At 48.4% G+C, this 121,896-nt stretch overlaps 3 protein-coding genes across 11 annotated transcripts; 2 read left to right on the top strand and 1 right to left on the bottom strand.

Moving 5' to 3' along the window:
• Positions 1 to 4,110: 4,110 nt before the first annotated feature.
• RPP25 (ribonuclease P/MRP subunit p25) lies at positions 4,111 to 5,331 on the bottom strand. The gene has a single exon (XM_025985571.2). It carries the CDS (start codon positions 5,168 to 5,170, stop codon positions 4,529 to 4,531), a length of 642 nt encoding a protein of 213 aa, XP_025841356.1. The 5' UTR covers positions 5,171 to 5,331; the 3' UTR covers positions 4,111 to 4,528.
• Positions 5,332 to 23,058: 17,727 nt separating this feature from the next.
• On the top strand, positions 23,059 to 45,152 carry SCAMP5 (secretory carrier membrane protein 5). The gene is made up of 7 exons (XM_025985674.2): positions 23,059 to 23,248; positions 35,740 to 35,803; positions 36,541 to 36,669; positions 40,266 to 40,422; positions 41,573 to 41,674; positions 42,105 to 42,222; positions 42,495 to 45,152. The coding sequence occupies exons 2-7, from the start codon at positions 35,797 to 35,799 to the stop codon at positions 42,687 to 42,689; spliced, it is 708 nt and encodes a 235-aa protein (XP_025841459.2). The 5' UTR covers positions 23,059 to 23,248; positions 35,740 to 35,796; the 3' UTR covers positions 42,690 to 45,152.
• Positions 45,153 to 46,463: 1,311 nt separating this feature from the next.
• Positions 46,464 to 78,172, top strand: PPCDC (phosphopantothenoylcysteine decarboxylase). 9 transcript variants are annotated; one of them, XM_072746032.1, is made up of 8 exons: positions 46,511 to 46,570; positions 50,131 to 50,219; positions 52,516 to 52,660; positions 53,833 to 54,041; positions 67,596 to 67,691; positions 68,559 to 68,687; positions 72,698 to 72,866; positions 77,970 to 78,172. In XM_072746032.1, the coding sequence occupies exons 4-8, from the start codon at positions 53,907 to 53,909 to the stop codon at positions 78,035 to 78,037; spliced, it is 597 nt and encodes a 198-aa protein (XP_072602133.1). In that variant the 5' UTR covers positions 46,511 to 46,570; positions 50,131 to 50,219; positions 52,516 to 52,660; positions 53,833 to 53,906; the 3' UTR covers positions 78,038 to 78,172. The 9 variants fall into 9 exon arrangements, with proteins under 9 accessions (XP_025841576.1, XP_025841728.1, XP_072602133.1 ...); XM_072746029.1 differs by lacking the exon at positions 77,970 to 78,172 and adding an exon at positions 73,249 to 76,495; XM_025985866.2 differs by lacking the exon at positions 77,970 to 78,172 and adding an exon at positions 73,249 to 74,336 and having other exon boundaries at positions 46,553 to 46,662.
• Positions 78,173 to 121,896: the final 43,724 nt, after the last annotated feature.

The following is a 121,896-nucleotide window of genomic DNA, read 5'->3' as shown; positions in this document are numbered from 1 at the left end:
GTGCCAAGATTGGGTAGGGAGCAAGGCAGGTGGGAACCATTCAATCATGGCTTCTGGTTTATTGGGGTGACTGACCACCAGAGGATCACACTAATGAGGGCACAATTACAAACTAAGATCTGTGCTCTAAGAAGAAACCTGGTGTCACCAAGGAGACCTTCCTGTTGCTGTATTTACTCCCTCCCCCCCTTCCTTCCTTTCCCTCCCATTCTTCCTCCTTCCCTCCCTTTTATCAATTAACCTTCTCTTGGGACACCTGAAGGTATTGCAAAATCTCAGTGAAATAGAGGGAATTAGAGCATTCCTAGTAGTGTGGGCGTAGTAACAACCCACACTGCAGGATTGATGGGGTAGAGGCTGGGAGACGGAGGGGTGGGAGGCTTCGTGTTAAAGGGTAAGGGTGGGAGAGTGTCCCACCCGGGTTTTCCCCCTACTGTGCAGTGAACACGCCCTGGGAGATTCATGGCCAGTGGGTAACAGCTCTTAAAGCTTTTACCAATTTGAAGCTGTGGACCTCCTCCCCTCCAAAAATCCCTTTATTGTTTGGCCCTTATATAGCATGTTCCCTAGGATGCCAAGATAGCAGGCCAAGCCCTGGCCAGGGTAGGGTCAATGCCTAGAGAAGCCCCACTCTAACCTGGCTGTAATGGCTGTGAAATCCTGCCTAGCCTGGGGAAGCTCTCAAATCTGGCTCCGTCTCCCTCCCTACTACCATGGTCCCAAGGTCTCACTGATGAAGGATACTTGGAAGGCAGGCAAGTGGGGACACTCTTAAAAGGATCTGACACTACTCTGGAAGGCGTCCTCCACCCTTTCCCAAGAGATAGCTAGGTGACAAAAACCTGATTGGATGATAGGCTCAAGGAGGGTTCATCAGGTGAAAACAGCCCGCCAACAAGCCCTAGACTTAGGAACTCCTGTGGCAACCCTCTCCGGTCCCCTCCCTCTTGGGGAGCTTTGTACTACCACTCAATAAACCCTGCTTGACTGCCCACCACTCTGCCTGGCCACCTCTTCATTCTTTGAAGTGGTGTGACCAAGAAGCAAAGGCACCAAAGTAAAAACGAATCCTGTAGCACCATCTCTTACCTCCCTGTGACCAGGACGGTCAGGCTCCTTCCAATCTACCTCCCACCTACACAGGTGTCAGAGGGATCCTTCTCAAATGCCAATCAGACTGGGCACTCCCTGGCTCCCACTGGCCTCCCATTTCCTTCAGGGTGGCTCTCAGTGACCTGGCTCCCATCTGGTACTCCAGCCCCACTTGCCTCTTCCCAGGTACCCTTCAGCTACTTGTGGCTGCCTCTACACCAGACACAGCATCACTTCTCTGTACTCTGCCTGGAATTGCCTGTCCGGTCCCGTTCTGGTGGCTAACTCCTCCTGATCCTTGGACAACCACTTCCATCAGCTTAAGTGCCCCTTTTCAGAGCTCTCACCTTCTCCCACTATCACATTGTGTTGCAACTTTCTTTCCACTGAGACATCCTTTTTCCTTTTTTTTTTTTTTTTAAGAATTATTTATTTATTCATGAGAGACCCAGAGAGAAAGGCAGAGACACAGGCAGAGGGAGAAGCAGGCTCCTCATGGGAGCCTGATGTGGGACCCAATCCTGGATCCTGGGATCACGACCTGAACCGAAGGCAGCCTCCAACCATTGAGCCATCCAGGTGTCCCCCCCTTTTTTTTTTTTAAAGATTTATTTATTTACTTGAGGTGGGTGGCAAGCACAGAGGGAGAGAAGCAGACTCCCCGCTGAGCACAGAGCCTGATGCGGGAGCTCGATTCCAGGACCCTGGGATCATGACTTGAGCCAAAGGCAGACACTTTGGGCCTGAGCTACCCAGGTGCCCCTAACTGGGACATCCTTGAGGCGGGAACAATGTCGGATTATACTGTGATCTTCCCCCTACACGTCTCCCTGCCCTACCCCCAGCCACACTGTGTGCCTAGGAGCCGGCACCACAACACGACATCCCTTAATGCCCAGCTAGGGCTCCACTGCCCACCTGACCACAAGCTCTGGCCTTGGCTGATAGATTTATGTTCCCAAATAGACTTTGACTGTGACCTGACAGTTTTGTGGATGTGAGCCTTCACTGCCACCCCTAGTCTGCAAGTGCCCCGAGACCCGGCCCAGAGAGCTCCCAGACAGAGGTCACTAGTGGAAAGATGGGGTCTCACAGAGCTGCTTCCGTTCCCTCCACTTCTGCCAGTAGTCAGTGAGCTATCCCTGAGGTGCTCCTGTAGCCACCCCCCTTATCCCAGGACTTCTCAGGTTCCCCCCTCGGTCTTGGGGGTGGGGGAGCAAAGGGGTATCAGTCCCCTTCCTTCGGAGCCTGCTCCTGGGTCGGCAGGGCCAGAGGATGGGTAAGGCAGGAGTAGGATGCTCAGGTGTGCTGGATTCTACGGTCCTTGTGAGTACCAATCAAAAGCCTGGGAACTGAACGTGCGGGGGTGGAGTAGGGGTGCTGAAAAGGGTTTCATAACCTGCTTTCTGGTATGGGTGGCAGAGACTCAGTCAACCATCAGGGCAGGTTAATGCTCTGAAGGTGAGGAAACAATCTCTAGGCAGGAAAGGGACTTAATCTGCTCCCTACCACAAGAAAAGAAAGCCTCTGCTTGCGCGGTCCTGCTGACCTGGCAATCAGGACTTCAGATCTTGGTTTTGGAAAGCTGGCCCTTTTCCAGAACCAAGACCAGTCTTCTTTAAGAGTTCTACCATGCAGGACCTCTTCCAAGTTTCATCATTTACTTTCAATGCACAAGCCCAGGACCAGCCCAGCGCAGCTTAGCTGTCAGGCTAGTGGATTTTTTCCAACCTTCTCGGACCACCCACCCATGAGGGTCAGACAAGCACACATAAACCCCTTGGCCTTTTGCAGGGACTCATCAAGAAATCGGGGAGGGCAGACAGTGCCCGAGTCTGGGGGACGGGGCTCACTGATCCAAAGCTCAAGGGGAGGTAGGGGTGGGGGAGGAACTCCCTAAAGAGCCCCTCCTGTCAGCTGTGGAGACTCACCTCTTGTCACTGGAGTGATTGATTTCAGGGTCTTGCCAGCAACATTCCTCCCCATCTTCTTTCCAGACTTGCTGTTGAGTTGCAAGTGGTAGGGTCTGCTTGAGATCCTGGGGCTACGTGCCCCCCCAGCACCCCCTCCGCCTTCATTGGCCAGAGTCCTTCCGGCACACAGCACTCCTCCCCCCACCCCTAGCCCCAGCTGACTTGAGCTGGACCCAGAGGCTTACGAGGCTGTTATCTCTCAACAGACAGCTGTGCAGGGCTGGAGGCAGCAGCTTATCAGGGAGCCTGCAGTGATTCACAGCCCAAGTTCCAGCTTCTCTGCTGAATAGTAATTTCCAGCAGTGGATTTGTGCTCAGTCTGTCTCCTCCCCCTCTCCCAAGGGTGTGCTGTCCTTTCTGAGAGAGCAGTGAAGGGGAGATCCTACGGATGGCGAGGAGGGGTTTGGTGCCAGCTTTCTGGATATGGCTGTCAATTGGCAGGAGGCGGCAGGTTTAGGGAGCCCCGTGGGGTGTGCCTCCCTTGGCAGTGACCCCCAGGAGAGTTCACTGGGGCCTGCCGGCCTGCCTGCCTTCCCAGGAAAGCAATGAGCTCCTCTCTTTCCCTCAGTGGTGGTGCACGGGGGGGGGGGGGGGGACGACGACAAAGGCCCCCTTCCGGCCACCAGCCCCTGAGCCTAGAGCCAGACAGAAAGCTGGGAGAGGGAGAAGAGGCCAGGGACTGGGCAACGTGCCCCTTGTTCCATCTTGGAACAAGACTCCAGGCTGGAGGGGACGGGGACCCAAGGCCGCAGGCCAAAGCAGTTTCCACATAGGTTAAGCGCTAGGAAAGAAACCTGGGGCCAGAGCCATTTTTGTGTTTGTTTTATTGGAAGCAGGACTCCAGCTCAGGGGGGAAGGCAGAGAGTTCTGTCTGGGGTCTGTCCTTCTGGGCCAGCAGGGGAAGGGGGACTGTTAAGAGAGCTAGAGCCCATGGGGGCGCCTCTGCACCAAGATAGCAGGATGCTCCTTAACAGCAGCAGGGTAAGGAAACTAGAAAGGAAGAGGTCTTCCCGGGTGACATAGACCCCCCCCCCCCACTGTCCTGCCTTCCAGCCGTCTGCTGTCCTTCCTCGCCCCTTGCCTCAGCCGCCAACGGTGGAGAGGGTGCCAAGAGCTCTCCTGGGGCCACACACTGTCCTCGGGAGCACTGGATGCCTCCAATCCTCGGGGGTCCTGGGCAAGGCTCAAGAGTCCCCCTGCCCACCGTCCCCTCCCCGAAGAAGGTCCCAGCATGGCTCGGTGGACTTCTGCGTCTCCAGGCAGCCCAAGTGGCGGAGCAGCCAAGCGCCCACGACGCTTCCCTGGGGTCCCCGCCCCGTGGCCCGGGCCCCGTGCTGACGGTGCGAGGAGCTACGTCCGTCCCGAGCACCTCCCCGGCACCGAGCACCGGGGCATGAAAGGCTGGAGATGCGGCTCAAGGTCGGGCTCCCTGGGGGGGTGGTAGGGGGCGGCCCCGCGAGCTCTCAGGCCGTCGGACGCTCCTCCGCTGCCCCAGGCTCAGGTCGCAGGCGCTTGGCGGAGCCTTCGGCAGCCGCGGCTCCCCCCGGGCTCCGCTTGGACGTCGGCCCGGCGGGCTGCGACGAGGGTCCCGGGTGGGCGTCCGGGGGCTGGTAGCCGGGCTGGCGCGGATCCAGGGCGTCCTTGCAGAGCAGGATGGCGAGGCCGGGCACGTTCTTGAGGACACTGAGGCTGGCGGCCGGCTCGCCAGGCCTGTGCCCCGGCGCGGGCCCCGGCGGGAGGCTTTGCCACACCTCGCGCACGCTCCGGTAGCGCAGCCGCGTGACCTGGTGCAGGCCCGCCAGGCGGCGCTTGAGGATCTCCGCGCACGTGACGGTCTTGGTGGAGGCTCGACCGCAGCCGCTGAAGACGATGGCGCGCGTGGCGGGCTGCGCCATGCTGGCCGTGGCGAAAGCCAGCAGGTTCCGGATCTTGCTGCCCTCCTTGACCCGCATGTGCACAGCGCCCGGCGCCAGGTCGGCGAAGGGCCCGGAGCCCGGGCCGCCCCCCTCGGCCCCCTCGCCCCCCGGCGCCTCCTCCGAGCGCACCTTACGGAAGTTCTCCATGCGCCGTCGTTGCCCGGACCGCGGGGGCGCGGACTTGGCCATGGGGCCGCCTCAGCCCTGGGGCTGCATGGCCGCCGCCGCCCCTGGCCAGGGCCCGCAGGGCTCGGGGTGCGGGAGCACCGCGGACGCCGGCGGGCAGGCTGGGACGGCGCGATCCTCGCCCCCCACCGTCTCCAGCGGGCGCCGCTCTCCGCCGCGCTCTCCGCGCCCAGGGCTCCGCGCCTTCAGCGGCCGCCCCGCCCGGGAGCCCGGAGCCCCGCCCCCGCCAGGCCCCGCCCCCGCCAGGCCCCGCCCCCGCCAGGCCCCGCCCCCGCCAGGCCCCGCCCCCGCCAGGCCCCGCCCCCGCCCGAGCCCGGGCCGCCTCCGGAATCCAGTCCCGAGTCCCGCCACCGGAGCGGTGCGCGGGGAGGTGCGGCGGCGGCGCCGGGGCGGAGCTGCCGGGCGCAGTTCCCCCGGAGTCGCCATCTGCCCTCCCTGAGCCAGCCCTCGTCAACCGGCGACCTGCATGAAAACTGTGTGTGCGACGCCAGAGCCGCCTCGAGCCGGGCGCCCCAGCCCTTGCGCCCCCGGTGCCCTCGCAAGGAGGTTTTGCCCCCCGTCCCCGCCCCCGCGCCCGAGCCGCTCCTCCCGCCTCAAGGACGGCGGGGGCGCGAGCCGCAGAGTGCGGGGGCCCGGCTGCAGCTGCGCCCCGCGCTGCCCTCGGAGCGCCACGTCGCGGCGGCCGGGGACGGGTGGAGCTGGAGCTGGAGCTCGCGGACCCCGGCCGGCCCCGGGCCGGGGGTGAGGCTGTGGGCCAGGCTGCCCCTGCGGCGCGTGGCACGAGCCGGGGAGAGCCCCTCCCAAGGGCGCCGGGCCGCCTCCGCGCGTGGAGCGTCCACTGTTAGGGTAAGCCAGGCGCTGCTCCCTGGTGACGTGGACCCCCCTTCTTCCCAGGAGGAACTCGTTGACGGCCAGCCGCGGCCCCCTGACACCCAGTGGGGTCCATTTCCAACAAGGAGGACCGAGGAAGGCAGGTTTTGAGAGGGAGAAGGGTGACAGGTGGGAAGTGGAGGCCGCGGAGGCGGTGTGGAGCCACCGCGTGCCCCTCTCCGGGAACCCCGCCGGCCGGGAGAGGCGGGACAGAGCGGGGCTGGGGTGGGAGGACAGGATGGGCACGAAGTTCGCAGGCACTGGGCCCCCCGCAGCACTGCCCTGGCCCGCGCGGTCGGGCGGGGGGAGTGGGGCGGCCCCGGCCCGGGTGGGGGCGACCAGCGCGCGGCGAGCCCCGGAGGCGCGGCCGGGAAGCCTGAAAGTGCGAGCGGCCTGGCAGGGCCTGGGGGTGGCGGGGCCCGGCCCTGAGCCCGGGGCTGCCTGCCGGGGTGCCCCTCTCCATTCCCACCGCTCCTGTCGCCTCCTCGGCATCGGGTTTGTCCTGGGTCCCGGCCCCTGCTGTTCAGACCCCGGGCTGACCCCGCTACCGCCCTCGGGGAACGGCTGCAGGGTAGACTCGGCGCGCTGGGCTCGGGGCCCTCGGGGTCGTGCTCCGCTTGGAGTCGCGACTGGGGCTGTGCACCAGCTCCCGCGGGCCCCGCGAGGGGCAGCCACGAAGGCCGAGGCACCCCAGCCTCGAGACAACACGCAGACGGCCTGCAGCGCGTGGCGGGGAGCGGAGAACCTCACATTCCGTTAGCGCGGGGTAGTTGTGGCACTTAGAGGGCAGCTGTTTCGGCTAGGCCTGAGAGCCAGCCCTGGAACGGGGGGAGTCGGGGAGGAGCGAGCTCGCCATCCGCAGGGGCATGCAAGCCTACGCCGGCCCTTCACTAGGAGGGCCTAGGCCAGGGCTGCGGCTGGGCGGGTGGGCCCTCCAAGGCGCGCCCCCCCCCCCCCCCCCCCGCCAGCTGTGGGGCGCTGGATTCACTCCGCTACCCAGGGGAGGGAGAGCGCGGGAAGGGCCCGCGTCCCCCCGCCCTCTTCCCCGCTCCCTCTGCAGCACTTAAAATGTAAATGTACATCGTGATTAGCCGCAGGGTCGCTAATTACCGCCGAAGCCATTCATTACCCTGTCAACGCGCGTGCTAGCCCGCCGGCTGTGCGCTCCCGCTGGGCCGCGGGGGTGCGGGGGGCGGGGCAGGGAGAGGCGAGAAGGTTCGCGCGGGGGCGGGGAGGGGGGAGGCGGGGAGGGCGGTGCAGGAGAGCGGAAGCGGCCCGGGAGCCGCGCGGAGGGAGGATGCGCCCCGCGGAGCGCAGATGCGAGCGGAGCAGAGGGCTCAGCCCCGGGCAGGTGGGCAGAGCACTGCGCCGCGACCCCGCGACGGTGAGAAACGTGGAAAGACGGTCGAGGCTTTCTGTTAAAAGAGCTGGGTGGAAAAAATTAAAATAAAAAAAAAAATAAAAGAGCTGGGTGGGGCCACAAGTATTTTTCTTTTTTTTTTTAAGGCAGACGGGTGGGGAGAAATCTATTTCCATATGTGCGTGTTTGTAGATGTAAATGTATTTTAAAATATCTTTAAGAAAAGAGCATACTGCATCTGTTACCTCTGAGGCAGCATCCAGTTTTTTGAGCCTCTTCAAGAACTACTGAATACAGAATTTAGCGCGGAGACTTGGAACAGCCTGTGTAAAGGAGGCACTGACCGTGCAGAATGAGCTTCTTTGCCTCTCTGTGACCTTGGGCAATTTGCTTAACTCCTGTGCCTTGATTTTCTGAGCTATGAAATGGGGCTAACGTAGGCACCTGTCTCTTAAACTGGCTGTGAGACACATAGCAGTCTTAGGAACTTGGCTGGTAAATTCTCAGGAATGTCAGCTAATATTTTTCATGTATTATCTGAGATTAGAATACATTTTACAAAAATTTTACAAAAATTTTAAAGGGAGATGAGGGAGAACGGAAAATGGGCAAAACCTTGGCAAGAGCAGTTTTCCTATACGCCACTGTTAGTGGCAGCTTATAGTCCTTGCACTCTCAGAGAAGGTGGAGGGGTGGCTAGGCTGGAGCCCAAGCCCAGCCAATGCAGCACCAGTCCCTGCCTTGCAAAAGGACCTTTCCAGCAGTGCACCCTGCCTCAGTGGACAAGTCTCTTCTCACCCCAAGATTGGGAGAACCCTGTCCCTCAGGACAGGTCTCCTCCTCTGTCTCCAGTAGTAGGAAGAATGAGCATGGGGAACTCCTAAACTAAACTTTTGAAGGGGGCCAGAGGGAGCTCAGACTTACCGGGCACCTACCAAGTGCCCAGCATTGGGCCAGATGCTCTCAAAGATCTATTCCCTGATTCAGTTTTCATAATCTCCCTTCTCATCATACGGAAACAGGCACAGAGAGGTTAAGTAACTTGCCCAATCATCACAGCTAAAAAGCAGCAACCACAGGTGTTTGAATACCGGTGCTCTGACTCAGTTTACTACCTCACCTGAGTATAAGAAAGAAGGAAACTCTAATGATTAAGCTGCCCAGTAAAGGTTTGAGTTGATTTTGGGGAGAGTGGGGGTTTCTACAGTGGGGAAGGTACAGTGATTATCTATTGCTGCATAAAAAGTTATCCCCCAAACTCAGCAGGTTGAAACAAATTCACATCTTACACAGTTTCTGAGGGCTACAGACCCAAGAACAGCTTGTAAGGTGGTTCTAGCTCAGGGCCTTTCCTGAGGTCACCGCCAAGATGGCAACTGAGCCTGGGGGAACTGCTCCCCTGCTCACTCACATGTTAGTTAGAGGCCTCAGTTCCTTATCACGTTGGATGTTTCCATAGATGTGCTCATGACATAACAGTGGGTTTCTGCAGAGCAAGTGATGAGAGACAGAGAAAATAGAGAGAGACAGGATGAGAAGGAAGCCACAGTGCACTTTGTAACCCAGCTTCCTCTGAAGAGGAATTAGGTTCTATTTCCTGAGGAAACAGGGTCAAAAATGTGCAGAGATTTTAAAACCACAGCAGAAGGGGAGTATTTGGGAGGCAGATTTAGGAGGAGAGGCAATCAGGAATCAACATATTGAAGTAAATATGTGGAAAGAATCAGGAAAGCTGAATGTATATCCTGGCATACAGAAAGCACTTAATAAATGTTTGCTTGTTTGTTTTTAAAGATTATTTCTTTGAGGGGGGTGGTGATGCCTGGGTGGCTCAGGGTGCCATCCCGGAGTCCCAGGATCGAGTCCCCACGTCAGGCTCTCTGGGTGGAGCCTGCTTCTCCCTCTGCCTGTGTCTCTGCCTCTCTCTCTGTGTGTCTCATGAATAAATAAATAAAATCTTTTTAAAGAGAGAGGGAGACTGCACACAAGTGTGGGGAGGGGCAGAAGAGAAGAGAGGGAGAATCTTTTTTTTTTTTTTAAGATTATATTTATTCATGAGAGAGAGAGAGAGGCAGAGGGAGAAGCAGGCTCCATGCAGGGAGCCCGATGTGAGACTCGATCCCGGGTCTCCAGGATCACCCCCTGAGCTGAAGGCAGAGGCTCAACCACTGAGCCCCCCAGGCATCCAGGAAGAGAGAGAATCTTAAGCGTGCTCCACATTCAGCACATGTCTGATGTGGGGCTCGATATCACAACCCTGAGATGATCTGAGCTGAAATAAAGAGTCTGAAGCTCAACTGACTGAGCCACCCAGGTATCCCCAGAATCTGCTCTTAATCCTGGCACTACACCCCTCCTGGAGGAGGAAGGGGCAGCAGGGCTGAAAGCCATCAACTATCAGCCTCCCTAGTTATCCATAACGGAGGTCCTGGAACTCCAGGGTAGAGTTCTCCTCCACCTGGGATGGAGGGCACCAGGGCTGCTCTTCCTTTTCCAGCTCTGACCTGGGATAGAGCGAGGGTGCTTAGTTTATCCCTTCCTAGAATTAAAACTATCCATCAGGGGTGCACTGAGTTTTCCCACAAGTTATAAAATGCTTGCCCATCCAACACCCAGAAGCAGCTAGTGGGGTGGTTAAGAGTGTGGACTCTGGAGCCCATTGCCTGAGTTTGAATCCTAGCTGTGCCCTTGGTCAAGCTTTGGAACTTCTCTGTGCCTTACTTTCATCTCCTGTTAAATGGAAATGGGGATGTAAGGGGTAATAGTACTTACCTCTTGGAATTGTCTCGGGTTATCCCCCCAGTACTGCTATGGGATCATTACTCTTACTTTTCAGAGACAGGACAAACCCTTTGCACACTCAGCTACTGAGCAGTAAAGCTGGGGGCAGATGGAAGGTGGGGTAAAAACAAAAAAGCAAACAACATAGGCAGAACAGAATGTTCACCTCCATGAGGCAGCCAGAACTGTCGGGCCCCAGCTGTTAGGCAGGAATGCGGGCCCAGTGGCTTTAATTTGCTTGTGTGTGATTTAACACTTTTGGCTTCATTTCAATGGGGAGTGGCTGTCTCAGCTTTTCTCAATATCACATATACAGAACCTTCTCCCATCACGTCCTGTTAGAGTCAGGCTTATGAAAAACTGTATCATTTTGTTGCTGTAGAGGCAGGCAGTGTCTGGAGCCCTGGGAAGATGCCAGGAAACAGTCTTCTCTTCCCTGGATCACCTCTCTTCCAAACAATTGTCCCTTCCCTACCCCTCTGTGGTGGTGAGAATAGAAACGGGTCTTTTTATCTAAGACCCCTGTCACCTCATCCCCCGTCCTACCTACCAGCCCAGAACAGAGCCCCCAAATCAAGGTGGTGAATTGGAGCTCCTTCCAGTTCAGGGAGCTGCTTGGTCAAATCCCCTTTATGGCCATGAGGGTTCCCTGTTACCACCAAGTAATTAATTATGTCTTTCCTTCCTTTGAGCAAAAGATGAAGTTAACCAAGTGTGCCTGCCATCTATTGTTCGAAGTAAGTCACAAGGTGCCCTGTACATACTGTCCGGGACGATAAATTGTATGTAGTTCATCAGGGGAAAGAACATCATTTTGTTTGCAGAGTTTCTGGGAAAATTCCCTCTGCCTAGAAATTATGTATATTTGCTGATTAATGGCCTTCCTGGTGAACCTGCCTCCGAAAAAGTAATAGAGTTGTGAGTGGGTGTCACTAGCCCCCATCATTCCCGCCTCCTCCAGGAGAGGTCATGGGTACAGGCAGATCTCTGAAGTAGTTGTCTTTTCTGCCCACATATTTTCACTGTGGGTTGGGGGTGCACACCCTTCAGATTCTGCCCTGAAGTCCAAGTGTTTTCAAGAAAACAAGCCAAGAAATGTCATGGTTTTATGTGACAGCTTTATGTTTTAAAAATGTTATCAACCTGTTTCAGCCCCCTATTGCTGGGTAACAAATCACTTTACAACATCATTGCTAAAAATAATAATTTATTATTTCTAATGCCTCTGTAGTTCACTAGACTCTGCTGGGAAGTTCTTCTGTACCACAGTGTTGGCTGGGGTCACTCCTTTGCATTCAGCTGGGAGCTCGACTGGGGCTGGAACACCACAGGTGGCTTCACTCACATGTCTGGTGACTGAGCTGGGCTGGTTGGAATGGCTAGGGCTGCTGGCTGTGCTTTTCTCCACATGGTCTCAAGCTTATTTCTTGAGCGGCATGATCCCCAAAAGATGACAGTGGGGGCCGTGATGCCCTGCAAGGCCCAAGCCTTAATGCCACACATTATTACTTCTCTTGCAGTCTGTTGGTCAAACCAAGATAAATATCCAGCCCAGATTCTAGTTGTAGGGAAATTGTACTTCTTAGTGGAAGGCCTGACCTTCATATACAGCCATGGGAGCCTTTGTAGAAATGGTGGCCATTCTGTGGACAGTCTAACACATCAAGTAACTTAGGCTTTTTTTTTTTTTAATTTTTATTTATTTATGATAGTCACAGAGAGAGAGAGAGGCAGAGACACAGGCAGAGGGAGAAGCAGGCTCCATGCACCGGGAGCCCGACGTGGGATTCGATCCCGGGTCTCCAGGATCGCGCCCTGGGCCAAAGGCAGGCACTAAACCGCTGCGCCACCCAGGGATCCCAACTTAGGCTTTAAAACACACTTTACAGTGTGTTTTACAGGTCTGTGTGGCTCACAGTGGCGGTTTCTACTTAAACTTTTAACAAATTCACCTGGAAATCCCTCATGAACCAGGAGTTGTATTTTTTTTATGGTGGGAGGAAGAGGTGGGGAATAGCCAGGAAAGGAGACCCTGGGTTTTCTCGTGGAACTAGGCACTGCCCATGCCAGACTATTATTACTTCCTTCTTATTAATCTGCTTTTGGGACTACCATCCATCAGCCTGAATCTCAAAGCTGCACAGTTATAACCTGGAGGGAAGAAGGCCGAGTGATTGCTGAGATTTTTTTAATGCCTTGGTGGGATCACCACCTTTGACTTTAGCCTACGAAATCATTGCAGGATTTTTTAAAAAGGATTTTTATATATTTATTCACAAAAGACACAGGGGGGGGTGGGGAGAAGCAGGCTTCATGCAGGGAGCCTGATACGGGACTCGATCCCGCGTCTCCATGATCAGGCCCTGTCATTGCAGGATTTTAATCAGGCCTATATTATTAGATTAGTACTTTGGAAAGGTCACATAGAATGGCAAGAGGCCTCTGTTCTAGTTACCAATTGCTGCATAACAAATTATCCAAAACGTCTTTATGTAAAGCAATAGTTTGTTATGCTTCCAGATTCTGTGAGTTAGGAAATCTTTTTTTAAGATTGTATTTATTTATTCATGAGAGACCGAGAAAGAGGCAGAGACATAGGCAGAGGGAGACACTCAACCACTGAACCACCCAGGCATCCCTGTGAGTTAGGAATTTAAGCAGGGCTTAGCAATGAATGGCTTGTCTCTTTTTCCATGATACCTGTGGCTTCAGCTGGAGGACTTGAAGGTTGGGGACTGAAATGATCTGAAATTTTGTTCACCTGCTTGTCTGTTGGTTCTGCTAGCTGTCACCTGAAAGCCTCAGATCCCCGTGTGGGCCTTTCCATGTGGTCTTGTCTGCTTGGATTAGTTTGGGCTTCCTCACAGCATGGTGACTGGATTCCAGGGTGAGCATCTAGTAACAGAGAGAGAAGCAGACATAAACCATGTTGTGCTTTATGACCTAGCCTTGGGTGTCACACAGTGTCATTTCTGCCACATTCTGGTTATCAAGGAAGTCACTGAGCCCTGCCCAAGTTCAAGGAGAAAGGAAGTACGCTTTACTTCTTGATAGGACATGGCAATGTTCTGGAAGAGCATGTGGGGCTAGAAATATTGCTGTGGCCATTTTTGGAGAATATAACCTGCTGCCGCCTCAAAGAAGGGCATGGATTCATGCATGTCATTATCCCTTTAAAGTATGCCCAGAGTCTGAGCACTCCTCCCTCCTCTAACCTCATCTTCCGCTCTCCTCACTCATCCCATTTAAGTCCTACCAGCTTCCTCATTTTTCCTCCAACACTACGAACATACTTGTGCATCAGGGTTGTTGTACTTGTTGCTCCTTCTGCCTGGAGGGTGCATCCCACCAGCTCCCTCAGAGTGGCAGGCTCTGCTCAGATGTCACCTTTTTCAAGAGGCCTCCCTGACCACCCTAAAATAACAATCCTCCTCCTTCAATCTCTCCCATTAGAATGTAGGTTCTGTGAGGGCAGGAACTTTGTTCTGTTCCCAGCTGCATCTCTAGCACCCAAGAACAGTGTCTGATACTCAGTGCACAGTATTTGTTGAATGAACGAGTGATTGGCTTCTTTGAGTGTGAAAAGTCAGCATCCCACTCTAAGACATGGTCTGGAGCAGCGAGTGGTTCTAAAAGTGTGATTCAGGGATCTTTGGAGGTCCTTAAGACCTTTTCTTTGGCCGGAGAGAGGGGAGGGGGAGATTAAAACTTTTGTTTTTTTAGGGGATTCCCGGGTGGCTCAGAGGTTTGGAGCCTGCCTTTGGCCCAGGGTGTGATCCTGGAGTCCCGGGATCGAGTCCCACATCGGGCTCCCTGCATGGAGCCTGCTTCCCCCTCTGCCTGTGTCTCTGCCTCTCTCTCTCTGTGTCTCTCATAAATAAATAAATAAAATCTTAAAAAAAATAAATAAAACTTTTGTTTTTAAAAATATTTTATTTATTTATTCATGAGAGACAGACAGAGAGAGAGAGAGAGAGAGAGGCAGAGACACAGGCAGAGGGAGAAGCAGGCTCCATGCAGGGAGCCCAACTTGGGACTTGATCCCGGGTCTCCAGGATCACGCCCTGGGCCAAAGGCAGGAGCTCAACCGGTGAGCCACCCAGGGATCCCCAGAGGTCAAAACTTTTTATAACAAACTAAGACATTATTTGCCTTTTTCATTCTTATTATTTCACAAAGGTTCAGTGGAATTTTCCAAAGATTGCATGATATGATATTTCAACAGATTAAATGCAGAGGCAGGGGTGATTGGGTGGCTCGGCTGGTTAAGAGTCGACTTTTGATTTCAGCTCAGCTCATGATCTCAGGGTGGTGAGATAGAGCCCCCTGTTGGGCTCTGCACTGGGCATAGAGCCTGCTTAAGATTCTCTCTCTCCCTTTGCCTCTGTCCCCTCCCCCAACTAAAATGATAATTAAACAAAAATGCAGAAGCAGATATGGGACTTCAGTTATCTTCTATGAATCCAGATATTAAAGAGAACTGCAAAATTATAGAACAGTGCTATACTTCTCACTGCTTACTACTTTTATATGTGTGTTTGTTTTAGAAAATATAAATTTTTTAATGTTACCATGTAATGAGATGATGATGATGATGATGATGATGATGATGATGATGATGATGATGATTTAGAGAAAGAGCATACATGAATGAGGTGGGGTTGGGCAGAGGGAGAGAAAGCATCTTAAGCAGGCTTTGTGCCCAGCACAGAGCCTGACATGGGGCTTGATCTTAAGACCCTGAGATCATGATCTAAGCCAAAATCAAGAGTCAGTCACTTAACCAACTGAGCCATCCAGGTGCCCCTATCATTGTTATTTTAAGTGAAATTATGGAGAAAAAAGTTTTAAATTACTGGTTTTAATTCATAATATAGTAAATATTGGTAAATAACTCAAATTTACAAAGTTCTATGGTGTTATAAATAATTATAAAAATGTAAAATGGGGACACCTGGGTGGCTCAGTGGTTGAGTATCTGCCTTTGGCTCAGGTTATGATCCCAGGATCCTGGGATCGAGTCCCACATGGAGCTCCCCACAGGGAGCCTGCTTCTCCCTCTGCCTTTGTCTCTGCCTCTCCGTGTCTCTCATGAATAAATAAAATCTTTAAAAAAATGTAAAATTGTTCTCAAACAAAAATGTTTGAGAGAGAAGGAAGTAGAGGCTAAACGGGATGCTACAGAATTGGGGATTTTGGAGCTGATCAGCAGCAGTTCCAGAGAGAAATGAGGGTTGGGAAGAGGTGAGAGGCCTGAACCCAGGGAACCCTGAGTCAAAGTATGTAAGGGAGCCTAGCATCACAGTGGCCCATTCTGCCTTTGGATGACAAGGCCAGGGCTATCAGTCTCTGAGTTTGGTGATAACCAAAAATATTCTGGGGACTGTCATGTATGATATTAACTGGTTATTATTTTGGTTGGTCCAAAAAGATGATTTTTGGAGGCATATGCATAACCATATTTTTATTTTCATAGTAAGTTGCATATAAAAACAAAAGAATAAAGCAGACAGATCCTTGAAATCAAAAGTGAAAAGCCTAATATGAGTGCTAGAAGCAGCTCATGCTGGCCCATGAGAGCCAATTGTTAAAATTTCAATTTTGTAATCTGCTGTTCAACTACAACCATTATTAAAAATTTAATTATATCAGCTTACAATTAAGCTTGTTGCAGTAAAAGAAAAGTAAAATATTAAAGTCATCATTCAAAACTCATTGCTTTCTAATAACTTTATGACATTTTACTATTCATGCTCTTTTTTAAAAAAGATTTTATTTATTTATTCATGAGAGACACGGAGAGAGAGAGAGAGAGGCAGAGACACAGGCAGAGGGAGAAGCAGGCTCCATGCAGGGAGCCCAACGCGGGACTCGATTCCAGGACTCCAGGATCACGCCCTGGGCTGAAGGTGGCGTTAAACCGCTGAGCCACCTGCGCTGCCCTCATGCTCTTGAATTAAGTTATGCTTCTTGTATTGGTGTGGCAGTAACACTATATAAGAGTATGCTGTGGTGGTGCCTCTTTACCGGACCCAACATTTAGTAACATCATGTTAGTAGCTTGAAATCAGCCATGGGGGATGTACTTACAGCACAGAAATTAGCAAACACTACAAACACAGAGTTTGACGTATTGTTATTTATTTGTTAATTATCACATTCATTCATCAATTGTAACTATAGGTTATGGAGACAAGAGTAAAGGAAAGACCAATGAAAGCATTCTTTGAGGATTGATTGGCTATATGGAATTGATAATAAACTGTATTGTATATTTTATTATGTATAAGTTGTGTGTTACACGTCCTTTATATCAGTAAAGCTTATAATAAATATATCGGTACTTTTTTCCCCTGAAGAGCCAATTGTTAAACATTTACCAAACACACTACTCAACTGAGGTCCACTGTCCCTGAGACTAGCAGTGGGATGAGGGTATGCAACACAGATGACGGCCTGCTCCCTCACCCCTGGCCCTGAACTGTCTGATGGGGCGTCAGATACGAAGGTAATAATACAGCCCTGGGTGATGAGGAAGGAAGGTGCTGAGGTATCTAGTCCAGGGAGGTGTCCAGAGGATCTGAGACTCACATGGGCGCTCAAAGGATGAGTAAGAATCAGCTAGCCAAAGGAACACCATGAGCAATGCTCAGCTGTGGGCAGGAACAATAGCAACAGAGGATGGAAAGTTGAGGACCCCCGGGCGTGCTATGCCTGCAGTTAGTGGGGTCAGGTTTGGATGGGCAATTCTGTGCTAATTCGACAAGTAAACAGTAGGTGTTGCATGTTCAGGGCTTCTGGCTAGACTGTAAAAGGTGGCGGCGATGAAGATGAGCTGCACAGGCCATCCGGCTCCCCGCACCCGCTCTGCTGCCTGCTGAGCCACCAGGCTGGTGGCCAAGCAGCTCTTGCCAGGGTTAGTCACTGCGGGCGTGGCTGCCCCCAAGTGGTCCGTCGGAGGCACTGCTGGGAGCAGGAAGGAAGCACTGAGAAGCCACCGTGGACTAGGGCCTGTGACACCCACAAGAGGTTGGGGATTGGGAATTATACTTGTTTCCTACACTCAAGCTGTTCCAGTGATCCCCATATTTTCAAGCTAACAAAACTGAGTTATAACCTACACACAATAAAGTACACAGATCTTCAGTTTTCAGTTTAATAAGTTTTGATAATTTTATATAACTTGTAACTACCACCCAAAACAAGATCTAGAATATTTCTATCGCCCCAGAAAAAGTTGTTCTCTTTTTAGTCAGTCAACTCGCCCCTCCCACCTACCCCACAATCAGCAGCCCCTAGGTTCATTTGTATCACATTAACTTTCCTGTTGTTAAACTTCATGTAAGTGGAATCATATAGTATAGCTTTGTTTTGGTTGTTTTGGTCTGGCTTATTTTGCCTAATATAACGTATTTTAGATTCATCCATATTGCTGCATGTATCCATTGCTCATTCATTTTTCTCCTTGAGTCATATTATATCGTATGAATATATAATAATTTGTTTATCCATTCTTTTGTTGCTGGCTGTTTCCAGTTTTTAGCTATTATGAATAAAGTTGCAACCAATTTGCAAGTCTTTTGTGAAGTTATGTTTTTATTTCTCTTGGGTTTATACCTTGCAAGGTCAAACAGTAACTCTATGTTTAACTTTTTGAAGAACTGCCAGATTATTTTCTAAAGTGGCTACACTATTTTACAATCCAGAGTATGAGGGTTCCAATTTTTCCACATCCCTGTCAGTGCTTAGTATCTGTCTTTTTGATTATAACTATTCTAGTGGATGCACAATGGTGCTTCATTGTAGTTTTGATTTGCATTTCTCAATTTACTAATGATGATGCGTGTATTTTATTTTTTTTAAGATTTTATTTATTTATTCATGAGAGAGAGAGAGAGAGAGAGAGAGAGAGAGAGAGAGAGAGGCAGAGACACAGGCAGAGGGAAAGCAGGCTCCATGCAGGGAGCCCGACATGGGACTCGATCCCAGGTCTCCAGGATCACACCCTGGGCTAAAGGCAGGTCTAAACCACTGAGCCACCCAGGCTGCCCAATGAGTATGTTTTAATGTGCTTCTATCAGCCATCTGTATATCTTCTTAGGTGAAATTTTCTTCCTTCCTTCCTTCCTTCCTTCCTTCCTTCCTTCCTTCCTTCCTCCCTCCCTCCCTCCCTCCCTTCCTTCCTTCCTTCCTTCCTTTTTTTATTTTTATTTTTTTAAAGATTTTATTTATTTATTCATGATAGACATAGAGAGGGGTGGGGGCAGAGACACAGGCAGAGGGAGAAGCAGGCTCCATGCAGGAAGCCTGATGTGGGACTTGATCCCGGGACTCCAGGATCACGCCCTGGACCAAAGGCAGGCACTAAACCGCTGAGCCACCCAGGGATCCCCTCCTTCCTTTTTTATTTTTTTATTTATTTATTTTTCCCTCCTTCCTTTTTTAAAAAAAGATTTATTTATTTATTCATGAGAGACACAGACTCAGAGAAAGAGGCAGAGACACAGGCAGAGGGAGAAGCAGGCTCCATGCAGAGAGCCCTATGTGGGACTCAATCCTGGGACCCCAGGATCATGCCCTGGGCTGAAGGCAGGCGCCCAACCACTGAGCCACCCAGGCGTCCCTTCCTTCCTTCCTTCCTTCCTTCCTTCCTTCCTTCCTTCCTTCCTTCCTTTCTTTTTTCAAGTAAGCACTATGCCCAATGTGGGGCTTTAACTCACGACCCCAAGGTCAAGAGTTGTATGCTTTACTGACTGAGCCAACCAGGTGCCTCCTCATTGGAGAAATTTCTATTCAGATCCTTTGCCCATTTTAAAGGTCAGTTATTTTTCATTGTATTTTTTTAAAAGGTTTTATTTATATGAGAGAAAGAGAGAGAGTGGGGGGTGGGGAGTGGAGCAGAAGGAGAAGTAGGCTCCTCACTGAGAATGATGCGGGGCTCAATCCCAGGACCCTGGGATCATGACCTGACCTGAAGGCAGATGCTTAATTCTACTGAGCCACCCAGGTGCCCCTCGTTGTTTTATTGAGTTTTGTGAATTCTCCATATACTCTACATGCAAATCTTTTATCAGATATGTGATTTGTCAGCACTCTCTCCCATCCTGTGGGTTGCCTTGGTGGAGTTTCCAGTGTGGTGGGGGAGAGAAGACAAACATAGGGAGCGGGTGGTAGGGAGGAGGTGTGGAGGGGGGAGGCACTGTCCAGGGGGCCTACCTAGGGTAAACTTTCTGAGTTTGAGGGTTCCCCACCTTGGTAGTAAGTGGACTGGATGAACTGCTCTGACAGTGCCATGGTTCTGCAGGCAAGAATGTGTGTCATCGTATACGCAGTGCTGTGTGATCAAGCATATATGCTAGGTGTCAGGGACCTAGTATCTCACGAGACCAGAAGCATGGGGTGGGATGGGGAGCAGGAGCTTCTTTCTTAAGAAAGGAGACTCCATATTGCAAACTTCAAGGACTAACGGGTTACCTTGAAGGCAGCATGATGTGGCTTGAGAGCCAGATAGATTGAGTTAAGATTTCAGTTGTAGTAGATGCTACTACATAGTGCTCTCTCCATACTTCCTTAACAATTTTTGATGATTTCTTACTGCAAGCCCCTGGGATTTGCTGCCTGAGGGATTTCTCTGCTCAGAAGGCACACAGGAAAGTCTGGAAGTGCTAGGAGCAGTTCTAAATCCTTAGTCTCCTCATTTGCTTGGCAGGACAGCTGTGTTGCACTCTGCACTGTGTCTCAGAGGTCCCCAGTAGGATGCCTGCCACCCCTGCCACCATTGCCCACAGTGGTAACCTGCTCATTATTGTACCTTGAATTGGTTTCCATTCATTTCTTTGCTTCTACTAGAACTTCCTGGGATCATCTCTCAAAAAGACCATTTGTACTCACATCCTTATCTCAGTGCCTGCTTCTGAGGAAACCCAACCTAAAAATACTAGTTCTTCCATGTCTTAGATATATCCATTTTATTTCCTTGGGCAGATCACTTTACCTTTTTGAACCTCGCTTTTCTCATGTACAGATTGGGGATAATAGCACAACTTCATGGAATAGTCATGAGGCTTAACATCTTACTCAGATATATTAATGGTTTAGTAAATGCTAGAAAAATCCTCTTTTATTTTCAGTTGTTTACTGGCCTGTAACAGGTGCTATCCCAGAGGTGCTTTGGTGGACCTGCCTCATTCAACCATAGCTGGGCAAGAAAAGCCAAGCAGCCTGGAGCTGGCCCAATGAGTGATTGGATTATTGCTCCCAGTTACTTGCTCCCTCCCTGCAATTAGACGTCCCCACTGTCTGTCATGCCTTGCATCCTCTAGAGAGAGTGTATCTTCTGTCTCTCATGCATTAGCCCTATGACATTCTTTGGTGAGTGGCATGTGACATTTGCCATATGTGATAAGCTTTAAACGTATGATAGCATGGTTTGGCTCAGGCTTTTTCATTCCTGCCCCTAACCATAAGAAAAACATGTTCCCAGTGCTTAGCACATAGTATAAACCAACACTTATTAACAGTGTATTAGGTACTGTCTTTGAGTTCCATGTGTCTACATGTATTAATTCATTTCATTGTCACAGAAAACCTAGATACAGGTTCTGTTATCACCACCTTTATTTTATGTATGTGGAAAACTAATGTTCAGTAAGAATGAGTACTTTGGCCAAACCAACACAGCTGGAGAAAGGCAGGCAGTCTGCTTTGTAGGTCCATATTCTAACCACTGCATCATGCTGTTTCCCATTGTAGGTGATCAGCAAATGCTTATTGAATAAAAGTATGTTTAAATGATTGTTATCATTGACAGCATTGTTCCTTTCCATTTATCCACACTCCAAAGGTATAATCCAGTGGGACAGAGATGGGCTTATGACTTTGGACCTGGATGCTTTTCCTGCCTTAATTGTTGGACAGATAAGAAGCCCTTCTGAATCTCCTGACTGGGGAAGAAAAATCATCTGAGGTCATCAGTTAGGAACCCAAACATTTCTCCCATAGGACCCACAGGAACCACAAGATATCTCCTGTAAATTCTATGTGGAATCCAGACATACACCCTGTAAACTTATTTTTTAAGAATATTTTATTTATTCATGAGAGAAAGAGAGAGGCAGAGACACAAGCAGAGAGAGAAGTGGGCTCCATGCAGGGACCCCGATGTGGGACTTGATCTCGGGTCTCCAGGATCATATCCTGGGTTGAAGGCAGGCGCTAAACCACTGAGCCACCCAGGATTCCCTACCCTGTAAATTTCCATGTGGACCTCAGACCCCTCTCCTAAAGGCTCATGTCAACCCCTATATCTTTCCTGAGGCTCACATGGACTCCCAACATCTCTCCTGTAGGAGCCATGTTTGACAACGTCCTCAGGTTCCCATTCCTCATCTTATTGGGTCCTCCCTAAGGCTCTGTAAATCTGCTAAAGCTTGCATTATAGCAGGGGGAGAGCACTGACCATATGAGTGAACCAGGGACAGGACTAACAGCAGAACCCAGTGTCCTTCCCTTTAGCACATGCTTCTCCACTCCTGATTGGCCTGGTGGCTAGATTATGCATCCTACTCAACTCTCCATAGCCCCTGAGACTCCCTCCCTTCCCTTCCCTCTCCCTGTTTCTTGTCTGCCTTTCTTCACTCCCACCCCCTTTCCATCCCAGCTGTGGGAGTGTGGCCCTACTCGCAGCAGGCTAGAGCCGGACAATAGGCCCTTATTCTGGGCAAAGAATCCCCTCAGTGTCTCCCACCCACTGAGGCCCCCTTCCAGGCCCAGGATGGTGTGAGTGGAGGGCACTGTGGAGGGCAGGAGCCATTGGCTGGCGGGACAGAGGGTGGCCCTGGCTTTAGAGGTCTCCATAGGAGGTTTGCAACATAAACACTGTTCACAATAAAAGCTTGTCTTTCACTCTCAGCCCCATTTCTCCAAGCGGGTCTCTCCACTGTCACTAGTTCTGGGCTTTTAACTATTTACCCTAGTCTCTATTCTCTTTAGGTGTTCATCTCTGCGTATTACAGTCTTTTTCATTCTTTTTTTCTGTGTCTTGCTAAACTTCTGTCTTTCTATTCCTTTGTGTACCTTGCCTGTCCCTATTTCTCATCTCTTTCTCACTTCATCACGTTCTCCCTCTCTCTTCTATCTTTCCATATCTTTTTTCTTTCCAAATCTTGATCTGTTTGCATTTCTCTCTCTCTGTCTCTCCATGTTTCTATGTCTCTATGTTGGTGGCTCTCCTCTTGTCTTCCTATTTTCTATCTTTCCATAGATCTATGTGTCCATTCTCCATATGTCTTGTCTCTGTCTCGTCTATGATTTTTTTTAAATTTTATTTATTTATTCACGATACACACACACACACACACACACACACACACACACACAGAGAGAGAGAGAGAGAGGCAGAGACACAGGCAGAGGGAGAAGCAGGCTCCATGCAGGGAGCCCGACGTGGGACTCGATCTTGGGTCCCCAGGATCACGCCCTGGGCTGGAGGCAGATGCTCAGGCGCTGAGCCACCCAGGCGTCCCTCGTCTATGATTTTTCAGCCTCCATCCTCTCTTTGCCACTTCGGGCCTGTGGACCTCAAGGAGCTTCATCAGGTGTCCTGCTCGCAAAGCTCTTCCTTTCTGATACGTCCCTCAGAGTGGCGTGGAGGTTATTCTCCCCATTTTACAGATTTGGAAGCTGAGGCTCTGGCTACAGGTGCCAGGCTACCAGCTCCGGGCCTTTCTCTCCCCGTCCTAGCTCTCCGTGCACCCTCGCCCTCTCGGGGCCCACTCACTCCCGGATCGGGCGGTGCCTGGAACTTAGCACCTCGGACAGTTCCCGCAAGGTGCGGGGGCGGCCGGGCCTGTCTTCTCGCGAGCGCAGGAGCGGAGGCCCTAGAGGAGGCGAGGGAGTCTCGCGAGAGCGGCGGCTGCTGCGGGCGCGGGCGGCGCGGGCGCGTGAGCATCCTGCCCGGAGCGCGCGCTCCCGGCCCCAGCCCCGGAGCGGCTCCCGGCAGGGCTCCGCGCCGCGTCGCAGGCTGAGCAGGCGCAGCGCCGCGGCCTTTCTGCAGCCGAGCGGCGGCGGCGGTGAGTCCTGGGCCTCCAGGCCGGGGGAAGGGCTTTCCAGGGAGGCTGGGCGCAGGGCGAGGGGCGGTGACCCCCGTCCCGCTGGGTGCCCCCTCCGCGCCACCTTGGCGGGCAGGGCAGGCCGAGCGGCTGGAGAGGTGGGCTCCAGGTGACCTTCCCCGTCGGGGGCGGGAGAAGATCGCTCCAGGTGGCCCCGGGCTTCCCAACCCCCACCACCCCCATTCCCGGCTCCCGCAGCGGGAACCTGGGTCTTGGGTGACGTCAGACCGTGGAGCCTGGGCTCGGGCCCCCTTCCCCCCCAGCCCCACCTGGCGTTCCCTGGAAACCGGCCTCCTCCTCTGGGGGATGGCGCACGCGACTGGCGGCGGGGTGACGGTGGCCTCCTGTGGGTGCTTGCAGGTGGACCCAGCCTGTGCACGCCCCCCCCCCCCCCCCACGGTCTCCTCCCTTGGTTTGCCGACCTTTAGTCGGCGGGGGATGGGTGCACTGGCTGGCCGGAGCCCGGGGTTTTGGAGGGGTGACGCCGAGGTAGCTCGTTCCCGTGTTGGCAGGAGGTGACCATGAGGAGGGGGGTGAGGTGCGTGGGGATGCATCCCGGTCCCTGCCCCGAGGAGCTCCGGGCAGGGGGTTGGGGAAACCGAGGAGGGACTCCTACTGAGAATTCACCATCTCCTAATGCCCCAGCTCCGGGATGGGGAGATCAGTTAGGGCCTGGCCGACTTTCCCAGGGACAGAAGGAGAAAGGGAGGCAAGAGCCAGTGAATAGACTTCCTGGGGGAGGGGAGATTTGGTTGGGGGGAGAGTCCAGAGGGCATTCCCAGGGAGTGGTATGGGCTAAGAGGGGAGGCCCGCCTGTGACCCCAGCTCTGTGCCTGTGCCCATGGAGCAGGGGGACTCTGAAAGGATCCGAGCGTTACCTGCTCTACCTGCACAGGCACAGGGCTCTGAAAGAGGGGGATGGTTCTTGCAGGGGCATGACTGACAAGGGGGATTTTGTGTGGGGCTTCACAAAACTTGCTAGTTTAGATCTGACGGGGGCGTACTCCGGGAGCCTGAAGGCAGAGTCCCTGGAGCTGAGAGAGGATGTCTCTGGCGAATGTCTCTCTTCACAGAAGAAAGGGTCGCGGGTGTAGCAAACCCGGTGGAGAGTCCGCGGGATCGGGGAAGAGAACTCTGGAGAGGGGCCTCGGGCTCTGGGCTCTGCCGCTGTTTCTTTAACTCTTTCCCTGGCTGGCCAGCTACCTCTGAACAAGTTGATTACCCTTTTGGGCGGCTCTTTGCCAGCACCTTTCTCTGGGGAAGAAATAATAGGACTAAATACTGTCCTCCCTTGAGGAAGCTGCTTGATCTAGTTTAGAGCGTCCCTCCCAGTTCTTCATTTTCCTTTCCTCCCTCCTCCCTTCTTCTTCCTCCCCCTCTCTCTGCCCCCTCCCCACAGCATTTCCTCTACAGGCGTGCTTCCTTCCCCACTGATAGCCTGGAATCTTTCAAGGCTTCCTGGAGGAAGCATGGTACAGCAGGGTTGACAGAAGTTTGTGGGCTTAGCCTGATGGGGGAAGGGCAGCAGGTGCTCCACTCCCACCCCTTGGGAGGCTTTTTAAGTCTTTTTTTTTTTTTTTTAATATTTTACTTATTTATTTAACAGAGAGAGTGAGAAGCAAGCACAAGCAGGGGGAGCAGGAAAGGGAGAAGCAGGTTTCCCACTGAGTAGGGAGCCTGATGCAGGGCTTGATCCCAGGACCCTGAGATCACGACCTGAGCCGAAGGCAGATGCCTAAAATGCCAGCCAGGCTCAGGATCAGCAGGGGTACTGAACCGGCTGTCACAGGACAGTGACAGCCACATGCCAGAAGAATGCTGTTTTCTGAGGATGATTCATACTTCTGGGACTTTAGGGCTGGGGATGTGGGCTTGGGGTGTGATAAGCGGACCAGAGGTAGAGCAAGAGTGGGGAACTTCTGTCTTAGCAGCCTTGCTCTGTGCTCTTGCTTCTGCACTGAGTCATCCATACTTTGCTACACTGACTTCTCTGTAACCACGGGCACACCTTTGGGAGAAACCCCGGGAGCAGGATGGGGATCAGGCTGGAGCAGGGTTGGAGTCTCCTCCTTTGACTCTCCCACAACCCAAGTTATTATTTTTTTTTCAAGTTATTTTTTTTTAAGATTTTTATTTATTTATTCATGAGAGACACACAGAGAGAGGCAGAGACACAGGCAGAGGGAGAGGCAGGCTCTCTGCCGGGAGCCCCATATGGGACTCAATCCCAGGAACCCGGGTTCACGCCCTGAGCCAAAGGCAGACACTCAACTGCTGAGCCACCCAGGCATCCCATCCCACAACCCAAGTTATTGTCTGCCTCCCTCCTCCTTGTTTTTATGGAGGATTTTAGTGCTGGGCCACAGTCTTTCACTCCATTGCTTCCTTCTACCATCCTTTCTACCAGCCACATTTGAATCTGGCCATCATTGGCATGTGACTACCTCTAAAATCTTAAACTCCAGTATCCTCTGAGCACCATCAGGTCCAACTTCTATTTTATCTGCTTTGTGATCTCAAGGAGACCTCTAGTTCTCTGGTACCTCCATTTCCTCTGTTCCATGAGCATTATACCTTCCATGTCCTTCCTGGACTCCAGGGTCCAGGATTTTAACCATTCTCTGGTTCATGCCCTCAACAGCCATACCACTTTGTCTCTGTGTCCCACTACAGCAGCAGACCCCCCATTTCTGAATTCTACACTCAGAACACAAAAGTTTCTGGGTGCTATCACATACCAGGGCAATCTGGTTCTATGTTGGTGCATGGTCTCCAGCCTCAGCTGTTCCTCTGTCACTTTAGAAACCCTTCCCCTCTTCCCATCAGCTCCCCATTCCATTTTGTGGAGAAGTATCCCAAACTGGACCACTTTCGCAAAGCCTTTTGCTCCCAAGGAGGAGAGTTGGGTGGGTGTGTGGGAGGTAGGACTGCGCCCACGTTTCTCCATTTCTTGAGTTTGGTTGTTCAATCTCAGTGGAAGGAGGGCTGTCTACTCTGTGCTATGGATGCTGGCCCTTCTGTCTTCTGGGGTCCCAGTGTCCATCAGCTGTTTCCCTCTCTATTGTATGTGCCACTGTTTTCCCTGATGCCTTCCTCCCACTTCCAAATATATATACTCAAGTATCCTATCTGGAAAAACCTTTCTAACCCTATGTCCTCCTCCAGTTGCTGCTGTTTAAAACCTATTGTATCTTACTACAAAAGTGATATGAGGGGACGCCTGGGTGGCCCAGTGGTTGAGCTTCTGCCTTGGGCTCAGGGCGTGATCTCGGGGTCTGGGATCGAGTCCCGCATCGGGCTCCCCGCAGGGAGCCTGCTTCTCCCTCTGCCTGTGTCTCTGCCTCTCTCTCTGTGTGTCTCTCATGAATAAATACATAAAATCTTTTAAAAAAAGTGGCATGAGACCATTGTAGAAATTTTCGAAAGCAAAGATAGAAGGAAAGAAAACAAATAACTTATAATCTTATTATCCAAACATGACTACTATTCATTCTTTGGCACATGGTGTTACAGTGTTGCCACTGATAATCTTTGTGTGTGTGTGTATTAAAATCTCAGCAATTTTTCTGAAAGATGAGTCTGCTAGACTTGTCCCTTCTTCTCTTTCCTGTTTTCATTTCTTGGCAGCTGGCCTTTGCCCCACCACTTCCTGAAGCTGTGACCTCTAAACTGCCAAATAGCCCGTGACACACCTCACGGCTCCATGGCCCATGATATTGTCGATCCAGTTGATCAATCATTAAAAATATTGAGATAACCTGTATCATTAACATGAAAAATTTTTAAGAGATATTGTTGAGTGGAAAAAAACACGTTGTAAAACAGCATGTACAAAATGATCTTGTTTTTGTCATATATGCAAAACAGAAACCTAGAGGTCAATCTTTTAAAGAGATGGCCTTTGAGAAGTAGATTTGGAAGAACTTTTATTTTCAACTTTATACACTTTGTTTTTTTAACTTGCAATTTTTTTTTTTTTAAAGATTTCACCCACTCATTCATGAGAGACACACACATACACAGAGAGAGAGAGAGGCAGAGACACAGGCAGAGGGAAAAGCAGGCTCCATGCAGGCGGCCTGATATGGAACTTGATCCCGGGACTCCAGGATCACGCCCTGAGCCAAAGGCAGGCTCCAAACCGCTGAGCCACCCAGGGATCCCCAAAGCCACCCAGAGATCCCCCAAATATTTTTATACAAGGCTAAAAACATTTTCATTTTACAAAAAAAAAAAACCCTATGAGACTATATATACATATTTTTAGTTTCTATTTAAATTATAGCTAGTTAACACAAGGCGCTCTTTCTTTTTGTTGGTTTTAATTTTGTTTTTATTTTGGGGGGGAGGGGTAGAGGGAGAGAGAGAAAATCTTTTTTTTTTTTTTTAATTAATTTTTATTGGTGTTCAATTTACCAACATACAGAAAAACACCCAGTGCTCATCCCATCAAGTGTCCACCTCAGTGCCCGTCACCCATTCCCCTCCAACACCCGCCCTCCTTCCCTTCCACCACCCCTAGTTCGTTTCCCCGAGTTAGGAGTCTTTATGTTCTGTCTCCCTTCCTGATATTTCCCAACATTTCTTTTCCTTTCCTTTATATTCCCTTTCACTATTATTCATATTCCCCAAATGAATGAGAACATACACTGTTTGTCCTTCTCCGATTGACTTATTTCACTCAGCATAATACCCTCCAGTTCCATCCACGTTGAAGCAAATGGTGGGTATTTGTCGTTTCTAATTGCTGAGTAATATTCCATTGTATACATAAACCACATCTTCTTTATCCATTCATCTTTCAATGGACACCGAGGCTCCTTCCACAGTTTGGCTATTGTGGCCATTGCTGATAGAAACATCGGGGTGCAGGTGTCCCGACGTTTCATTGCATCTGAATCTTTGGGGTAAATCCCCAACAGTGAAATTGCTGGGTCGTAGGGCAGGTCTATTTTTAACTCTTTGAGGAACCTCCACACAGTTTTCCAGAGTGGCTGCACCAGTTCACATTCCCACCAACAGTGTAAGAGGGTTCCCTTTTCTCCGCATCCTCTCCAACATTTGTTGTTTCCTGCCTTGTTAATTTTCCCCATTCAGAGAGAGAAAATCTTAAGCAGGCTCTAGGCCCAGTGTGGAGCCCAGTGCAGGACTCAATCTCACACCCCTGAGGTCATGACCTGAGCCAAAATGAAGAGTTGAATGCTTAACTGACTGAGTCTCCCAGTCACCCCATGAGGCTATTTTTTTTTTTTTTTAAAGAGGAGAGGAATAGAATATTTCAGTGGCTTTCAAGACTCTTGAGGATAAAGCCCAAATTCTGCCCATACCCTTCAAGGCCAGGATGACCCAGCCCTTCTACCTTTCAACATGATTTTTGCCTTTCCTTCCTTTCCTTTGCTTTGAGCTTCATTCAGTCCCTTGAATATGCCATGCTATCGCTGTCCTGACTTTCACACTTGTTTCCCTGTCTTTCCCTGGCCGACTCCTATTCATCCATCAGGATTCAGGTCTTCTCTGAAGCCCTCCATGGCTCCTCCAGGACAGACCAGGGAGGGACTCTTCTATGTTCTCACAGCTTTTTGTACTTGCTCTTCCATGACACTTCTCAGGCTGTGTTATAATTGCCCATTGACAGGATCCCTGGGTGGCGCAGTGGTTTAGCGCCTGCCTTTGGCCCAGGGCACGATCCTGGAGACCCGGGATCGAGTCCCACATCCGGCTCCTGGTGCATGGAGCCTGCTTCTCCCTCTGCCTGTCTCTGCCTCTCTCTCTGTGTAACTACCATAAAAAAAAATAATAATAATAATTGCCCATTGACTTAACTGGGTTCTCCACTCTTCCCTCCTCCCTCTCAACCCCATCCTGTCTCCTCGTTTATAAAGAAAATTGAAGCAGATACACAGGACTCTCACTGTCCTTTCCAAGGCCTCAAACCCGCATCTGTTTGCATCATGTTTTCCTTCCCACTTGCTAGTATTGAGGCTTGTCCCACCTCCCGGCACTGGACCCCATCCTTCTCCCCTTATTAGGGGCTTGCTCTGTGTTAACCTCTGTTTCTATTGTCATTGCAGCTTGCCTGGATCTTTCCCATCTCTAGCTTACTTCCATCTTAAACACCCAGCAGCTGCAGCCCTCCCAGGACCCCATAGCCCACCTACATAGTACCTGTCTCTCTTCTCTTCCTAGACAGGCTTCTTCAAAGAGCTTTCTATGCCTGCTCTCAGCTTGTGTGTTCAACTAGCTCTAATTTGACTTCTACTTCTGCCCACCCTCACCCATCTGTGGCCATCAAAACAATTCTTGCCCGGGGCATAGATGACTAGTTGTTATTGAGTGTTATACACACCAGTCTTTAGCCCTTCTCATGCCAGACTTCTCAGTGGCATCTGTCATATTTGTTCACTGTCTGCTCCTAACTTTGGAGACTCCATGCTCCTGATTTTCCTCCTGCCTCAGTGACTGCTCTCCTCATTCTTTGCCAGCTCATCTTCTTCTGCCTGGTATTCATTCATTCATACATTCATTCATTTTCTGTTTGTATTTTTTTTTTCAAAGATTTTATTTATTTATTCGTGAGACACACAGAGAGGCAGAAACATAGGCAGAGGGAGAAACAGGCTCCTACAGGGAGCCTGATAATGGGATTCAATCCCAGAACCCCAGGATCACACCCTGAGTCAAAGGCAGACACTCAACCACTGAGCCACCCAGGCGTCCCAGATAATGACTTTTAAAAATTGTCATTCCATTTACGTTTATTAGAACATTCTCTTTCCTTCCTTTTCTTTTGGGTATCTCCATGGACTTATGCATTTTTTTCATTCCTTATATTATAATCTATTCCTGACATTATTCATATTCTTCTCCAACTTTGTATTTTGAAAACTTTTACACCAAACTAAAGTAGAAGGGACATTTATATTGCTTTGCCTAGATTCACACCTTGTTAACTTTTGCCACATTTGCTTTGATTCTGTATCTATGTCATTTTTATTTTCTGAACTATTTGAAGTGAGTTTCAGACATATGACACATTACTCCTAAACCCTTGAATACATATTTCCTAAGAATAAGGGCATTCTCCTGTAAAACTTCAATTAAATTATCACACCCAAGAAATGTAAACATCGACACAATAATTATTATTTAGTTTCCTTTTCATCCCAGTGATGACCTTTATAGTGTTTCCCCTTTGAACAAGGATCCAATGGAGGCTTACTTACACGTTGCGTTGGTTCTTGTTGCCATACATCTTTAGTCTCCATTAGTTTAGATCATCCTTTATTTTATTTTTTACTTTAAAAAATCTTTTAGGATGTTGGCATTTTAAAAAAGATTTTATTTGTTGGGACACTGGGTAGCTCAGTGGTTGAGCCTCTGCTTTTGGCTCTGGGTGTGATCCCGGGGTCCTGGGATAGAGTCCCACATTGGGCTCCCTGCATGGAGCCTCCTTCTCCCTCTGCCTGTGTCTCTGCCTCTCTGTGTGTCATAAATAAATAAATAAAATCTTAAATTAAAAAAAATATGTAATGTAAGATTTTAATTTAAATCTTTTATTTAATATTTTATTTATTTAAGATTTTTTAAAAAAAGACTTTATTGGGACGCCTGGGTGGCTCATTGGTTGAGCACCTGCCCCTGGCTCAGGGCGTGGTCTGTGGTCTCAGGATCGAGTCCCACATCGGGCTCCCTCCGTGGAGCCTGCGTCTCCCTCTGCCTGTGTCTCTGCCTTTCTCTCTCTGTGTCTCTCATGAATAAATAAATAAATTCTTTTAAAAAAATAAGAAAGACTTTATTTATTTATTCATGAGAGACACAGAGACAGAGGCAGAGACACAGGCAGAGGGAGAAGCAGTCCCTCCATGGGGGAGCCTGATGTGGAACTTGATCCTAGGACCCCAGGATCACAACCTGAGCCAAAGGCAGATGCTCAACCACTGATCCACCCAGGCACCCAAGATTTATTTTTAAATAACTTCAATATCCAATGGGGGGCTTGAACTCACAACCCTGAGATGAAGAGTTGCTCCACTGGCTAAGCCAGCCAGGTGCCCCTGGATGTTGGCATTTTTTAACAGTCCAGATGTGTTTAGTTTTCACTTATTTTTATGAATTATTATTATTAATTTTTAATAGTCACTCATTTATTTATTCAAAGATTTATTTATTTAAAAGAGCTAGTGTTTGGGGAGGGGGGGCGGAAGGAGATGAGCAAGCCGACTAGCAGTGAGCCGACTTCCTGCTGAGCTTAGTCCCAGGACCTTATCCCATGACCCTGAGATCATGACCTGAGGTGAAAGCAAGAGTCGGATGCTTAACTGACTGAACCACCCAAGCACCTCCAGGCCAGTTTAGTTTTTAGAATGCTCCACAACTTGGATTCGTTTGTTTCTCATGATTGGATTCAAGTTAAACGTTTTGGGGCAGGAATACTAACATAGGTGATGGTGCATCCTTGGTACATCATACTGGGAGGCCATAATGTTCATCTGTCCCATTATTGGTGATGTTAAGTTTGATCACTTAAGGTTGTTTCTGCCAGCTTTTTTTTTACAATAAAAGCACCTGTTCCCTTTTGTAATTAGCAAGTCACCTTTGGGCTGGTACTTTGTGACTGTGACTCTTCCTCCCCATAGTCTCTGGTCCAGTGGTTTTGGAAGCCATTGAGGATCCTTGCCTGAATCAGCGGTTACATTAGTGATGGTGGAGCTGGGTGATTTTCTAATTGTCACTCCTACACTTATGGCTAGCTTTTCTGCAAAGAAGAACTCTTCCCTCTCTTTTTATTATTTTTTTAAAAGACTTTATTTATTCATGAGAGACACACACACACAGAGAGGCAGAGACACAGGCAAAGACACAGGCAGAGGGAGAAGCAGGCTCCATGCAGGGAGCCCGACGTGGGACTCGATCCCGGGACTCCAGGATCAGGCCCTGGGCTGAAGGCAGGCGCTAAACCACTGAGCCACCCGGGCTGCCCATTCCCTCTCTGTTTTAACAGTGAGAACCCACGTCCCAACGATATCCACCCTGTACACTCATGCTCTCTCCTATGATACACATGACAAAGTTTCAGCATCACCGCACTGTAACAGCGGTAACAGTAAACCTGGTTATATTTAAACTTTCGTTTTCTTTTTTTAAAGATTATTTATTTATTTATTCATGAGAGACACAGAGAGAGAGGCAGAGACACAGGCAGAGGGAGAAGCAGGCTCCCTGAGGAGAGCCTGATGTGGGACTCGATCCCGGGACCCTGGTATCATGCCCTGAGCTGAAGGCAAGGTGCTCAACCACTTAGCCACCCAGGTGCCCCACCTTAAGCTTTCTTTCCAGTTATTTTTATCCTTAAGATATATCCTTTTAAGAGAACACAGAGTGCTCTGATCAAGTTATTTGGCCAGTTCTTTTTTCTATGTGGCCGTGTTATCAATTTCCTGTACAGTTAACTTCATTTGCTTTTGTTTACTTCATTTTTAGGGTTTGCTTTTCATTCTTTTTTTTTTTTTTTTTTTTGCTTTTCATTCTGGTGTAAGTTCTTGAGTATTTAGATATTATATGTACATTATATGTATATTATAATGTACAAAAACAAATGTACAAAAATATACATGTATATTATATGTACAAAAGTATGTATAAATCTTTACCCAGGGAAGTCTCATTAGTCATCTGAGCCCTGACATCACGTAGGTGACCATTTTTTTAGTGTCTGGTTTACTTTTCCTGTGTTTCTTTTGCAAAAAAATAAGCAGCTTTCTATGTTCTTATCCTTCCCCTTTTTGCATAAAAGGTAGCATACTATTTATACTTATTTGTACTTTGCTTTTTTTTTCATTTAACCGTTCCACAGCAGTTAATAGAGATCCTCTTCATTCTTTTTTACAGCTACTCCATTGAATGATGCACCACAGTTTATTCAAATGGTTGCATTTAGGTCACTTCCAACAGTTTGCTATTGCAAAATAGAGTCACACTGAATGACATGTATTTATTGTTTCTTATTTGTGGGTAAATAAGCAGAAGTAGGATTGTTGGGTCAAAGGAAAAAATATTTTTATTCTCCTCTCCCCTCGTTTATTTTTTTTACTATAAAAGATAGCATATTGTTTTGACTTTTCTGTCTTTTGTTTGCCTATTGTCTAGACTAGACTGTTTTATATTTATGTCATTTATTCAATGACTAGTAATGGTGGAGATCTTCCCACACCAGTATTTTTTTTTTAATAGCTGCAGAGCATTTTAAAAACTGCGGAACAGTCCACTGTATGATTGTACCCTTTATTTCATCATCCCCTATTGATGTGTAAATTGTTTCCAATCTTTTGGTGTTACAAACAGTGCTGCAATTAATGCAGCTGTGTAAGGGGATAATGTCTTTTCTTTTCTTTTTAAAGATTTTATTTATTTATTCAAGAGAGACACAGAAAGAGAGGCAGAGGTAGAAGCAGGCTCCTCGCAGGGAGCCGGATGCGGGATTAGGACTCTGTGGGATTAGGACTGGATCCTGAACCGGGATCATACCCTGAGCAGAAGGGTGTAGTCTCATGCTTGATGAATTTGCACAAAGTTGACACTGTGTAACCAGCTCCCAGGCCCAGGGACAGACCATTACCAGTAACTCTGTGTATGTTCCCTGTTCCCCCAAGGGCAACACTATCTTGACTTTAATTTTTTTTTTCCTCTCCTGCATCTTGACTTTTAATACCACAGATGCATTTTGCCTGCTTTTAACCTTGATAGAAATTTCTACTGAACTTTTAAGCATTGCATTACCTTAGTACTTAGTCATAGACCGTTGTCTTTATTTTTTTAGATTTTTAAAATTTATTTATTCATGAGAGACACAGAGAAAGGCAGAGAAACAGGCAGAGGGAGAAGCAGGCTCCATGCAGGGAGCCCAGTGTGGGACTTGATCCTGGGTCTCCAGGATCATGCCCTGGGCCAAAGGCAGATGCTCAACCACTGAGCCACCCAGGCACCCACAAAGACCATTTTCTGATTTTGAATATTCACAATGTCTATAAGGCAGCCCTGTCTGGGGTGAGGGGGTTCTCACAGCAACTGGGACTTAGTGTGTCCATAAGGCAGCTTCTTATCTCCCTGGGACACTGTGTCTGTTCTTTTTTTTTTTTTTTAATTTTTATTTATTTATGATAGAGAGAGAGAGAGAGAGAGAGAGAGGCAGAGACACAGGCAGAGGGAGAAGGCAGGCTCCATGCACCGGGAACCTGATGTGGGATTTGATCCGGGGTCTCCAGGATTGCGCCCTGGGCCAAAGGCCGGCGCCAAACCGCTGCGCCACCCAGGGATCCCACACTGTGTCTGTTCTCTTGGTTTCTTCCCACGATGGGACTCTCAGTGAATAGCTCCACCATCATGCACTTACGGTTTTAGCTGGCAGGGAGTCTTCTTGATGGCCTCCCTCCTCCCACTCCCCAAATCCACCTCAGGGTCCCTTCAAACTGGCCTCCTAAGCGCCTCAAGAATCACTCCCCACCTCACCTCTCCAGCTGCTGCTTCCACTTTGTACTCTTTGCTTTGGCTAAGGTAGCTTGCTTTTCCCTTTCTTAAAAGTGTGTGGCGTCTTCCTACATCAGAGTCTGTGCAAGCTTTCTGCTCTGCCCGGAAGGATGCCTTGCCCTAGGCATCTCCTCTGTATTCTTCAGATCTCTTTGCTCACTGCTTATGTCAAATTTCCCTGACTCCCTGACTCCCCTTAACAGGTTAGATCACCTTGCTATCTATCGTGCATATTTTCATGGTAGCCACCTTTCCCTTTTAGAGTACGTACTGCACAGGTTATTGACTGTATCACGCAGAGGGCAGGAGCCCCATCTGTCTTACGCTGCCTCCCGGTGCTTGACACATTACACATCCCCAACAGATGACCGAAGGCAAAGGCAGGAGAGAGGGGAGGCCAGCTGTGAGTGATGCCGGCTTTGTCATGTTCAGGATCAAGGAATAGAATTTTCTCTTTCATGGGCAGTCTGGCTGGCTCAGCAGTTTAGCACCGCCTTCAGCCCAGGGTGTGATCCTGGAGTCCCAGGATCGAGTCCCATGTCAGGCTCCCTGCATGGAGCCTGCTTCTCCCCGTGTGTCTCTGCCTCTTTCTCTCTCTTTCTCTCTCTCTCTCTTTCTCTGTGTCTCTCATGAATAAATAAATAAATAAATAAATAAATAAAAAGAATTTTCTCTTTCAGAGGTCTCTAGTCTCCTCAGGCCTTTTCTGTCACTTGCCTTCTCATGGGGGTCCCTTCCCAGGTTCCTTTCCCCTCCTCAAATAGGATTTTCTGAAGATAGACTCTATGCCTTGAGGCAAAGGACAGGAGTGCCTGGGCTTACCCCCCTGTAGGCGTTAGAGCCAGGTTCTAACCCTGCAAGGGCTGAGAGAGGGACTCGGTTGAGCTGGGCCTGATCCTCATCCTGCTCTGGCTTTTCTTTCCTTCCAGGTCAAGACAAAGAGGCGTGGGCAGGCCGCTGGGCCGGCTGGTGCCATTGGTGCCATCATGGCAGGTAAGGACAGGGTCACGTGGATAGAACATGCAAGTGAGCATAGGATGGGTGGCCCCCTTCCTAGTCTCTTTATCCTCTTTGGTTTTTGGAGGTCGAGTTCTTTCTGTCCTCTTGTCCCCAGGCTTTTCCTGGTCCCCCACTGAGGCCTGTATCTCCAAAACCCTCAGCATGACACTGTCCAGCTCTCTGTCAGGTCTCTGATTGAGCGTCCCAATGCCCTGGTCCTGCTGGCCATCTGACTGATACAGCAGCACAGGTGGCTCACTCCCTGTCCCTCGGTCACCATTGCTCTTTAATACTGTGAGACCCTTTCCTTCTGGCTTCTCAATTGTCTGGCTTTCAAAGGCTCGGGTATAGGATGCCAGAGCTGGAGGGTCGTTGAGAGACTATCTAGCTGATGCCCCACCATACCAGATAAACAGAAAACAGGAGTATTGGTGTGCACATAGAAACCCTCATCTCCAGGCTCGCCCATCCTGCTTCATCTGCCTGGAACTGGACAGCATTTAATTGTTCTTCTGAGAGATGGTAACACTGCCTCGAGGCCTTTGGTTACTTTGGGAACCTAAGAGCAGACTTGAGGAACCAGGGATGGCCAGGTGGGGTTTGCAGTGTAGCCTGTGACCACAGGGGCCGGGGGCAGGGCGGGCAGCTGAAACCAGGGCAAGGAGGATCATACTGGGTCATCAGGGAGGGGAATATTTAAGGTGATGCTGTGCAATATACTTCACCCACAGAGAAAGTGAACAACTTCCCACCGTTGCCCAAATTCATCCCCCTGAAGCCATGTTTCTACCAAGACTTTGAGGCAGACATCCCTCCCCAGCATCTCAGCATGACCAAGCGCCTCTACTACCTCTGGATGTGTAAGTGCTGTGGGATGGGGGTGGGCCATGGCGGGTGGGAGGAGGAGGGAGGAAGGCTGATCGGTGCTGGCCATCAGGATGGGGGCCCGTAGGCCTGGCTGTCCTTCAGCCACACTTGCAGCATCTGCATGGGCCATCTCCCAACAGCCTCCTTTCATGGGCCGACTCCCCATCTGGGCCCTGGTTTCCCTCATCCCCTTGCCCTCCACTTCTCATTCACAGAGCATCTAGATAAGCATTTCTGGCCGCAGTATCATTTCTCTTTTCTTGTGCTCCCTTCCCCTTCCCGCTTGGGTGATTTGCCAGGGAGCCTCCAGTGGCTGCCAGGACCTTGGGATTCTGGATTCAGAGAGAAATCCTAGTCTCAAAGCCACATTTGTCTTTGCTTCCTTTGGAAAACTGTTAGAGAAAATAGCATTAACTGGGAATTGGGAGATATGGGATCAAATTGGGCTGGTTGTCCTTCTTCCTAAGCAACAGTCCCCTCACTTAGAGCAGGAGAGTTTTGAGTCAGTGATCACTATGGTTCCAAGGAGTTCTGTGTTGTTCTCTAAGAATATAGAGGTCTAATGTTCTACAGAGTTTAAAGGCTCTAGTTGCTGATAGTCTGTGTCAGGTCAGTGGGAAAGTATCATTTTAGAGGGATGGGACTTGGCTGTGCCCAGCTAGTACCTTCCAGGCATGTACAAGGAGGGGGAGGGCAGGCTGGCTTTCCTGAGTGGGTACCTGGCCTCACGGAACCTTAGACCTGCAGTGGACCACCGCCAGAGTCTGTCACGTGTGATGTTCCTTGAGTCAGCCCACACTTAGCTGCTGACTTGGGGAGGTGATTGCTCATGCCAGCAAGGTGGTAAAGAACGCTGTCTTTGCAGGTTCTTCATGGGATGGTAGAAGGAGTGTGGGATAGAAAGACTCAGTTTCAAGTCTTGGCTGGCCTTTGGGCAGAGAAGGAGCCTTTCTCCAAGTAACATGAGGAAAGGAAGAGATGGGGCAGGTGTGGCTAGGTCTGTAGATGTGGGGAAGAGGACGAGGAGGTCGCCTCTAATGGCTTCTATTTTTTCCAATCAAATGTGATGTAGAAGCAGGAATGGGAGCTTTGAGGAAAGTGGGATTAGAATGAAAGCACATTTGTGGACAGAGGGTAAGGACACTATCCAAAGACACATGACCCCTAAAATTTCTAGGCCATTCATAGGGTCCGCTTGAGTTTGGCTGATGAATTTATGGTCCTTGCAGGCTTCTCTGTAGGCTTCCTTCTTTCCTAGCAGCACTCAGCTCAGGTACAGATGGGAATTGTGTCCATCCAGGGGGAATGTGACCAGAAAACGAGGTAGGGGAGAGCATTAGAAAACACGTAATGAATTATGGAATCAAATCTGGACAGGGAGAGAAATGGAGGTAGTAAAAAGCTGAGTGGCCATGTTAATGGATCTGTTCCAAAGAAGTAGTAGAATAATCCCAGTAGAGGCACTAGCACCAGTGAGCTAGAGGGAGACAGGACTGGGAGGAGAGGTGTAACCAATATAAAAACAGGTTAATGTCTGTTCTATGTATTGAGCAAGTAAAAGCAGTTCTGGGAGTTCCAGCATTCTCGGAAATTGGGGTGGGGGGGCAATAAACAGAGATGAAGGAAATGCAGCTGAAGTGCAGAGGAAGAAATGCTCACCCTTGTTATGAGGGGCCCCAAGATGGGTGTACCCGCACAGATGACCATGTTGTCCTGCCAGTCTTGGGGAGCACCCCACCTGGCCCCAGGCTCTGAGAACTCTGCCCCTGAGAAGATCTCATCCAGGAGCTGGATTTAAGGGCTATAAATACCTTCCTAAGTCCTCACTAGGCACCTGCCAGATGCTTTGCTCCCAAGGAAATGCCTATGACCCTTGAGATGCTTAAGGGCTCTATTCAGAAGCCAAGAACCAGATCCCTGGTTGTTTGAGGCCAAGATTGAGGCCCCCTGCCTTTGGTTTATTCAGCGGGTCTTTCTGGAGCCTTCAAGGGACTCAATCTAATGTTCGAGGAAGGGAGGAAGGAAGCACCCTGATGTCAGAAGCCCTGAGTGTATGTTAATGCCAGCATGAGTCTTTAAGGTTTCTGCTGGCTGTGATTCAGTGACCCTGTGGTTCTGAGTTCAACTAGAGTAGGTGGGCACAGATGAGTGGGAGCCTGAGTTCTACTCTTTGGGAGCTTCTAGTGTGGTTGATGGGCTGGGGTTTTGTACTTGGGGAACCATGCAGAACAGCCCAAGTCTGCACGAGGTCGGAGGGATGGGACATGAATAATGCTGCAGGAGTGAAGGAAGGCTTCGTGGAGGAAGTGGCATGGTAGTTGTCTCAGAAATGAAGTAGATAAAGACTGAAGGGATCCCTGGGTGGCACAGCGGTTTAGCGCCTGCCTTTGGCCCAGGGCGCGATCCTGGAGACCCGGGATCGAATCCCACATCGGGCTTCCGGTGCATGGTGCCTGCTTCTCCCTCTGCCTGTGTCTCTGCCTCTCTCTCTCTCTCACTGTGACTATCATACATAAATAAATAAAAAATTAAAAAAAAAAAAAGATAAAGACTGAAATCCTGGCCAATGCTGCCTGCCCCATTTAAGAACAGGGCAGATGGCACAATGGCTCGAAGAGATGCTTCTACAAGGCCCTTTACTTTCCACTTTTTGTGCCCCTTGCAAGAGAAGATGTAAGGGTTTCCAATGCTTTGAGCTTGGTGATTGCTGTGAGCCTGGGAGGGCCAAGGGCTGAGGCCATTCTTAAGAAGGAGAAGAGTATTTGTTTTCTTTTTAAAAAATATTTTATTGGGATCCCTGGGTGGCGCAGCGGTTTGGCGCCTGCCTTTGGCCCAGGGCGCGATCCTGGAGACCCGGGATCGAGTCCCACGTCGGGCTCCCGGTGCATGGAGCCTGCTTCTCCCTCTGCCTGTGTCTCTGCCTCTCTCTCTCTCTCTCTCTATCATGAATAAATAAATAAAATCTTTAAAAAATATATATTTTATTTATTTGAGAGAGAGATCACAAGCAGGGAGGAGGGGTAGAGGGAGAAGTAGACTCTCCACTTAGCAGGAAGCCCAATGCAGGACTCGATCTCAGGACCTGAGCTGAAGGCAGATGCTTAACTGCCTGAGCCACCAGGGGCCCAGGAGAAGAGCATTTCCACCACCTGGAGGCTTTGGGGCCCTTCAGTGGGGCTTGTCGGGCTGAGGCTCTGGGTTCCTGGTCTGGAGACTCTTTGTTCTCCAGATTTCTCAGATCTCTAGGAGTGGGTATGGGAGGGGAATTGGTCTAAGCTCCCAGCTTTCTTTCTTACAGTCTCTACTCCTTCTGTGTGTGTATGTATGTGTGTCTCATGTATCTGTGTGTGTGTGTGTATTCACTGATGTGGTTGTGGGCGCGAATCTCTGTAAATGTGGTTCTCATGTATGTTTGTGTGTCTCTACCTCTCTGTACATTGTGCTGCTTCCATTTGTTTGCTTGTGGGTCTGTTGAGTTATGGGTGTGTGTGTCCATGTCTGGTTGCTCACGTGTCTGTGCATGGGCCTGGGTGTCTGTGTGTGCACCTGGTGTTTGTCTCTGTGTGTGCATGTGCTCCTGGGTCTGCAGTGAACAGCGTCACGCTGGCCGTGAACCTGGTGGGCTGTCTCGCGTGGCTGATCGGAGGCGGGGGAGCCACCAACTTTGGCCTCGCCTTTCTCTGGCTCATCCTCTTCACACCCTGCTCCTACGTCTGCTGGTTTCGGCCCATTTACAAGGCCTTCAAGTAAGTGGTTGGTGCCGACCCCAGCTCCTAACCTTGTCTCTTTGCCTACCTCCCCTTTTCTTCTTTACATATTCTCTCCCCTTTTTTTTTTGATTACCCCCTGTTCCAAACTCACTTTCACTTGTTCATCTTCAGCTCAGATGGCCAGATAGGATGTGGGCTTCCTGAGAACGCAGTGCTGGGGTGAGAGAGCTAGGAGGCAGAGCATTGGTTCCTTCTTTCCTCACTCCTCACTTCCTTTTTCACTTCTTTGGGTGGACACAGCATGGAGATTAGGTCTATTTTTGTTTTGCCTTCCCCAGGCAGCTGTATGTCAGATTTGCCAATGGGGCCACCTGTCCCAGTTGGGCTGCCTATTTTTGTACCTGTGGGGCCAGCTGATTTGGTACCAAGTGGACCATCTATTCATGTGCGAATGGAATCAGTCATCCATGTACTACTGACATGGTTTATGTGCTAATGATGTCATCCAACTCTGTGCTAAAGGGACCACCCATCCATGTATGAGTGGGGCTGTCTTGGTGCCGATGGGTGTCTACCTTGTGTAAAATGAATTTTCAATCTTGGTGCTAATGGGACTATTCATCCGTATACCAACAAGGATATCTGTCTTGGTGCCAATGGAGAATCCATCTCAGTGCTAACGGGGCCTCAAATGTCTTTGCCAATCAGATCATCTATCTGTATGCCAGTTAGGCTACAGTTTAGTTCCAGTAGGGTTCCATTCTTATACCAATGGACTTTCTGGCTCTGAGCTTATGGAAATGTCCATCCATGTACCAGCAGAGCTAGATTATCTTGATACCAGTAAGCTTATCCATCCCCTTGACGATGGAGTCATTTATTCCTCCCATAACTGACCCATCTATTTCTATGCCAGTAGGGCCAACCCTCCATGTACTTACTGTACATGTGACTGGTCCATTTGTAGGGAGATCTCTCCCTATGTAATGTTGCACACACAAGACTAACACATAGAAGCTTGCGAAGATCCATGTAAACATGGTCCCATTTTTGCCTCTCCACTAGTCCTGTAAGCGTCTTCTGTCCATTGTATAATCATTTAAACTTGAGAGGCCTGGGGGGTCTTGAAGATAGGGGAAGCCCTGGCCCTCTACCCAGTTAATGAGAATCATCTCCTCTGCTGCAGGACTGACAGCTCCTTCAGCTTCATGGCATTCTTCTTTACCTTCATGGCCCAGCTGGTCATCAGCATCATCCAGGCCGTGGGCATCCCAGGCTGGGGAGTCTGGTAAGAGATTGGGGTGTCTGGGATGGACCCACGCCTGGGCACCCGTGGCACCTTGGGTGTGTCCTTTGTTTACATCTTGGGCTAGCTGCTTGGCCTGCAAGAGGATTCAGGGTAGTGTAGTAGACACAGCCATAGCAGCAGAGGGGAAGGAGAACCTCACAGTGGTTTTTGAGGTTGCCAAGGGGTGAACCCAAGAGCAGGAAGCATCATGGGAGAACCCAAGGGCAGGAAGCTTTAGTCTGAGGAGCTTATCTCCTGAGTCCTGGGAAAGGATTTTTCTGAACCATTGCCACAGGCCCTTTGGATGATCTCTTTGCATCCGATGTTGTGGCCCCTCCCTGTGACAATGAGATGGCTCCTGGCTGTGGTGGGGTGGCTCCCGGTTATCCCTCACCATGCTGGCAGCCCCACAGCTGGCCTCTTCTTGCAGCGGCTGGATCGTCACCATCTCCTTCTTCGGAACAAATGTTGGCTCAGCAGTGGTGATGCTCATTCCCACCATCATGTTCACGGTCGTGGCTGTGTTTTCCTTCATCGCCCTCAGCATGGTATGTGGTCACCTCAAGGTTGAGAGGGCGGCTTTGGGAAGGGGCTACGATCTGTAACAACCCCTCCTCCATGTGACAGGAGGACCCAGAGGTCTTCCAAGGGACTCAGTCTAGAATGGCTTGGTGGACTTTGCTCCTTGCTCCTAGTACACAGGGCAGGTGTGGGAGGGAGGACTGGCTTTTACAGGGACTTATCTCTGGCTTCCAGGTGTTTCCTGGATAGGCTGCCCCTTCCCTTTGATTAATCTTTCCTTGTGCTCCTCCTCCTACAGGTTCATAAATTCTACCGGGGCAGTGGGGGGAGTTTCAGCAAAGCTCAGGAGGAGTGGACCACGGGGGCTTGGAAGAACCCACACGTGCAGCAGGCGGCCCAGAACGCAGCCATGGGGGCGGCCCAGGGGGCCATGAATCAGCCGCAGACTCAGTACTCCGCCACCCCCAACTACACATATTCCAATGAGATGTGAGCCATCCACGCCTACCAGGAGGGCAGGGCTGGGGGTCAGTGGGTCAGGGACTCAAGCCACATTGTCTGTTGTGGTAACCAAGCAGGGTTCCTCCCTCCCTTTTTCTCCTCCCCACCTTTGTACAAAGAATCAGAGTTATATATATATAACTCCCCCTTCCCCCACTCCTTCGGATTCTGCTCTCAGCGCCCGAGAGCTGTGGGCTGCAATGGAGCTGTCCCGTGCGGTGGTAGCTGTGTCCGTGTCCCCTTGTGAAATAGTATGCAGTGGAGGTCTCTGTTGTTGCGGTGCTAGATGTATGTTTAGAACTAAACCAGCCCCACCCTCCACCAGGGTACCCCCTCTGACCTTGGCCCAGGGACCCCTCATGGACCAGGGGGAGGCAGAGCAGAAAGCCTGGCTCCTTCCCCAGGGTTATGAGCTGAAACTGTCTCCACTTTTGATGTCACTGGGAAGCAACAGTATTTAGCACTCATGGGGGCGGGGGGGTGGGTGTCGATAGGTGGAGACAGGCTAGGGATCTTCTTTGCTCTTCCTGATCTGGTCTCCTCTCCCCTTCTCCTCCCTCCTCTCTTCCTGGTGTCAGATTCCCTGTGCTTCTTTTCTTGCCCAGGGTCTCTCTCTTCCCCATGTGGCTTATCTTTGTCTTCCCCAAGGCTGAGTGTCCCAATTGTATCTGCTCCTGAGACTGAGCCCATTCCCAAACCAAGGAAGTAGACAGGAGCTGAGCCTTAGGCGCGATGTAGGAGGGCACACAGCTGGAGATGCACAGCCTACCTGGGTACCCGACTCCCAGAAAGTGGAAATGCAGGGTTATCTCAGAGCATGGCCTGCAGGAGTAGGCTCCTCTCTTCTCTGCCCTGCTTCCCCTCCTTCTCTTCCCAGAGCCCCCTTGAACTTCTCTGCCTGTGTCCCTCCCCATACCCTCAGCTGCTAGCCTAGCCCCATCCTGTGCTAAGTGGCATCTGCCATCCATGAGGGCAGATTCCACTGCCTTCTCTGAAGAGCTGGGTGGTGTCCAGGTAATGTTCAGGTGTAAAGGTGCAGCTGGAGCCAAGGATATGTAAATAATTATTGGTCTCTGTGTGAGACCTGGCTGGCCCAAGCCCACTGGGCAGGTACCAGCTATCTCTGAATGACCATTGGATTCCTAGGAGCAAATAGCTGTTCTGCTTGGGTCTGGTAGAGTGGCAGGCTCAGAGGCTGGGAAGATTGAAGGAAAAGGCAGGCGGGGCCCAGTGAAAGGAGAGCATGCCTTCTCCCACCCCAGCTTGCTTTTGGTCATGGAGCAGTTCTGGGCACTTGAACTCAGGCCCCGGAAGAAGCACATGTCCAGTCCTGTCCACAAGCACAATGGCTGGAATGGGATTTCAGGTTGGATGGGGTGGGAGTGGAAGCCCTCTGGTTTGATTTTTTGTTTTCAAATCAAGATTGCTTTTTCCCTTCTGCCTATTAGACTTGTTTTTTGGCCCTTCCTCACCCTGTCAGGACCCCCTTTCCCTTGCAGGATAGTGATTTAAGGCCCGTGGGGATGTTCTGTTCCAACCATTGTGAAAATGTCACTGGCTCTTTCTGAGTCCTGGAGGGAGTGGATTCTCACCCAAGGAGCAGCTGCCTATTTTCCATCCTCCTTTCTCCTGCCTGGGCTATTTGGCCTGAAAAATGTAGCCAACCCAGCTTGGTCACTCTGGGCTGGCTCCAGCTTGGAACCCAACATCTGGGCTTCCAGGTGCCATCCTGAGCTTAGAGCTCCAGGCACTTCATTTTCCTGTAAGGGGAGCCAAGACCTCTGAAAAGTTATCTTCCTAATGGTCCCTTAGGCTTGGGCCAGAATATGATTGGCTCTCTGCTCTACCATTTTCTCTCCAGAAAGCAGGTGTCACAGCCTCTAGTACCTAAGAAGAGACCCAAGGTCTAGGTTTTCTTCGCCTTTCCTCTCCCCTGCCCTAGACCTCTGGCTCCCTTTCTCTTAGTCTCTCTGGTAGCCCCAGGAGGCCTGTGGTAGATCTCATCCCTGTTGGATGCCACCTGCAGTCAATTTCCTGTCCCACCTGCCTCTCTTCTTCCCTGGCCCAGACCTATATGGCCATGCCTTGGCTCTGCTCTTGGGAAGGCCTGCTACCTGTATGTGGCCTAGCTGGTCCAGGCCCTGGGATGCTGCATCTCCAGGCAACTATGCACTTTCCTAGGGAGGGAACTAGTATGAGATATGGGGGCTGGGCATGAATTCATCTCTGCTGGATGGTCTGGGTTGGGGGTGTGGTGGAGGAAGGCCCAGGTCAGTTCTGGGAATCCTCAGGTCTGGCCAGCCAGTGATCTGCTTTGCATTTTACTGGTGACTACTGCTCCTCCTTGTTTCTGGGAGACACGGACCATTGTCCAACTGGCAGTTGACCTGCCTGAGCTAATGTCTGTCTGTGGTAACTAAGTGAACCATAATAAAGGGGAACATTTGGCCCTGTGCGTCCTGCTGCATCTTGTGTCTTCATGTGGGCCTGTGTGGAGCTTCACTGTGGGCTATGGGACATGGCGGTAGGGTGGGTCAAGTGGGTTTGTGGCCTGTCATTCCCAGAGGCCAGAAGTCACACACCTCTGTGTGATTCTCCGAGGCAACCTTGGGTAGGCCTTGAAAAGGCCACACAGGCCACCTTGCCTGTCCTATTAGGAGGAGGAGTTCAGAGTTGCCTGAGGAGAGGAGGAAGTGGAAGGCTGGATTAATGGGTGGGGGGTGGTTTGGTCCAGACAGTCACTGCAGGCAAGGGCAAGGGTAGCAAGGGTAGAACACAGAGGGCCCCCACCTCAGCTCTAGCTGATGGAGACTGGCAGCTGACTGAGCAACCTCAACAAACACAGGGCTTGGAGGAGGGGGGGAGGGTTGTCTCTGGATGGTGAAGAATGAAGACGGCAGAGAGACAGCAGCGAAGGGTACCCCGTATGCTCTCTCTGCTCTGGAGGAGTGTGTGCCCTCCATTTAGATCGCTGTGCTGGCACTTTTTTTTTTTTTTTAAGACTTTATTTATTTATTCATGAGACACACAGGCACACACAGAGATAGGCAGAAGGAGAAGCAGGCTCCATGCAGGGAGCCCAACGTGGGACCCCATCTCGGGTCTCCAGGGTCACGCCCTGGGCCAAACGGCAGGCACTACACCGCTAAGCCCCCCAGGCTGCCCGAAAGTGCTGTGCTGGAACTTTAAGTTTCTGGTCATGCTTCAGGATTCACCTTGAGTGACTCCTCTGAGGGCTTCCCTGCCTCTAGTTGTTTGGTCCCTCTGCTTCATGGAGGATCTTTTTTTTTTTTTTTTTTTCCATGGAGGATCTTAATCTAATTTCCTGTCTACCTGCTTGTCTCAAGAGCAGGGACAGGTCTGATTTAGCTTTTTTTTATTTTTATTTTTAAGATTTTATTTATTTATTATTAATGAGAAAGAGAGAGAGAGAGGCAGGCTCCATGCAGGGAGCCTGATGCGGGACTTCATTCCAGGTCTCGAGGATCAGGCCCTGGGCTGAAGGCGGCGCTAAACCGCTGAGCGCCCCCAGGCTTCCCTCTGATTTAGCTCTGTCACCTGTGCATTTAAAACACAGGAAAGCTCGGCAAAGCTCAGTATTAAGTGCCCAGTGATGAGCAGTGCGTACGTGTGCGGTGAGGAGGGCAGATAGGCCAGCCCCACGAAGAGCAGCTCCGACCTGACGTTCGCGGCAGGACTCCCAGGTGGACTACAACTACCAGGAAGCAGAGAGGTAGACTACAACTCCCAGAAGGCTGCGCCTCACGTGGGTAGCAGGCCGCCCTCGCGCGGCTACGCGCTAGAGCGGAAAACAGCGGCGGGGCGGCTGAGATATCGCGGTATTTGGGGCTGTCCGAGCCGCCCCAGGCGCCGGTGAGGACCTTGGGGGTTTAGGGGGCTGTGTCCTCTCGGCCCCGCGGTGGGAGCCCTGGGAGCCTCGCTTCGCTGTCGGTCCGCGACTGAGTGTGCGTGACCTCACTTTCCGCCCGCGCACGTGTGTGTGTGTGTGTGTGTGTGTGAAGGCCGTGGGCCCGCGGGGGCGTGTGCTCGCGTGTGTGACCTCAGTCTCCTGTCTGTGCCCGTGAAGCTCGGGTCGCCCGTGTGGGTGGACGGCTGTGAGGGGCTGCGGACGCCTGGGCGCTGCGCTTCCGGTCGGCCGGCGCCGTAGGGACCTCCGGCCCGCGTCCCGGTGGGTGTGTGTCTGCCCGAGTGGGGGTGTATGTGCCCGAGTCCGGGTGGGTGTGTATGTGCCCGAGTCCGGGTGGGCGTGTATCTGCCCGAGTCCGGGTGGGTGTGTGTCTGCCCGAGTGGGTGTGTATGTGCCCGAGTGGGTGTGTATCTGCCCGAGTCCGGGTGGGTGTGTATGTGCCCGAGTGGGTGTGTATGTGCCCGAGTGGGTGTGTATCTGCCCGAGTGGGTGTGTATCTGCCCGAGTCCGGGTGGGTGTGTATGTGCCCGAGTGGGTGTGTATGTGCCCGAGTGGGTGTGTATCTGCCCGAGTCCGGGTGGGTGTGTATCTGCCCGAGTGGGTGTGTATGTGCCCGAGTCCGGGTGGGTGTGTATGTGCCCGAGTCCGGGTGGGTGTGTATCTGCCCGAGTCCGGGTGGGTGTGTATGTGCCCGAGTCCGGGTGGGTGTGTATGTGCCCGAGTCCGGCTGGGTGTGTATCTGCCCGAGTGGGTGTGTATGTGCCCAAGTCCGGGTGGGCGTGTATCTGCCCGAGTCCGGGTGGGTGTGTATGTGCCCGAGTCCGGGTGGGTGTGTATCTGCTCGAGTGGGTGTGTATGTGCCCGAGTCCGGGTGGGTGTGTATCTGCCCGAGTCCGGGTGGGTGTGTGTCTGCCCAAGTCCGGGTGTGTATCTGCCCGAGTGGGTGTGTATGTGCCCGAGTGGGTGTGTATGTGCCCGAGTGGGTGTGTATCTGCCCGAGTCCGGGTGGGTGTGTATGTGCCCGAGTGGGTGTGTATGTGCCCGAGTGGGTGTGTATCTGCCCGAGTGGGTGTGTATCTGCCCGAGTCCGGGTGGGTGTGTATGTGCCCGAGTGGGTGTGTATGTGCCCGAGTGGGTGTGTATCTGCCCGAGTCCGGGTGGGTGTGTATCTGCCCGAGTGGGTGTGTATGTGCCCGAGTCCGGGTGGGTGTGTATGTGCCCGAGTCCGGGTGGGTGTGTATCTGCCCGAGTCCGGGTGGGTGTGTATGTGCCCGAGTCCGGGTGGGTGTGTATGTGCCCGAGTCCGGCTGGGTGTGTATCTGCCCGAGTGGGTGTGTATGTGCCCAAGTCCGGGTGGGCGTGTATCTGCCCGAGTCCGGGTGGGTGTGTATGTGCCCGAGTCCGGGTGGGTGTGTATCTGCTCGAGTGGGTGTGTATGTGCCCGAGTCCGGGTGGGTGTGTATCTGCCCGAGTCCGGGTGGGTGTGTGTCTGCCCAAGTCCGGGTGTGTATCTGCCCGAGTGGGTGTGTATGTGCCCGAGTGGGTGTGTATGTGCCCGAGTGGGTGTGTATCTGCCCGAGTCCGGGTGGGTGTGTATGTGCCCGAGTGGGTGTGTATCTGCCCGAGTGGGTGTGTATCTGCCCGAGTCCGGGTGGGTGTGTATGTGCCCGAGTGGGTGTGTATGTGCCCGAGTGGGTGTGTATCTGCCCGAGTCCGGGTGGGTGTGTATCTGCCCGAGTGGGTGTGTATGTGCCCGAGTCCGGGTGGGTGTGTATGTGCCCGAGTCCGGGTGGGTGTGTATCTGCCCGAGTCCGGGTGGGTGTGTATGTGCCCGAGTCCGGGTGGGCGTGTATCTGCCCGAGTGGGTGTGTATGTGCCCGAGTCCGGGTGGGTGTGTATCTGCCCGAGTCCGGGTGGGTGTGTGTCTGCCCAAGTCCGGGTGGGTGTGTATCTGCCTGAGTCCGGGTGGGTGTGTATCTGCCCGAGTGGGTGTGTATCTGCCCGAGTCCGGGTGGGTGTGTATCTGCCCGAGTGGGTGTGTATGTGCCCGAGTCCGGGTGGGTGTGTATGTGCCCGAGTGAGTGTGTATCTGCCCGAGTCCGGGTGGGTGTGTATGTGCCCGAGTGGGTGTGTATCTGCCCGAGTCCAGGTGGGTGTGTATGTGCCCGAGTGGGTGTGTATCTGCTGGAGTCCAGGTGGGTGTGTGTCTGCGGGAGTCTGGAGTGTGGGTGGTGTGTATCCGAGCGTCCCACTGCTGCTTTGTGCTGCACTGTGACTGCTCAGTGCTGTTCAAACTAGGTTTAAGGATGGCCTTATACCTCCCCTTAATTGAAAAATTGGTAAAATAGAAAAAGCCTTTGTGTGTTGGAGTTTTATCCCCTCGATCTGCGTAAAAGTGCTGAATGGTGTTTCAAAATTAGAATGTGGCTAAATTTTGCCAGAGAAAAACTTCCTAGTGTCCTGAGATGTATTTAGAGGCCTGTACCAGCTGATAAGCAGGAGAGATTCCTATAGTTGGGGAAGTAGTGAAGGTCTTGGGAACAGGGTTTTTCCTCACCTCTCTTGCCAGTGTGTGGCTCATAGCCAGTGTGTGTATGTGTGTGTGTGTGAATTTGATATTTAATTAATATACTGTATACATATATATTAACATACAAGGCATAGAATACAAATGTATAATATATATAATATAGTGTATAATATATGTATATATCCCCAACATGTGGGCTTGAGGAGGAGTGCCTGAATGGGATTTCAGAAGCTGCAGAGTCCAGCTTGCCTGCCTCTAGTGAGAGAGAAGAGCAGTTTTATTTTTTATTTTTTTTAAAGATTTTATTTATCTATTCATGAGACACACGGAGAGAGAGGCAGAGACACAGGCAGAGGAAGAAGCAGGCTCTGTGCAGGGAGCCCGACACGGGACTCAATCCTGAGTCTCCAGGATCAGGCCCTGGGCTGAAGACGGTGCTAAACCACTGAGCCACCCGGGCTGCCCGAGAAGAGCAGTTTTAGCAGAATGCCGAGACCTTGAGCTCTCTCGTGAGTTCCTTGTCTTACCTCGGGGACAGGAATTTAAAGTGCCCTATGGCCTTTAAAAATTTTTTTTAAAAAAGATTTTATTTATTTACTCACAAGAGACACAGAGAGAGGCAGAGACACAGACAGAGGGAGAAGCGGGGCTCCCTGCAGGAGAACCTGATGCAGGACTCAATCCCAGGTCTCCGGGATCACGACCTGAGCGGAAGGCAGACACTCAACCACTGAGCCACCCAGGTGCCCCAGCCCTGTGGCCTTTTAATGTCTTTGGGTTTGGGGCAAGGGTGACATTTTGGGGAGCTAGAAGCTGTTCATTAATAGTGGGGCAGAGTATAGTGTGTTGACTGGTTGGAGATGGGGTCAGAGCAAAAGCCTAGAGCCAGGAGTGAAGGGCTTTGACCTCAGACTAGAGATGACAAGCACCTAATGGATCCCCCAGCCCCTCATGTTTGGTTCTGCTTTGTCGTAGGTCCCAGCCCCTCACTGTTGCTGTGTTGGGCAGTGCTTTTACCACCTGGTTCTCTGTAGCTCCACACGTGCCCGTATTGTGACTGGCAGGTATTCCTGAAACCTTTACTTAACTCTGCCTTCATTATGCTCATCAGAGGAGGCTTACAAAGCACAAGCTTGCCACAAGCAAGCTCTGGATCTGCCTCTTTTTTTTTTTTTTTTGAGAGAGAGAGAGAATGTGTGCATGCTCAAGCAGGGGAGGGACATAGAGGGAAAATCTTTTTTTTTTTTAAGATTTTATTTATTCATTCATTCATGAGAGACGCAGAGAGAGAGAGAGAGAGAGAGGGAGAGAGAGAGGCAGAGACACAGGCAGAGGGAGAAGCAGGCTCCATGCAGGGAGCCCGATGCAGGACTCGATCCCAGGACTCCAGGATCACGCCCTGGGCTGAAGGCAGGTGCCAAACCACTGAGCTGCTGAGCCACCTGGGGATCCCAAGAGAGGGAAAATCTTAAGCAGACTTCACAGCACGGAGCCTGGCATGATTCTGGACATAGGTTCTATCTCACAACCCTGAGATCGTGACCTGGGCCGAAACCGAAGAGTCGGATGCTTAACCTACTGAGCCACCCAGGTGCCATTGTCTGGTTCTGTCTTTCTAACAGAACCTGCCATTTTTCTGGCTGTGGCTTACCTGCATGAGGGGTGCTGGGAGCTGGAGGCTTAGTAATCATAGCCTTCAGCTCTTACAACTTCTCTGCCTGCCAACTCTTTCTGCTGCTCAGGAGTTCCTAAGTCCAGCAAAGCCCAGAAAAATCAGGCACTATCTATAGTTACCTTGGCTGTGCAAGTAGGTGGTTCTACCAGGACCTGGCTAGAGTAACAGACTTAGTGGTTTGGGATTTGATCTTTTTTGAGAGTAAACAAAGAGCTGTCAGCTATCACACTTCACAAGACTCTTAGGTTGAACCAGTTTGATTTTGCTTTCAAATATTGGTTGAATTATCCACTTTCTGTTACTCAAATACATCTGTCCCTCACCCCTGACACCCAGCCCACACTCACTTTTCTCTAAAGGTAAGTAGGCTTCGGTCCTTTTAAACCTTGCTCAAGTAGTAAATATCGGGCTATACCACCTACTGTGGGGAAGCAATTGAAATCCCTAACATGGCTACATGGCTTCATGCCCTAAGTTTTGTCTTTGTTTTTAAGATTTACTTATTTTAGACAGCAAGTGTGAGCAAGAGGAAGAGAGAGAATCCTCAAGGAGACTCCCTTCTGAGCATGGAGCCTGACTTGGGGCTTGATCCCAGGACTCTGAGATCATGATCTGATTTGAAATCAAGAGTTGGCTGCTTAGGGATTCCTGGGTGGCTCAGTGGTTGAGCGTCTGCCTTCAGCTCAGAGTGTGATCCCTCGAGGTCTGGGGATCCAGTCCCACGTCGGGCTCCCTACAAGGAGTCTGCTTCTCCCTCTGCCTATGTTTTGCCTCTCTCTCTGTCTCTCATGAATCAATAAATAAAATCTTAAAAAAAAAAAACAAAAGAGTTGGCTGCTTAACCCAACTGAGCCACCCAGGTGCCCCGTGCCCTGATTTTAAGTGATTACTTTCAGTAGCCTCTTCCTTAGAAGTGTTATCAGCTTGATGTAGAGGCGGTTCGGGGACTGCAGAGATGAAGTTCAACCTCTGGTGTGGCAGGAATCTCCCTGATCTGGCACCAGTTGGCTGGGGTGGGACAGGGTCAGGGTTTGAGATCTGGCAGGTAGGTGTCCCTGGAGAGTCAAGAATGCCTCCATCACCTGAGGGTGCTAATCAGCGTGCTGATTAGTCCTGGGAAGGAGCTGGCTGATAGGCCCTCTAGACCTTGCCAGTTGCTAACAGGGCTCCCCGAGGCCTGGAGTAGACTCATTTCTGTTCTGGGCAAGCCTGGCCCTGGCTGAGGCCCTGATTTAGAGCAGAGACTGAAACAGAGCTGGCAAATGGGGGAGTCTTGCTACCGGGAGCTGGCTTGTGCTTAGCTCTTGCTGATTAATCTCTGGGTCTGGGCTTCTGGGAGATCTTTCCAGGTAGGAGTAGGATAATAGATCCAAATATGATCCTTAGCTCATGTGGGTGTGTGCCTGAATCCTGAAGGCAAATACCGGACAAAGCGGTCCTCGGGAACCTAGGGGCCTGTGGAGAGAAGAGGAAGCCCTTATGGGTGTGCAGCCACGGAGGTAGTGATTCACAGATACTTCTGCCTTGGAGTTTGCCTTGGTTTCCCCTCCTGCTGCTGCCTGTTTTGAGTGCATCTTCCAGGACCCTTGTACAGAGAGCGCCCACAGCTGTCTTTCACACATTGACTCAAGTTTCTACTGGAAGGAGCGTCAGAGATCACCTGGCCCTACCTCTATATTTTTCAGATGAAGAGACAGGTCCAGGGAGGGAAGTACCTGGGGCCAAGGTCACACACCAGCTGAGGAGCACGACAGGGGACAGGGCCCAGGGTTCCTGATGCACCAGCCAGGCTTCTGTGTCAGTGTCCTGTGCCCCACCCTGCTTTAGAAGGTACAGTTGATTATTCCTCCAGCAGTTCAGGACCCACCAGGTGCCTGGCTGTTGGCAGTTAGACCTGGTCACACATTCAGGGAACTTGCTGGTGACGGTGGTGGTGGTGGGGAGTGGAGAGGGAGAGGCAAGGAAACAGGAACAAATTGAATCACTAATCACCAGAAAGGTGCATCTCAGAGAAGGGCCCATCTCAAATGATTTCACTTGTGACTTCTGTCTTCTCGACTCATCTACAGATTCCCTGAAGGCCGTGGCATGTCTTCCACAATTCCTTTGCCCAGTGCTAGACGTCATTGGCCCTCAGATAGTTGCTGATGGAGTGGGTGCATTTTGCTGACCCAGCTTGCGGAGTGCGGGTTTGGGTGTGTCCATCAGCAGTATTATCTTAGACACTCCCTTCTAGCAACATCTGCAGGCCAGAGGAAGAGACCAAGCCCTGGTCCCATGGGGATGGCCAACATCTCCTTTATGCTTGTTTCTTCCTGGGCTTAGATTTGTAGAGTGGTGTCCAGTTTGATCCACAGGGACAGTGACAGAGGCAAATCTCTCCACTCCCTGGATCACCGAAGTCCTGTTGCCTAGGGTTCACCCCCTCTCTGGTGTCCCTGAACCTGTCCCATCCTGCTACTCTCTTCAGTCAACCCAGCCTCCTCCCATCTTCATCTCCAGGGCCCCCTCCACACTCGGCACCAGCACTATCTTTCTAAAATGAAAACCCGCCCTGGCCCTCACTGCCCTTGACATTGCCCTTGACCTACTGCAGCTTTACCTCCTGCCACCCCCTACCTCCCATCACTACTTCACTACTAAGCTGCTCCTTATTCCCCAAACCCACAACCCTCCTTAGGCCTCCTCACCTTTGTGAGATTATTCCTTCCTGCATAGTTATTTCTTTCTTGCTCTGGGAAACACACTCATCCTTCAGAACTCAACCTGATGATTTTTGGGGGTCTCTGAATTCCTCAGTTACTCCTGGGCAGCCACGGCCCCTGGTACCAACCCTCCTGGCACTCCTGGGCCGTATTACATGGTACCTGACCTCATCAAATTGTGTGCCCCCAGTGGCGGGGACTGCTATTCCCTCAGCAACCCCAGTGTCGGGCCCAGGGTACTCAATACATTGTGGTGGAACGTATGAGTGAAGTGGGTGCCCCTTGTTCTGCTTTTAGATTTGAAGTCCTGATAGAGCCTCGTGGAGGCCAGTCCTGGCAGGCGCCGAGGATTTGAAGCTCTTAGAGCTCACATGGAGCCCAGCACATCATGTCCGGCCGCCACCCCCTTGGTGAAGAGACCGTTCCATGTTCTCGTGGGCGTCACTGGGAGTGTTGCAGCCCTGAAGTTGCCTCTTCTAGTGTCTCAGCTTTTGGACATTCCTGGCGTGAGTATGCTGATTAGACAGCGTGGTGGTCTCTGATCCTGGAGAGCTGCCCCTCCAGGGGCCAGCCCATTTTTATGCGCTGCACGGGGGTTTTTTGTTAATGTTGGTGCGTGTGGAGGCCCTCTGTGTGCCTGGTGTGCAGGCGATGCAGGAGGCAGTTCAGTATGACTGGGAGCTAGGTGAGAGGGTGTGGATAGAGAATGAGGGGAGACTGGGAAAGAAACACCGCTGAAGGGAGGGTTTGGGTTCCCATGTGCTGACCCTGGTTCCCTGGGGTGCTGGTGTGGGAGGAGGAGCGTCCCCTTGCTGCCCCACCCCCATTTCACCTTGAACACTGTGGCTCTAGTCTCCCTCCTTTTTAGACACCTTGGCTGTCCTGTCCGTCCAGATGCGCTGCAACCTCGGGTACCCCGTTGCCTGTGGCTCTGGTTTCAAACTGTTCCTTCAGGTGTTCAGAGATGCCTGTGGGGCACCTCCATTTTGATCAGTTTTATATAGTTATATATGTTTTTATATATTGGGGTTCTGGGACAGATTCTTCTTCTGGAAAAGTTCAAGGCCTTAAACAGTGTGAAAGCCAGGAGGCACTGACCTCATTTCCTTGTCTGGTCTCTAAGGTCTGTTGAACTCCCAGTGCCTGCATTCCACCTTATAATGGCCTTTGCTTTGGCCTGTTCCCTGCCAGGCTGTCACTGCCCTCCTGTTCCTCTGCTTCTCTAAGTTCTGCACAAAGACTTTATAGGAAAGCTTTCCTTGCCTGCCTCGGCCCATGTGGCTTTGCTCCCTTCATTATAAAAACTCAAGTGATGAAGGGCACCTGGCTGGCACAGTGGGTAGAGCATGCAATTCTTGATCTCCGGGTTGTGACTTTGAGCCCCACACTGGACATAGAATTACTTTAAAATATATAAATAAAATACCCCAAAACAAAAACAAAAACAAACCCAAAACCCTCATTTGGTGTCTTAAAAACCAGAGACGGGCAGTAAAGTGGTAAAAACATATTTTGTTCAGAAAAACTATCACAATAAGGGAAAAGAGACCTCGATGGAGAACTGGGGTGATTCCAAATACAACAGGGAAGAGTAGGGGTTTCTAGTCAAGGAGCAGGTGAAGGGCAGTGGATGGAAAATTTCTAAGAGGAAATACCACGAGTCAGGAAGGTTCTGGCTCAACTGTCCTTCCAGGATTCTTGGTGCGGACAGGCCAAGGTGATCAGTCACCACCTGGGGGTTGTTGAGGGATGAGGAGCCTGATGTGATGTCAAGGCTGAACGGATAGCGAGGGTAGGGGGCTACACCCACTGAACAGGAATCTTGCTCTTAAGGACCAGGCCCGAGGATGGGCCTAGTTAAAAAAGTGGCGTAGAGGAGCCTGACTAGAGTTTGGTCTGGGAGAGAATCTGGACCGAGATATGAGGGACCACAGGTCACATTTGACTTTGCCCATGTTGCTGCACAACTTGTGGAGTGCACTGCACCTTCTGCGGTGGCACGCGTGCATGTTGCCAGGGCATCCAGCAGGGGGCAGTGCTCGCTTGCAGGTGACCGTGTCGGGACTCCAGGCAGGGGTGAGAACTCTTTTTTTTTTTTTTCTTTATAACCCTTACTTTCAGCAAACTTCCCCCCAGGGAAGTCACCCCCTCACTGTCCCCCACATGCTGGGCAAGCAGTGAAGCAGGCAGCCAGGGATGGCAGCGAGTCCAGATGGGGGAAAGGAGGTGAGTCTTGTGGCTGCTGGGCACTGGAGCTGGTGGGCAGTAGCACCTGTGGCCTGTCCCCTCTCCCCGAAAGGCCCAGCACTGTCGGTAGGAGTTGGTTAACTGGCCCTGGGAGCTGCAAGGAATTGTTGCAGCCGTGACAGCCTGTGCCCCTCTGGTGGGAGCCAGCCAGGCAGTTCCCTTTTCCCACAGCCCCGGAGCAAGTGAGTTTCCGGCCTGAGGGCGCACGGGGGCGCCTGGGGGCAGGGCATCCTATCCCAGGAAACAGATGGGCAGCCTTAGAGCTGGGGGAAATGGCAACTCCACCCCCCCCCCCCACCCCCCCACCCCCGCCCGCCCAGTCCTGCTGCCCTGCAGCCCGCCTTACAGCGCTGAGGGAAGGGTTGCCTGAAGCGGGGAGGCTCTCCAGCCCACCGCAGTCCCTGGCCCTCTGAGGGGGACAGGCCTCACCTGGAACTCCCTCCCTGGCCGGCGTCAAGCTGAAAGGCTGGCAGCCAGAAGGTCACTGGCTTTGGAGGGCGGACTCCCTGACTTAGCCTCCTGGAGCACAGCTCCTGGCACACAGACGTGCCTAGTGGTGTTTGTTTCCTGTCCTTCACCCATCCTGCTGTGTCCTTTGGGCCAGCCACATGGCGGGGTTGCTGGGGTTGGTGAGACAGCCCATGGGGGAAGAGCTGTAGGAGCCAGAGCCCATCTGCTCATGTGGAGGGGCCCGCCACCCACACCACACCTACCAGCTCATCTTACAGGTACAACAGCTCTCCAAGAAGCCTGGATTTGCTTGGTGGGGGCCTTGTGAGGTGTTGGCAACCAAAGGGGGGTCCTTGCTTGGCCCACTGCTGTGGCCTCCCCACGTTCCCTGATTGTATTGATCCCCCCCATTGCCCTCTTTCTGGGTCACCTCAGGAGCGGTCTTTGTCCTATGGAAGGACCTTCTCAGCTCTTTGCCTACATCATGAATTTACATGCTCAGGGCTTTCCTGAACTCCCTAGGCAGCTCTAAATTTTGGCCAGCAAACAAGTAGCTGAAGTGCGGGCTGCAGGGAGCTGGGTGATTCTGCAGATCTGGCTCATAACTGCAGGTGTGCCTCATTTTATTGTGCTTTGCAGATACTGAGTTTTCTTACAAACTGAAGATTTGTACCAACCCTGCATTGAGCAGGTCTGTTGCTGCCATTTTTCCAACAGCATTTGCTCACTTTTTGTTACCTTTTGGTAATTCTCATAATATTTCAGACTTTTTGATTATCATATCTGTTTTGGTAACCTGTGGTCAATGATTACAGCTTGCTGAAGGTTCAGCAATAAACTATTTTTATTTATTTATTTTATTTCTTTTTTTGGGGGGGCAGGGGCTGAGGGAGAGTGAGTCTCACGACCCTGAAATCATGACCCTGAGATCACAACCAAGAGTTGGATGTTCAACTGACTGCACCACCCAGGCACCTTGCCATAAACTACTTTTAATTAAGGTGTTGTTAGAAGTGGAGGAGGGAGAGTCAAGTGTCCTCCAGACGGAGAAGGCACTTTGAAACTGAAAACTGAGCCACTCCATAGCTTTACAGAGATTTATTCAGGGTAACTGATGAGTGGGAGGGCAGGCAGGTTGGGTGGATGACGATCTGGGCACTACACAGCTGTTCTCTGCCAAGTCCAGACCTTCACCTATAGTTTTTATAGAGTGAGGGGCATGGTGGGGTCAAAGAGTAGTTTTCTAATGTGGTGCCATCTGTGCAGCAGAGGATCTCTACTGGTTATCTAAAGTGATGCCCTCTGGGCACCAGTTTAGGGAAGATCAGAGCAAAGCTTCCTGCATTCTGGCCAGGGCATACATTAACCACCTCACTCCTGGAGGGAGGTCATTGCACAGGCATGAACAAGATGGAGAGTCCAATATGGAGTCACTGTTGTCTGCACTCCTACAGGTATGTATGTTGCTTTTCTAGACATAATGCTATTGCACATGTATGAGATCACAGTATGATGTAAACATGACTTTTATGTGTACTGAGAAACAAAAAAAATTTTATTTGACTGGTTTTATTGTGATATTTGCTTTGTTGCAGTGGTCTGGAACCAAACTTGTAATATCCCAAGCTATACCTATATTCCTGACTCACCAGTGTGTCCACGTATCCCAGGAGAGCCACTGGCTAGATCCAGACCAGGGAGATGGTGGAGGGGTGCTGGAGAGGAGCTGGGTTTGGCCTCATGACTCACACACCAGCAGTCGAGGAGAGTGGTCACTGTAAAGAGTCCTGGGAGACTCTTTGTGGTGGGGGGAATTGGATAGTGGGGGCCAGCTGTACCTCAAGAGAGGCAGCCGAGCATAGAGGACTTCTCATGCTGGGACTCTGGGCAGCTCAGGTCTCCTTTGTGGCCTCAGTTTTCTTAGCCCTGTAATGGAGTGTGGGGGTGGGCACGTACTAAGCGATCCGTCTCCAAAGCCTCTTCTGGCACTAGCACTTGAAGAGTCTAGATGTGAGGGCAGAAAGGAATAGGACCCGAAGGAGCCTGGGAGAAGGTCCTGGGATGCAGGAGCTTCGGGGTGTCTCCCTGCTCCACAATTGTCATGTGATCGGGCGGTAGTTCTGCCTCAGCACCCTGTCTCTTGGAGGAGAAGATGACACCTCTAGCTTTTGCCAGGGCGGGCGTCAGCAGGCTGCAGACAGCAGGGGATTTCTTAAGGTGGAGAAAGTCTCCCATTTGGGGAGCTGACAGGCCTTGGGCATAGAGAAGGTCATGTTTCTAGGAAAAAAGGTCCCACTCCTATGTAGCACGAAGTGAATTCTGCCTCTGTGGAGGACCAGCTGGCAATATCTGGAAAGACCGTGCGTTCGTGCCCTCGATTCACACATAGGATTGAATCCTGTAGGGTACAGAGATTCACTGTATGTACACGATGTTCATTATAGCATTATTTATCATTTCAAAGCAAGACAAAAACCAAAACTGACAACAGACTGTCCAGGGATGGAGAGAGAGCTCTGGTGCACTTTTGGTCCAGCCTCATAACAGATTACGGGCCGTGGTTCAGAGGATGGCTGCATCTCGGTGTCCGTGTGGCACCGTCCTCAGGATGGAAATGAAGTGCACATGGTACGGGAGTTGGCACCGGGGCCCACAGGCCAAGTCTGGTCTCGTCACCTGTTTTTGTCTGTGAGCTAAGAATGATTTTTGCATTTTTAAGTGGTTAAAAAAATCGAAAACAAGAGTATTTTGAGACACATAAAATTACATGAAATTCAAATTTCAGTGTCCATAATGTTTTGTTGGAACACAGCCATACATTCATCTAAGTATTGCCCACAAGTGCAGTCTTGCTATTACAGAGTTGAGTAGTTGTGACGAAACTGAAAATAGCATCTGGCCCTTCAGAGAAAAAGTTTGCTGACCGCTGGCATATTGTATGGTTCCTTTCATATGTTCACATATCTGAGTTCCTGCCTGCAGATTTTCCTCTGGAGGTAGTCACCTTTGTGTAGAAATGGGGGCAGGAAGGGAGATTTTGTATCATTCTGTTCAGTCTTAATTTTTTAACCTCTGTATGTATTTTTAAAGTCAGTGGGACTCTTGGTGGGAATATTATGGAACATTCTTTGTAACTTTATGTATTTATTTTTTTCAATGTTCACTGAGAAAAGGAAGCAGGAGACACAAGGCCTGGTTTGAGGTTTTCCTTTCTTTCTGGACAGAGGCTACCTGCCTCCTCTGTGGTCCTGTTGTGGAAGCTGGTCTGTTCAATAGTACTGCTCTGAGGCATTTGTTGAGGTGTCTGCTGGTTCGGCTGGCCCCTTCCATGCCTGGCCGGCTCCTCCAGGGAGGGAGCTCTGCAGTTTGCCTTTTGAATCGCACCCTTGAGAATTTTCTCTAGCTGAGGAAGGGCACAGAGGGATTGGAAGCGTGGTCCTGCTTGAATGGCAGGAAGGGCTGATGAGACCAGAGCACCAGCTCCTCCCGGAGGCCCACTGGGAGGCCAGTGGAGAATGGCTCTCCCCACGGAGCCTGGTGGGAAAGGGCAAGAGGGCTGGGACCACATAGTGAGCTGGACGCTAGACGGCCCCTGAAGGCCTAGTGGGTTAAATGCCTCATGGCTCAGAAGAGGAAACCGGAGCCAGAGAGGAAGAGGGATTTGCCCTAGGCCCCCCTTGGGACCAGCCTTCTCGACTCTGGTCAGCAAGTGAACTTGAGCTCAAATCTGGAGCATGGGCATTCTCTGCTCAAGCTGACCATGGCCGTGAGGATGAGAATTCCCAGGAAATTGTAGGCTCTTACCTGGTCTGCCTTGCTTCTTGGTCAAGGTCCTATATACCGCACCCCCTCGTCAGGCTGTGTCCTTGCCGAGGGCAGAGCGCATACCTTACCAGCTGTGGCCCCCATGTATACATAAGCTCAGTAAATGTTTGACAAGTCAAGACATCATCACCTGGGTGGTTCAGTCGGTTAAGCCTTTGGCTCAGTTTACGATCTCGGGGCCCTGGGATCAAGCCCCACATTGGGCTTCCTGCTCAGCAGGGATTCTGCTTACCCCTCTGTCCTTCTCTCCCTCTCTCTCTCTCTCTTTCTCAAATAAATAAAATCTTAAAAAAAAAAAAAAAAGACATTATGAGCTGGCATATGATGAGTTGGGACACCCACTCAGCCAACCGGAACCCCCTCAGGGATTCATTAAGGCCAACTCCTCCACAGCTCCCCACCCTGTGTACTGACTGCCCTGGGCACCACGAGTCCTTTTTCCTAGAGTATACCCACCACCCCCACGCTCAGGTTCGTGTCAGCTTCTTGGCTGGTTCCCAGGCTCTGGGCACTGCCAGTGCCAACACTGGTCAGTTCAGTGTCAGGGGCCTCTGCTGTGTGTGCCAGCCCCCGAGGCCCAAGCCACCAAAGCTCTGGTTCCTTGCCTTGTGGCGGGTTAAGTCATGGAGGGCACTTCCTCTTTAGAATCCTCACCAGCATCCTGAGAAGCTATCATCACCTGCCCTACTAGAAACACCTGCTCTTTTTGGGCCACTCAGTTGGGGGTTCCAGCTGGGTCTCTCTTTCACTTGCGCATGCCAGGGCTGTGCTATCTAATACAGTAGCCACTAGCCACATCCAAATTTAAATTATTAAAATAAAACCAAAATTTCATTTCCTTAGTTACACTAGCCACACCTCGGGTGTTCAGTAGCCACAAGTGGTTACTGGCTGCCGTGCTGAACGGCACAGGTGTGACTTGTTTCTATCTCTGCAGAGTTCTGTTGGATAATTCTGTAGAGCAATGGTTCTCAACTGGGGGCAGTTTTGCCTCCCAGGGGACATTGGACTTTGTTCAGGGACCTTTTTCATCGTCCTAACTTGGGGAGCGGGTGCTACTGGCTCCTGGTTATAGTAGGTTGAGGCCAGAGATAGGGTTGGTGGGGGAAATTCAGGCCATGGGCTTTGTCTCATCCTCTGGCTGTGAAAGTGCTTCTCCCCAGGTCCCTCTGGTAGTCAGCCCCAGAGGCAGCCTGGGCCAGACTAGGCCTAGAAGTAAAAGTGGAGGTTTCCATTCCCCCCTCCCTGACTCTCCAGGAACCCCTGATGGGATTGCTAATGGACCTTCAACAGAGAAAAGAAAACTAGATTTGCCAGCTGGTTTCAGGAAGGAACCTCTATAAATGCCAGGCAAACTGTAGACAGCTTAAATAAGGTCGCCAAGCCTTGGTCACATCACCCAAATAAGTTCAGGTTTTAAATATTAGATATAAAAACTGTTGGCAGAGGTCTCACCAGGGGACCAAACACAGCGCTTCCTTTCAGGAACTCTCCAGTGTGTGGGAGATTGTTTTAATCACAGCCCTGCTTCTGCCAGGACCCACGAGGGGTATCAGAGAAAGCCGAGGAGGGTTCTTGCCCTTAGGAGCTTCCTGCCCTGCCAGGGCTCCTTGGCATTTGCTAGGGGAAACGTTAGGGTGAATGAGTGAATAGTCTGAGTTATTTAGTGTCTCAGAAGTTAACAAAACATGTTTCCCGTCCCGCCCCCCTTCCTTTTTTTGAAGTGTGTGAAAACCCAGGCCTTAGCCCTTGGCTCCCAGGACATTTGACAGAGTAAATGAAAATGAAAGAACAAAGCCCATAGGGCTGATGAATCAGATCAAGTGACATCCCTCTGAAACCAGAAAAACGGGCTTGGGCCTGCCGGACATGTGGGCCAGGTCAGTGCCAAGGAAAGGTAGCTGCTTCAGTGGAGTCGGGCTGGGCACTGGGAAGGATTGGCTCATCGCATACTCTTCAGATTACTCTTGAGGTAAAGATACTAACCCCAGGAAGCTCCCTAACAATGACTGTAACCTGGGAGGGTAGTCAGAAAAGGATGGACTCAGCCTGGGGGAGGAGCTCAGAGGGAAGAGTTCAAGCAGGGGCCCAGAGTGGGAGGCTCACCTGGACCCCTGGTTAGAACTCCCTGGGAGCCAGAGGAGCCTCATGCCGTGAGGGGGACGTGGCAGAGCTGAGACGGAGGACGGAGCCCCAGAACAGGGCCATTACCAAACTGGGAATGTTTCTTAGCCCTTGGCACAATCTTTACTTTTGCGAACTGACAGGCAGTTTGGGAGTTAGGGAAAATAGGGGAATTAGATCAGGAAGCAGCCTTCCAGATTGCAGAATAGAGGATGAACTGGGATTTTTTTTTAAAAGATTTTAGTTATTTATTTGAGGGAAGTGAAAGAAAGCAAGAGCATGAATGGGGTGAGGAGCAGAGAGAGAAGCAGACTCCCCACGGAGCAGGGAGCCCAATGCAGACGGATCCTGGATCCTGGAACTCCAGGACCATGACCTGACCTGAAGGCAGATGCTCAACTGACTGAGCCATTCAGGCACTACTCCCACTCCTTTTTAAGATTTTATTTATTTATTAATTTGACAGCATACAAGCAGAGGGAGAAGGAGAAGTAGGCTCCCCACCAAGCAAGGACCGTGATGCGGGGTTCAATCCCAGGACTCTGGGATCATGACCTGAGTTGAAGGCAGATACTTAACTGACTGAGCCACCCAGGGGCCCCTGAACTGGGATATTCTTTTTTTTTGGGGGGGGGGGGATATTCTTAAGTTGCAATTTGTTCATGGTGGTTGGGAAGCTCTTAGAGATGAATGACAATGGCCCCCATGAGGAAAAGAAGGCAGTGACCAGAAACCAATGTCTACCTGGGAAGGTCTCTGTTGAAGGAGATGGGAAACCGTTAAATGGAAACGAGGACATATAACCAAAGATGGAGTTAGGAGCATGGCCCAGAGCCCACCAGAGTGAGCCGAAGCTTGCACTGAAACTCAGCACGACCAACAGGGCTGTTATGTATATTTGGGAAAAGAAACCAGACCTGGTCTTGGAGGCCAGTGGTATAATGTTAGGAGGGAACAGAAGGAAACAAGAGAGACTCTTGTGTCCCATTTTGTTTCCATCTTTTGGGCTTGAAAGAGCAGGACAAATGTTGATAGGAGGAACTTGAACCCAGGTTGGGTGATTCATCACCTGGACCAATTTCTGTCTGGTGGTGGGCCTATAGGATGTGTGGGAAACAGCAGAGGACTTGGGAGCTGGAGATGACTAATGTCATGACTTTTTGATAAAAGGTAAAGGAGGTGGGCTCCTCAAATTACCATAGAGGAGATTTGGGAACACTTAGGAAAGCTCTCAGCAGGTGGTTGTCACTGGGGCTTGATATGGCTCATTGGGAACAAGGCCTAACAACTTCAGTTTATTTATTTGGACGTCAAAATACTCTGGATTGAGGTGAGGCCTTCAGTAGAGTCTTGGGACATCCCCCTGGACCACCTGGTGGTGATGTCTGTGGGTTTATAAGCAGTGAAAGATCCCACTTTAAAGGGTTCGTTCTTGATTCCTTCCCAACTCCCACCCCCACCCTGTGGACCTCAGGGAAGAGCTCCACTCTGAACCTTGTACTGTCCGTGGTTTGGATTCATGTCTCGGGGTGGGGGTGGGGGGCTGCGGATGGTGGTGCTGGCTGAACAGGACTGAAATCTTAGGGGCTCTCTGTGGGCCCCCTCTGGAAAGTGGAATTTACCAGGGAAGTATGACTTGCTGCATTTAGGACCAGGAAAGTAGCTGTGTAGGTACAGGCTGGGGTTTGTGGCTTAGCAGCAACATGGTGAGAAGAACTCTTTTGACTTTGCTGATTGCAAACCCCATATATCTCAGCAGGAGGATGTGGCTTCCGGAAGAGCTTGTGTGGGCTCTGGCTCCACAGACAGACACTCAGCAGGTACCAGGGACGTGATGCTCTGGGTCCCCTGAGTGACTGAACGACACCAGGCAAGCAGAAGAGATGCCTCCTGTTTTTTGAGTTTTTCAGCTTTGGGAGATTCCATTCCATTCCTTTTGTGATTTTTCTCACCTTCATTTTTCTGTCTTCTTTTTGCACCTCAGGCACATTTTGGACCTCTTAAATTGATCTTCTGATTTTCTCATCTATTTTTCTAACATCTGTCTTTTCTTTATCTTTCTGTTCTATTTTCTGGAAGATTTCTTCTACACTTTTTTTTTTAATTTCTTCTACACTTATGCTGAGTTTTTTATTTCACTGTTTGTAATTTTATTTTATTTTATTTTATTTTTTTAATTTTTATTTATTTATGATAGTCACACACACAGAGAGAGAGAGAGAGAGAGAGAGAGAGGCAGAGACATAGGCAGGGGGAGAAGCAGACTCCATGCACGGGGAGCCTGACGTGGGATTCGATCCCGGGTCTCCGGGATCGCACCCTGGGCCAAAGGCAGGCGCTAAACCTCTGCGCCACCCAGGGATCCCTATTTATTTATTTTTAAAGATTTTATTTATTTATTCATGAGAGACAGAGAGAGAGGCAGAGACACAGACAGAGGGAGAAGCGGGCTCCAGCAGGGAGCGTGACATGGGACTGGATCCCGGGTCTCTGGGATCATGCCCTGGGCCGAAGGCGGCGCTAAACTGTTGAGCCACCAGGGCTGCCCACTGTTTGTAATTTTAGTGTCCAAGAGTTCTTTTTTGTTCCCTGAATATTCATAAGAAACTTAAGCGTCAAAAAAAAAAAAAAAGAAAAGAAAAGAAAAGAAACTTTAGCGTCTCATCTTAACTGATCTGCTAATGCTTCCTTTCACTTCCGTCTTCCAGAAACGTGTGGACATGTCTTACCTGCTGGTTTCTGGTCTTTGTTTGTTTAATTTAATTTTGTGTTTTGGTCGTCTTCTCTTTGTTCTTGGTTCATATCGTTAAAAAAAAAAAAAATCCCTTGAGGAGCTCTGGTGGCTCAGTGGTTTAGCATAGCCTTCAGCCCAGGGTGTGATCCCAGGGTCCCGGGATCGAGTCCCACGTCGGGCTCCCTGCATGGAGCCTGCTTCTCCCTCTGCCTGTGTCTCTGCCTCTCTCTCTCTCTCTCTCTCTCTCTCTGTGTCTGTCGTGAATAAATAAATAAAATCTTAAAAAAAAAAAATCCCTTTTATTTTAGTGAGATTTTGGGAGGAAGCAGAGTTGAATCTATCTTATTAAACTGAAAGTTTAGGGCAGCCCGGGTGGCTCAGTGGTTTAGCGCCTGCCTTCAGCCCAGGGTGTGATCCTGGAGACCCGGGATCGAGTCCCACGTCCGGCTCCCTGCATGGAGCCTGTTTCTCCCTCTGCCTGTGTCTCTGCCTCTCTCTCTCTGTGTCTCTCATGAATAAATAAATAAAATCTTTTAAAAAAAAATAAACTGAAAGTTTATTCTTTTGCTTAACATTTATATATCCTTTTTTACCTTTTTAAAAAATATTTATTTATTTATTTGGGAGAGCAGGAGTGGGGGTGGCGAGGGGTAAAGGGAGAGGGAGGAGCAGACCCTGCTAAGCAGGGGAGCTGGCTGGAGGGCTCAATCCCAGGACCCCAAGATCATGACCGGAACAGAAGGCAGATGCTTAATTGACTTAGGCACCCCACCTTTTTATTTCTTAATATTTTATTTTTAAGTAATCTCTACACCCAGCGTAGGGCTCAAACTCACAACCCCAAGATTGAGAGTCGCACACTTCATTGTCTGAGCCAGCCAGGTGCCCCAGTGTATCCTCACGTTTTAAATGTGCCTTTCCAGACACATTTTGATGTGATCGGTGGATTGTAAAGATCTAGTATGAGAGCCTGAGTTCTGATCAGGTAATTTAGCTCATTATGTGTTACTATAGTTGCTATTCTGTTAGGACTTCACTTGTGCCTTCTTGTTGAATGCTTTCTACTTGTTACGTGTTCTCTCTGCTGCTCTTTTTTCCCCATTCCAATCCTTTATTGTCTAGATTGAGTTTCCTGCTGGTTTGAAAGTCACCTGCCCTGCTTAGCTCTAACTGGCCATTGCCATGTTTTTCCTGGTGTCTGTCTTGTATCCGGAGGGCCTCAGCCCTGCCCTGCCTCCCTCTGCTCCCCTACCTGTGCTGGTCCCGTGTCCGCTCCAGCCCTGTCCATCGGCCTTGCTCAGAGCTGTCCTGGAGGGAGTGTAGCTTCAGTGACCTTTAAACAGGTTGCTGAGCGGAGGGTGCAAGTCCTGGGGTGGTGGATTCTCAGGGATGGGACTGGGCTGAGAGCTGTCTTGGAGAGCTCGGAATAGCAGACCCTCTGGAGTTGTGTGCTCTGCCTCTCTGACACTCTGCGCCCTGGTCCCCCCTTGGCTCTTACGTGCTGTGGGGAATGCTGCCGCAGGACAGACGGGGAAGCAGGAGGAGGGGGCCTCAGACGACAGGGAGGGATGGGGCTACTGTGAGTTGGCAGGGGCCCGCCATCCCAAGTCCCGCCCCAAGCGGCAGCCTTGCGCGATGCCACCGATATCAGGTAGGAACGCGGGCCCCACGGTGCCAAAGCTTTTAGTTTTTCAAGAGAAGCCAGGAAATTGGATTTTCTGTGTGAAATCTCCCGATCTGTATATATTGGCTCGAAAATGTTTATAACCTCAGGAAGGCCAAGTGGCACGTCTGCAGGCTGGATCTGGCCTCCGTGCCACTGTGGTTCCTGCTCTAGCCAGGTGACGATCCTTGCCACCCTCCACTCTCCTGTCTCCTGGAGGAATGTCCCTCCCAGACCTGTGATTTTCTACCCCGTTCCCCTCTAGGCCGCCTCTTCGGAGCTCTTCCACTCGGCCAGCTTGTCAGTTCAGCGTCTCATTCTGCAGATGATGGCCCGGCCTAGTGCTGCGCCTCCTGGGCGGCTCCTGGGCGGCCCAGCCTCCCCGCGGGCACTATGGATTCCTTGTGGATGACGAGCGTGAAAGTGAATTTCATTGCTGCTCCGCAAGCGTCAGACACTCGGCTTTGGGTTTCCTGGAGTCTGTCTGCCGCCAGAGCCCACGAGGCCCTGTTCCTAGAAGTACGAGAGGGGACTCTCGCTGGGGCCGGAGGCGGCCACCGTGCCAGGCCAGGCTGCCCCTGCGTGGCCTGCAGAGGGCAGGGTTGGGGCGCGCATCAGAGCTCAGGACCTGCGAGCCTCGGCGGCCCCTCCTGCCACCCCTCCTGCCTTCCGTGGCCCTCTGGCCCTGCATTCCTTCCCGTCTGCCTCTGCCTCTTGGCCTGAGTGGCAGGAGCCTGCTGCTTTATATGCGCTGGGCAGTTGGTGACTCATTCTTCCGCAGCCCCTCAGATAGGGAAGTGAAACGGCCACATCTGCTGGGGCCTGACCTTTGGGTGACAGCGGAAGTAGCTGTGCAAACAGGAGGCTCACTGCCAGGGAGGGAGAAGCCTTTTCCAGAGCCAGGCCGTGCAGAAAGCACTTGCCTGTCCTGGCCCCGTGTGGCTTCCAGGCCAGTGGCTCTGGTAACAGTTTCCTTTCCCTCTCTCCCCCGCCCGCCTGTTTTTTTCTCTGTGACAGCTGGAAGTAGCAGTGGTCACAACTGAGAGAGCCAAACATTTCTACAGCCCCCAGGACATTCCCGTCACTCTCTACAGCGATGCTGATGAATGGGAGGTCAGTGCGCGGGGGCCCCATGGCCGAGTTCCATCGTGTTTCTACCAACAGGACAGGAGTGGCCTCTCTGCAGCCCGTGGTCCTGGAGGCCAGAGCAGACGGGCCAGGCTCAAGTCAGTGGTCAGGGCCCTCTGGGCAGAGGCAATGAGGAAAACATCTGTCTAGCTTCTGGCCTGCAGGAGGCCGGGAGACTCCTCCCACCCCAGACAGAGCTCAGGCCTGGCTGGGTGCCTCCGGTTGAGTGTCCTTGTACTTATCGGGGCTGATGAAACCGCAGAGGAGCTCTGTTCCCACCACCCTTGTCCACGTGGCTCCCAGTGTCAGGGCTGTCGAGATGCCTCACTTCCCATGGACGTGGGCCCTGCTTCTGCTCCCCCAAAGAGGGGCAGGCCCCGGCCGATTCACCAGACATCGAGTGTGGGCCTCACGGGGGTGCCCTGCCAGGCATTTTTAAACACTCTCAGCCTAGAACATTTCTGGCTGGCCCGTTCCCCTACCCCACCCCCTCCATTCTCACCGCCCCAGAGCCCTTCCACTGGCTTGGACAACCCAAGCATCCGCCTCAAGCAGACAGGCCAGGAGTTCCCTGCCAGATGTCAGTTCTCTTGAAAACCAAACCATAAAGGGAATAGCTCGGAGAGACAAGGGGCGTTTGTTTCCTCAGGCCTGCTTTCTCTCAGGCTCTTGGCTCCACCGCCAGTGCTCACCAGCTTAGCAGCGAGAGGAACAGCGGTGGACGTGGGCAGGCATCGCTCAGGGGGTCTCCCTCTATTTCTGACTTAAGCATCCCTGGCCTGTGTCGTGCACCCCCCCCACACACACTGAGAAAGTAGCAGCTCAATGACTCTGTTTCCTTCCCTCTGCCAGATGTGGAAGTGCCGATCCGACCCCGTTCTCCACATTGACCTGCGGAGGTGGGCAGACCTCATGCTGGTGGCTCCTCTTGATGCCAACACCCTGGGGAAGGTGGCCAGTGGCATATGTGACAACTTGCTTGTGAGTGACTCTGCCCTCCTCCCTCCCTGGGCCTCCCTCCCGGTTTGCTGAGCTGCAGACTGCCTTTGTGCAGGGTTCTTGCCTTGGAATTCTTTTTATGGTGGGATGATTTGCTCAGAACACAGTCCTCCTGGATCCCCTACCCTTTTCCTGGTCTCACCTATGTTCTGGCAAGTGGGCAGGTGGATGGGCTCGGCTTGTGTATGCTCTCTGAGGGCATGCACCTCTCACCTGCTCCTTGATGCTCAGCTCCTCTCCCTTTGTCATTGGCTGCCCTCGATGAGCTCTTCTGTTGGTCTCCCTGCCCAGCCCCCTTGCCTGCCCCCTCTTAGCCCTGCCTTCTCCCCAGGATCTGGATATCCACATGGGCAATCTGATAAGAGTGTTTACTTCCTCATGGATCTCTTATGCACACTTATCTCTCCTGTAGCATTGGCCACAAGGCAGAAATGTGGTTTTCCTGTGTGTTAGGGAAGGCTTAGAGGGGATGGGAGGAGAAAGACTGGGTGAGGCGTGCCAGCCGGTGAATGGTGGAGGAGAGGAGCAGAAGTCCAGCTGCACAAAGTGGGGATTGTTTTAGGCCTAAGGAACCTCCAGGAAGCTGTTGTCCTAAAAGGTCTTGTTTATCTGATCATCCTGGGAGGAGCTAGGTGTGTGATCTCTCTTCTCCCTCCCTGCTTCCCTCATACATTGAGCTTTTCCCTAACATGAGTTGGGCCCCATGCTGAGGGACACACAGGATACAGGAGCTCATGGTCTGGAAAGAGAGGGTTTCCAGTGGCCTGTGCAGGTGAGAAGGGAGTATGCTCTGCTGTGTGGTACAGCCTTAAATCACCCCCATTGGTCCTTTGACCATGGAGTCACCACTTTGCACAGTGCTGGGCATCTAGTAAGTTCAATAAATACTTACTGTATATATAAGGTAATTAGTTACTCTACTTTGGCAAAGAACAAGGACTTTTTCGGAGTTTAATAGGATCAAGAAGTGAATAATGAAGCTGGGTCCCAATTTGGGGGGTCAGATAGGAGCTTAGTCTTGTATGCTTGTTGATGGGTGTGTAGGCCACTTCTCAAAGAACCTGCTAGGGATTGAAACATCACTTGAATAAGAGTACAGGGTGACCAGAAGAAGGACAGCACACAGACTGTATAGCCAGGAGCAGGGGGAGGGGAGTACAGGGAAGGGCGAGCTTAGTGGCAGCGTTATCCAGAAGGCTTCCCAGTGAGGCGGGTGCATGGCTGACAGGGCAGCTGGAGCAGGTGAGGCTCCTGGCCACTTTGATCTCAGTAGGTCTGACTTGTGCATGACCTGCACCATCTCACCAAATTTCTAGGCTTCCCACTGGCTGGTCAGAACCAGCTGATTATGAAGCACACTGCCATCTAGGAATTATGCCCTGGGCTGCGCTGGCTCTCTGAGGGCTCCTTTCTTTCCCTCCAAAGTTCTGCTTCCCTTTTTTCCCTTCAAAGCTGCCCCCACTCCCTGAATTCTTCGGGATTCCCTCCTCCTGAGTGGGCTGAGCAGTGGAACATGTTCCTATGACCAATCTCCAGGCCATTTGCCTCAAAAGGTTTCCTTTGAAGGCCCAGATATTTCAAGGAATAACAAATCTCATAAAGTTTAAGCTTTAAGTCATCATCTTCACTCCACGGCTCTGTCCTTACTCAAATATGCTTTGTCCTTTTATTCCTGGAAAGAGCACCCTGCTGCCCCTTGCTTTCAGATCTCCCGTCCCAGTGCCCAGAACTTGGGTGCCGGTAGAGCAGCGTGCTGGGTGTGAACCTGTGCGCCAGGCCTCTGGGCCCTCAGCCTGGGTGATGTGCATCTCCATCTGCCCTCTGGCCCATGCAGGCCCTAGCCCCTTCTTTATGCTAAATAGCCGAGCAGAAGGCTGCCTGGCTAGCTCCGTCAGTAGAGCATGCAACTCTTGATCTCTGAGTTGTGAGTTTGAGTCCCACACTGGGTGTAGAGATTACTTAAAATAAAAAAAAAAAAAAAAAAGAGAGAGAGAGAGAGAAAAAAATCCAGGAGATCCAGAAAGAGGAGTAACTTCCTTGGGTCACTAGTGTAGCTGGGAGCTGGTCTCCTGCTCGGGATCTAGGCCTTCTTTCCGCCAGGCACCTTCCCAGGGCAGAGCCTGAGGTACAGAACAGAGCGTTGGCCAAACAGATGTGACCGTGGGAACTGCCGCCTCCTCTCATCCCTCCCGCTGCCAGAAGGTTCAGAGGAGCTGTGGTTTGTCTGGAAGTACTGAGCTTTGGCATGAGATGGGAAAAGCTAGAGAGGCATGGGTCATGGAGGTATTGGGTTTGTCCTCTGGTTGGTGTGCTTTGCTCTGAAGACACTTAGAAACCCTAACCCCTACCCTGACCCCCACCCCCACGCTGCACACAAAGCTAGGGGGGCTCTTCTAGGTACGTTCGTGACTTTTGCAAAAGTGGCAGGTGGCACAGGGCCAAGAGGAAGTGTGCCTGAAACTGTCCCCTCAGCCTGGTTGCCAAATTGAGAGGACTTGGTGGGAAACAGACGCTGCTGTCTGGGGACTACATGGGTAGCCAGATCCTGAGGCTCTGTGCTGTTCCACTTCCTTCCTGTCCCCGGGAGAGAATGGGGGCACTGAGAGGGGCGGGCATCGGCTTTGGTCCATCCAAGCCATTGTTTTCTGGGCTCTCCCCTCTTTTCCCAGATGGGCTGCTTCAGGGAAGGGATGTGCTGACCACTGTCTCCTCAAGGGTCCCACAGCTGGAACGAGGAGCCGGAGCAGTCAGGGCACAGAGGAGCACCTCCTGGCAGCAGGAGCCTATGCCTGGGGAATAATAGGAGCTAATGCTTCTGGAGCCCTTCCTGGATGCCAGGCCCTGTGTGAAGAGCTTTAAGCCTTTTTCAGCCCATGCCCCACAGTCATCCAGTGAGGGAGGCTTTTGCAGGGAAGAAGCTGGCCTCCAACATTAAATTACTCATCCAAGTTCTCCCAGCTAGTAGTAACAGTAGATGGCAGAGTCAGGATTTGAACCCAGGTCTCTGTGATTCTGCCACCCACTGAGCTGGGAGGTCCCTTTCACGGCTCCTCTGGAGTGTGACTTGGTGGGATGGCTGGAACTCGGGATGTAGTGAGGCTGTGTGCTATGGTGGAAGATGGCAGGGCCGGTGTGCAGAGCATCATGCCCTGATCTTTGTCTCCGTGGGACCTTGGGGAGCGCAGCTTTCCCATCTTTGAAACAGGCAGCCCCTCTTCACAGGGTTGCAGCGGGGTGTGTGGGATACTACATATGAGAGGGGTTTTGTCATGTAGAAGGTGTCCTCACTGCCAAGCTTTAGTTGGCCTTGGGCAGCCCGGGTGGCTCAGCGGTTTAGCGCCGCCTTCAGCCCAGGAAGGGGCTGTGATTCTGGAGACCCGGGATTGAGTCCCACGTCGGGCTCCCAGCATGGAGCCTGCTTCTCCCTCTGCCTGTGTCTTTGCCTCTCTCTCTCTCTCTGTGTCTCTCATGAATAAATAAAATCTTAAAAAAAAAAAAAAAAAAAAGAGGGAAAACCTTTTAAAAAAAAAAAAGCTTTAGTTGGCCTTGAAGTAGGGCTGGTGTTGGGGTAGAGGGGTCCCCATCCCATGAGTGGTCTGGGCCTTTGCTTTGGGGGTAACTGCAAAGCTTGACCTCTGCTCACCTGGCCGGTTTCTCTCTATGAGGTGTGTCTCACAGTGGAGAGGCCTTGTGCTCCGGCTCGGAGAGTGCTTTCTGCACAGGAGTAGGGGTCTGTGTGGATGTGGCTGGGCCATTGCAAGTGTTGGTAGAGACACTCCTGTGGGTAGGCCCTGTGCTGGCAGCTATAGGGACGTGGAGGGGATGAGGAGACGAGAGATGCAAGGACACAGACAAGTAGCACCCAGTCATCCCAAGCCCATGGCTGGCTGTGACCCAGAGGATGGGGGGCAGGATTTGGGAGCATTGGAGAGGGCTGGCAGGGAGAGGAGCTTGGGAGCACTTACCCGTCCCACCCCGGCCCTTCTTCACAGACCTGCATCATCCGGGCCTGGGACTGCCACAAGCCCCTGCTCTTCTGCCCAGCGATGAACACCGTCATGTGGGAGCATCCCATCACTGCGCAGCAAGTCGGCCAGCTCAAGGCCTTCGGCTATGTTGAAATACCTTGCGTTGCCAAGAAGTTGGTGTGTGGAGACCAAGGTGGGCATCTGGACAGGCCCACAGCCCATCCTCACAGCCCAGGGTCCCAGAAGGGCTCAGCCCTGGGGTCAGATCTGGGTCTACATCCCAGCCTGTTGTGACCTCAGGGAAAGCTTGAGTGTATGTCGAGTGTCTGGTGTCCTTGGCATGTAGCCCATATGCAGTTCATAGTGGCTACTGTTACTGTTCTGGGGCCTGTCCTGTGGGTGGCTTGGAAGGGATATGATGGGTCATGAGATATAAGATATGGCTCTTGCAGAGATGGTCCTGGCCTCCAAAGCGCTGGGCTCTGGGTGGAGCACTCAGGGGAGCATTGAGCAGGGTGGGTGGGGGATGGGCCCCTGCCTCAGTCTATGAGCCACAGCAGAACCTTGCCTCCTAGGTCTAGGGGCCATGGCCGAGGTGGGCACCATTGTGGACAAAGTGAAAGAAGTCCTCTTCTGGCATGGTGACTCTCAGGAGAGTTGAAGCTGGGATCTCTGGCATGTGTATCCCTCTGTACTGAGTGTGTTTCCAGGCCAATCTGTGAAGAAGGTGGACATTGGCAAAATACAGTGAAGACTTCTGTGATTGCTGGGTAGGGGTTTGGCCTGGGCCTGCTCCAGAGCCTCCCCGGGAGCCTGACTTGCCTCAGGTTCAATTAGACCAAAGGCCCAGGTCCCAACTTCTTTCCAACTAGAGATGCCTGCTTTCCAGAACCCACTCACCTTTCCCCAGGATTGGCACAGCAAGCTGCTGTATGTCCCCGTGCTCTGGGAAGGTCACAGAAACCTTGATTCTCCCTCATTCCCGGGAGCCACTTCAGCTCCGTGGGGGGCTGCCTGGGTGCCATGCTTGCAGAGTCAGGGAAGCCTGGAACTGGCAAGACACCGAGATTCTCCACAGGCCATGCTGTGAGATCAGGGGTACGTGGGAATAGAGAAGAGTGACTTGTGGGAGACTGTCCTTCCTTTACCTCAGTCTGTAGTCTTGGAGATCAGGGGCATTGCTTGGTGTGGCTGGGGAAGGGTTGGGGCGGACAGCTGACCAGCATATCTTTCAGCTACTATCAAATGGTTGTTAAGGGCAGAGGGCTCCGAGGCAGGGGGACCCTAGTTCAAATCCTAGCTCTGGGGACATCCGGGGGGCTCAGCGGTTAGGCGCCCGCCTTCGGCCCAGGGCGTGATCCCGGATCGAGTCCCACATTGGGCTCCCCACAGGGAGCCTGCTTCTCCCTCTGCCTGTGTCTCTGCCTCTCTTCTGTGTCTCTCATGGATAAATAAGTAAAATTAAAAAAAAAAAAAATCCTAGCTCTGTCACGTGCTAGCAGTGGGACCGTGGCTCAGGGCTCAGCCTTTCTCTCACTTTCTTCATCTCAATTATCCTGCCTTCATGGACTTGTTGAGAGGATTAAATGAGATTATGTGTGCAAGATCCCTACCCCACTGCCTCTTACTTAGTAAATGTCAAATAAAGGGAAGTTAAAGCTAAGTATGTATTCACACCAGTGAGCTTTTCTAACATTTACTTAAATAGACCCTCTCATTTTGGGAAAAATAAAATCTCCAGCCCTTAGCTGTCGTGGCCTTTATGCAAATGACAGGCAGATAGCCAGCTGGGTTGGAACCTGCCCTGGAATCCAGGCCCCTCGCTTCCCGATGTCCTCATCAGCCTTGTGCACCTGAGACTAGGACCTGGGTGTCTCTGCCTCTCCCTGAGCCCCACCCAACAGCACACATGAAGGTGGGAAGTAGACTCTACAGAGAAAAACAGTTCTGCCCTAGAAAACCCTATCACCTTGCCTTTGACTTAATTGCAGTTTGGTGGCTGTGCGGGGGAAGGGCTTATTCTCCTATTTGGAGCTGAGGTTGGGGCTGGCTTGCTGCCTTCCAGGCCAGGGGTGAGTGAGCACTCCACGAATGCCCTTGGACCACTGAGCGTAGCGGTTACCTTTGAAGGGCACCAGTAAGCCTGTTGACTGGGACCAAGTCTTCCTGTAGCTTCCAAGAGCCTTTATTTCTGCAGCACTTGACTTCATCAAGTGCTTTGGGATAAAATTGCCTAAGGGCAATAAAGAAAATATAACTAAAATAGTAGCATCACAGACCCAACCTCTCTGGCAGGTTTGAGGGTTGGGGCATGAGGAGGGCCTGAATGATTAAAATCCAGAGACAGTCCCAAAGTTCTATTTAAGTGGTTTCCAATGTCCCTCCCCATGTCCACATCTCCCTTTCTTTCCTTCAGCAGCCTGCTAAAGAGTAATGAAACGCTCAAATTTTAAGAAACTGCCCCCATTTACTGAGTGCTTATTGTATGAAAGGCTTTGTGCTGGGCACTTTGGGGAGGACAACTACCCAGCAGAGCTGCTACACCATGCCTGTTCTAGAAGGCCACAGGAGCAGAGAGGTTGATAGGCTTCTACCTAATACTTCTGCAGATAGCTGTGGCTCCTCAGAGCGGGCCAGAGACTTGTTGGCTGGAAGGAGAGAGGTCCCCATGGCAAGGGCCAGCTGCAGGCTCCATCCTTAGGCTCCCCCAGGCCATCACTGCAATCCTTTATCCCTGCTGCCTGTTTTGAATGGGGGTGAGGCTTGGGCTGCTGCTGAAGAGCCCAGCTGTCCCCTGAAACCCTGAGGCTGGAGTTAAGAGGAGAGGGGAGTTAGTGTCAGGCTGCACTTACCTGGCCCCAACTGAAGAGGAGTGCTGAGGTGGGAGTGGGAGCCACAGCTTTCCCCACCAGGAGTCAAAGCTCTTAAAGTTGGCAGCATCGAAGTTAGAAGTGTTTCTCAGAGAATATGGTATTTTCTCTGACTTTTTAAAAATATTTTATTTATTCACGAGAGACACAGAGAGAGAGACAGAGGCAGAGACACAGGCAGAGGGAGAAGCAGGCTCCATGCAGGGAGCCCGATGTGGGATTCGATCCCGGGTCTCCAGGATCAGGCCCTGGGCCAAAGGCGGCGCTAAACCACTGAGCCACCCGAGCTGCGCATTGTCTGATTATTTTTATGGAATTCCGAAAGTTTGACAAAATAGAACCTTTGGATCTGAAATTCACACTGTTGTTTGGAAACTGGAGCCTCTCTAGGCTGCTGTGGCTACTGCTGGGCGACAGGCATGATGTCCTCAGCCAGGCCCCAGCCTCCATACTGGGCTGTGTATAGCTCTTCTGTGACACTCCGGTTTCTTCCTGCTGCCCTGACTCCTGGGCAGTACACATCTTGGCCCTCCGTGATCTGGCTGCTGCCTACCCTTTCTAGCTCCACCCCCATCACATGCCACCATGCAAGACTCCCTGTCTTCGCGGACCGGACAGCCTTGGCAGAGCCCTGTTACTTCTTACCTTGGCACTTGCTGCCACTTTTACTGGAAGGCCATTCTCCACCTGCTGGGTTCCTACTCATGCCTCTGATATACCTGGGTGCCACCTCTTGGAAAGCCTTCCCTGGCCAACTCAGGCTAGATTAGGCGGTCTTTGCTTAGGTTCCCATCATGCCCCTTCTTATTTATTATAAGATGAAATTGCAATTGCCTCTTTACTTTGTATCCCCCTACAATTGGGATCTCCTTGAGGGCAGGAGTTGTCCTCTTCCTCACAAAGCCTGGTATGTCATTCCAAGCTTCTTGTATTTTTTTAAATTTTTAAAAATTTTTTATTTATTTATGATAGTCACAGAGAGAGAGAGAGAGAGGCAGAGACACAGGCAGAGGGAGAAGCAGGCTCCATGCACCGGGAGCCAGAAGTGGGATTCGATCCCGGGTGTCCAGGATCGCGCCCTGGGCCAAAGGCAGGCGCCAAACTGCTGCGCCACCCAGGGATCCCCCAAGCTTCTTGTATTAACAAAAAAGGTGTGGGGGTGCAGGAAGGGGCAGTCTTGCTCAGAAAGGAGCTCCTTTCTGAGCAAAACACCGACCTAGGAGCCATAAAAGCAAAGGCTAATAAATTTGCTTACAGAAAAATAAACAAATCTGCCTAGCAATAGCCCAAAGGCAAGTGGGAAATTATCTGCAACTCACATAACAAAGGACTAATACCTCCTAATATATAAAGAGCTATTCATTGACTAGAAAAGGACCAAGAGTACAAAAGAAAAGTGAGCAGAGGATAAAAAATCAAGTCCACATGTATATGTATGCACAAGTGTGTGCGCACACACACACACAGACACCCCACACGGCTCTTAAACATAAAAAGCACTCAACCACATTCATGGGGAGAAGGATGCGAACCAAACTGCACTGCAGCGGAGGTTTCTGTCTGTTAGATTGGTGAGGGCGAGGGTACTGGCACCCGTTACTTTGCTTGTAGGACTGCATACAACCTTGCTGGAGAACAATTTGGAAATATCTATCAAAATTACATTTTGATAAATTATGTACTGGGGGCACCTGGGTGGCTCAGCAGTTGAGCATCTGGCTTTGGCTCAGGGCGTGATCCTGGGGTCCCGGGATAAAGTCCCATATCAGGCTCCCTACATGGAGCCTGCTTCTCCCTCTGCCTGTGTCTCTGCCTCTCTCTCTCTGTGTGTCTCTCATGAATAAATAAATGAAGTCTTTAAGAAACTTACATATGTACTTTACCCTTAGACCCAGCAATTCTGCTTCCAGGGATTCATCCCACAGATACACTCACACATATGACGTATATAGTCTGAATAAGGCTATTCATTACAGCATTGTAGGTGGCAGTAAAAGGCCGGGAGCACCCTCACTAACTAACTACTGGAGATTGGTTGCATCAGTTAGGGACTGGAACACGATGCAGCCACAAGATGAGTGTGAGGAAGCCCTCTAGGTGCCGTCCAAGATATGCTGCTAAACAGAAAATGCAAGCTGCAGAACAAATGTCTATTGCATGCTAGTTGGTGTGCAAAAAAAGTGAGGGCTGGAAAGGAGGATGTATTCCTGTTGGCTTGTAGATGCATCAAACACCTATTGAAAAATAAACAAGAAACCAGTCCATTGTTTGCCTCTTGGCAGCAGAACTAGGTGTGATTGAGAAAGGTGGGGGGCCAGCTTCATTTTAAGTTGTGAGGCAGATGAGTATATTATCTCCCACAAAGGCAGTAAATACACACATTTTATTTTATTATTTTTTAAAGATTTTCTTTATTTATTTGACAGAGAGTGAGAGAGAGCACAAGCAGGGGGAGCAGCAGGCAGAGGAAGAGGGGAAGCAGGCTCCCTGCTGAACAGAGAGCCCAACACATGGCTTGATCCCAGGACCCTGGAATCAGGACCTGAGCTGAAGGCAGCTGCGTAACTCAATGAGCCACACACATTTTATTTTGTTTTAAATATTTATTTATTCATGAAAGACAGAGAGAGGCAGAGACACAGGCAGAGGGAGAAGCGAGCTCCGTGCAGGGAGCCCGATGCGGGACTCGATCCCAGGACCCCGGATCACATCCTGAGCTGAAGGTGGACGCTCAACCACTGAGCCCCCCAGGGATCCCAAGCCACACACATTTCAAAATGGGTTATTGGGATCCCTGGGTGGCGCAGCGGTTTGGGCCTGCCTTTGGCCCAGGGCGCGATCCTGGAGACCCGGGATCGAATCCCACGTCAGGCTCCCGGTGCATGGAGCCTGCTTCTCCCTCTGCCTGTGTCTCTGCCTCTCTCTCTCACTGCGTGCCTATCATAAATAAATAAAAAATAAAATAAAATCAAAATGGGTTATTTCTGTCCTTTATCCAGAAGTTCCTAAAAATGACTTGACGGGGGCATCTGGAGATTTCCATTGAGGCCTCTGGAGTAGAAATGGGTCTGGTTTTCTTGTCATGAGCTAATTAATAGAGGAGGAGAGCTTTTGAATACCCCCGAGGACTACTCATAAGCCTTTGAGACTCCTGATCTCAAGCAGCTGATGGTCTACGGGAAGATCCAAGGCCTTAAAACAATCAAGTGACCATGAGAATCAAGCGTGAGACTGTGCTAGTCTAAGCTGCGTGGCTCCAAATTGAGTAGTGTGGGTGGGCCTTTGGAGGCTGTAGAACCCGCGCCCATGCTTTCTGGAGGACTGAAGAGTGGACACGGGGGGAAGCCCTGTGGCCGCGTACCTGGTGGGGGATACATGCGTAGGTACCCGGGCTCCGTGTGCTGGGGACGCCGGAGCTTCAGCAGGGAGCCCAGGGACTGTGCAGTGTGGTGTGGAGGCTCGCTGGGTGGCTCGCGGGACACATTGGAGGGTCAGGGAGGAAGCCAGATGCTAAGCTGGGGAAGCAAGGCTGTGCTGAAGGCCTTGGCCAGCCCCGTGCTTCTGGAGGGGAAGGGGGTGCAAAAGTGAGTGAGGACGTGAAGAAAATCCGGCATGATTAGAAAGTAGCAGAACCACTGCCCTATGGCTAGAGGGCGTGGGGCTGGGGGACTCTTAATGACAATTGTGTGTGCGTTGCTGCAAGATTTATTAACAGCCCCTGGTGCCACCCACTAAAAAGAATTTTGCTTTGCTTACCACAGTTTTTTCTCTCAGGATTGTTTAGTCTTCCCTCATGGTTCCTGGGCATTTTGTGGTGGGGAATTAGGGAAAAACAGACTGAGCTACAGAACTGGGGAGATGGCAAGAAAGGGGAAGGGAGCCTTAGTTTTTATATTGTGTCTCCTTTGAGTGGCAAATTCCGGTACTGGGTCAAGGGGGAGAAATTAAAGCAAGGAGCCGAGAGCTGATGAACTCTCCAGTAAGGGGCCGAGAGAGGCCTGAGTGGAGGGGGGCAGCAGAGCCATGTGGGTGGCCAGGAGTTGGGGCTCCATTTTGGACTTGGCTTAAGAGTCTTTGAGCTGCTGAGGGGTACAAGAAGATGGGGGTGGGGGCTATGGGAGTTTTTAAGGAATGTGGCTGACAATTGTGAGTTGGACACACTTTAGGTTCTTCAGGAGGCCTCCTTCTTCAATTCCTTGGCCAGCGTGTGCTTCTCTGAGTGAGACTGCGCAGGGGTCAGCCACCTGGAGCCCTGCTTCTGTTTGGGTCATGTACACGTGTTGGTGTCCTGCTGAGTTTCCTGGATCTCCTTCTCACCTCCTAACACCACAGCTGGGTGATGGGGTCAGCTGGAATATTTCAGATGTGACAGTGACCGTCCAGTTCCTTGCCCTGCCCGGTGGGGGGGGGGGGGGGGCGCCTCTCCTCTGGCTCTGGCTGTTGCAGCAGAACCCGAGCTCCACCCTTATTAGCACTTACCTCGCTGAGGTCCTTTGAGATGCTCCCTCCACCACACTACCACCACTACCACCAGATACCTGTTTTGGTTTTTTTTAGTCCCAATTTAGTAGCTGCCTCATTACCTTTTTCCTCCCATAGCTTCCTTCACACATACATTGTGGTTTCTAGGGCAGCACAGAAATCTGAAATGTCACGCAAATGCCCCTGAACAAAGAGCCCTGGAATCAGATCCCAGTGACTGACAGCTTGTTTACACCAAGAGCTTCCTGGTGGAACCAAATATTCTACAATATTCAAGGCAGGTTTGGGACTACCTGGGGCAAGGCGAGAAGCAAGCCAGAACTGCCAGTTGTCTAATAGCAAAGGAATGTTAGGAGTGGGTGGGTGCGAGGGCAAGAGGCTCAGAGACTTGGGCTTTGGGGCCTGTGGAGGACATGCTGCTAATCCAGCTATGATCTGGGAGCATGTTTTTCCCTGGTTGCAACAGGCTGGTCTCATGGTGGCTTTATCTGCTGAAGTTTCGTGGTTACCCTTTGCCTGCTGACCCAGATAGCAGGTCCCTGGGGGATTGGAGGCCCAACAAACTCCCTGTGGGTCTCCGGATTCCTGGAAGAGCGGGGAGAGTTCAAAGGTGCTTTCACTCCGTGTGAGTGGGGGCTGAGGCTTCCCGGCTGGCCTGGCCCGCTCAGCAGCGCTTGAGGCCGGAAGGCGAGGCTGGGGTGCCCCCGGAGCCTGCAGTGGAGCTCGGGGTGGGGGTGGAGGCCCTTTCTTGCTCTCAGGAAAGAGCACAGCTAGGCAGCTCACTTGTCGCCTGGAACTCCTAAAAGTCACCCCCTCAAGAGGGGAGCAGTTGAGCTCTGGAGCTCCACTCTTGGGAAACTGGCATCATGGGGAGCGGGCATGCTTCTCTCCGGTACCTGGCATGTGCTTTGCATTCCTTATCTCATTTCTTCGTCCTCACCATCCTTCCGGATAGGCATTGCGATCCCATTAAAATTAAGAACCCGGGGATCCCTGGGTGGCTCAGCGGTTTGGCGCCTGCCTTTGGCCCAGGGCGCGATCCTGGAGACCCGGGATCGAATCCCACTTCAGGCTCCCGGTGCATGCATGGAGCCTGCTTCTCCCTCTGCCTGTGTCTCTGCCTCTCTCTCTCTCTTTGTGTGACTATCATAAATTGAAAAAAAAAAAAATAAGAACCCGAGGCTCAGTGAGAACTACAAGCCGAGACATGGCCCCTTAGAGGGTGCAGAAATGGGTGCTGCTCTCATGGGCTGGGCCTGAGCTGGGAACAGAAAGAGGCGCAGGTAAGCTAACCGAGTATTTTGTCACCCAGAGTGAGCACCTCTGAGAGTAAAAAGGGGACAGTGAACACATCAGGACAACAGGCGTCCACTGGGACTGACCCCGGTGAACCAGGATGTGTGGTCGCCCTACCCCGTGAGCACTGCTCAGGGGTGACCGCCAGTATTTATAATGCAATCCTCATGGCGATCCCTGAGGTGGACATTAGCCCCATTTGGCAGATGAGCAAACTAGGGCTTGACTTCCTCAAGATCCCATAGCTTTGAAGTCGGCTCCAAGCCCTGCTGCCTCTCAGGCCCCGAACCTTTGGAGGTGACCGGAGGATGAGAGCAGCTGGAGAAGCAGCTAGAAAGCTCGAGTCTTCGAGTGTGCCAGGCTGTGTGGCAGGCCGTCCCTGTCTCTGGGTGGCCTCTTCCAGGACTGGCATGTGAGCAGTGGCTGAGGAAGGTGAGTGAGTGTGTGGTGGGGGGCTGGGCAGGGTGGAGGCCCCAAAGGCTTCTGTAGCATTCCCTGAGCTTCCTGGGCCTCCAGGGAGGCAGTGGCCAAGGTAGGCAATTTTAGGGGGGAGAAAACATCTTCACTGAGTTGGCCCATTTCTAGGATTGGTGAATAGGAACACTGAGAGATCTCAGGGCACCTTTCCCAGAGCCAGGACTGGCCCCCCAGGGCTCCCGGGGAGACTGGTAGCCTGGGATGCAGGCATACGCTTGCTCGGTTATGGGCAGTGGGTAAGGTCATGCATGGGTGGAGGGTTTGTGAGCCTCTGGGTTATTTCTTTCTGACCTTCACCAGCCAGGCTGGACTTCCGGGGGGCTGGGGGGTGGCCGCAGATGTGGAGGGCCCGGGGCCAAAGGTCACATGGCCTTTGCAGGCCCCTTGACATATTGCATCACAGGTGGATGTGCAGCCTAGGCCGCCCGTCATCCAGCCTTGCTGTCCGCACCACCTGTTAGCACCCACGCCGGGGTGGGTTGCAGGCTGGCAGGGCTGGCAAAGGGAAAGAAGTCCTTTCCGTTGGGGAGGACCAGTCAGTCTGGGGCACTTCACACAAGTGCAATGGCCTGAGGCCTCTGCAAGCCAATGTTATATAATCGAAGGCTGATCATGTTTCTTCATTCATTAAAAAAAAAAAATGAATAGACTTTTACTTTGTAGAGTAGCTTCAGGTTCACTGCAAAACTGTGTGGAAAGTATAGTGAGTTCCCTGGTACCCGAACCCCAACACAGGCACAGCCCCTTCCTATTCATTCATCCTTCGAACTCTGTGTCCAGATACTGTCCTGGACCAAGGCCCAGCCCTCACCTCAAGGTACTTCCAGCTTAGTGAAGTAGATGGAAGGGCAGATAGGCCAGCCCGGGAGGGGCTCAGGGATGGAGGTAAGTAATCCTAGGGTGCCGGAGCGCAGGACAGCCCACTCCCTGCAGGGGCATCCTGAGGAAGGAGGAGCTCTCCAGGAGGCTCTTTTGGGCTGAATTTTAAGAGAGGGGAGGCATTTAGCAAAGAGGTCAAGGAGGCCGGAGTGGGGGGCAGTGTGTGCAGAGGCCTGGGCCTGCTTTGCATCTGAGCCGGGCTCTGGGTCCGGCTTTGAGGCTGGCTGTGGTAGGTGGAGGCAGGAGGACTCCCTTCCTGGAGAGCCTGAAGCTAAAGGGTTTAGTCCGAGAAGGAAGAGTCCAGGTAGGCCAGAGCCGGCAGGGGGGCTGACTGGCATGGAGGGGCCGGGAAAGGCCCTTGAAAGAGTCTGTGCAGGGCGCGGGGGCCGGGGGGGGGGGGTGCTCAGCAGCTGAGCGCCTCCCCTCAGCTCAGGTCGTGACCCCGGGGTCCCGGGATCGAGTCCCGCATCGGGCTCCCTGCTTCTCCTTCTGCCTGTGTCTCTGCCTCTCTCTCTCTCTCTCTCTCTCTCTCTCTCTCTCTCTCTGTTTCTCATGAATAAATAAATAAAGTCTTAAAAAAAAATCTGTGAAAACTCAGCTACTGGATTGTGCAACCTGTGGCTTTAAATGTGTTCTGAACATGCTTTCGGGGTGTTCCCCGATGCCTCCAGTGCGAGCCCCTTGAGGACGGGCCGTTTTTCTGAGGGTCCACGGGCCGATGCCCCCTTCCCCTCTGCCCAGAAATAGCCTTGACCAACAGTCTGGTCCCCCGAAGCTGCGAAGCCGCACCTGGCACAGGTCTGTGCCCAGAAGGGCTTCCTAGGTCCCGTCAGGGTTTCTCCACGTCCTTATCCCTGGGGGTGGTTGTGGGGAAGGGGCATGAGAGAAGGGAACACCCCTTTCTGAACACCCCAGAGGGCCAGGACTCGACCCCTGTCTGCAGCGAGGCCGAGGCACAGCCAGCGCCCCGGCCCGAGTCGCCCTGACCGGCGTCGCCATCCGGAGCAGGTGCGCGTGGCCGGTGCGGCCTGGACGGGTCTCTGCTTCCTTGGCTGCAGGGGAGCCAGGAGGTGTGCCCTTGCCCTGCGATTCTGGAAGAGAGGCGAGGACAAAGGGCGGAGGCGGTCCGGGAGGGAAGACGTCTGAGGTAGGGAAGTCCCGGAGCCGTCCTCCCCCCAGGGACGCCTCTCCCAGCGGCCGCTCCGGGCCTGCAGCGGACCAGCCCTCCCAGGCCTGGGGGCCAACCTGCCGGGGCCCGAGGGGCAACGCGCTGCTCCTGCCAGCGTCGTGGGCAGGACACTCGTGTTCTGAGCATCGGGGGTCAGGTTCTTTGCATACATGAGTAGTTCTTCTTTTTTCCTTTTTTTAAAAGATTTTATTCATGAGACACACACAGAGAGAGGCAGAGACCCAGGCAGAGGGAGAAGCAGACTCCACGCAGGGAGCCTGAACTGGGACTCGATCCCAGACCCCGAGATCACGCCCTGAACCAAAGGCAGACGCTCAACTGCTGAGCCCCCCGGGCGTCCTGCACACATGACTATTTCGTGTCATCCTGTGAGGTGGACACTGTTACCATCTCCACTTTACCGGTGAGTAAGTTGAGGCTCAGAGAGGTGAAGTGACTCACCAAAGGCATAACCTGGTACGTGGCGGTGCCTGGAATACAGGCCCAGGCCTGGCCGTGTCAAACCCCGGGCAGCCTTCTCCACCTGGGCAGGATGGAGCCTGGCGGCTATGCAGGGGCATGGCCTAATCAAATCAAATAACAGGGTGCTTCATTCATTCATTTGCTGGATTCCCTCTCTGTTGTACATATTCCTTATGCCAGCACTGTGCTGGGTGTTGGGGAGGCACACAGGGGAGCAGAAGCACATATGCTCCCTGCCCTGGGGGCTGGCTGTCTAGTGGGAGGGACAGACCTTTATCAGATGAGGAAGAAGAAGCACTCTGATAAGCACCACAGAAAAAAGTACAGAATGCTATGGGAGTGGTGACCACAGGGCCTAATTTCATGAGGGCGAGAGGGGAGGGTTTCAGGGAGGACTTCCTGGAGGAAACGAACAGAGGAAAAATGAATGACCAGTAGTTAGCTGGGGAAGATGCACCAGAACATTCCAGGCCAAGGTTACTGCCTGTGCAAAGGTAGGAAGGAGAGTGCTAGTTGGGAAAAGAAGGGCAGAGGGTAGTAGGTGAAGGTGGATAGGGTACACAGAAGCCTAATGGGGTGGGACCTGGGGGGCCACGGCAAGTAGCTGTGGGAAACCGAGGCAGGCACGTGTGAAATGAGAGCTTCCTCTGTTTGCCATGAGCTAAATGAGAATACACAACAATGCATGTAGCGTCCCCAAAAGTTTGGGCCGCATTAATAGTGGCATGGCATGCAGATCAAAGGAGGTGTTTGTTTCTCTTTTTGACCCAAACTGCACCTGAAGGGTTGTGATCCTCTCAGAGCCCTTGCTGTCCAATATCTACAGGAGAAGAGCAAGCATACTGAACAGATATACAGAAATAGCTGGATGTGCCAAGAAGAGCAGCCCCAGTAAAAGGAGTGTGTGCTAGACCTCCGAGGAATCTCCTGGAGGCACAGTTCAACTCCATAGAGAGCAAAGCATCCCGGCACTTCAGGTTTATGAAAGACGGAGTGAGCTACTGTGAGACACTGAGCCTCCTGCTCTGGGGGATCTGAGATATAGAGGAAGAGCCTGCTTAGCTTAATGTGTGGTCTAGCTTCAGTCCATACTGTCCGCCCTCCCCCTGCTCCCTCTGAGCTGGAGACCCACCACGCAGGTCCCAAGAACACAGGGTCCTGGGCCACAATCACAGTGGTGACCTTAGCTAGCCTAGGGTGGGCTCTAGCTTTGTTCTGTGTAGATTGCTCTGGGGAAACCAGGCATCGAGGATGGTGGTGGTCTTAGGCTTGCATGCTGGCTGCTGCTGTTTGCCACCTAAAGCTGTTTCCCAGGGCACCCCTTTAAGAATCCGGAGTACTTTTGCTAACCAGGACGGTCCAGTTGTCTGTCACATGGTCTGCACTCAGTCAGAATCTAAGAGAAGCCAACAAATCCCTCTTCCACTTACCTACCAACTGTGTGCATATTGAGACTTCCCAGAACTCCTATGTTTCTTTAAAGAGAGGGCTGCTGTGGCTCTCATAACCTGGAACTCTCACTCTTGATCCCCACTGTCTTTTTTCTTTTTTTAAAGATTTTATTTATGTATTCATGAGAGACACACAGAGAGAGGGGCAGAGACACAGGCAGAGGGAGAAGCAGGCTCCATGCAGGGAGCCCAATGCGGGACTGGATCCCGGGACTCCAGGATCACGCCCTGGGCAAAAGGCTCAACTGCTGAGCCACCCAGACGTCCCCCTCTCCTCTGTCTTTGACATTCTGTTAGACCTCAGACCTGTCTTCTTTCTTGACAAGAGCTCCAACCTGTGCCCTTCGCTCCTTCCCACTGCCACTATAACCTCCAGACCTGTTCTTCCACATGGCCCTGCCACATGCCTTCTGTTCCCCACTTGACCTGTCTACTCTCTGCTGAGTTCTGGAGCTGGGGCCAATTGCTATTTTTTGTAATTGAAGTGTATATATCTTAAGTGTACAGCTTGATAATTTTTGCATGTGCATGCACCTATGTAACTAGCACCCAGATCAAGCTAGAGAACATTTCCAGGCCTATCCTTTTAAAAGAGATCCATCCCATGGGATCCCTGGGTGGCGCAGCGGTTTAGCGCCTGCCTTTGGCCCAGGGCGCGATCCTGGAGACCCGGGATTGAATCCCACGTCGGGCTCCCGGTGCGTGGAGCCTGCTTCTCCCTCTGCCTGTGTCTCTGCCTCTCTCTCTCTCTCTCTCTCTGTGACTATCATAAATAATAAAATAAAAAATAAAAATTAAAAAAAAAAAGAGATCCATCCTCGAGACTCCTACTACATTATTTTTAGACACTTGGCAAGTGTTCCCTTTTATTCCAACTAGCTGGAGGACAGGAATGCATCCTGTTTACTGTTTTTCCTTGTCCCACCTGGCCTAGCACAGAGCCTTGCCCATAGGAGGTGCCCCTTGAGGCCCATTAGATGGAGGGATGTAGAATTTGCCAAGTATATCTCATACTATGTGCTCAATTGTCCCTCAGAAATGTGAGAGAGGTGACAGAGATGGAGGAGGGGGTCACTGGAGTTCAGGAGAATCCCTGAGCACTGAGTGTGCTGGTTCGGTTCAGGTGACCTGTCAACCCCAGGGTGATGTGTACCGACCGGTCTGGAGGCGCACATTCTCAACAGAGGGCTCAGGTGTGTGGAACACCCTGTATGGAATGCCCTTCCCTGAGGGCACTGGCAATAGCATGGAGCTAGCAGAGCTCCCAGCCTGGCAGCTCCCAAGCCTCTGGTTTGAGCACTCACCTTGGCTGGTTCAGAGAGCTGAAGGAATAGGGCCAGACCCAACTCAGGCGAGTTTTAATGCCTGGTGCGGAATACCCTGAGGGAGGGACGCCTGGGTGGCTCAGCGGTTGAGATCTGCCTTTGGCTCAGGGCCGGATCCCAGATTCCCAGAATCCAGTCCCACATCAGGATCCTTGCATGGAGCCTGCTTCTCCTCCCTCTGCCCGTGTCTCTTGACTCTCTGTGTCTCTCATGAATAAATAAATAAAATCTAAAAAAAAAAAAAAAAAAGAATGCCCTGAGGGAGGTCAGAGGGCATGGGTTCTCACTGGGAGGCCAAGACCTCCCCTGCTGGCTGCCTTTTCCTGGGATAGCCTGTCGCTTCCCTCCTCTTAATCCAAAACCTTGCTTGGGAGATGATATCGGCAAGGAAATAGAGCTTTGGCCCTGGGTTTGAGCAGCAAAATGGGAATAGCAGGAAGGAGTTGGAGGGAAGTGTGGAAGCCGGGCAGCACGTGTATGTGGCACACAAAGTCCAGCAGTGCCCCAGAGAACTGTGTTCCCAGGCTATTGACACTTGAAGATGTGCTCTTTGCTCTAAGACACAACTCTCCAGTTCTTTGGGGGAAAAGAGAAGGACCTCTTTTCTGGGGCCCAGATGCCAGTTGTCACTGAGGGTCTTCCCCTTGGGTGAGCTCTGCATCCCTCAGACTATATTGTTCAGATTTCCTCTCTTTTTGACTGTAATAAATATGTCTCACATGAGGCTTGGGGACCCTGGCTGAATCTTGGCTTTTATATCATCTCTGTTACTCCAGAGCTCAGAACAGGGCTTGCATCCCAGGTCCACCTAACACCAACATCTTATTAACCACTCTGCGTAAGGCAGCAGGACAGCAGAATCTTATCAGGGATGGCCTGTCCCTCTCTAATTGATAGAGGCATGATTGCGAGCATATGATGTCAGATAGGAAAGGAGGGAGAAAAGGAGGGGAAGTGCACATCAATGCTTAATGCAGATGATAAGGATTAACTAAAGTACCTTAGATTAATTTATGAATGGGAAAGGCTGGGACCTGCTAGGGTGTATTGTTATCCTTATTTTACTAAAAGAGAAACTGATGCTCAGGGGATTTACTCAATCAGCGTCAAGAAACAGGAAGATGTGAAGATGTGACTAACTGCAATGCTGGCTCTTTTTCTCCTCCATGGGAAGTGATCTTCAGGTGCCTTGAATATGTCTTCAGGTTGGGATATTTAGCTCCAAAACAAAGAGCCAATCTCCAGACATTCAAGGGAAGCCTTCAACATGTAAGAGAGGCCAAAAAAAAAAAAAAAAAAAAGGAACTTAGAAACAAAGATCTCAGAAACAAGGATGCTGCAAAGAGGAGAAGAAAACCTCAAATAAACTATCATTGATAATCTCAGAGACTGGGAGAAATACTGTATCCTGAGGCAAGAACAAGATGCCACAAGAAGGGGAACAATCTGAGAACAAGTAAATTAAGTGATAAAAAAGATAGTCAAGAAAATCTTTCAAAAAGTTAAACAGAAAAAAACAGATAGATAATGGAATGAAAGAGATAAGAAAATTAGATCAGGGATGCCTGGGTGGTTCAGTGGTTGAGCATCTGTCTTTGGCTCAGGTCATGATCCTGGAGTCCTGGCATCGAGTCCCGCATCGGGCTCCCTGCATGGAACCTGCTTCTCCCTCTGCCTGTGTCTCTGCTTCTCTCTGTGTGTCTCTCATGAATAAATAAATAAAGTCTTTAAAAAAAAAAAAAGGAAAGAAAATTTAATCAATCTGAGATTAACCATCTGACTGATACCATTTCCTGAAAAAGAGGACAGAGACAACTGTGTGTGTGTGGCTATATGTATATAGATAGATAGATTATAGATATATAGATATATAGATAGATATATAGATATAGATAGATATATTATTGTATATATAGATATTATAAATCTATATTTATATACCACCAAAACCCACAATAAACATTTTCAGATTAAGAGTCCACTAACTATCCAGCTCAATAAATGAAAACCAAACAAAGCTAAACCTCTCCCCAATCTTAGAACACCAAGATTTAAGAGATCTTAGGGGACATGATTTCTGGAATGTGACAAGAGCCCTGCAGATCCTCTCCCCAGTAAAACAAAGATAACTGATGAAACTTAATTTAAAATTTAAATTGTCTAGAATCTATTCTAAAGGCACAGCAAAGAAAAAAAAAGAAGAAAAAGAAAAGAAACATTAAGAAAACCTAGTAAAACTTGGTAAGAAGAGAAAGAGACTGTAGCATTTGAACTATGACTTGCTTCTTCCCTCTCCCCTTCCAGCTGATTGTAACAGAAATCCTTTCTAGGCAGGGACAGCCAAGAACACAAGGTTCTTGTTACCCTTGGCTCCCAGTTGAGAGCTACTATACCTCCCTGGGGGTGATAGACCACCAGCATTTCCGTTTCCCTTACCCCTGTGTTGCAGAAGTTCTATTCCAGGGAAGAGTAGCTGAGAGGATTGGGGCTTTCTTCCCCAACACATCCCCAACTCATAGGGTGGAACCCCTATCTACCCCAAGCATAGCAGGCTGAGAATATGGAAGCCCTAATCTTCTTCACCCTGGTTCATTCATAGAACGGGATTTCCACAATTTCTAAACTAGGAGAAGCCAGTTTAGAAAACCAGAGGTTACTGATCCAACCCAGCACCTTTAATAAAGTAGGGGTCTCACCCCAACACACACACTTTAGAGTAGTGGCACAAAGGTTTTGTACAGGGAGGGAGGAAGACCTTTGGAACAGAACTCTGATTCTCTCCCCAAAGGAACTGACTTTGCTTGGAATAGAGGGTGGGGAAATTCAAGCCAGCAGGTGCTCTCAAAAACAATGGCAATATTGGTGTTAAGCAATGAGGAGAAAGCTGGTAGCTACATGAGAAAAACAAACTAAACATTTAACCAGCTAGAAGATTGCGGGAGAGGAGCAGGGAAAGAGACAGCAGTGGAAGGGATTATAAGGGAAAATGGGGAAAATTAGAGAGGGAGACAAACCATGAGAGACTCCTAACTCTGGGAAATGAACAAAGGGTTGTGGAAGGGGAGGTGGGCGGGGGGATGGTGTAACTGGGTGACAGGCACTGAGGAGGGCACTTGATAAGATGAGCACTGGGTGTTATACTATATGTTGGCAAATCAAACTTCAATAAAAACAAAACAAAATGAAAAAGAAGATGCTCAGTTATTTAAAAAAAAAAATAGCCCTTCTGGGTTCAAAATCTCAAAGTGTAGTCTCAAATACTGCCCCAGCAAAGGGGCTTAATTTAATTGGATTAGACTGTGAAGCAATTTATACCATAGAGCATTGTTGAAAACAAAAGAGTAATCAGTCAGCAATTAGTGGAGACTAACAGCTAGGTGTGATAACAATAGACAGCATAACAGAAAAGTCAAGGAAAAAGACAAAGCCCTCTTAAAACCACTGTCATCCCAAAGTGACAGTGCATGCCTGACTGTGCCTTTTAGAAGTGACATCAGATCCTGCATGCTGCAAAAGAAATATTTTTCAAAATAGTCCAGCCAGATCACTAAATAAATAAACAAGCAAACTGCAAGAGGAAACTGTGTTGGAGTTGAGGCTAGTATCCAGTTGCTGCATTATATTATCTAAAATGTTTATATATATATATATATATACATACATATATATATATATATGGTTTATATAAACCTTATATATATAAGGTTTTATTTATTTATTCATGAGAGACAGAGAGAGAGAGAGAGAGAGGCAGAGACACAGGTAGAGGGAGAGGCAGGTTCCATGCAGAGAGGCTGATGTAGGACTCAATCCCCGGACTCCAAAAAACACCCTGGGCTGAAGGCAGGCGCTAAACTGCTGAGCCACCCAGGGATCCCCTAAAATGTTAACATATTTTTATATTACAAATATATTATACATTTACATTATTATATAGTAAATAAAAAACAAACTACAGTTTTCAACAAAAAATTATGAAACATGCAAAGAAGCAGGAAAGTAAGACAAACACACAAGAAAAAAAGGGCAAGCAACAGAGCTTCCTCTTAGAGGATCCAATGTTAAACATAGCATACAAAGACCTCACAGGAATCATTATAAATTATGTTAAAAGAACCAAAGCAAACTATATACAGAAGTAAAAGAAGGTGTAATGATAATATCTCATTACATAGATAATATCAATAGAGAGATAGACGGTATAAGAAAGGACCAGATGGAAATTCTGAAGTTGAAGAATGTAAGAACTGAAATGAAAAATCCAGTAGAGAGGCTTGATAGTAGATGTGAGCTCACAGAAGAAGGAATCAGCAAACTTGAAAACAGATTTATAGAGAATATGCAATCTGAAGTAGAGAGAAAAAAGGATTTAAGAAAAATGAACATGGCTTTAGAGAAAAGTGGGATACTGTTAAATGTACCAACATAAGCATAATAGGAGTATCAGAAAGAAAGGAGAAAGAGAAAAGAACATAAAAAATATTTGAAGAAATGTAACTTCCCAAATTTAATGAAAAACATTGATCTGTACATCTAAGATGCTTAATGAACTTCAGATAGGATAAACATGAAGAGATCTGCACACACACGTTGAAATAACTTTTGAAAGTCAAGGACAAAGAAAATCTTGAGAATAGCGAGAGAAAAATGACTTGTCATATCCAAGGAAGCCCTAATGGAAGTAACAGCTGCCTTCTCACCAGAAGCAATGGAGGCCAGAAGGCAGAGGTATGACATATTCAAAATGCTAAAAGGAAAAAAAAAAACCTGTCAACCAAGAATCTTACATTCAGCAAAACTAGCTTTCAAAAATGAAAGCAAAATAAAGACATTCTCAAATAAGAATTGAGGGAATTTGTTATTAGCAGACCTATCTTGCAAGATATGCTAAAGGAAGTTTTTCAGGCTAAAAGCAAGTGAACCCAGAAAGTAATTCAAAACCATGTGAAAAATCAGAGTGAAGGTAAAGGTAATTATGTAAAAGGCAGTATAAGTGTATATTTTTTTCTTTCTTCTCTTAACTGATTTAAAAACAGTTGTATAGAACAATATGTCTATAGTTGTATTATTGGGTCTATAACATATAGAAATGTAATAAATTTGAAAACAGCAGAAAGAAAGTAGGTGGAAACAAAGCTGTATTGGAGTAATTGACAACAGCTTGTAACTTGGATCCACAGGAACAGATGTGATCAAAATTGGTAAGTAATAAACTCTGTAAATATATACTGGTTCTCCTTCTCTCAGCTTCTTTAAAATACATACAAATATATAAATGTAATAATCTCAAAAATGTAATGTTGAGTTTGTAACTTACAGAGACATTTGTAAACACATAATTTATAAACATATTAACATATCCATAACAATATATAACATATAATAATAATACAAGGAAATGGGAACAAAGCTGTATAGGAATAATATTCTTATAGCTCACTCTGATTAAAGTAGAATAAATTTGAAATCAATTCTCATAAGATGTATATGGAGATCCTAGAGCGACTACTCAGAAAATAACTAAAAATATAATTAAAATATAGTGAAAAATTATTAAAGAAATCAAAGTGTTACACTAGCAAGTATACATTTATGTAAAACAAAGTAGTAAAGGAGGAAGAGAGAAAAATGGTTAAATATACAGAAAACAAAAAGTAAAATGGTAGACATAAATCCAACTATGTCAATATTACACTAAATGTGTCAGCTATAATCAGAATATTATTTATTTATTTATTTATTAAAAGGTTTTATTTATTTATTCATGAGAGATACAGAGAGAGAGAGAGAGGTAGAGACACAGGCAGAGAGAGGAGCAGGCTCCATGCAGGGAGCCTGATGCGGGACTCCAGGATCATGCCCTGGGCCGAAGGCAGTGGCTCAACCACTGATCCACCCAGGCATCCCCAGAACTTTAAATAAGTCATTGAATTGTACTGTATATATAAAAAGTGGTTATTAGTGTATATAAGCTACATAGCCTTAAACTGATTTTTTAAAAATTACACTAAATGTGAGTGGGTTACACAATCTGATCAAAGGTAGAGATGGTCATACTGGTCTGAAAAAGCAAGCTGCACCTAACTATGCTGTCTATAAGAGACACACTTCAGAATCAAAGATACTAATAGATTGAAAGTAAAAATATGGATGAAGATGTTATGTAAAACAACAACAACAGCTGCAAACAAAGCTGGACTGGCCATGCTAATAGTCAAAATAGACTTCAAAACAAATATGTAACTAGATATTTTATAGTGATAAAAGGGCCAATCTGTCAGGAAGACATAGCAATTACAAACATATATTCACCTGGAAACAGGGCAACAACGTATGTTAAGCAAAACCTTAACAGAATTGAAGGGATAAATACACAATTCAGCAATAAGAGTTGAAGACTTCAATGTCCGACTATAAATAATGGGAAGAACAATTAAGCAGAAGATCAACAAGTAAATAAGAGTTGAACAATACTGTAAACCCCATAGATCCAACAGACGTTTAGGGAACTCTCCACCCAAACAGCAAAATATATATTCTTCTCAAATGCACATGGAACATTCTCTGAAGTAAGCCATATGCTAGGCCATAAAACAAGCCTCTGTAGCTGTAGATTGAAATGATAAAATGTATGTTCTCTGACCATGATGGAATACAAGTAGAAATCAATAACACAAAGAAATTTGAGCATTTCACAATATGTGGAAAATAAGAATATACTCCTTTTAAAAAAAAAAATTGAAATTCAACTTGCCAACATATAACACTCAGTGCTCATCCTATCATGTGCCCTCCTTAGTACCTGTCACCCAGTCACCCCATCGCCCCACCTTCCTCCCCTTCCGCAATTCTTTGTTTCCCAGAGTTAGGAGTCTCTCACGGTTTGTCTCCCACCTTTTTCTCACTCCGTTCCCCTACATTTCAGAACATACTTCTAAAACCCCCCCGCAAGAACCAAATAAAAAATCACAAGGGAAATTAGAAGATACTTTAAAGTGAATAACAGAGAAGACATAATATATCAAAACTGGGGTTGGGGGATCCCTGGGTGGCTCAGTGGTTTAGCATCTGCCTTCTGCCCAGGATGTGATCCTGGGGTCCCGGGATCAAGTCCCACATCGGGCTCCCTGCATGGAGCCTGCTTCTCCCTCTGCCTGTGTCTCTGCCTCTCTCTCTTTCTCTCTCTCTCTCTCTCTGTGCATCTCTCATGAATAAATGAATAAAATCTTAAAAAAAAAACTGGGATGCAGCTAGGCAGGGCTTCAAGGTAAATCTATAGCTTTAAATGCCTATATTAAACAAGTGGGGCACCTGGGTGGCTCAGTCAATTAAACGTCCAACTCTTAATTTCAGCTTAGGTCATGATCTCAGGGTCATTAGATTAAGCCCAATACTCAGCTCCACATTGAGTCTGGAGCCTGCTTAAGATTCTCTCTTTCCAAAAAAAATAAAAAATAAAAATAAAAAATAAATAAATGAAAAAGATTCTCTCTTTCCTTCTCCCACTGCCCTACACCCCCCCTCCCATCGTGTGCTCCCTCTCTTTTTAAAAATTTTTATTTATTTATTCATGAGAGACACAGAGAGAGAGGCAGAGACATAGGCAGAGGGAGAAGCAAGCTCCCTGCAGGAAGCCGGATGCAGGATTTGATCCCAGAACCCTGAGATCACAACCTGAGCCAAAGGCAGATGCTCAACCACTGAGCCACCCAGGTGCGCCCCTTTAATATATATATATATAATAAATAAAGAACAAGAAATATCATAATCCGTAATTCCAACTCTCTACTTTAAGACATTAGAAAAGGAGATCAAGCTGAACATAAAGTGAGCAGATGGAAGGAAATTATATAGAGTAGAAATTAATGGAATAGAGAGTAGAAAAACAGAAAGCCAATGAAATAAGTCAGTTCTTTGAAAAGACCAATAAAACTGAACAAAGTTTTAGCTAGACTGACCAAGAGAAAGAAGGCTCAAAATTCCAAAATCAGAAATGAAAGAGAAAACCTCACTACTGACCTTAGAAATACAAAAAGGGTTATAAGTGAATATTATGAACAACTGTATGCCACTAAGTTAGATAAATTAGATGAAATGGAAAAACTCTCAGAAAGACAACAACTGAAACTGATTCCAGGAGAAACAGAAAATATGAATAGATTTGAATTAGTAATTTTGAAACTTCTCACAAGAAGAGCCCAAGCCCATATTTCACTGGTGAATTCTACCAAACATTTTTTTAAAGATTTTATCCATTTATTCATGAGAGACACAGAGAGAAAGAGAGGCAGAGACACAGGCAGAGGGAGAAGCAGGCTCCATGTAGGGAGCCCGATGTGGGACTCGATCCCAGGTCTCCAGGATCACGCCCTGGGCCAAAGGCAGGCACTAAACCGCTGAGCCACCCAGGGATCCCTCTACCAAACATTTGAAGAAGAATTAATACCAATTCTTTATAAACTCTTACAACAAATAGAAGAGGGAAAATCTCCAACTCATTCTATGAAGACTGTACTACACTGATATGAAAACCAAGGACATTATGAGAAAATAAAATTACAAACTAATATCTCTTTGAATATAGATATGAAAAAGCATCATCAAAATAGTAGCAAACTAGATCTAGACTATGGAAAGAATCTAGATTCTTTTGTAAATTCTTTTTAAAAAATCTAGAAACACCATGACCAAGTGGAATTTTTCCTGGAATGTAAGGTTTGCTCAATAAAATATGCCATATTAATAGAATAAAGAACAAAAGCTACACAATCATTTCAATAGATACAGAAAGCATTTGACAAAATCCAACACACTTTCATGATTAAAAAACCACTCAGAAAAACAAAAAAAAAAAACAAAAACCACTCAGCAAACTGGGAGAGGGGACTGTCTCAACCTGATACAGGGTATCTATGTACTTAATGGTAAAAGTCTGAAAACATCCCCCTATGATTGGGAACAAGACAAGGATGCTTACTCTCATCAGTTCTGTTCAACATGGTACTAAAGGCTTTCCCAGGGCAATTAGCCAAGAAAATGAAATATAAGACATTGAAATTGGAAAGGAACTTCTATTTGCAGAAGACATGATCTTGAATGTTGAAAATTCTAAGAATCCACTAAAAAACTGCTAGAGCTAATAAACAAGTTCAGTAAGTTTGCAGAGTATAGTATCAATATACAAAAATCAACTGTCTTTTTACACATCAGCAATTAACAACGTGAAAAATTCCATTTACTATAGCAGAATAAAGTATTTAGGGGTAAATTTTTATTTTTTATTACTACTTTTAAAGATCTTAAAATTTATTTATTTGAGAGAGAGAGAGAGAGAAAGAATGGGTGTAGAAGCAGAGAGAGAGAGAGGGACAAGCAGACTCCACATTGAGCATGGAGCCTGATGTGGGGCTTGATCCCACAACCCTGAAATCACAACCTGAACAGAAATCAAGAGTCAGATACCCAACTAACTGAGCCACCCGGGCACCCCTGTCAGAGTAAATTTTTAAAAAGAGGTGCAAATTTTATACTCTGAAAACACAAACATTGCTGAAAGAAATTAAAGATGATCCTAGGAGCACCTGGCTGGCTCAATTGGTGGAGTGTGAGACTCCTAAAGTCAGGGTTGTGAGTTTGAGCTCCATGTTGAGTGTAGAGATTACTTAAAAATAAAATTAAATAAAATAAATATGATTTAAATAAATAGACATCCTGTGTCTGTGAATTGGAAGACTTAATATTAAGATAGTAATATTCCCCAAACTGAGCTGCAGATTCAATACAATTGGCATCTTTGCAGAAATTGACAAGCTGATTATAAAATTCATATGGAAATTCAAGGAACCCAGAGTAATCAAACAATCTTGAAAAAAAGTAAAGTTAGAAGAGTCACATTTCCGGATTTCAAAACTTAACACAAGTCAATAGTGATTAAGACAATGTGGTACAAATACAAAAATAGACATATGGGTAAATGCAATAGAATTGATAGTCCAGTAATTAACCCATATATCTAAGGTCAATTGATTTTCCATTGCGGTGCCAAGACCATCCAATGGGGAAAGAATAATCTAACAAATGGTTCTGAGAATCTGGGTATCTACATGTGAAGAATGGCATTGAGTCCTTACCTTATACCATACACAAAAATTGACTCAAAATGGATCAAAGAGTCAAATATAAAAGCTAAAATAAAAAACTCTTAGAAGAAAATATAAGGTAAAGATTCATGATCATGAATTTGGTATTGTTAGATATGACACTAAAAACATAAGCAACAAAACAAAGACCATCAAAATTAAAATCCTTTTTGCTTCAAAGGACCATTTTCTGTTGGTTTCAATCTATTCATAGTGATACTATTGAATAGAAAGGCCCAAGGCACTTGCCTGGGCCCATACTACTGTACTGACCACCACCACCACCACCCTGCCAACATTTCTCCATCTAGAGTCGATGTGAAGCTAGACTGGCCCTTGTGGGTCTTATGATTTCAAGACATACATCAGCAATAACCATTAGGGGACTTTGAATAAAAACAAGGCTTATAACTTGCAGGTTTTGGAAGATACATGCCCTCCCTGAGGGTCACACAGCAAAGCTGCAAATAGAGAGAAAGAGGTAGAGGAAATGTGCAGACCTGGCGTTCTGCCCTTGGGGTTGAGGGTGGGTGCCTAGAGTTTCATGAGTTCGCTTTTTATTGGAAAATTAAAAACAGAGCAGCCTGGGTGGCTCAGCGGTTTAGCACTGCCTTCAGCCCAGGGCGTGATCCTGGAGACCCAGGATTGAGTCCCATGTTGGGCTCCCTGCATGGAGCCTGCTTCTCCCTCTGCCTGTGCCTCTGCCTCTCCCTCTGTGTGTGTGTGTGTGTGTGTGTGTGTCTCATGAATAAATAAATAAAATCTTAAAAAAAGAGAGAAAATTTAAAACATAAGAGTGGGAATTAGAGTATGGGAAGAGAAAAACAGGGATCAATCAAATGTCCATTATCAAGGTTACTCAGGACTTTCTGAAAGGGAAACTTCACGGGTGGGGGTGGTCTGACTCCTTATCTAGTTGTTTATCTACTAGCTGCATATAGAGCTGGAAATATATTTATTCAAGATGTCTTTGAAATGGATGCCTCAGGAATCAAAAGTTTAATGCCACAGGCTTGTATTATGATCTGTGGTGACTCTTTCCAAATAAGATCACCACATCCTGGGATGCTGGGTGGTTAGGATTTCAACATATCTTTTTGGGGAACACAATTCAACCCATAACATACACTGGTCAAGAAAGTAAAAAGACAACGTATAGAATGGGAGAAAGTACTTAAAATGTATGGGTCTGATAAGGGACTTGTATTTAGCATATATAAAGAACTCTTTCAACCCAATAATAAAAAGACAAATTTAATCCAATTAAAAATGGGCAAGTGATATGAATAGACATCTCTCCAAAGAAGATATACAAAGAGCCAATAAGTGCATGAAGACAATGTCAACATCATTAACCATTAGGAAAATGCAAATCAAAACCACAATGAAATACCATGTCATAACCACTATAATAAAAAGGATAGGTAACAAGTGTTGGCAATGCTGTGGAGAAACTTGAACCCTCATATATACTGCTGGGAACGTAAAATGGCACACTTGCTTTGAAAAATGGTTTGGATGCTTTTCCAAAGGTGAAACGTAAGGTTACCATATTTGTTTTTTTTTTTTTTTTAAATTAATTTTTATTGGTGTTCAATTTACCAACATACAGAAAAACACCCAGTGCTCATCCCGTCAAGTGTCCACCTCAGTGCCCGTCACCCATTCCCCTCCAACACCCGCCCTCCTCCCCCCTTCCACCACCCCTAGTTCGTTTCCCCGAGTTAGGAGTCTTTATGTTCTGTCTCCCTTCCTGATATTTCCCAACATTTCTTCTCCCTTCCTTTATATTCCCTTTCACTATTATTTATATTCCCCAAATGAATGAGAACATACACTGCTTGTCCTTCTCCGATTGACTTATTTCACTCAGCATAATACCCTCCAGTTCCATCCACGTTGAAGCAAATGGTGGGTATTTGTCGTTTCTAATCGCTGAGTAATATTCCATTGTATACATAAACCACATCTTCTTTATCCATTCATCTTTCGATGGACACCGAGGCTCCTTCCACAGTTTGGCTATTGTGGCCATTGCTGATAGAAACATCGGGGTGCAGGTGTCCCGACGTTTCGTTGCATCTGAATCTTTGGGGTAAATCCCCAACAGTGCAATTGCTGGGTCGTAGGGCAGGTCTATTTTTAACTCTTTGAGGAACCTCCACACAGTTTTCCAGAGTGGCTGCACCAGTTCACATTCCCACCAACAGTGTAAGAGGGTTCCCTTTTCTCCGCATCCTCTCCAACATTTGTTGTTTCCTGCCTTGTTAATTTTCCCCATTCTCACTGGTGTGAGGTGGTATCTCATTGTGGTTTTGATTTGTATTTCCCTGATGGCAAGTGATGCAGAGCATTTTCTCATGTGCATGTTGGCCATGTCCATGTCTTCCTCTGTGAGATTTCTGTTCATGTCTTTTGCCCATTTCATGATTGGATTGTTTGTTTCTTTGGTGTTGAGTTTAATAAGTTCTTTATAGATTTTGGAAACTAGCCCTTTCTCTGATATGTCGTTTGCAAATATCCTCTCCCATTCTGTAGGTTGTCTTTTAGTTTTTTTGACTGTATCCTTTGCTGTGCAAAAGCTTCTTATCTTGATGAAGTCCCAATAGTTCATTTTTGCTTTTGTTTCTTTTGCCTTTGTGGATGTATCTTGCAAGAAGTTACTGTGGCCGAGTTCAAAAAGGGTGTTGCCTGTGTTCTCCTCTAGGATTTTGATGGACTCTTGTCTCACATTTAGATCTCTCATCCATTTTGAGTTTATCTTTGTGTATGGTGAAAGAGAGTGGTCCAGTTTCATTCTTCTGCATGTGGATGTCCAATTTTCCCAACACCATTTATTGAAGAGACTGTCTTTCTTCCAATGGATAGTCTTTCCTCCTTTATCGAATATTAGATGACCATACATTTCAGGGTCCACTTCTGGGTTCTCTATTCTGTTCCATTGATCTATGTGTCTGTTTTTGTGCCAGTACCACACTGTCTTGATGACCACAGCTTTGTAGTACAACCTGAAATCTGGCATTGTGATGCCCCCAGCTATGGTTTTCTTTTTTAAAATTCCCCTGGCTATTCGGGGTCTTTTCTGATTCCACACAAATCTTAAAATAATTTGTTCTAACTCTCTGAAGAAAGTCCATGGTATTTTGATAGGGATTGCATTAAACGTGTAAATTGCCCTGGGTAACATTGACATTTTCACAATATTAATTCTGCCAATCCATGAGCATGGAATATTTTTCCATCTCTTTGTGTCTTCCTCAATTTCTTTCAGAAGTGTTCTATAGTTTTTAGGGTATAGATCCTTCACCTCCTTGGTAAGGTTTATTCCTAGGTATCTTATGCTTTTGGGTGCAATTGTAAATGGGATTGACTCCTTAATTTCTCTTTCTTCAGTCTCATTGTTAGTGTATAGAAATGCCATTGATTTCTGGGCATTGATTTTGTATCCTGCCACGCTACCAAATTGCTGTATGAGTTCTAGCAATCTTGGGGTGGAGGCTTTTGGGTTTTCTATGTAGAGTATCATGTCATCGGCGAAGAGGGAGAGTTTGACTTCTTCTTTGCCAATTTGAATGCCTTTAATGTCTTTTTGTTGTCTGATTGCTGAGGCGAGGACTTCCAGAACTATGTTGAACAGCAGTGGTGAGAGTGGACATCCCTGTCTTGTTCCTGATCTTAGGGGAAAGGCTCCCAGTGCTTCCCCATTGAGAATGATATTTGCTGTGGGCTTTTCGTAAATGGCTTTTAAGATGTCGAGGAAAGTTCCCTCTATCCCAACACTCTGAAGTGTTTTGATCAGGAATGGATGCTGTATTTTGTCAAATGCTTTCTCTGCATCCAATGAGAGGATCATATGGTTCTTGGTTTTTCTCTTGCTGATATGATGAATCACATTGATGGTTTTACGAGTGTTGAACCAGCCTTGTGTCCCAGGGATAAATCCTACTTGGTCATGGTGAATAATTTTCTTAATGTGTTGTTGGATCCTATTGGCTAGTATCTTGTTGAGAATTTTTGCATCCATGTTCATCAGGGATATTGGTCTGTAATTCTCCTTTTTGGTGGGGTCTTTGTCTGGTTTCGGAATTAAGGTGATGCTGGCCTCATAGAACGAATTTGGCAGTACTCCATCTCTTTCTATCTTTCCAAACAGCTTTAGTAGAATAGGTATGATTTCTTCTTTAAACGTTTGATAGAATTCCCCTGGGAAGCCATCTGGCCCTGGAGTCTTGTGTCTCGGGAGGTTTTTGATGACTGCTTCAATTTCCTCCCTGGTTATTGGCCTGTTCAGGTTTTCTATTTCTTCCTGCTCCAGTTTTGGTAGTTTGTGGCTTTCCAGGAATGCATCCATTTCTTCTAGATTTCCTAATTTATTGGCATACAGCTGTTCATAATATGTTTTTAGAATCGTTTGTATTTCCTTGGTGTTGGTAGTGATCTCTCCTTTCTCATTCATGATTTTATTAATTTGAGTCTTCTCTCTCTTCTTTTTAATAAGGTTCGCTAATGGTTTATCTATCTTATTAATTCTTTCAAAGAACCAACTCCTGGTTCTGTTGATCTGTTCCACAGTTCTTTTGGTCTCGATATCATTTAGTTCTGCTCGAATTTTAATTAACTGTCTTCTTCTGCTGGGGGTGGGGTCCATTTGTTGCTTTTTCTCTAGTTCCTTTATGTGTAAGGTGAGCTTTTGAATTTGAGTTCTTTCCAGTTTTTGAATGGATGCTTGTATTGCGATGTATTTCCCCCTCAGGACTGCTTTTGCTGCGTCCCAAAGATTTTGAACGGTTGTATCTTCATTCTCATTAGTTTCCATGAATCTTCTCAATTCTTCCTTAATTTCCTGGTTGACCTTTTCATCTTTTAGCAGGATGGTCCTTAACCTCCATGTGTTTGTGGTCCTTCCAAACTTCTTGTTGTGATTAAGTTCTAATTTCAAGGCATTATGGTCTGAGAATATACAGGGGACTATCCCGATCTTTTGGTATCGGTTCAGACCCGATTTGTGACCCAGTATGTGGTCTATTCTGGAGAAAGTTCCATGTGCACTTGAGAAGAATGTGTATTCAGTTGAGTTTGGATGTAAAGTTCTGTAGATATCTGTGAAATCCATCTGGTCCAGTGTATCATTTAAAGCTCTCGTTTCTTTGGATATGTTGTGCTTAGAAGACCTATCGAGGGTAGAAAGAGCTAGATTGAAATCACCAAGTATAAGTGTATTATTATCAAAGTATTTCTTCAGTTTGGTTATTAATTGGTTTAAATATTTGGCAGCTCCCACATTTGGGGCATATATATTGAGAATTGTTAAGTCTTCTTGTTGGATAGATCCTTTGAGTATGAGATAGTGTCCCTCTTCATCTCTCACTATAGTCTTCAGGGTAAATTTTAATTTATCTGATATAAGGATGGCTACCCCTGCTTTCTTTTGAGGACCATTTGAATGGTAAATGGTTCTCCAACCTTTTATTTTCAGGTTGTAGGTGTCCTTCTGTCTAAAATGAGTCTCTTGTAGACAGCAAATAGATGGGTCCTGCTTTTTAATCCAGTCTGAAACCCTGCGCCTTTTGATGGGGTCATTAAGCCCATTCACGTTCAGAGTTACTATTGATAGATATGAGTTTAGTGTCATCATATCTATTCAGTCCTTGTTTTTGTGGATTGTTCCACTGAACTTCTTCTTAAAGGGGAGTTTTAAGAGTCCCCCTTAAAATTTCTTGCAGAGCTGGTTTGGAGGTTACATATTCTTTCAGTTCCTGCCTGTCTTGGAAGCTCTTTATCTCTCCTTCCATTTTGAATGAAAGCCTTGCTGGATAGAGTATTCTTGGTTGCATGTTCTTCTCATTTAGGACCCTGAATATATCCTGCCAGCCCTTTCTGGCCTGCCAGGTCTCTGTGGAGAGGTCTGCTGTTACCCTAATATTCCTCCCCATAAAAGTCAGGGACTTTTTTTCTCTTGCTGCTTTAAGGATCTTCTCCTTATCTTTGGAATTTGCAAGCTTCACTATTAAATGTCGAGGTGTTGATCGGGTTTTGTTGATTTTAGGGGGGGATCTCTCTATTTCCTGGATCTGAATGCCTCTTTCCCTTCCCAGATTCGGAAAGTTTTCAGCTAGGATTTGTTCAAATACATATTCTGGCCCTCTGTCCCTTTCGGCGCCCTCGGGAACCCCAATTAAACGTAGGTTTTTCTTCCTCAGGCTGTCATTTATTTCCCTTAATCTATCCTCATGGTCTTTTAATTGCCTGTCTCTTTTTTCCTCAGTTTCCCTCTTTGCCATCAGCTTGTCTTCTATGTCACTCACTCGTTCTTCCACCTCGTCAAGCCTCGTCGTTAGGACTTCTAGCTTGGATTGTATCTCATTTAATTGATTTTTAATTTCTGCCTGATTGGATCTCAATTCTGCAGTCATGAAGTCTCTTGAGTCCTTTATGGTTTTTTCTAGAGCCACCAGTAGCTGTATAATAGTGCTTCTGAATTGGCTTTCTGACAGTGAATTGTAATCCATATTTTGTAACTCTGTGGGAGAGAGGGCTGTTTCTGATTCTTTTTTTTGAGGTGAGGTTTTCCTTCTAGTCATTTTGCTCAGTGCAGAGTGGCCAAAAACAAGTTGTATTGGGAAAAGGAGAAAAAGAGAGAGAAGGAAAGAAAAGAGAACAAGAAAAAAGAGAAAGAAGAAAAAAAAGGGGGGGAAAAGAGAAGAAAAAGAAAGAAAGGAGAAAAAAGAAAAAAAAGGGGGGGTGGGGGACGCAATCAGAAATCAAGAAGAAAGAGAGAAAAGAAAAAAAAAAAAGCACAAAACAAAACAAAACAAAAACAAAACAAAACAAAAAAAACACGGGGGAGTATCTTCCGATTCTGTGTTCTTTAAGTCCCTTGACTTCCCTTGGAACTTGTCCCTCTAGCTGGTCTTCTGGGGGAGGGGCCTGCTGTGCTGATTCTCAGGTGTTAGCACTTGGGGGAGCTGCTCTGCCCCTGCCTGGTGCAGGGCTCAGTGGGGGTTGTTCACCCCGTGAGGCCCCGGGAGGAAGCCACAGTGGCGGGGGCAGCTCTGGGACCCTGAAGTCAGCCCCCGCAGTAGCTCCGGGGCTCTCCGTCTGCAGGGCCTGGAGGCTCCCGGGCGGGGCCGCTGATCTGCTCAGTTCCAGGCAGGAGCGTCCTCGCTGTCCTGGGTCCTCCCGGCCTCTGCCTGTCCCGGGGGGAGGCCGGATCCTGGGCTGTGTCCCGGCGCCCTGTGCTCCGGGGCCTGCGCTGTTGGATTCGCGCTCCCGGCGGTGCAGCCTCCTCCGCGGAGCCGCCGCCCGAGCCCCTCCGAGCTGTTCCCGGAGTCGCGCCGCCCCCTCCGGGCTGAGCTTCTTCCTCCGCCCGAGCCGCCGCTGCCGAGCTGTTCCCGGAGCCGCGCCGCCCCCTCCGCGGAGCTTCTTCCTCCGCCCGAGCCGCCGCCGCCGAGCTGTTCCCGGAGCCCCGCAGCCCCCTCCGCGGAGCTGCCGCCCGAGCCCCTCCGAGCTGCTCCGGGTCCCGCCAAGCGCTGCAGCCCTTAGGGAGCTCGGCGCATCTCCGGGGCGCAGTTCCTCTGTTAGTGTCCCCGGGAGCCCGAGGGCATCCCCGCCTTTCTGGGGATCCTGCTCCAATCCCCGGGAGGCCTTTCCCCCGGGAAGGTCGGTGCAGTTCCTGCTCCTCCGGGACGGGGCTCTCCTGTCCTGGGGACACTCGCCCCGGCCTCAGCCCGGCTCCTCGCGGGGCCCCTCCCCCTTGGAGGCCTTTTGTGTCTTTATTTCTTTTTCCCCGTCTTCCTACCTTGATAGAAGCGCGGACTTTTCTCACTGTAGCGTTCCAGCTGGTCTCTCTTTAAATCTCAGGCTGAATTCGTAGATTTTCAGGATGATTTGAATGTTTTCTAGGTAATTTGTTGAGGACAAGTGACTTGGAGACCCTGCTCTGCCGCCATCTTGCCCCTCCTCCCCTCTAGGTTACCATATTTGATAGCAGTTCTACTCCTAGGTATATCCCCAAGAGAAATGAAAATATATGTCTACACAAAAGCTTGTATAGGAATGCTCATAATAGCTATATTTATAATAGTCAAAATATTGAAAAACCCAGTTCGGTTAAATATATATATATATATATCCCAGTTATATATATATATGTCCAGAATAGGCAAGTCTATATAGAGAGAAAGTAGATTAGAGTTTACCTAAGGCTGAGCGATTTGTGGGGAGGTGGAGAGTGACTGGTAATAGATGTAGTTTCTTTATGGGTAATGAAAATATTCTAAAATCAATTGTGGATAGTTGTACAACTCTATGAATACCTTAAAAACCATTAAATTGTTTAATTTAAATGAGTGAATTGGATGGTGTGTGAATTGTACCTCAATAAAGCTGTTTTCTGGAGCATCTGAGTGGCTCAGTGGTTGAGTGTCTGCCTTTGGCTCAGGTCATGACCCAGGGGTCCTGGGATCGAGTTCCTCATCAGGTTTCCCACAGGGAACTTTGTCTTCCCTCTGCCTATGTCTCTGCCTGTGTCTGTGTGTGTGTGTGTGTGTGTGTGTGTGTGTGTGTGTGTGTGTGATGAATAAATAAATAAAATATTTTTTAAAGCTGTTTTTAAAAATGGAAAGTAGATCCCAGAAAAGTCCAGAAAGTGACATCAGATCTTATACAAACAATCAGGAATAAGACCAACATCAAACCCCTCAATAGCAACATTTGAAGCTAGAAGTCTGCTTTATAGATGCTGAGGGAAAATAATTTTCAACTCAGAATTCTATACCCAGCCAAAGTATCAATACAACACAAGAGTAGAATATAGATATTTTCAGATATGCAAGGTTTGAAAAAGTTATCTTCCAAGCAAACCTCCTCAGGAAGCTACTGGAGGATGATGTGCTCTGCCATAGAAGGGCATACATAAAAGAAGAAAAAGAAATGGAATCCAGAAAAAACAGAGATCCATTAAGGAAAGTAAAGAAAAAAGAAGTTTCAGGATATGGCAAAGAGCAATTTCAATTTCAGGATGACAGTTGTGTAGTTGATCTAGAGAGCCTTTAGTTCAGGTGGAGGCAGGAGAACCAAAGGCTCAGGAGGAGTGTCTCAGAGGAAAAAAAATATTTTAAAGGAACTGGAACTGATAGTGAAAATGTGTAATGACAGTCATTTTGTAGGGCTTTCACAGGATGTAGGAAGGTTTAACTATGGGTCAAAAAATATATAGAAGCAATATTTATAAATATTTATAAATAAATAAAATCTTTAAAAATGTCACCAAGTTAAAGAATGACTGAGCAAAACCTCCAAGCATGGACTCTATATCTACCCTGAGCACACACTGTACATCTTCATTAAAGAAAATAACCAAAAAGGAGTATTCTGAACACAAAATAAAAAGCAGTCAACCTCCCTGATCCCCATAAGATTAGAGTCATATAGCCCTGCATATACTGGAAACCAAATCTGCATCTTTTGGAAATGTCCTTTGTCTAATGATTTGTAACTTTTCATGTAAAAAATGTATATGACCCTACCCCAAATGTTCCTTTGCTGGAGCACTCTCTGCTTTGTAAAGATTGTGTATCCTGGGCAGCTGTCCTAACTTAGGCTCCAATAAAACTCTTCCTTTTCTTTAGAAATTCTTTTTTAAAAAAAGATTTTAGTTATTTATTCATGAGAGACCGAGAGAGAGAGAGAGAGAGAGAGAGAGGCAGCAACACAGGCAGAGGGAGAAGCAGGCTCCGTGCAGGGAGCCCAGTGTGGGACTCGATCCCAGGGCCCCAGGATCACAACCTGAGCCAAAGGCAGACGCTCAACTGCTGACCCACCCAGGCATCCCATTCTTTAGAAATTCTAAAAGCTTCATTCATTTTGCTTCAACAGCAGTGAACACTACTGATTGAGAATGTAATTAAGAAATGTGATGTTGTGATATTGAAAGTAGAGGAGAGAGAGTGTAAGTGAACTTCACTTGTCATGGTAGGGAGGCCAGAGAGACAGTATCTAAATCAGACCTCTCTGGAGATAGCAATAATAGCAATAAATACTTTATTTAGGAGATAGGAACCAGAGGAAATAACAGAATGGGTTGGAGTGGCTGCTTTTGAAGAACAGGATGGAGGGGGGTAGGAGAGTGCTATTTTTGTTATAGCCCTTTAGCACAGTTTGACTCTGTAAGTGCTTTGCACGTATTACTTTGGGAAAATAAAAATTAATTAAAAGACATATGAGGAGAAACCATGACAACAATAAGGGTCTTCCCTCTTGAGAGTTTCCTGTCCTCTGAAGCAATTCTTCCTTTAAAACTGAGCAAACAGTTCTATCCAGTTTTTCAGTTGTGCCATAAAGCACATTCTCACCCTCATAAGTGTTCCTGGGAGGCAGACCCTGATAGGGTTCTTGTGAGGGTCAGGAGATGGCACTTGCACAATAGGGAATTGCAGGTTGTTCAGATGGTTACTATCAGGCATGACAGAAGGAAATATCCCCATTTCACATACACAAAAATAGAGACCCCCCTCCCAAATCACACAGCCAGGTAGTGGCAGAGCTGGGGTTCTGACCCCCTGTCCTGTTTTTACTCAGCTGACATCAATCAGGCCCAGCCTCGTCTTAGCACTCATGTTTCCTTCTCACCCCTCCCTACTAGCTGGCAGCCCCTTGTCTTCAGACACGGTGTACAACTTCCCTGGCTCTGAACCCCACCTGGAGGGGCCCTTGATGCGAGGCCCTTGATGCCGTCACAGACTGAGCTCTCATCCTGGTCACACCATAAACCTTGATCTGGTCAAAGACAATCCTGATGCTGGTTGCAGACTGAGCCCTCACTTCTTGCCACTCACTAGCTTCCTTAATAGTGTCTACAACTGCACATGAGTTGGGCTTGGCCTAGAAGTCATGGGTGGCTGAGTTCCATCCCTCTCCAGTGTTGTCTCAGGGGCAGAGCTGGTGCAGCTGCAGCTTGGCTAAACTCTCTGACGTGGTTTCCCTCCATCCTGGACTAGAATCAAAGCCACAATCTGTGGCCAGTCCATTTCTGTCCCCTCCCACTGCTCCTTGTGTGGTGGAGGACTGTGGGGCCCCTTGTGCACTCTGTGTTGAGTCATCTTTGCTCAAAACAAAGGAGTCTGGAATGGAAAGCGCTTTTTATGGCTTCTCTGCGGCAAGGGAGGAACCTCACAATCAAAATGTTAAAGTACCACCTTGAACTGGCTGTTTCCCACCTTGGACTCTTCACTCCTGTCCCTCACCAGGTCAGCATTTCTTCAACATGATTTCCAGGGGTTCCAGAAGGCTGGCTTGTTGCAGCTGCTGCCCTGTTCTTAGCGATGGACATCTCCTCTAGGCAGTCGTCTAGGGCCAGTTGGGAGAGGAGGCTGACTTTTAACCACTCTCATCTCTTATCAGCCCTAGGAGAGGTCTCAGAGCTAGATAAGTCAGATAATTAGGAAGGATTTCTTTCTGTCCCCTCCTTCTGTCTCCCTGGACCTTCTCCAAGAGTCCTCAGCTGGCCTTGGGGGCCGTGTGGTCTGCCCCTCTGCCCAAGGCTGATCTTTTTTTTTTTTTCCCAAGGTTGATCTTTTTTTTTTTTTTTTTTAATTTTTATTTATTTATGATAGTCACACAGAGGGAGAGGCAGAGACATAGGCAGAGGGAGAAGCAGGCTCCATGCACCAGGAGCCCGACATGGGATTCGATCCCGGGTCTCCAGGATCGCGCCCTGGGCCAAAGGCAGGCGCCAAACCGCTGCGCCACCCAGGGATCCCTCCAAGGTTGATCTTTAGGAACAATAATCCATACTTTGGGGGCCCCCCGCTCTGCTCCTAAGTCACTGTGGGATCTTAGGAAAGTACTTCTGCCAGGGACCTCACTTCTCTCTTGATCTGGTGCAGGAGCAGAAAAGAGTCTTATAGCTGACTGCCTTGACATTTTATGACTCAATGGTATATCAAGCTCATGATTCTGTACCTGCTCCCTGCTGGCCCCTTGTTTTCTCCCCTCCAGGTAGCTGAGACCAGACCCATCGTCTGCCACTGCCCCACCCTGACCTTTCACCTCTCTTGGGCACCAAGTCTTTCTCTGAAGGGGAACATGGACATTGCATCTCTGTGCCTACTGTCCTGCTTTTTAGTGCACTTTTGAGGAGTGCTGAATGAATGATTGAATGAATGAATGAATGAACTACTTTGAAAGAAACTCCTGAGGGACACCTGAGTGGTTCAGCGGTTGAGTGTCTGCTTTCAACTCAGGGCATGATCCCAGGGTCTGGGGATTGAGTCCCGTATCCGGCTCCCTGCATGGAGCCTGCTTCTCCCTCTGCCTGTGTCTCTGCCTCTCTCTGTGTCTCTCATGAATAAATAAATAAAATCTTTAAAAAAAATTTTTGATCTCATTCTCTCCATCTATTTAGTGCGTATGTCTTCTACACTCATGCTGTGAAAGGCTAAGCCCATTAAAAACACCACTGCCTATGAATGTAGGGCCTTCAGTTCTTTTACAGTTGACACCCTGAGGTTAGGGCTAGGGCATTGAGGGGTGGAGTGGGAAATGGAGGGTAGGTGGAGTGGGCTTGGCAGTTTGTGGTTGCTGCTTCAGGGGAAACCACAGCTGCCTTCTCCTCAGGGTGGTCAGTGAGGCTCAGGGAAAAAGATCATTTGCAGGGTGAGCCCTGGCCACTGAGTCACCACCCAACCCAGAGGAAAACCACAGCTTCAAGAGCCCCAAGGCTCAAGGAGAGGTGGCAGGTAAGCTGGGCGAAAGCCAGCACTCAGGAAATGAACATTTGGATAGTCTCCTCACCTCGAGAGCCATCCCTGTCCCATCTGGCAGGGCATAACCTATCGTACGCCTTGACAAAGAATGGCTCAGTCACAGATCTCTGTGTAACAGAGCAAGAACAAGAGCCTGGGAAAAGAACCACTGCTCTTTGGTTTCCTCCTCCCTGGTCCCCCAGGAAAATGGAGATAATTCTTGAATTTGGGAAAATTCATCTAGGATGTCCTCACCTGAAGACACAGAGTCTGCAACTTTGCTTATACGATAATTTTACCATCATCATTACAGTCTGGAGAGCTGCCGTCCATCACATTGCATTTATCTACTGATTCCTGGATTAAGTGTGAAATGTCTTCTTCTGTTCATTTTCTTCTTCTTCTTCTTTGTAGGAAAATGAAATATTCTGAATTCTCATCTGTGTGAAATGGAAGCTAAAAAAAAAAAGGTACAAAGTTAATGTCTCCAGACTTCTTTTACATTTTCTTAAAAGATGATCTAATGCTTTGGACGAAACAGTAAGAAAACTGAAGGATGATGGAATAGGAATGATTCATGTCACTATCAAATCAGTCTTCCAGGCATCTCCATCATTCTTCTGTTTTCTTATTATTTTAGTCTCCCTCTCTTTCATATAAATATGATTGGAAATAATTGATGAGTAATGATGAAATAGTAGGTAGGAGATGGAATAGCAAAATATTTTAAGATCTAGGAAAAAAAGATCACTCAAGTCCAATGATATGTTTTATTTATTTTTGGATGGTGATCACATTTATATTTAGATTTAGCCAGCTGGACTCAGTTTAGATGATCCCAATTCTGTTGGCAACATCCAAAGCATCATAGTCAGGAGCCAGATAAATATATGTCTTCTTCTCTCCATTGGGCCTGATCAGGATGTTGACCTTGGCCACATCATCTCCTTCACAGCCTGTTTGACCTGGTACTTGTGGACCTTGAATCCACAATGAACACAAGTGTGTTGTCTATTTTCTTCATAGCTGACTCCATAGGCAGGGGGTAGTTTGAAGGCATAGTGGTCAAGCTTGTTCCTCCTGGAGACTCTCTTTCTAGTATAATTGGGCTGCCTTCAGAGACACAGTGTCTTGGCCCATCGCACTGGAAGGTAGGTGATGTGCAGATCTCCTCCTCCTCCTCCTCCTCCCTCTCCTCCTCCTCCTCCCTCTCCTCCTCCTCCTCCTCCTTCTTCTTCTTCTTCTTCTTCTTCTTGACTGTGGACACCTTGCAGCATTGCTTTCTTGGCCTTCAAAGCCTTTGCTTTGGCTTTGGCTTTGGCTTTGGGAGGAGCAGGGACTTCCCTCTTCACCTTCAATGCCATCTTTGTGAAAGGATATGTTTTGGATAAAATAAAGGATCCAATGGATTGATATGGTAATTGTGAGATAGAATAGGCTCATTCCATTAAAAAGAAATTCAAATTTCACTTCGGTTTTTGGAAGACCTCTGTGAAAGAAAGCTATAAAACATCAATCTTTATGAATAGTTAGAACTCAAAAAAGAGCCCCACATCAGGCTCCCTGCTCAGAGGGGAGCCTGCTTCTCTCTCTGCGGCTTCCCCGGCTCATGCTTTCTCCTGTCTCTCTTTTACATAAATAAATAGGGACATCTGGGTGTCTCAGTGGTTGAGCGCCTACTTTTGGCTCAGCTTATGATCCCAGCGTCCTGGGATCGAGTCCCACATCGGGCCCCTGCAAGGAGCCTGCTTCTCCCTTTGCCTGTGTTTCTGCCTCTCTCTAGAATAAATAAATAAAATCTTTTTAAAATAAATAAATAAAAATCAAAAATAAATAAAAATAAATAAATAAATAAAAATCTTTAAAAAAAAAAAGAAAGTTTATAGAGCAGCATGTCTACAAATGTTAACCAAAGAAAGCTGATATGGACACATTAATATTAGAAATAAAGACTTTGGGGCGCCTGGGTTGCTCAGTTGGCTGGGCATTTGACCCTTGATTTCAGTTCAGGTCATGATCTCAGGGTCATGGGATCAAACCCTGTGTGGGCTCTGTGCTCAGTGGGGAGTCTGCTTGGGATTCTTTCTCTCCCTCTCCCCCTGCTGAGTGCACATGTATGCACATACTCTCTCTCTTTTCATCAATCAATCAATCTTTTTTTTTTTTTAAAGATTTTATTTATTCATGAGAATACACACACAGAGAGAGAGGCAGAGACACAGGCAGAGGGAGAAGCAGGCTCCATGCAGGGAGCCTGATGTGGGACTGGATCCCAGTCTCCAGGATCACACCCTGGGCTGAAGGTGGCGCTAAACCCCTGAGCCACCTGGGCTGCCCTCAATCAATCAATCTTTTAAAAAGAAAGACTTTAAGAAGTATTACGAGGAAAAGAGGAATATTTTATAACAATGAAATTCCTGGGACTCCTGGGTGGCTCAGTGGTTGAGCATCTGCCTTTGGCTCAGGGCCTGATCCTGGGGTCAGGATCGAGTCCCACATCAGGCTCCTTGTGGGGAGCCTGCTTCTCCTGCTGCCTGCTCCTCCTGTATTTCTCATGAGTAAATAAATAAAATCTTTAAAAAAAAAAAAACAATGAAATTCCTAAGAGACTATTTGGCCCACTCTACAGCCAGACGAGGTACCAAGTCACCATCAGCTGTGAAGGTTTCAGTAGATTACTTGTCATACCAAAAACCGGGGAAGCCTCACACTGAAAAAAGACAATGAAGATGACAAGAAACGTTACAATTATCTAAGGAAGGTTTTTGTTTTCCTGAATTAAAAAAATTTTAACTTTAATTTTAATTCCAGTTAACACAGTTAACATACTGTGTTAATATTAGTTGCAGGTGTAAAATATAGTGATTCAACAATTCTATGCATTACTCAGTGCTCATCATGATAAGTGTACTCTTAATCCCCTTCACCTGTTTCACCCATCTCCTCTCTGGTAACCATCTGTTTGTTCTCTATAGTTAAGAGTCTGTTTTGTTTTGTTTGTTTTTTTTTTTAAGATTTTTATTTATTTATGCAAGACACACAGAGAAAGGCAGAGACACAGGCAGAGGGATAAGCAGGCTCCCTGTGGGGTGCCTGCTGCGGTACTCCATCCCAGGAACTGGGACCATGACCTTAGCCAAAGGCAGATGCTCAACCACTGAGCCACCCAGGTCCCTTAGAGTCTGTTTTTGTTTATTTTGTCTCCTTTACCCTCTTGTTCATTTATTTTGTTTCTTAAATTCCACATATAAGTGAAATCATGTGGTATTGGTCCCTCTCTGACTTATTTCACTTAGCTTTATACTCTCTAGAACCAGTCATGTTGTTGCAAATGGCAAGATTTCATTCTTTCTTATGACTGAATAATATTCCATTATATATATATATATATATATATATATATATATATATATATATATCACATCTTTATCCATTCATCCACCGATGGACACTTAGGTTGCTTTCATGTCTTGACTACTGTAAATAATGCTGTAGGGGCACCTGGCTGGCTCAGTTTGGGGGACATGTGACTCTTGATCTCAGGTTTGTAAGTTTGGCCTCACGTTGATTGTAGACATTAGTTAAGTAAATAAATAATTAAAAAATAATAATGCTGCGATAAATATAGGGTTGCGTGTATCCTTTTGAATTAGCATTTTTATATCCTTTGGCTAAATGCCTGGTACTGTGATTACTGGGTCATAGGGATTTCTATTTTTTGAAGAACCTCCATACTGTCTTCCACAGTGGCTGCACCAGTCTGCATTTCCACCAGCAATGCATGAGGGTTCTTTTTTCTCCACATCCTCCCTGACACTTCTTTCTTGTGTTTTTTATTTTAGCCATTCTGACAGGTGTGAGGTGATATCTTACTGCAGTTTTGATTTGCATTTCCCAGATGATGAAGGATGCTGAACATCTTTTCATGTGTCTGTTGGCCATCATATGTCTTCTTTGGAGAAATATCTGTTCATGTCTTCTGTCCATTTTTAAACTGGATTATTTGTTTTTTTTTGGTGTTGAGTTTTATCAGTTCTTTATATATTTTGGATATTCACCCCTTATTGAATGTGTCATTTGCAAATATCCTCTCCTATGCAATAGGTTGTCTTTTAGTTTTGTTGATTGTTTCCTCTGCTGTGCAGAAGCTTTTTATTTTGATGTAGTCCCAATAGTTTTTCTTTGGTTTCCTTTGTCCCAGGAGACATATTGAGAAAAATGTTGCAATGGCTGATGTCAGAGAAATAACCACCTGTGCTCTCCCCTAGAGTTTTTATGGTTTCAGGTCTCGCATGTAGGTCCTTAATCTATTTTTAATTTATTTTTGTGTATGGTGTAGGAAAACAGCCCAGTTTCATTCTTTTGCATGTAGCTGTCCAGTTTCCCCGGTACCATTTGTTGAAGATATTGTCTTTTTTCCACAGCATATTCTTGCCTCCTTTGTCAAATATTACTCAACCATATAATTGTGGGTTTGTTTCTGGGCTTTCTATCCTATCCATTGATTTATGTGTCTATTTTTGTGCCAGCACCATACTATTTTGACTACACAACTTTGTACTATAACTTGAAATCTGGAGCCATGATGCCTCCTGCTTTGCTTTTCGTTTTCAAGATCGCTTTGGCTACTCAGGGTCTTTCACAGTTCCATATTAATTTTAGAATTGTTTTACTGTGAAAAAATGCTGTTGGTGTTTTGATAGGGATTGCATTAAATCTGTAGATTACTTTGGGTAGAATGGACATTTTGACAATATTTGTTCTTCCAATCCATGAGCATGGAATATCTTTCCATTTGTTTGTGTCATCTTTAATTTATTTCATCAATGTTTTATAGTTTTCAGAGTACAGGTGTTTCACTACTTGGTTAGGTTTATTTCTGGGTGTCTTGTTGTTTTTAGTACAGTTGTAAATGAAGTTGTTTTCTTAATTTCTCTTTCTGTTGCTTCATTATTAGTGTATAGAAATGCAATGGGCTTCTATAAATTGATTTTGTATTGTGCACCTTACTGAATTCATTTATCAGCTCTAGTAGTTTTTGATGGAGTCCTTAGGGTTTTCTATGTATAATATCATGTCATCTGAAATACTGAAATTTTTACTTCTTCCTTACTAGTTTGGATGCTTTTTATTCCTTTTTATTGTCTAATAACTGTGGCTAGGATTTCCAGTACTATGCTGAATAAAAGTGGTGAGAATGGACATCTTTGTCTTATTCCTGACCTTAGGGGAAAAGCTCTCAGTTTTTCACCATTGAGTATGATGTTATCTGTCAGTTTTTCATAGGTGGCCTTTATTGTGTTGAGATATGTTCCTTCTAAAAATACTTTGTTGAAGGTTTGTATCATGAATGGATGTTGCACTCTGTCAAATGCTTTTTCTGCATCTATTGAAATGATCATATGGTTTTTATCCTTTCTCTTGTTGATGTGATGTATCATGTTGACTGATTTGCAAATACTGATCAACCCTTGCATCCTGGGAATAAATCCCACATGCTCATGGTAAGTGATTTTTTAATGTATTGTTGGATTTGGTTTGGTAATGTTTTGTCAAGGATTTTTGCATCTATATTCAACAGAGATGTTGACCTGTAGTTCTCTCTTCCTGTGGTGTCTTTATCTGGTTTTGGTATCAGGGTAATGCTGCCTTCATAGAATGAATTTGGAAGCTTTTCTTTCTCTTCTATTTTTTGGGATGTTTTTAGAATAATAGGTATTTACTCTTCTTTAAATGTTTGGTAGAATTTGCCTGTGAAGCCATCTGGTCCTGGACTTTTGTTGTTGGGGTTTTTAATTTTTTTGGGGGGGGGGGTTAAATTATTGATTTAATTTCACTGCTGGTAATTGTTCTGTTCAAATTTCTGTTTCTTCCTAGTTCAGTTTTGGGAGGTTATATGTTTCTGGGAATTTATCCATTTTTTCTAGGTTGTCCAATATGTTGGCATGTAATTTTTCATAACATTCTCTTACAATTCTTTGTATTTCTGTGGTGTCAGTCATTATTTCTCCTCTTTCATTTCTGATTTTGTTTGAGTCTTCTCTCTGTTTTTGATGAGTCTGGCTAAAGGTTAATCCATTTTGTTGATCTTTTTGAAGAACCAGCTCCTGGTTTCATTGATCTGTTTTATTGTGTGTATGTGTGTTTTTGCCTTTGTTTTTTAGTTTCTATTTCATTTATTTCTACTCTAGTTTTTCCTTTCTTCTGCTGGTTTTTGTTTTTGGTTTTTTGGTTTTTTTCTTTGTTTGTTTTGCTGTTGTTGTTGTTGTTTTTCTAGCTCCTTTAGGTGTATGGTTAGGTTGTTTATTTGAGATTTTTCTTGCTTCTTGAGGTAGGCCTGTGTTGCTCTAAACTTCCCTCTTAAAACAATTTTTGCTTCGTCTCAAAGATTTTGGACCATTGTGTCTTCATTTTCTCTATGTATTTTTAAAATTTCCTATCTGAGGAAGGTTTTAAAGCAATCATCATAAAATGCATTAATAAGCAACTGTAAACATTAGAAACATGAAAAAAGAGGAACTCTCAGCAAAGAAATAGAAGGTATAAAGGAAAACCAAATGGAAATTTTAGAATTTAAAAAAATACAATAACCACAATAAAAACTCAGTGGATATGCTCAGAAGAACAGAGTGGACAGAAGAATCTGTGAACTGGAAGATACAACAATAGAAATCCTAATCTGAACAACTTTGGTTTGGGAAAATAGGCCAAAAATAAAAATAAACAAATCCTCAGGAACCTGTAGGACTATAACAAAAGATCTAATATTCATGTCATTTTCATCTAAGGAGAGAAGAGCATGTGAGATGGCTATATTGTGGTGGCCATCTTTGGCATATATAATTGGCCTCATCCATGTTGATGCACGGAGCTATAGTTTTCTATTTCACTACTATCCTGTTGCATGATTGAGCCCTAATTTATTCATTTTACTATAATAGGCATTTGGGTTGTCTCCCCCCACCTTTGCTTTTATAAACAATGTTCAATGAATATTCTGCTCACGTCTCCAGAAATAGAATTGCTGGATCATTAGGGTGTTAATGTTTACCGTCACCAAGTAATGTCAATTTGTTCTTCAGAGTGAGTGCACTAACTTCTAGCCCCACAGCAGTTTAGTAGTTACATTTCACCAGGATTCTGTCAATCTTTTCATTTTTTTTCACATCAGTAGGCATAAAATGGTAATTTGTGGTTTTATTTGCATTTCTCTTTTTATTTATAACTTTTGGTATACTTTCATAAATTTAATGGGCCATTTGTGTTTTCTATTCTGGGAAATGTCTGCTTATGTTTTTGAAAAATGTTCTATTGGATTGATTGTCTTCCTAATAGATTTATGGGATCTGACTACTAAATTTTGGGGGGAGATGCCTGGGTGGCTCAGTCAGATAAACATCTGCCTTCGGCTCTGGTCATGATCTCAGGGTCCTGGGATGGAGCCCTGTGTTGGGCTCACTGCTCAACGGAGAGCCTGCTTCTCCCTCTCCCTCTGCTGCTCCCCTTGCTCATGCTCTCTAAATAAAATCTTTACATAATAATAAAATTTGGGGTGTTTTATGTGTGTAAAATTTTTTGTTAAGGTTTGATTAGAATAGCAATAAAACTATAAATCAATTGGGGAGAAATAACAACTTTACAGTATCGAAACTTTCTATCAATGAACATGGTATTGTCCTCTATTTGGTTTTCTATCTTCCAACAAGGTGCTATAATTTTCCACATAAATGTTTTGCACATCTTTTGTTAGAATTATTTTCAACTACCTTATATTTTTCATTGCTATTGTAAATTTTTTATTTCATTTTCTAACTTTATTGATGTTTATAAATTCAATAGACTTCTATTTTTTTAGACGTTGGATTAATATCTTCTTTCAGGCTCTGGATTGACTTTTCATTTTGTAAAGTGTCTTGAAGGTCATTTTGATAATGAAGATTTTAAGCATTTTGATTATCATGTCCCTTGGTATAATTTTCTTCACATTTTTCCTGTTTGGGGTTCACTGAGCTTTTTTGCAATTACTGGTAATTTTAATACATTTGGGAATTTTATGCTGCCATTATTTCTTCCAACCATTTTCTGTGTCTCCCTCTCTCTTCTCTTCTTCTGGAACCTCAATTACATGTATATTAGATTTTTTTCTCTCTTTTTTTCTGTCTGTATTACATTTTGGATAGTTTCTACTGCTATATTTTCAAATTCACTAATCATTCTTCATTGTCTAGTCTGCTGCTAATTCTATCAAGTGTACTTTTAATCTCACATATTGTATTTTTCTTATCTAGTGATTAAATTTGGGTTTTTAGAAATAGATTTTGTGTCTCTATGCTCAGGCTTTTGTCTGCTTTTTCAAAGATATGGAATATATTCATAATTGTTTTAATGTTCTTATCTACTAATTCTATCATCTGCGTAGTTTCTGAGTCCGTCTTCTGGACTTATTTTTCTCCTTTTGGGTCATATTTTCCTACTTCTTTATATACCTAGTAGTTTCTTTTTTTTTTTCTTGAGAGTATGTCAAGTTTATTAACTTGATAGCAAGGAGCCAGCAAGCTGACCAAAGTATGCTGCTTCAGGGAGGGTGTGAGAAGTAGGAGTGAAATAGTATGGCTATAGACACTTGCCTAAGCAGAACATTGCATATGTAGGAAAGGGGGCAGTTCTTTGGGCCAGATCGCAGCAACATGAAGTCTATATCATTTTATCAGTAGTCAACAGAGAAACCCTGTGTCAGGTGGCCTGCGGTGCCTGTCATCAGTAGCAGAAAGGCACGATGAAGATGAGCACACATTGTGTGTGAATTGGACCCACAGGCCTCAACACCCAGGAGTGTCTCTGGGCGGATTAGAAGGGAGGAAGCGGTGTCACCTCTGCGACAGGAGGGGATTGGAACCTGGCGCAGGCTACCGCCAGGGCTTTTGCTCAGGTTACCCATCCCTGAGTGTCGGGACAAGGGGGGGTCTCCGTGCAGCCCCATTTCTGCGGGAACTCCTCGCTGCGCCCGGTCAGCACCTGTGCCTCCGCAGCCACTGGTGTCTGGTTCACTCCCGTGGCTCTCTTGCAGGCAGTCCACTCACAAGGTGACGGCATCAAAGCTTCCTCCGGGTCTGGCTCCAGCCAGAGTCCCTTTGTTTCTGGTGTGTCCTTACCTGCGGCCCCCCGGCGCCCGGCCCCTGGCTTTGCCTCGCGGGGTCCCATCCGCCTGCCCTTAGGCCCAGCTCCGACCTACGCCCCTGCGGGGGGCAGAAGGGGCTGCAGGATCCTGGGCGGGCTCCTCCCAAGTGCTGGCCAGTGTCACCTTCTCTGTGCGCCCCCACGCCCACCACACGCACTTTGTGCCACCGAGTTAGACCGCTGCCCTCTCCCTGGTGGCCTGGGGACGCTAGCCTGCAGGCTCTGTGGCATAGCACCCGCCAGGGCCAGGGCGAGGGGCACTTTTACTCTCTTACATGAGCAGCTTCTCTTTTGCACTCTTGTGGGCATGGCAGGATCCGAGAGCACGGTGGGATGTCTTACTCGTGCTCCCTAGGACGCCTGTTCTGTTGGCAGTGATTCCATTGGGCCAACCTTGGTTGACTCTGCCTTTTTGTTCTTCAGGCCTACCATTTCTTCTCTCACTAAATCAGTGCCTTTCTCTCCTTTTTTTCCTCTATCCATCCTTCTTTACTCCTTCCCTCCCCCTCCCTATTTTGGCTGCTCCTCCTTAGTTCAAATCCTTTGGGCTCACAGCTTCTGACCCGTGGCTGGTGCGCTCCAGCTCGCCTGCCCGCTGTATTTCTGATGACCTTTCTAGAATATCACTACTAGTGATGCCTGCGGTATGGCCTTGCTGTGACTATGCCATGGAATTTCTTAGTGTGTTCCAGCCTGACCTCTGCTCCTGCCAGCCCTCTCCCCTCCCAGCCTCTCCAGGAGGCAAGCTCTTTCTCTCCTTCTCACCATCACTCAGTTGTCCTTCCAGAGCTACTCACACAAATGTCTTCTATGAACCCCATGGTGCCTGTGGCCATTGTAGTCCCCAGGGTTCTCCAGTTTCTTCCTCCTCTTTTTTTTTTTTTTTAGATTTATTTATTTATTTTAGAGAAAAGGGGGGAGGAGCAGAGGGAGAGGGAGAGAATCTCTAGCAGGCTTCCTGCTGAGAGAGGAGCCCCACTCCCTGTTCATATCAGGACCTTGAGATCATGACCTGAGCCTATATCAAGAATTGGATGCTTCATGGACTCAGCCACCTAGGGACCCCACCCCTCCTTTTCTAAAATACACATAACATTTACCAACATCATCATTTTTAAGTGTACAGTTCAGGGGTATTCAGTACAATCACAATGTACGGTTCTTTATATATTTTGGATATTAATCCCCGTTTGGATATTAATCCCCTATATATTTTGGATATTAATATGATTTGCAACTATTTTCTCCTGTTCTGTGAGTTGACCCTTTACTGTGTGGAGATGTCTTTTAATGCACAAAATCTTTTAATTTTCATGAAGCCCAATCCATCTATTTTTTTCTTTTGTTACCTGTGCCTTTTGTGTCATATCCAAGAAACCATTGCTAAATCCAGTATCATGAAGCTTCTGTCCTATGATTTCTTCTGAGTTTGATTGTTTTAGGTCTTACATTGAGGTCCTTCTTTGATCCTTTTATTTTTTTATTTTTATTTTATTTTTTTAAATTTATTTATGATAGTCACAGAGAGAGAGAGAGAGAGAGAGAGGCAGAGACACAGGCAGAGGGAGAAGCAGGATCCATGTGGGATTCGATCTCGGGTCTCCAGGATTGTGCCCTGGGCCAAAGGCAGGCGCCAAACCGCTGCACCACCCAGGGATCCCGATCCTTTTATTTTTTTAAAGATTTTATTTATTTATTCATGAGAGACACAGAGAGAGAGGGGCAGAGAAACAGGCAGAGGGAGAAGCAGGCTTCTCTTGAATACAGGGAGCCCGATGCGGGACTCGATCCCGGGCCTCCAGGATCACGCCGTGGGCTGAAGGCGGTGCTAAACCGCTGAGCCACCCAGGCTGCCCCTTGATCCATTTTGAATTATTTTTTGTATACAATGTCAAATAAGGGTTCAGCTTCATTCTTTGGCATGTGGATACCCAATTTTTCCAGCACCATTTACTGAAAAGACTATCCTTTCTCCCATTGAATGGTCTTGGTACACTTGTCAAAGATCATTTGTCCATATGTGTGAGGGTTTATTTCTGGGCTCTCTCTTCTATTCTGTTGGTCTATATGTCTGTCTTTATGCCAATACCACAGTGCTTTGACTACTGTAGCTTTATAGTTAGTCTTGAAATCAGGAAACATGAGTCCTCCAGTTTTGATCTTCTTTTACAAGATTGTTTTCCTAATTGGGGTCCTTTAAGATTCTGTATGAATTTTAGGATGAATTTTCCTATTTCTTCCCCCCAAAATGGGATTTGGATAGGATTACATTGACTCTGTAGATCACTTCTGATATTTTAAAGATATCAACTGTTCCACTTCATGAATGTGGGATGTATTTCCATGTACTTGTTTTCTTTAATTTCTTTCAGCAGCATTTTGTAGTTTTCTTTGACTTTGTACAAGTCTTCCACCTCCTTGTTTAAGTTAATTCTTAATATTTTACTGTTTTTTATGCTATTATAAATGGAATTGTTTTTATAATTTCATTTTCAGATTGCACATTTTGTATAGAAATGCAACTGATTTTTGTGTGTTGACTGTATCCTGCTACTTTGCTGGATTCATTCATTTTAACAGTTTATTTTTGTGGAATTTTAAGGTTTTCAAACTATGACATTATATTATTTGTAGAATCTGTAGATAGATCATTGTACTTCTTCCTTTCTGATTTAGATGCCATTTATTTATTTTTCTTGTTTAATTGCTCTGGCTAGAATGCCAATATATTTT

The sequence above is a fragment of the Vulpes vulpes genome, unplaced genomic scaffold, assembly GCF_048418805.1.
Source record: "Vulpes vulpes isolate BD-2025 unplaced genomic scaffold, VulVul3 u000000678, whole genome shotgun sequence".
Taxonomy (NCBI): Eukaryota; Metazoa; Chordata; class Mammalia; order Carnivora; family Canidae; genus Vulpes; species Vulpes vulpes.
The sequence above is the reverse complement of the archived record's forward strand: the minus strand, read 5'-3'. Positions and strand labels throughout refer to the sequence as shown.

Bases quoted from the DNA above. Each gene is read 5' to 3' on its own strand.
- SCAMP5 (XM_025985674.2), top strand. The intron at 40,423-41,572 runs GTAAGTGGTTGG...CCTCTGCTGCAG, and splicing joins CCCATTTACAAGGCCTTCAA to GACTGACAGCTCCTTCAGCT. The intron at 41,675-42,104 runs GTAAGAGATTGG...CTCTTCTTGCAG, and splicing joins ATCCCAGGCTGGGGAGTCTG to CGGCTGGATCGTCACCATCT.
- PPCDC (XM_072746029.1), top strand. From the start codon at position 53,907: ATGGAGCCCAGCACATCATGTCCGGCCGCCACCCCCTTGGTGAAGAGA. The intron at 54,042-67,595 runs GTGAGTATGCTG...TCTCTGTGACAG, and splicing joins AGCTTTTGGACATTCCTGGC to CTGGAAGTAGCAGTGGTCAC. The intron at 68,688-72,697 runs GTGAGTGACTCT...CCTTCTTCACAG, and splicing joins GCATATGTGACAACTTGCTT to ACCTGCATCATCCGGGCCTG.
- RPP25 (XM_025985571.2), bottom strand. From the start codon at position 5,170: ATGGCCAAGTCCGCGCCCCCGCGGTCCGGGCAACGACGGCGCATGGAG.